General features: G+C 43.4%; 1 protein-coding gene across 1 annotated transcript; it reads right to left on the minus strand.

Annotated features, from left to right (window-relative positions):
• Positions 1-1,001: 1,001 nt before the first annotated feature.
• SLC51B (SLC51 subunit beta) lies at positions 1,002-66,378 on the minus strand. The gene is made up of 4 exons (XM_069222825.1): positions 66,074-66,378; positions 58,528-58,672; positions 48,462-48,552; positions 1,002-3,684 (listed from the first exon to the last, which is right to left on the minus strand). The coding sequence occupies exons 2-4, from the start codon at positions 58,598-58,600 to the stop codon at positions 3,420-3,422; spliced, it is 429 nt and encodes a 142-aa protein (XP_069078926.1). The 5' UTR covers positions 58,601-58,672; positions 66,074-66,378; the 3' UTR covers positions 1,002-3,419.
• Positions 66,379-122,501: the final 56,123 nt, after the last annotated feature.

Consider the following 122,501-nt stretch of genomic DNA (forward strand, 5'->3'; position numbering starts at 1 on the left):
AAAGGGAACATTGAACAGCAAAAGAATATAAAGAATCATGCTGCATGAACATTTAACCAGTGTAAAAAAAAAGACCATCAATGTTTGAGACCTTGTGAAATTTGCCTTGCTCTCCTCCATGCAAAGGGTCACTCCAAGATCTTGCCAGCAAAGCAGGAAGTTATACACTGATCAGCACAAAAGTCAATAAAGAATCATTTGGGCAGACACTATTCCTCTGCACTCAGTCAATAACGCCACACAGCAGGCAAACGTACATACATTAATATTATCACAGAGGCACCTTGCTTCCAAATGACAGACCATATCTTGTTTCATCACACCACAGTTTAGTTAAAACATTGAATGGATCAAAGAAGATTCATAAAACAACGCAGAACTCAGCTCTTCAATGTGACTTTCACGTGTTATGGTCCACCTTTAATATAAGATAATATCTGAACTGGCAGAATAATTGGTGCCCTTTTAGAGTTTAAGTGCTATGTAAAGAAAAAAAACTTGAACAAATACTTATGCCTCACGAGTGAACGGAACACTTTATTTAGCTACAGCACTTGCATTATATGCTGGATGCTGTGCATTGTGGATTTAGGAGGACAGCGTCAATGCTGTCGGAAACAAGGTGAAATGGTACATTTTGAGCAGAAATGCTGGTAAACCTTCTTTGGGGTTGACAAGAGGTGTGGCTAGATATGAAGTGTGAATGTAGAGCGGAGAGGGCAGATTTTCAGTGCAAATGCTGGTAAATATGCACAGGAGAGGCTGGCAGGCTTAAGGTGGTGACTGATATCTATGCAGTGGTGAGTTTGGTAAATGTCCTACTGGGATGTGGTAGATATTACATGAGGAAATTGGAAGACAGAGCTTGCCGATGCTAGTGTGCAAGACATGTGGTTGCTGGTACATACTCAATGTGAATCTATAGATATGCAGTAGAGATGCTGGAAGACATGCACTGCTAAAAGTGGCCAGCCATACAATGAAGGTGCTTACACAAGCAATGTGGTTGCTGATAAATATGTAATGTGCATGCAAGTTTTTTATTGGGTTAAACAGAAATACAATCAAACAGAGTTGAAAGGTACAAAGCAGAAATTATCCCAGGTTGCACTCACTGAGAATACCAAGACGGCATAGCAACATGTACATAGATCCCAAGACACAATTCAAAAAGTTGTATCAGAATACAAAGTTGGTGAAAGAATTGAGAATGATATAAATGTGTGTTTACCTCAAACAGAGTTCATCAAGTCCATCCGATTCACATTACTAACCAGCCACTCACCTGGCATGCATAGTGGGTGCTGGCCTGGAGGGTGCCACAGTGTCTCTGTTGGCATCCTGCAGCCATCTGCTGTGGTGCGTGGGTTTCAAGTTGTTTTTAGGTGGTCTTAATTAAGAACTCTACTGATGAAGGACAGAAATCAAGCCGGGCATTTTTAAACCATGTTGGAACACTCAAAAAACATGAATTCCTTGTTGTCAATTCAAAAGCCAGATAGTTGTTCTTTGTCCATACGTATTTGCCCTTTATCCTCAGATAGTAAACCTAGGATACGTCTGTGTTGTGCTGAGAGTTGTCACCCTGCCAGTGAACCGTGAGTGTAATGTGTGTGCCTCGGTGCGGTCCCACAGCAATTGAACGAAATCAGCCACCTCTCTGGTGCAAACCGGGAATGACATTTTATGTTATAAAGTTAATTTGAATTGAAAAAAGTCCTTTGTAGACAGCTGAATTGCATCAGTTGTAGGCTACTGTTGTGGACACTTTTTTATGGACCTAGAGACTCTACCCTGTGTTTCCTTTGTGACTTCTTTATCCAGCTCCCTAGTGGGTCTGAATCTTGGGAAGTCCTAAGTCTCGTTATCAGTCATTGCTCAGTATGACATTTACGCCTCTACCCCAATTCTTTGATGGCGTGCAACACTCCTGTTTCTGTAGGCTAATTTGGAATCATGCCTCAGCTATCCTGAACCACATCTGTTATCTACTTGTATTCCAGAAACTGACGCACCGAACTATCCAACCCCTCCACAGTATCAAGAAATTATGTGAGATGTTGGCTTTTAAACAGACGAGCCATTTCGTTGCAAAACATACTTCGCTACAAGGTGACATTAATACCTTTGGTGCTTTTGAAATAATGTGCGCCTACCTAGAGGAACACCTTTGGCTATACAACTGTCCGACGGTGATAGGTCCATACCCATCCCTCCCACTGCAACCATTCTGGGAGGACACATGCAGGTGCAAACTAGGGGAAGAATGTGGAAGATATTGGTACGCGCAGGGCTGACGCTGGTAAACACGTGGCGCCGATTCTGGTGTATGCAGTGCTTAATTTGTGCTTGTTGTTTCCGGTGCTGAGCACCGGCACTTATTTCTTAGGGCCGGGGCTTATTCTTCTGCCTCAAGCATGTGTTGCGAGAAAAAGACACATATGGGAAAGACGGAGGAAGGCAAAACGAAAAGGCGTCATAAAGGGAGAAAGTAGAAAGCTGCAAGAGTGAGCTGAATGGGCAGGGAGTGGCTTGATGTGGATTGAAGAGGCCCGAGATGGCTTCAGGATTACGCCTCCTCAGTATTCCGTGTTCACACATTTAATTGCAACAGCCGAGTGTTTAAGGGGAGGGCTTTGGGCACCGGCACCTTTTTATTAACAAATTAAGCACTGGGTATATGTAGTGGCTAGGCTGATGGAAGTAGCGTGGCTACTGGTAGATAGTGGTGTGGATGTTGGTTGACATGCAGTGTTCGTGCTGGTTGCCATCCAGTGGGGCTGATGATGGATGCGCAATAGTGGGCTGGTAGAAATGCAGTAATGTTATGCACTGGCACAGGTGGTAAGTAGGTAGCACTGATGGTGGTAGAGCAGCTGTGGTAATGCTGGTAGACATGCGGTGCTGATGATGGAAGGTGGCAGCGTGAGTATTGGTGGACATAAATTGTTGATGCTAGTTGACATGCAGTGTGGGTAGTGCGAGATATATAGATACTATACGTATGCATGGGAGAGTCCAATAGATGCACTGGGAGCCCAAGCAAGCATGTAGCGGATGTACTGATGAATATATATGGGGTATTCTTTTAAATACACACTGAAAAGTCTTTTTGGTGTATATGAGGGAGCCTGATAAATACAGAGTTGAACTAGGGACACCTGCACGGTGATGAATCTGTTAGACATGCACTGGGATTTTTGCTGCTGCTATAAAAAAAAAGTTGAATCCCATTTTATGGCCTGAATGTACCCATACGTAGAGTCCCTTGACATGCACGGCTATACAGTTAGTCATATGACAGACCATTTCTTCTAAAAGCTCCACTGGTATCTGTTCATCCTCTCCTAGATGGTCTTGTAATGCAACGATTTTGGTCAGATCTGGCAGCTTTCGGTGCTGGTTTACAGGTTTCAACTTCAGACGTCGCCACTTCTCTTTACTACGAGGTGCTGTTCCCATCTGTTCACTTCAGACGTCGCAACATCTGTGTACAAGGATGTGACGTTCCCATCTTTCCATTCGACCACAATCTCTCCAGCTTCGTGACCTTTATCCAATTCCAGGTCTTGTCTCAAAGGGCTGTCGTTCTCTTTTAGAAAAACTGTGGCCTGCTTGGCCTCCAATCCCGTCGAATTCATGTCCATGGAAGCTGTGGAGTGCAGCCCGTCGCGTTTCCGCTTCCTAGGATAGGAATGCAAAGAGGTTGGTATGAAAAAGAGGCGGACACACTTATATACTGTATTTTTGTAATTATTAACACTGCTTTGGTGAACGTGCTCATGAAATGCTGCAAATTAAAGAGCCCACTCATAAAGAAGACGTAGTTCAAGTAATGAAAGTGTGTAAAAATACATAAATAGTTCTTGAAGATATTCAGGTCATTCAAGCAAACAAGCCAAATGGTCAAAGTTGACATTGCTGTAATTTCCAAGCCTGGGAATAACCCCAAACGGTGAATGTTTTACTGGGCCAATGTACTAAGAAATCACTGGTAAAACAATAAAGAACATGCCTCAGCAGCCAATCAGTCCTCATCAATATTGATTTATTAAAAAATGATACTTGAAAGACTATTCTCAAAAGAATGGAAATACCAGAAGCTGCAGCGCTGACCTCCCTGGTTGCAGAGAAAGCTTTCAACAAGCGAAACTGTTCACTTATGAGCAAAGGGAAGGGAACAATTGGCTTTGGAAAACTGTTGTACACTGGCAATAGCAAATCAGCACGCACATTCAACAAGCACTAATTCAGAGTGGATTACTTCCGTTATGTCTGTTTTATAGCAGACTCAGAAAGGGATGTCTCTTATCCACACTCTTCACTACATTAACAACTGAAACACTAGCATACAAAAATACAGAATGACAGATCAAATCAAAGACAAATGACAAATGAAACAGAATTAACTTAAGAAGTATGAACAATAATTGTTGATGATGTCTTAGTGGTCTTTTTTTTAATAAAAAGAGGTTTTTTTGCAAATAACAACAGAAAACAGGTATTCATCTCACTCACCTTTGACAGTCATAGCAAATATGAAGAGGTGTATCAGAGTTACATCTACACAAACACATCTCCAGGCAAATTATATTTTTCCGAGTTATATTTTTAGTCAACAGTGTATTTTCCAGGTGATATCCCCCTAATAAATATTAATTTTCGATCACATTTCTTTCCCAGATTCTGAGCCTCTGTTGGTGTGTTGGATTATTTTGATTGTAAATATGCTCTGTAGGGTTCCCAATAATCTCTGGACTGCACCTTGGGGTGCATGAGGTCACCGTATTCCTCAATAGCCGTGTGGCAAGAGGCTATGGCCCTCATTCTGACCCTGGCGGTTCCCTACCGCCAGGGCCAACGGGGGCGGGAGCACCGCCGACAGGCCGGCGGTGCTCCCTTGGTCATTCTGACCCCGGCGCTTTGGCCGCGGTCAGAACGGGAAAACCGGCGGTCTCCCGCCGGTTTTCCACTGACCCTTAGAATCCTCCAAGGCGGCGCAGCTCGCTGCGCCGCCGAGGGGATTCTGACCCCCCCTACCGCCATCCTGTTCATGGCGGGAAAGCCGCCATGAACAGGATGGCGGTAGGGGGGGTCGCGGGGCCCCTGGGGGCCCCTGCCGTGCCCATGCCCATGGCATGGGCACGGCAGGGGCCCCCTAACAGGGCCCAACTAGGCTTTTCAGTGTCTGCGATGCAGACACTGAAAAGCGTGACGGGTGCTGCTGCACCCGTCGCACGCCTTCCACTCCGCCGGCTCGATTCCGAGCCGGCTTCCTTGTGGAAGGCGCTTTCCCGCTGGGCCGGCGGGCGATCTGAATCAGATCGCCCGCCGGCCCAGCGGGAAAGTCAGAATACCCCTCGCGGTCAATTGACCGCGGGGCGGTATTCAGGCGGATTCCGACGGGCGGGCGGCAACCGCCGCCCGCCTAGGTCGGAATGACCACCCATGTCTTTTAACTATGCTGTTTCTGTGGGGACTATGGGCGACATCCATCGCACCATCACCTGTTGCTTGGCCAGCAGAATGGCCATTAATGTGAAACGACCTAGTGATTTGAGTAAGTCCATATTTGGTCCTAGGGGGATAGTTACAGTACAGGCTCTAGAGGGATTTCTAGCATCTCTGTTAAGGAAGAGAACACCTTTACCCAATAAGGGGTCAAGGCCGAGAAGTCCCAGGCTATGTGCGAGAAGGCCGCATTGATTGCTTTATGTTGCTTTACATTTCTTACATTGTATACCACCCCCGGTGTGAAACAGACAATGCAATCAGGTTTTTAACATATACAATGCAGGTACATGAAGGGGGTGTCCTTCACCTGTGTGCAGCAGTACTTCCAGGCTTTGTCCGAGATCCCTCTCCCCAAATCAGAATCCCATTCCCTCTTGGCGGTTTGTCTGCGGTACTGTAGCATTTGTGCCCTCTCGGTGTGAAAAGGAAATTGTTTTGCCTGTGTCGGTGCTCTGATAAGTTTAGTGAGCACTGTCAATTCTATTGGGGGCTTTGGTATGTCAGCAAGTGTAGATCTTGCTGCATTTCTCATCCTGTGATACAACAGCACAACCAGGGCATTATTGCTAACAGGTTCCTGAAACAGCCCGCCCGGGAACAAATCTTCCAGTACCTTCACTCCTTTTTAGGTTGAGCCTAGCTAGCGCTTGCACTGTCACTTAGCGACCTGTTGTAAGGTTTGTGAGGTTCAGCTCGCCCAGTGGTTGTCATTTGTCTATGCCAGTATCCTTTAAAAATCCTTGCTTGTTACTGGGTAATGTTCCTGTTTGTCGCAGCATTTTTTGCGTGTCCTCCCACAGAGATTGTACCAACTACTATATAAATACACTGCTCACCATTTTAAGATGTATTCAGGGACTACTTAGATCTTTCATCTGGAGCACTGGAGAGGAGCGCTCGTGTTTCCCAGCTCTGATGTAAACAGGGCTGTAAATCCTATCTGGTCACATTTGCTGTGCATTCAAAGACTTTGCTCCCTCCTCCATGCTACCTTACTCGTTTGTATTTTGTTTATTATTATTTCACTATCATGTTTTTGGTTGGTGGCTAGAGTAACCTGTTTTACTGATGGCATTTTTGGTTTATAATGTGTTTCTGTTATTGTGAAATCTTTTGGTGAAAACTATTTGCTTTCGTAACTGTAATGCAAACAATTTTGTAAGTGTAACTTTGTGCGCGTTTAAAGCACAGCGTGCTGCTTCGCAGTGTATATTTAATTTTTTAATACCTTGGAAGTGTGTTCTTATAATAATGTAAATAGTTTATTTTTATAAACAATATATTTTATGGACGAAGTGAGGTTGTGTTGTTGCGTCCCAATTGCATTGTTTTGCTGCTATTTTTTCGTTGGTAGAGCAATTTACCTGTGCATTTCCCTTTCAAATGCTCTTGCGTTTCATTGTTGGCAATGTTCAGTAATGTATAGTCCCTGCTTCCTATCACAGCCATTTCTCACACAGCAGCAGCTCCCCTCCACACCCCCACTATGTCAAGTCGCCCGTCTCGTCACCCATTGCCTCAGCTGCACTCTCTGTGTGGGCAGCTGTAATGTACAGCTCACCCTGGACCAATATATCAGCTTTATAAATCGGAAACCCATGCTGAGTAAAAGCAAATATTACCAGCAGGCCGGTACTACCTACCAACCATGTTTTCACATATTAGAGAACCTACCTTATTATTTTTGGGAAATTAATAATTATTTTAGTTTTTATTAAAACACCCTTCCTTATTTCAAAAGTATTTCCCTTAGTCTCAGCTGTTCTAGCCTTTTACTTTTTTTTTAACACACTCAGTGTTATGTTTAAGTTGCAGGAAGCTGTGTTGGGGTTTATTCTCACCTTACTTTTATGTGAATTGCTCACACCTCTTTGGAATTTACGATGGGTGGTTCAGGATGGAAACAACTCCTCCTTAGAGGAGACAGAAGAATCGAAGAGTGTGTCTGGTTGGTAGTCTGCTTTGGCATATGGTCCACTACTTACTGCATTTTCACTGGGAAACAGTAAAAAGAAAGACTGCAACGAAAAAGTCTTAACTTATGTGAAATCCATATGTTTGCTGTTGTCACTTTTTTTTACTATCACAAGCATCTAATCAACATGTGTATGGCGCTCATCTCTTCATCCATTGCCCTAGCTGAACTCTCCGATCTACAGGACCCCCACACTGCTCTCTGCTGCTTGCAGTATGGCCCCCACCCATCTCCCCTCTCTTCTTTATGCTTTGTGTAGTAGTCTCCTCTCTCTTCTTTCCACTCCTGTAGTACAAACATTTTTTGTACACGTAAATGTGTGCTTAACTGAAGTTTTTGACCCATCGCCCTAACTGCACTCTCCGATCTGCAGGACCCCACAGACTGCTCTCTGCTAATTGCAGTATAACCCCTATCCCTTCCTCCTCTCCTCTTTATGCTTTGTGCAGGGGTACCAAGTTTAAAAAAATTATGAAATAATAAAGTAACACTATTACAAAATGTGCTGCATCATGCCGCATAATTTACTGTTCTTGCTGCATAATTCACTGAAACATGGTGCATAATTTGGCCCTCTCCTGCCTCAAAACTCGAGTGGTCCTGATGATGGGGCACTCTTAGAAATGGGGTCTCTAGTAGGCAGTCAGTTTACACCCTGTCCAAGTAGGGACCCTCACACTAGTCAGGGTAAGGGAGTCACACTCCTAAAATAACCCCTGCTCACTCCCTAGGTAGCTTGGCACTAGCAGTCAGGATTCTCTCAGAAGCAATGCATTAGGATTTTTGTACCCACACACAGTAATACAGTGAAAACAATACAAACGGACACCACACCAGTTTAAAATAATAGCTAATATTTATCTAAGTAAATCAAGACCAAAATGACAAAAATCCAACATGCACAAGCAAAGATATGAATTTTAGAAAATTAAATCCCCAAAAAAGCGCTTAGAAACACACTAGCTACAACTGGTGCTATCAAGGCGTCGTGATGGAGTAGTTCCCAACAGTCCGACACCACTGACAAGGGAGCGCGGTTCCGGTCCAGTTAAAAGGAGGCAGAATCAAAGACTTGGCACAGAGTCGGGGAGGTGAGGCGTCACTGGTGCTGATGTGGCATCAGTTCCATATTGCTATGCAGTAGGTGGAGCGTTGGCCCCTTACTGCTATGCAGGGAGGTGAGGCATTGGTTCCTTATGGAGGCAGCAGAGGTGAGGTGTTGTCGAGGCAGTGGTCCCTTACGATCCAGCGAGGCCAATGAGTCCAGCAGGTCAAGACGCAATGGGGCGACCTCTCGGGGTCTTGGTCACACTACGGGGTCACCAGCGCCACGGCTGGGTCAGGTGTCATGGATGCTGGTGGCATGGCACTCGGGACTCACAATGTTTCAGGACTTCAGAGGTGCTTTGGCGGCGTTGGGCCTGCGGAGTGAGACGCAGTCATCGCACTTCAGCGGGGACCACAGCTTCGGCTGCAGCCAGAGGCACTGAGTCGAGCAGCAGTGCCGGTTCTGGAGTCGTTGGGAGTCGATGTGACTGTCTCTTCTTGTTTTATGCCAGATTTCACTTACAAGGGTGCAGGAACTAGAGTGGGCATCTCTTGGCAAGTCAGGGTCCTCAGCAAGATGGGCTGGCAGATGAAGTCTTTGATGTCCCTGAGACATCCCTGAGTCCTTCTTTACAGGAGACAAGCTCAGTCCAAGCCCTTGGAGAAACTTGACAAGCAGGATACACAGCAAAGTCCAGTCTCTGTCCTCTCCAAAGCAGAAGCAGCAACTGCAGGCTGACCCAGCAAAACACACATACAGCAAAGGGTCAGTAAACCTTCACACAGCTCTTCTCCTTGTCAGAGTATCCTCTTGATCCAGAAGTATTCTAAAGGTCTGGGATTTTGGGTCCAATATTTATACTCATTTCTGCCTTTGAAGTGGGCAAACTTCAAAGGAAAGTCTTTGCAATGCACAAGGCCCTGCCTTTCCTGCCCTGGTCCCAGACACACTGTAGGGGATTGGAGACTGGATTGTGTAAGGACAGGCACAACTCTGTTTAGGTGTAAGTGTCAGCTCGTCCTACCACTCTAGCCCAGGAAGACCCATCAGGATATGCAGGGCACACATCAGCTCCCTTTGTGTGACTGTCTAGAGTGAATTCACAACCAGCCCAACTGTCATCCTGACCCAAGCGTGCATTCCACAGGCAGGCAGAGGCATGGAATAGTTAAGCAAGAAAATGCAACGTCGTGCTCTCCATGCCAATGGAGTAAAGCTAGCCTGGCTGATGGTGGGTGCCTGAAACCGGTTCCAGGAAGCTTGCTTCCAGTTTAGGAAAGTCCTGGCCTGGAGTCAAGACTGATTTGCATATGGCTGTGTCCAAACTGGAATGGCATGGATAGCAAAAAAAAACAATGGATTTAGGCCCAGATATTTGTACTGGGGGTGAATGTTTGACATTGTTCAGCATTTCGTCCATCACTTGTTCTTTTTACATTTTCTAAAACTGGCAATTTCAAACACACAAGTTAAAAACCACCTTTACTAAAAGATGTATTTTTAAATTGAGTTCAGAGACCCCAAACTCCACATCTCCATCTGCTCCCAATGGGAAATTACGGTTTAGAGATATTTCAAGGCAATCCCTATGTTACCAGGGGGAGAGATAGGCATCGCAATAGTGACAAACGAATTGGGTAGTATTTCGCTATCAGGACATGTAAAATACACTGCACCCTGCTTATGGGACTGTCTGGGCCTACCTTAGGGACGCCTTACATGTACTAAAAGGGAAGGTTTGGGCTTGGCAAGTGGGTGCACTTGTCAGGTGGACATGGCAGTGCAAAATTGCACACAAAGACACTGCAGTGGCAGGCCTGAGACATGTTTACAGGACTACTCATGTGGGTGGTGATGACGCAGAAAAAGAGGGTTCGACATATATTCATGTATACTGTGTAACCGACATATATATTGAAGTGTGATTTTAAGTAAAAGAAATAATGTACAAGGGAAATTGTGCCCTCGGGGCAGTTCGCCATCATTATAAACGAGCTTTATTAATCATGAAGTATTAAAAATGTATTAATCCGTCATAATCGCAAATGTATGCTATGATTTCTTGTTTGAAAACTGTTTTGCTTAGCTTAAATTTAGTACAGGCTTTGGCCTAGTTGCTTGGTTTCAAATTCTAACTGCGTGATTCTTTTCTTCCTTGAATTGATGAAATATATTCTTGCTTGAAGTTGTATTTTTCCAGTAGAAACTGGCTGGTACACTTATCTCCAAGGTTTCGTGCTAGGCCGGTTACATCCCCTTTGATACAAGGTCAGTCTCTGCAGGTGCGGACAATGAAGGTACAGATAGTAAAATAATTGGCAAACCATGATACAATTTGTGTTCCAAGGCGCCAAGGACAGTGTATGCATAAATGGGCGCTAGTAAAAGACAATTTTTGATTGGACAATTTGAAGCCAACCTATGAACCCTCCAATGGAAGACCCTACAGAATTTGGAATGTTTCTTACTTAAACCCACCGGACAAAGAGAAGTCAGCCATTTTCCTCGATGCCAGTTTGAAGCCTGATGCCAGACTCCATTTTGGACGACACCCTGATGCCCTTTTCTCTATCTGAGAGAAGGAGACTTTAAGAATTCTCACCCTAGAGACTTTAACTTTGATTTGCCCTGCCTTGCCCATGCAATAACTTTGCCCTATTCTCCTTGCCGTTGCAAGGAAGCTTGCCCTTAACTTTGCCCCTTTGAAATTTACCCCATGCTGATCAACCGGTACCTGAAGGACGAAGACTTTTCTTGAATGCTGATTGTATTTGGTAAATATGAAAGGATAAATGTATTATGCATTGTTTTTTTTTTTTCTTTTAGGTACCAACTGCTATTTTGATAGGATCCTAGCTAGAACTTTTCCAAATTTGTGTTGACTAAATTCGTTTGCATGAAGTCCCACATGCCAATGCTAATTAGAGGTTAGTCGAGGTATTCATTCAATGTATCATGAAGAATTTAAATCTTGTTATGCTGACCGAATGTATGCAATTAGTCAAATACAGTTAGTCACATTGGTGATTTGCATTGCTATAACAGAGTGTATCATTATTCAGATTTTATGTAGATTGCGTTTCTTCCGCCGTTATGGACAGCTAGTAATGTTCATATACATATATCAATTGGTTTTGAGACACATATATATCGTGCTAGCTTTGTTAATATAGGGAAATAAATTCACTAACTTTTAATAAACTGGTGTGGTTATTCATGACTGAAAGGTCATGGTGCGCCGAAATACCAACTGTTATTGATTTCTGATGTGTTATATTGATCTATTAAGTGAGTGCTGATAACCGATTACAACAGTTATTGATTATTGATCTGAGTGACTCGATTATTGAGGATGAGGAGAGCCCGACTCGGTTAAAAGATTCACCGACCTCCAACGTGTCCAGGTACAGGTAATTTATAAGGGCTGGACGCGTTATCAGTAGATGGTAGCAGAGATTGATGGTTTAGCCCTTTGGGACCCCATCCGAACAATAGACAGAGTCAGGTTAGAATTTTCTTTGATAAAACAAGTTGGAGAGATGATGATGCCCTAAGTCCCCGATGACTTTCCCGGGATCTCGGAGCTTGCGAATGAGGAACATGCAGGTATGAGAACGGTCTCAGCGTTTCTAGTGACGGTATGAGTGAAGTTAGGGTTTCGCGCTTGCACAGCTTATTGCCGCAGATTAATTGAGAAGTTTGTGAGGATTTTAAGGGGGGGTTAAAAGATATTAGAGGAGTGTTACTCCAAAGGTGTGAGAGTAGGGAAGTCGTCGAACTTCACATGTGTGTGGCGCTTTGAGCAGAAAAAAAAAAATTGTCCACGTGGTTGTTGATGTTGAGACGGGCCCTGCGAGGTCAAGAGACTCCGGAGTATGTTGAAAAGTGTATGTGACACTTGTTTGATGTTGTGATCTGGTCGGTTTAATAGGTTGATCGGGCGTGGTCAACAAGTCGGTATGAATGTTGCAGAGTGAAAGAAAACTTCGACTTTGAGGTTTGACGAATTCTAAAGTGCACTAGAATAGTTCATTGATCAGTTGAGAGTAAAGTTTGCGGGTCAAATTTTGCTTGCGAAAGTGGGAAACCAAGAAAGATGGAATAACTGCCGAGGCTAGTGAAAAATCCCTAAGGTTTCAGAAGCGATTGTGTTACCCTTCCTATAGTAAACCGACAGATCTGTTTTATTCTTTTGGTTAAGTGCTCGCGTTATATTGCAGAAATTAGTTTATGAGTGAAGCCGAATGAAAAGAGGACAAGCCGCAGGACTTTGTCAGCCGCAGTGTGTGAGTGTGACGTCACTAGGAGCCGCGCTGGGATAGGTCGGTTGGTGAGAAGGGTCGCGCACGGATTGGACGCAGTCCGTGAAGCGCAATTGAAAGGGGAAAGGCAAGCGAAGAGTATTCCGGGAATTAAAGTCACTTATTGATTACATATTGTCAGAAAAACAAAAGACGGAAGGATGAAATTTTTCAAAGCATTTAAGAGTGCCATGAGGGGAGATGTTTATATTAAAGCAAATGTAGGAGAAGAAACACCGCCTGGGGGTACACCAGCTTACATCGTCATTGAAGAAAAGGGTGTAGCGCCGTGTCTTTGGCTAAAGCAATGGTGCAAATTAACAGAAAAACATGGAAGTGTAGCGTTCCCTATCCACGGGTCGTTTAACCTAAGGGTTTTAGAAAATCTGAGGTTTGCGCTATACGACATGAAAGTACCCCCAAGGCCAGCACAGTTTGAGGCATTGGCAATTTGGGAGCTAATAGCTAGAAATCAACAACAAAAGAAATTTGAGACAAGAATAAGGAAAGTAGAAAAGACCCTAGCGGATGCTAGATGGGACAGCACACAAAAGGTTTGGAGATCAGACGTATTGCAGGGAATTAAATTGTTTCCAGCGATTGCTGAGGAAGAGGAGACGGAAGGAAGGAAAGCCACCTGTAAGACAAACAGGAGTCAGTCCAGGGAAGGAGAGAGCAATAGAAACTCGAAAAGGGGAGACGAGTCAGATGATGAGGAGTTCATTATACAATTACTGAATGATCGCCCACCACCATATGTGGAAAGCGAAAAAGGCTCAAGCATTAGTACTGCCCCTCCAGGGTAATGTGACGCCAAATTTGAGAAGATCTCAGAGGCCGAGCAATTCTGACATGCCTTTCTCACCACGAATACCACGGGTTCAGAGGATGTACCCAGACGTGCCAACATTGAAACCTGCTGATAACTATCAGCCACAGGTTCAAAGGCACTATTGCGATGAGCATAATGTGGGAATGACTTCCGATTCAATGGCGCAGGGAGGACAAAACTATCAGAGACCGACATTGATTCAACCTGAATCAACACAGTTCTCGATGCCCCAAAAGCAGACACAAGAAGTGCGAGTGGTAGAGAGCCAGTTAGGTATGCCAGCAATGATGAACCATAATGTGGGGATTAACATGCCACAGAATTCGGGGAACAGACAGAATCCAGATGCAATATCTCTACCTATCACTGTAGGTCCACCAGTACCACTGTACATACAGGCAAATTCAAGCACCAGCGACCAAGGGTTAGTGATACAGAATGGGACAGGGAGAAGATGCATAGAAACCACTCCAGAGACAACTCCGATAGCGGCACTGCCAAATGGATCTGGGTCCTTGTCGGAGTTTAGTCCAATTCCAATTTGTGCGCCGTCAACCGTGGTAAGGTCACATCCACCACTATTAGTACTGTTAACCTCACAGACTGAAACATTACAGAAACCGTCGATGGCAGTTGATGTAACTGCTACATTGATGGGACTGAACGCGTAACAGTTGACACAATGGTTCAACAGCCTGAACTCCCCACAGAGTACATCAAGCGGGAAGGGAGAAGAATACCTGAATAAAATAAGGTTGGGGATGGAGGCAGATGAACTGGTAGAAGGAACAATGGGTTTGAACAGATTAGAATCATACACAGAGGAAGAACTAAGATACATGTGCCCTAGGATTACAAGAGAAGTGAGCAACATACATAAGAAGTTACAAGAAATTGCAGACAGAAACGAGATCGATATAGGTAAGACCAAACACCTGAGCAGAAGTTACAGGTTAGACTTCGAGACAAAAGATTTTGAACACATGAGATCCGCAGGGATGAAAACACACCTTAAAGAGATACTGCAGAGTGCACAGGTTTGGAGATGTTTAGACAAGTGGGAAAGCAGGTGGGTCAAGAAAAAGGATAAAAAGAAGGAAAACACTTCAGAACGAAGTGAGAAAAAACAACAGAATGACGATCTGATAACCATGTTACCAATGAGAGAGACAGCAGGGGGAAAACTTGTGCATGTACCATGGCACAGGTGCGATATTCAATCCTTTACGGATGACTTTCCCAAATTGAGAGAGAAGCCGATTGAGTGGTATCAACAAACGGATAGATTTGTGAAGCTCGCGAAGTGTCTCTGGGAAGACCTGAATACCTTATTTGAAATTGTGGTTCCGGCTGATTTGTGGGAAGATTGTAAAAGGGCTGTAGGTTGGCCGACGAGTGAACCAGAGAGAGATAGGGACACAGGTGCGCCATCACCTATGGTAATGAGTTTGTACCACAAGGTGATCGAGCACTTGAAAACCAAGGTTGCGTCGAAAAATGTGGATTGGCAAAGGATTGACAGGACCGCTCAAGAGGTTAAAGAATCTATACACGCGTATTATGAGAGGTTGTTGAAAGCGTTTAAAAATTACAGTGGCACGGAAACGATTGAACCAAAAGACATGCTCCATTTTGTGTTCAGGTTTGTGGAAGGGCTGAGACCCGAAATTAGCCAGATGATTAAATCGCATTTGATTTGTTGGCAGTCAAAGTCGATCGATGAAGTGTTGAATTATGCAAAATACTGCAGTGATGAGATTGAGACAAAGCAGAAAAGATTGAAGGAAAAGGTGATGGTGATGCAGCTCAGAGCAGCTCAGACAGGTTTACAAGGTTTGCAAGGGTTTCAACAACAGATGCCGCAGCAGCAGCAACAGGGAAATGTTATGTTTCAGCCACAGATGAGAGGCAGAGGTCGAGGAGGTTTTGTGAATAATGGTCCAGATTTGAATACCGTTATGATTCCAAATGGTATACAGGCAATGAAGAAGGTGATGCCATGTCACACGTGCGGAATTGTCGGGCATTGGAAACGGGAGTGCCCAATGATGGTGCAGGAAGGTGTAGGTCAGCAAAACAATGATGTCAATGCATTTCAGACTATGAGAGGACCGAAACTGAGAGGTCCGAATCCAAATTTTCAAAACAATATGAACCAGATGCAGGGTCTACAACCCATGCAACCGCAACAGGTGCAAATGCCTCGTGTGCAAATGACACAATTGCAGCCAATGCAACAGCAGTTTCCTATGGTACCTAATCAGCAAATGCAAATACCCTTAGCACCAATGAATCAGCAGCAAGCAATGCTTCCTCAACAGGTCACGGGTCAAGGAATAAATCAAAATGACACAGTACATCAGTTCCCGTTACACAGTGAGAATGGAATAAATGATGCATGGGAGAGTGAAAGTTCAGATGAGGAGGGAAATTGTGTGCTTGCAGCATCCTTGGAAGTTGATCAAAAGGGCCCGTATGTGGAGGGAAGAGTTATGGGCTATCGTGTTTCATTCTTGGTTGACACAGGAGCTACACGTTCCACTGTTAGGAGCATTGAAGTACCAAATCTGCCACTTTCAGGGAGAACAGTTCAAGTAGTGGGAGTAGCAAACAGGTACCTGACGAACCCAATCACAGATCCAGTACAAGTCAGAATTGGTAACTATCAAGGGTCACATAATTTTGTGGTATGTGACTCAAGCCCGATATCACTGTTAGGGAGAGACCTATTGTGCAAATTGGGATGTTCGATTATGTGTTCGAACGATGGAGTTAGAATTCAGACGAGCAGTGATGGGGAAGAAGAGGACAGTGTAGAAGGGGATGAGATGGAAACTGTCGATGAATAATATCCTCTGATTACCCTTTTTCCGATGATCACTGAAGCAGATATTCCAGCTGAATTACGGGAAACAGTCGGAAAAGAAGTGTGGGATATGACAGGAAAAGAGGTGGGATTGGTGAAAGGAGTGGAACCAGTGAAAGTGACCGTAAAACCCAATGTAACCTTTCCCCAGACCCCACAATACCATATGGCACAAGACACCCTCATGAAAGTCGCCCAACTCATTGACGAGTTTGTAAAACAGGGAGTACTAAAAGAAGTGTTAAGCAGTCCATGTAATTCACCAATCATGGGACTAATAAAGCCAAGTGGAAAGGTCCGAATTGTGCAGGACTTGAGGAAAATAAATGACATCATAATTAAATGCTGCCATGTAGTACCAAATCCAGCTGTGATAATGTTTCAAGTCCCTCGCGATGCCGAGTGGTTCTCAGTCATCGACTTGTCACAAGCATTCTTTTCGGTGCCTCTTCATGAGGACAGCCAATTTCTCTTTTGTTTCAAATTCTTAGACAGAGTTTACAGTTGGTGTCGAATTCCTCAAGGGTTTTCGGAGTCACCGTCAATTTTCAATCAGATTCTAAAGAAAGACTTGGAAGCGTTAGAATTGCCATTCGAGTCAACCCTAGTACAGTACATTGATGACTTACTGATTGCATCCAAGACAGAAAGTGACTGCACAGCCGACACCATTGCCCTATTGAACCATTTGGGAAGGAATGGACACAAGGTGTCTCCTTCAAAATTGCAGTTCTGTCAGAAGAAAGTGAAATATTTGGGTCATCAAATAGAGAAAGGGTCACGGAGAATAATGAAGGAAAGAATAACAAGTGTACTTCAAATGAGTCCACCAAAGACGAGGAGGGAGGTGAGGAAGTTTTTGGGGATGGTGAGCTACTGTCGCCAATGGATTCCCAACTTCTCAACTCTAGCAAAACCTTTACTGAAACTGACCCAGAAGGATGCATTGGATGAAATTGAGCTGAAAGGAGATGAGATGGATGCTTTTATTGAATTGAAAGAATGCATGTGCAGGGCTCCAGCTTTAGGTATGCCTGATTACACAAAGCCTTTCACATTGTTTTGTCATGAACGTGATGCACGTTCCATGTCTGTCTTGACCCAAGCCCATGGTGGCATAAACAGACCAGTAGCGTATTTTTCAGCTACTTTGGATCCGGTCGCAGCAGCACTGCCAGGGTGTTTGCGCGCCGTAGCAGCAGTTGGTATCAGCCTCACTCAGAGTGAAGGAATAGTGATGGGACACCCATTAACAGTCATGGTCCCTCACTCAGTCGAGATACTTTTGACACGTTCCCGAACACAGCACATGACTGGTGCTAGACTCACAAGGTACGAAACAATAATTCTGGGATCACCTAATGTGCAGCTGAAAAGGTGCACTACGTTGAATCCAGCAACCTTGTTTCCCAGTGAAAATGCTGAAATTGAGAACGCTGAAGACATCGAGCACGACTGTCTTCAGGTGACTGAATTTTGCACCAAACCAAGGCCTGATATCAAAGATACCAAATTAGAAGAAAATGATCAAATCATTTTTGTTGATGGTTCATGTTTAAGAGATGCACTGGGTGTATTGAAAGCAGGGTATGCTGTATGTACTGTAACAGGTGTTCTGGAAGCCTCTTGGCTTCAGGGGGTTTACTCTGCACAAGTAGCAGAATTGGTAGCTCTTACTAGAGCATGCCAACTTTCTGCACTAATGAAAGTTACCATTTACACTGACAGCCAATACGGGTTTGGAATAGTGCATGATTTTGGACAATTGTGGTCACAGAGAGGCTTCATGACCTCTTCAGGATCACCAGTGAAAAATGGTGAAAGAATAAGAGAATTGTTACATGCCATTCAGTTACCACGGGAAGTAGCAGTGGTGAAGTGCAGTGCACACTCGAAGGGACAGGACTATGTTTCCCTAGGAAATGGATATGCGGATCAAGTCGCAAGGTTTTGCACATTGAACTGTATATTGCTCAGGGATGAATGGAATTTGATAAGTGAACCAGAACTTGAACAAAGCGAAATATTTGCTCTAAAAGTTATAGATACAATGGATGAATTGAAATCCCTACAGAATGGTGTCAGTGAGGATGAAAAACTCTCGTGGACTAAATCACAATGTGTAAAGAGACTAGATGAATTATGGGTTTCAAGTGAAGGGAAATTCGTTCTTCCAAATAGCCTTTTGACACGGATAGCCAGATTTTACCATGGACAAGCTCATCTTGGGAGGGATGCCATGATTAGGTTATTTAAAACTGATTGGTTTAACCCCAAATTCCGTCAAGTTGCTGAAGCAGTTTGCCACCGCTGCGTCATTTGCCAACAGATGAACGCAGGGAAGGGAACAGTAGTAAATTTGAGCCATATTGGAAGAGCAGGGGGTCCATTCAGCAGGATGCAAATGGACTTCATTGAGATGCCTGTGCATGGAGGCTTGAAGTATGTGTTGGTGATTGTGTGCATTTTTAGTCACTGGATTGAAGCATACCCTACACGCAGAAACGACAGTCTCACAGTTGCAAAACTACTCTTGAGAGAGTTAATACCACGTTTCGGATTCCCGATCTCTTTAGAATCAGATAGGGGAAGTCACTTCAATAATGAAGTAATAAAATTGCTCTGTGCAGCACTGAACATTGAGCAAAAGCTGCATTGTAGCTACCGCCCTGAAGCATCAGGTCTAGTGGAGCAAATGAATGGCACATTGAAATCGAGAATGGCGAAAATATGTGCATCGATAAATTTGAAATGGCCTGACGCATTGCCTTTGGTACTAATGTCAATGAGAAACACCCCTGACAGAAAGACTGGATTGTCCCCACACGAGATTCTCATGGGCAGAGCTATGAGACTTCCAGCAGTTCCTGCAAATGCGCTTTTGAATATTACAGATGATATGGTGGTAGACTACTGCAAAGGTCTAGCTGATGTGGTTCGATCTTTCTCTCACCAGGTGGAGGCAACCACCTTGCCACCGATCCAAGGTCCAGGACACACCCTGAAAGCAGGTGACTGGGTCGTGATAAAGAAGCACGTGAGGAAGTCGTGTTTGGAACCCCGTTGGAAAGGACCTTTCCAAGTGATTTTGACGACTACCACCGCTGTGAAGTGTGCGGGAGTTCCCAACTGGATTCACGCCAGTCACACAAAGAGGGTGTTGTGTCCCACAGATGAGGAAGTTGAAGCGCTGAAACTGCCAGTACCTGATAACAAAGTGCTGAGAGCTGAGGCAGAGCAAAACAGAGCTAGAAGCGAACAGGCAGAAATAGAGGAGGGAGAAATATTCTCTGAGGACGAAACAACCGATTCACTTGGGGAAGACCAAGGAGGAGCCTCAGACAGCGACGAAGCAGCTGAAGGTAACAAAGAGCCTGAAGCAGCTGAAAGTGACAAAGAGCCTGAAGAAAGTAACGGTGACAAAGGGCTCGAAAGAGGTGAAGAAGCAGGAGAGCCTGATCAGAGGAGGGCTTTCCAAGAAGCAGACGATACAGAAAAGGAAAAGGAAAACCTGATTGACTCCCCAGAAGGAGGGGACAAGGCAGAACAGAACGAAACTGTTCAAACTTCTTCAGAAGAGATCGCAGGTCCATCAAGTGGACACAGTGCAAAGAGAAGACCGAGCATATCACCAGTAAAACTAAGAACTAGAGAAACGTTGAACGACAGTGAAGGGCCAAGAGTGAAAGAGAAAAGAAAGGAAGTGTCTGTCGTGGTACCAACATCAAGTGAAGAAAAGGACTTGGCCAAAGAGGAAAGTACCAGTGAGACAGAATCAAAGAGAGATGCAAAACTGAAAAGAAAAAGGATACCGAGCAGGATGTATTCCGGTCCGGAGTGGGCATACGTAGCCAATAACGATTGGTCAGACGAATTCGTATCCCTCAGCCTTGAGAACGAAGAGGCAGAACTTCATTTTGGAAATAAAAACTTTATGGACTCTGTTGATTGAAACCATTGATCACTTGATTGATTTTCTTTTACCGGCTAAGACATTGCTAACTTGACATTGCTAACCTGATTGACTTTTCAACCGGCTAAGACATTGCTAACTTGATTGACTTTGAAACCGATTTTGAGACAACGCTGCTAACCGATAAGAGACTAAGGGGGTCATTCTGACTCCTGCCGGGCGCGGTCACCGCGCGCCCGGCGGGAGCCGCCAAAATACCGTACCGCGGTCGGAAGACCGCGGTGGGTATTTTGAGGTTTCCCCTGGGCTGGCGGGCGGCCTCCAAAAGGCCGCCCGCCAGCCCAGGGGAAAACGTCCTTCCCACGATGAAGCCGGCTCGTAATCGAGCCGGCGGAGTAGGAAGGTGCGACGGGTGCTACTGCACCCGTCGCATATTTCACTGTCTGCTAAGCAGACAGTGAAATACAAGCGGGCCCTCTTACAGGGGCCCCTGCAGTGCCCATGCCATTGGCATGGGCACTGCAGGGGCCCCCAGGGGCCCCGCGACACCCCCTACCGCCATCCTGTTCCTGGCGGGCGAACCGCCAGGAACAGGATGGCGGTAGGGGGTGTCAGAATCCCCTCGGCGGCGCAGCAAGCTGCGCCGCCTCAGAGGATTCCAACGGACAGTGGTAAACCGGCGGGAGACCGCCGGTTTACCCTCAGAATGCCCTCGGGAGCACCGCCAGCCTGTTGGCAGTGCTCCCGTGGTCGGTGGCCCTGGCGGCCCTAAGCTGCTAAAGAAACTGTGTGAACATTGAACTCGTTCAGCTTTGTAAATACTTGCAACTTAGAAAAAAAAAAAAAAAAAAAAAAAAAAAACTGCAAATACGCTTTCATAAAGTGTCTTCAGCTTTCTGATTCTCTACAGATCATGACTAGCTTCACTACACAGGGGCGTAAAATGAAGTGTTGTAAATACATGTGTATAGGCTTACTGATCGCATGCGTACTAATAATTGTAGCAATAGTTCTTGGAATGCATGGTAAAGGCGAGAGTGAGACGAATGATGCTTCTACTTCTAAACCTATTATCGTTACTGAACTAACAGCTCTGAAGAGACTCGAGCAAGACGAGAGACACTTGCATGATAAGAAGGAACTTTCATCTAACGTTTTCTATCGCTTACTGAGTGAGTATGTTGAGACCATGGATGCGAAAGATTGTTATGTGTGTACACAAATACCTACCTCAGTAGTGGAGGGGGTAACGTATCACAGCATGCCTCTTACGTATGGAATTACATGTAGTATAGTAGCTTCCAGATTTTATGCTCAAAAGGACATTCATTATTTCTATACTAATTACGATGTTACATTTGCATATGTCCCCATAATAGGGCACCTAAGTAAGATAGCTAGAGATTGGTCTGCCAAATTAATGAGGGGATTTTTCGAACCAATGTCCCCTTTCCACACAGCTCACGCACATAGGGAGAACCTTACATGCTTGCTTTCACCAATAGAAATAGAATTTTTAGACCGCACTGACGACAGAAAGAACGAAATGAAGGAGAAATTAGAGAAGGAGTTGCACGAAAGGACGTCTGTAGATAATTATGCTTTTGCCGCAATAAAGACACAAGGGAAAATAGCCTTAGATACATTGCATGTGGGAAGATTTTGTATACATAGATTTCCATCATATTATGACACAGTTTTTGTGGGAACGAGTGAATGTAAACACACATACGCATTTCAACAAAAGTGGACGTTCATGCCAGTTATTCCTGGAGTATATTATATTTGTGGACTCAACGCCTATTATCGTCTACCTAAAGGATGGTATGGGAGGTGTTATTTGGGAATATTGTTCCCAAAGGTTTACCAGTTAGATGACTTAAAGAAATTTCCAAGGCTGTCTGAATCACATCATGTTCAGAAAAGGGAGACAGCTGCTGGTGTGGTAGGAGATATATTTGGAGCTATGATTCCTTCAGTAGGAGTCATATTGAATTCAATCAAAATACGAAAGTTGTCTACTATTGTGGATAACATGTTGACAAAGTTTTCGGGAGCTATAATCCTGATGGATGCTGAACTCGCTGCAGAAAGAGCTATGACTCTTCAAAATCGGCTTGCCTTAGACATTCTTTTAGCAAAGGATGGCGGCGTTTGCAAAATGCTTGCCACGCGTCACTGTTGTACCTATATACCCGACAACAGTGGAAAAATTAGAACAATGCTTACAAATTTAACTAGAGAAAGTGTAGATTTAAAGGAATTGAAAGAACCCGGAGTTTGGGAGAAAATTGGAAAAGGATTTGCTTCTGTGGGAAATTGGCTCAGCAACGTTTGGAACGGATTGTTACTAAAAATAGTAAAGGGAATATTAATAATATTAATTTGTCTATTAGGTTCTTGGGGAATATGGAAAGCTTTCAAAATGTTAAAAGCAAGGAAAAAAAGAAAAAGAGAAGAGAAAATAGAGAACAAAATGGTGGAAATTTATAGGGAGAAGTCAAAAGGGACTAAAAGAAAAAGGAAATTGACTGAAGTGCCAAATTACTATACAGAATTTTAATGGAATAAAATTTGTGGGTAGATTTGATGTGATGACATAATTAGTCATCAGAGGAGGGATTGATGACGCAGAAAAAGAGGGTTCGACATATATTCATGTATACTGTGTAACCGACATATATATTGAAGTGTGATTTTAAGTAAAAGAAATAATGTACAAGGGAAATTGTGCCCTCGGGGCAGTTCGCCATCATTATAAACGAGCTTTATTAATCATGAAGTATTAAAAATGTATTAATCCGTCATGATCGCAAATGTATGCTATGATTTCTTGTTTGAAAACTGTTTTGCTTAGCTTAAATTTAGTACAGGCTTTGGCCTAGTTGCTTGGTTTCAAATTCTAACTGCGTGATTCTTTTCTTCCTTGAATTAATGAAATATATTCTTGCTTGAAGTTGTATTTTTCCAGTAGAAACTGGCTGGTACACTTATCTCCAAGGTTTCGTGCTAGGCCGGTTACATCCCCTTTGATACAAGGTCAGTCTCTGCAGGTGCGGACAATGAAGGTACAGATAGTAAAATAATTGGCAAACCATGATACAATTTGTGTTCCAAGGCGCCAAGGACAGTGCATGCATAAATGGGCGCTAGTAAAAGACAATTTTTGATTGGACAATTTGAAGCCAACCTATGAACCCTCCAATGGAAGACCCTATAGAATTTGGAATGTTTCTTACTTAAACCCACCGGACAAAGAGAAGTCAGCCATTTTCCTCGATGCCAGTTTGAAGCCTGATGCCAGACTCCATTTTGGACGACACCCTGATGCCCTTTTCTCTATCTGAGAGAAGGAGACTTTAAGAATTCTCACCCTAGAGACTTTAACTTTGATTTGCCCTGCCTTGCCCATGCAATAACTTTGCCCTATTCTCCTTGCCGTTGCAAGGAAGCTTGCCCTTAACTTTGCCCCTTTGAAATTTACCCCATGCTGATCAACCGGTACCTGAAGGACGAAGACTTTTCTTGAATGCTGATTGTATTTGGTAAATATGAAAGGATAAATGTATTATGCATTGGTTTTTTTTCTTTCTTTTAGGTACCAACTGCTATTTTGATAGGATCCTAGCTAGAACTTTTCCAAATTTGTGTTGACTAAATTCGTTTTGCATGAAGTCCCACATGCCAATGCTAATTAGAGGTTAGTTGAGGTATTCATTCAATGTATCATGAAGAATTGAAATCTTGTTATGCTGACCGAATGTATGCAATTAGTCAAATACAGTTAGTCACATTGGTGATTTGCATTGCTATAACAGAGTGTATCATTATTCAGATTTTACGTAGATTGCGTTTCTTCCGCCGTTATGGACAGCTAGTAATGTTCATATACATATATCAATTGGTTTTGAGGCACATATATATCGTGCTAGCTTTGTTAATATAGGGAAATAAATTCACTAACTTTTAATAAACTGGTGTGGTTATTCATGACTGAAAGGTCATGGTGCGCCGAAATACCAACTGTTATTGATTTCTGATGTGTTATATTGATCTATTAAGTGAGTGCTGATAACCGATTACAACAGTTATTGATTATTGATCTGAGTGACTCGATTATTGAGGATGAGGAGAGCCCGACTCGGTTAAAAGATTCACCGACCTCCAACGTGTCCAGGTACAGGTAATTTATAAGGGCTGGACGCGTTATCAGTAGCACAATCAGTGCTGCGGGCCCACTAGTAGCATTTGATTTACAGGCCCTGGGCACACATGGTGCCCTATACTGGGGACTCACTAGTAAATCAAATATGCCAATCATGGATAACCAATCATAATCACGATTTACATGGGGAGCACTTGGACTTTAGCACTGATTAGCAGTGGTAAAATGCCCAGAGTACCAAAACCAGCAAAAACGAAATCCAGTACACAGTCAAAAATATAGGAGGCAGAGGCAAATAGACCGGGTAAACCATGCCAAGGATGCCAGGGCTACAATCCCCTTATACCTTTTCACAGTCTGAAGAAAACAATGATTATTTGTGTATTGGTTAAAAATACTAATGACATTGTCGCACACTGCATAGCAGAATAAATATTCACAGATTTCTTAAAGTTTATTATTAGTGAAAGAACCTCCTTACTGCCGTGCACCCCCAGAGCATCATTAATGTTCAGTAATTAGTATAACTTTTCTTTTAGTGACTGCAATGTCCCTTCAAAGCCCAAAGAGAAGATTGAATGTGCATTGTTTTACCTTTTGTTATAAGTGATGGAACATGAGGTTATTCCTGTGCAGCCTTGAATGAATGAATATTGATGCATTCATTCATTCGTTTTATTTAAATATTAATGCATGGACATGCCATCCTTTAATGGGCCCTGCAGAGCACGGTTTTATTGCAGAGTTCAGCAAGCTAGTGTCCCTGCTTCCCATCACATCCATGTCTCACGCAGCAGCAGCTCCACTCCTCCATCCCTCTCCTCTTTCTTCTTTCCACTCCTGTAATATAAACAGCTTTTTGTACAAGTAACTGTGTGTTTAACTGAAGTTAGTTTTTATAAAATAAATATTTTACGGAATCCTGCATCCCAAACGCTTTGATCTGTTGGTACTTATGTCCTCAGCTTCATTGTTGCCATTTTTTCATGGGTTTGTCGCAGAGTTAAGTAAGTAGGTGTCTTTGCTTCCCATCACAGCCATGTCTCACGCAGCAGCATCTCCCCGCCACCTCCGCTATGTCTAGGTGCCTGTCTCTTCACCCATTGCCATAGCTGCACTCTCTGATCTGCAGGACCCCCACACTGCTCTCTGCTGTTTGCAGTATAACCCCCATACCTCTCCTCTTTATGTTTCGTGCAGGAGCCTCCTCTCTTCTTTCCAGTCCCATAATATGAACTGTTCTGTACATGTAACACCAGTGTACTATCTGAAGAGCATTTTTAATATAGTAATTTAAATGAGTTTAATACTAATGCGGGTGCTCGCGGTTCTAAAATACCCTTTGCGAATCGATCTGTAATATTAACGATGGCCGCAGGGCCACAGTAATTATGCGATTGTGCGGTCGCGGCGATGTTCACATAATTATTGATTTGCAACATTTGTCACATAATCCATCATCTGCTACATAATCTGCAGACTTTAACAAAAAAAGTGTTCCTAGTTGAAACGGTTCAAAGGTTACTAAGAATGCAGGAACACGTGTTATCACGCAGTGAAAAGCCCTTTGCAAACCTGGATTTTCACCTTTTTGTTGCCTAATGCAATATTTTGGTATTAAACTAGTACTAATAAGGTGTAACCAATGCCCAGACAGGGTTACCAAGTATAAAAATGATGAAATAATGAAGTAACACTATTACAAAATGTGCTGAATCATGCTGCATAATTTGCCTTTTCTTCATGCATAATTTACTGAACCCTGCTGCATAATTTGGCCCTCTCCTGCTGCATAATTCCAGTGACCTTGACGATGGGCACGTTCCACCTTTTTGAAGTGTGAAGAAAACAATGAATATTTGTTGACTGGTTGTAAATACTAATGTCCCTTTGGTGCAACCTGCATAGAGGAATAAATATCCACAGATTTCTTCAAGTTTATTATCAATGAAGGGACCTCCTTACTGCCGTACACCCTGCAGAGCAGCGCTAATGTTCAGTAATTAGTGTCAATTTCCTTCTAGTGACTGCACTGTCCCTTCACAGCCCGAAGAGAAGATTGAATGTGCATTGTTTAACTTTTTATTATAAGTGATGGAACATGATGTTATTCCACCGCAGCCTTGAATGAATGAATATTGATCTATTCATTCATTCGTTTTATTGAAATATTAATGCATGGACTTGCCATCCTTTAATGGACACTGCAGCGCATGGTTCAGTAAGTTAGTATCCCTGCTTCTCATCACAGCCATGTCTCACGCAGCAGCAGCCCCCCGCCCCCCCCCCCCTGCCCCCCCCCCCGCTATGCCCAGGAGCCCGTCTTTCACTCATCAACCTAGTTGCACCCTCCGATCTGCAGGACACCCACACTGCTCTCTGCTGCTTGCAGTATAACCCCCATCGCTCTTCCCTCTCCTCCTTAGGAGTCTTCTCTCTGTTCTTTCCACTTCCGTAATATAAACAGTTCTGTACACGTAACGCCCATGTACTGTCTGAACAGCATCACTGATTTAGTCATTTACATAGGTTCAGTACTAAGGCGGGTGCACGAGGTTCTCAAACGAGCCTTGGAAGACTTGGCAAACAAGTTAATGCCACATTTACGCATTTCATGTAAAATTACTTTTTGTAATAAATACATTTAGAAACCTCTAATATTAAAAAGGTTGAAAAAAATATTTTAAAAATAAACTTTCACAATTTGTACACATTTTTATTATTTACCATTTCTCATGTTGTACTAAATGACCATGGTTGATTAATGTTACATTTTTACATATCCATGACAAAGGACTATTGAGTAAACAAATTCAATGTATTGTACTGCAACTGCCTGTTACTTGCACGCAAGTATTGCTAAATAACAAGCTGCTGATTCCAGTTTTACATGTTTTGGTGTGGAGAGTTGCATACCGCTGTTTTGCATTTCGCATGAGTGACCCTTCAAGTGAAGATTTATTGAAAGAACAAAGGGCTTATGTATTGGTAGTAACAGAAATTAACCATGCAATTATTTTGTTGACTCAGAATCGTAGAACCTTCTCTTACATCACCTTCACAAGTACTCTCTCTTCTGTTACCCTTCAGGACTCTTGTGTACAATGTCTGGGGTACTTTCCAGTCCATCCCATGTGATCTTTTCTCTGCCCCCACTCCTCTGCTCCAATTCATCATAACTACGATATTCTCATCCCCATCTCCCAGCAATCTTTAATGCCCGTTGGATAGTCCCTCATCTACCTTTCCAGTCACTCCTAGTGTACCTTTTATCATCTCTCTATTATAACATCATGTACCCTACAGAACATCCCCTTCCATTGTCAAAAAAATTGAAACTGGAACAAAAGTGGTATTACTTTGGTCCCACTTTTATACACAGCTTTTACAAAGAGGATGTGGATCCCCTGTCTCAAACTATAACCTAAGTTTGTTGTTCAGTGCATCAGGCATATTTGGCAGCAATAATTTAACACAAAATGTGTCATTAAGGAATACGTTTTCCTGGGTAATACATAACAGCCATAACTCGAATGCCTCTAAGATAGTACCATCTGTAAAAACTCTCCCCATTGCCACATAATTTATCATAGAACTATCAGCATTACATATATTTAGGGAATGCAGACACAATGCTCTACAACGTAGCTTCTGTCTCAAGTTCAATCCCCACTTCCTAAATAAACTACCTATCCCTTTCTATCTTCCTTTTTATCTATTCTGTGCAGGTATTACCCCTATATATTCACCATGCCACATAATTCCACTACACAAATGCACTCCGCACAATTCCACAACAAACAATTGCAATTCAAACCACAGATTTCCACTCCACACCACATACATCCTGTACCCTTCAAACCAAAATTAATAGATAAAAGACATTGTTGTTTACAATGCCAGTAGCGCTAAATTGCGCAAATGCAGGACCTATTGCATTGCAAAAGCTTGTTTTTTAATAGCATAGTTACAGATTGCACCCTTACCGGAGGGAGGAAGGGGTTATTGTCAATTGACAGCATTGGGGCATATATCTTGTCTATTCCCAAATGTTTTGTGATGCTCCATCACCCCATTGCCATGGTTGATATTAAATTGTCCTCCTCCCAGGAGCGGTAGGGTTTCCGGACTATTACAGTAGTTAATGATTCTGGTCTGACCAAAGGTCTCTCCACTTAATGTGCGTGAGTTTGGCAGTGTTGTGATACCAATGTTGTGCACGTGGGCCTACTAGGTAGTAAAGATATGGATCAGGAACCGCTAGTATGCCCCTACATAGTGGTTGTGTCAGCACTGACCAGTGGATTCGTGGCTGCTTCCTCCCCAAAATCAGTCTGATGAGTATCTGCTGTGGATGATGGAAAAAAGCCCAAGACTGGTCTATTGAAACGTTGACAAATAGTTATAGGAATTTTGATAGAATTTTTATTTTTATTATGGAGTTTCTCCCTAGCATCAATCAATATGAGTAAGGGAATCCATCTGTGCACATGCGATTTGAGTGCCACCCGAAATTTTGCTTCTCTAATCCTCCCATAACTCTTGTGACAGGGATTCCTAAATATTTGACCCCATCTGCCATCCAGTGTAATGGGTATTCCCCATGCCACGGGATGATATTTTCTGTTAAGGGAAATATTTCCGACTTGCTGTCACCAAGCTCCTAAATGCAGGGCCAGCGCTACAGCCCAGGCTGCACTCATTGCTGTGCGCCAGATTCCAGTGGGCAGCCGCTGCTTCCTTCGCAGCTGCTATGCCCATGGTTATGTCTTATCACGATGGGGGGGAAGGCCGACAGGGGGGATCACCACCTCTGCGTCTCTGCGGTCCTCATCCTTCTCCACCTCGGAGCATTAGGGGCAAGATTTAAGGGAAAATGACGGTGCACGTCGTTGCACCAAATTTGGCAGCGTCATGCACCGTCATTTTCACAGCACAAGGATGCGTCGTATGTAATAGAATATGGCGCACCCATGTGTTTCCCACTGTGCCGATGCTGAATATGCTGCTGCGCCCCAATGCAGCAACCCTTGCACCATTGTGCAAGGATGGCTCAGTTGAGAAGATAGATTATTTTTGTGCAAGAAGGAACACCTTACTGCACAAAAACAAGCTTAAATGGTGATTTGCCCTTTCTAGTGTGCTGCAGAACGCAGAACACATAGAAAGAGCAAAAAACGAGGAGAAATGAAAGCATTTCTCCTCATTGCGCCCTGTTAACACCACCCATGGGGGATGCGTTAGATTTTGGCACTGCCTCAGGTTTACGAAAGCTCATAAATCTGGGTCAGAGTCAAAATGCAATGGGTGTTGCTGTGGCACACCCACAGCAACACCCATTGCACGCCCCTTCCACGCAAAGTGCTGCGTGTGAAGGGGCCATATTTCCAAGGTGGCGTTAAGCCACAAAAAGTGACTTAACGCCACCTTGTAAATACAGTGCAGTGCATAGCGCTACTGTGGTGCAAGGGGCTGTTAAATATGCCCCTAAATGTTTAGTTAGCAAAACACCCATCTGCGCTTACATAGTTCTCAAAGCAAACAGCCCCAGTGAGGGTACTGAAATTAATAAGCAAGTGAAAATGTTGATGTACATTTATATTTTTTCTCAGCAGAATTAAGGACTTTGAAAGAAACATATTGCTGAGACAGCTGTAGGTTTTCTATGCCTTACTGACACAGACTGAGAAAGTACAGCCATGCCCACTAAGGGCCCGATGTATGATGCGATTTTGCTGTCGTAATAGGCCTTTTCTAATGTACTATCCCTATTTTGCGAGCCAGAATGCAAATACCGACTTACTAAATAGGGACTCAAAGGGCATCCCTTCCTAATTGCAAGTCACAGTAGCATGTATGATTGTTTTGTGACCACAATTGCGGTCACAAAACAATAGCTATTACCACCAAAACCCATTCACAAATGGGAAGGGGGTCCCCAGGGGACCCCTTCCCCTTTGTGAATAGAAGCGAAAATATTTTTTCAGAGCAGGTAGTGGTCCCACGAATCACTGCCTACTCTGAAAAAATGAACAAAAACTTTTATTCTTTTTGTTTGAAATGCATCCTGTTTTCATTTAAGAAAAAAGGGCTGCATTTAAAAAAAAATGATTTATTGATTGAAAAAGCAGTCACAGAAATGGTGGTCTGCTGTCCTCAGCAGGCCACCATCCCTGTGAGTGCGGCCATTCCCAATGGAGTGCAAATTGCGATCTACCTCATGAATATTGATGAGGTAGGCCACTTGCGACCCCATTGGGAATCGCAAACAGTGCGGTTGATACTGTTCTACATTCCAGGCTGCGGCTCAAAATTTGCAACTCGCAAAAAAATTCAAATAGAGAGTCACAATCTGGAATGGTCGTACATCGGGCCCAAAGTTACATAAAGGAAAGAGCAGAAAGTCACCTTATCAGCAAAGTTAGAAAGACAGTGAAAATTAAGAGATGCCTTCACAGAGAGGGGATTCATCTTCCTTGGGCACAGTCAGCCATTATCATGACTCACCCTTGAGAAAATTTACTGAATGGGCAAGTGGAGACTATAAAAAGATATGGGCACTCTTCGATAAGGCAGTTGTTGGAAGCATCTCATTGGACCTAGTATGGTTCTAGAAATATAAACCAGACCACAAAACATCTCCAGGAAAAAATACAAAACACTTCAATATAATTTTAAAGATGCAGTACTTAAAAAAGCTTGTAGGGTCATTGCTGCTTGCACGGATCAACTTTTAGAATGATTTTGGCTAGGTCTCAAAAGGGGTCAAAATGAAGGAAAGGTAATTGCTTGATCCCAGGATGCAATTTTACAAAGGTAATAATAAATGCTTTTATCAATAAAAGGAGGACTTTGGAGTCAGTGAAAATGCACTGAGCAATGTTCTTTCATACCAGAACAATCACAAAGTAAACATCTCACAAAAAGGTGAAGGGTGGCCTTTCGTAAGTAAATGAGGATACAAACTAAGCAAGCAAATAAAGGATGGCAATTGTAGTGGAGGCTGGTGACATTTGAAAGTGGTCGGGCGTAAACATTGGTATGAGTGTTGCGTCGTGAGCACGTACAACCAACAGAGAGGATGTTTGGGAGTCCTCCCCAGAGAAAAATGTGAAGAAAACAGTGGCAAATTGTGCATTTCAAAGCAAATTTGAGAAAAGGTTTATAAACCAATTGTGGACAAGTAGGTTTGAATTAGTTAAACATATTAAAAGTGCCCACATATCTTACTGCATTAAAGATGTTCAACAGTTACTGTAGTGTGTAAATTTGACAGTACACTGGAACTATGAAATGTCACACATAAGCAATTTGGAAACCTACAGAAGCCAAATTCAATTGCTTAAAATGTGAACGTCACCATCAGCACTGGACATAACTGTCAATTAACAAATAAAAAACTCATAAGGCAAATTCAATTGCTTCACATATGAATGTCACGGTCTACAATTCTGACCAGCTTTCCCTTCTTCAAGACTGTGTGACATTATTTATGTTTACTTTCCCTCAACACACTCCAGCAAGCAGAATTGACCAGGTAGAAAACATTTCAGCTCAAAATGTAGGTCTTCACACCAATAACACCAGCAATTTACAGGGCTTTTAGTTGCAACAACAAAGGAGTTCGTACAAATGCCAGTGCCAGGCACCTTCCCAAACATTCACAGAAATTAAATCTTATTTTCACGATGCCTCAGGCTGCAGTAGGGTGCCCACTATCCATTCCGGCTTCAGATGAGAGGAATGATGAGTTGTTTGTGCCCCAGTAGACGCTATATTTCATTGTGTACTGGCGCACTGAGTCATGCAGCTTATCTGTCCCTGTTCCATAAGGAAAGGTAGTTGAGAGACCCTCCCTATCACTTGCATAGCTGGTTACAAGAGAAGCTGCCTTCCAGGAGATGTACACCATCTGAAATGTGCACCACAAAGACACAAAGCTGCTCTGATGTCTGGGGCAGAGCTGCTGACTTTGCAACTGGAAAACTGGGTTTGAGTCTTGGTGTTGGATGACCATTCTGTGATGGGAAACGTCCTAAACAACACGTCCTCAACAACGCGAACGTTTCCCAGGCTTAAGGAAGGGTGGTAGTAGAGGAGGAAGAATCTGGAGAGGACGCGGTGAGGTAAGTGGGGCTGGGACAGGGTTTGGGGATGTAGTTTGTAGGGGTGGGGTGGATTTAGTGTTTAGGGTGGGTGGGGGTTCGGGATAGTTTATTTTTTAGGGGCAAGGGTGGAGGGGTTGGGAAGTTTATTTTTTAGGGCTTAGGGTGGATGGGGGTTGGGGAAGTTTATTTTTTGGAGGGTGCGGGATAGTTTATTTTTAGGGGCGGGGGAGGTTTAAGGAAGGGAGGGAGGAGAAGAGGAAGGATCGGGAGAGGATGCAGTGAGGTAAGTGGGGCTGGGGAAGGGTTTGGGAGTAGTTTTTAGCAATAGGGTGGATTTAGGGCTTAGGGTGGGTGGGGGGTCAGGTGTACTTTATTTTTTAGGAGCGGGTGGAGGAGGTCGGGTAGTTTATTTTTTAGGGCTTAAGGTGGGTGGGGGTCGTGCTACCTTACTTATTAAGGGTGGGAAAGTTTCAGGGCTCAGGGAGGGTGGTGGTGTCTGGGTGGTTTATTTTTTAGGGGTGCAGGGGTTTGGTGTAGTTTTGTTTAGGGCTTAGGGTGGGTGGGGGTGTCAGGGTAGTTTAGTTATTAGGGGTGGGAAAGGTTTTAGAGCTCAGGGCGGGTGAGGGTGTCAGGAAAGTTTATTTTTTAGGGGTGGGGGTTGCTGCAGCTTATTTTTTGGGCTTAGTGTGGGTGGGGGGTCGGGGTAGTTTAGTTATTGGGACGAAGGAAGGTTTTGGGGCTCAGGGCAGGTGTGAGGTGTGTGGGTAGTTTACTTATTAGGGCTGGAGGTAGTTTTTGGCCTCAGGGCGGATGGGGGGTTTGGGATAATCGTTTAGTTTAAGAGGGGGGGGTAGTATGACACAACCACTCATGCAATTTCCACATATGCCTTCACTAAGCATGCTTCTACAACAAAATTTGTTGTAAAGGCATACGTGGTAAAGGCATGCATGGAAAAGACATGGTCCCAAGCACGTTGTTAAGGCATGCGTGGTTCCGGCATGCGTGGTTGTGTCATACAACCTTCTGTGATTCTTGGCAAATCACAATTTCACTGACCTTGTGTAATGCAACTGCAGTGTTCTGCTTTGGAAACCTAGCCGATGCAAGGCTCTTGCCCCCTCCAGTCCTGGGCATCCACAGCCCTCTTTCTGAAATGCCCTGTACTGATCATGGTGCCAGGGCCAGTTTTATTTTTTTGATGAGTTGAGGCAGCAGGCCAAAAGCACCTCTAACAGGGACCACCAAATTACAACAGTAGGCCGGAAAATTGCATGTTATTAGTGCAAGTGGAGCACGCCATAGGTATAATGAAAATTTGCCTCCAAAATCCTTGCAAAGTTATTGAGAGGTATAATGCATTTCACTCCCCCGGCACCCCACAAAATATGGCGAGGAGACAAGAAGGCCCTAATGCTACTACAGCATGTAGCTTTAAGATAACCTACGGTAAGCAGGCCCTGAGCGGTACATGGCCTAAGAAGGCTTTCATTATGCCGGCGGTGTGTTTATTTACTGTAAGCATTTGGATGTTAGGTAAAGAGAGATGATGTGGGACAATAATGTCAGTGTGTGGGAGGTCTCCTCTGCTACTTAATTACAAATGTGCATTTGTCAACACAATTCCAAGTCCAGCAGATCAAGGGTGACCAGGTGGTGAAAAACAAAAACCCAGGCATTTGGAAAACATAGTACTACACTTTTACATGAGCCAAGCGGCACAAGGGGCTAGATGAACGACCATTTCAGTTTGCAAGCCTCTAATTGAGATTCATTATGAGACTCTCAAAATGAAATGTGAGACACATTGAGGGGCATACTTATACTTTATTTGCGCTGAAATAGCGTCATTTTTTTAAACGCTATTTCAGTGCAAATTAACTCCATATTTATATTTTGACGCTAGACCTGTCTAGTGTCAAAATATTGGAGGTAAAGTCATTTTTGCCTGCAGAAAACTACCTTGCGTTAATGAGATGCAAGATAAGCGTTCCCGGGCAAAAAATTACTCCGAGGACCATGTGCCTTATTTGTCCTCCCGTGCAAAAAATGGTGCACGAAACGGAGGCGGGCCTAAATAATGGCAGTAAGCTTGCTTAGCGCCGTTATTTAACGCCTGGGTCAGGGCAGGCGTTAGGGGACCAATGGGCCCATTTCCATGGTGGAACACCATGGAATAAGTCCACAGGTGCCCTCCCAGACCTCAAGGACACCGCCACCTACACCAGAAGGACAGCAGAGGATGGGGGACCCCATCCCAGGTACGTATAGGTAAGTAGAGGTAAATATTTGTGGGTTTTTTTTTTAAGTGCCATTGGGGGCCCTGAAATGGGCCCCCATACATGGCACTGGGCGTTATGACCATGCCCAGGGGAGCCTTATCTCCTGTGCTGGCCATGTGGGTGGTGTTCATGACTCCTGTCTTTTCTAAGACAGGAGTCATGTGGTATGATAGGTTTAGCGTCAAGAAATGACGCTAGGCTGGTTAGAGTCATCTTTTTTAACTCTAATCAGCCTAACGTCATTGTTTGGTGCAAACCCCCCTTCTCCCATACTGCCACCCCCACCCAGCTAACGTCATTCTCCATGAAGTTAGCCCACCGTTTGCGGCGGATTGCGCCATTCCATAAATAAGACGCCCGGTTGGCGTCTTGGATGGCGCTAGCCGGCGGTATACTTTTTGAAGCTAAACTGCATTAGCGCAGTTTAGCGTCAAAAAGTATAAATCAGGGCCTTAGTGATTCCCAATGGGGTCGCAAATGACTTACCTCATTATTATTTATGAGGTAGGAGGTCGCAATTTGCAACCCCATTAGGGATGGCTGCACTCACAGGGATGGTGGTCTTCTGGGGACAGCAGACCACCATCTCTGTGACTGCTTTTTAAATAAAGAAGTGTTTTTTAAAAGACATCGCGTTTTCCTAAAAGGAAAACGGGATGCAGTTCAAACAAAATTAAAATATTTCTTTTAATTTTTTCAGAGTAGGCAGTGATCCATGGGATCACTACCTGCTCTGAAAAAATTACTTTAGCTTGCATTCACAAAGGGGAAGGGGTCAAACAAATGGCAAAAGTGCAATTAGCCATGCAACAGGGTTGATGTCCAAGGCCATAACCAAACCGCCCCAAGGAGGGACAAACATTAAGCATTTACCAATGATAACAAAGGATTTTTGAAGGGCAAGCCCATGGAGGAGATAGTGATGGGCGTGAGGTCGGCGTGGTTAAAGGCCCAGATACATACCAACACGTCAGAAAAGACCTAAAAAGGGACTGTTCCGGCAATCTTGGTCACTCTAAGCAGATCAGACAAATTTTGAATTCATGTGTTTTTTCTCGGGTTCATTTTTTGTGGTTTGTGACTCGGTTGGCAAGCATTTCATGCGTTCGTTTGTTTACAAAGCACTTTGGGGCATATTTATACTCCGTTTGCGCCGAATTAGCATCGTTTTTTTCGACGCAAATTCGGCGCAAAACTAACGCCATATTTATACTTTGGCGTTAGACGCGTCTAGCGCCAAAGTATGAGGAAAGAGCGTCATTTTTTTGCGTGAACGCCTTCCTTGCGTTAATGAGATGCAAGGTAGGCGTTCCCGTCTAAAAAAATGACTGCTCCGCAAATGCGTCGTATTTATACTCCCAGGCAAAAATGACGCCCGGGAGTGGGCGGGGCAAAAAACCCCGCATTTGCGCCGGATTTTAGCGCCTGGGTCAGGGCAGGCGTTAAGGGACCTGTGGGCTCAAAATGAGCCCACAGCTGCCCTCCCATGCCCCCAGGGACCCCCCCCCCTGCCACCCTTGCCCACCCCAGGAGGACACCCAAGGATGGAGGGACCCACCCCAGGGACATTCAGGTAAGTTCAGGTAAGTATCATTTTTTTTTTTTTTGGCATAGGGGGGCCTGATTTGTGCCCCCCTACATGCCTCAATGCCCAATGACCATGCCCAGGGGACATAAGTCCCCTGGGCATGGCCATTGGGCAAGGGGGCATGACTCCTGTCTTTACTAAGACAGGAGTCATGTAAATGGCGTCTGGGCGTCATTAAAAATGGCGCAAATCGGGTGGAGGCGATTTTTTGCGTCAACCTGACTTGCACCATTTTTAAGACACCCTAGCGCCATTTTTCCCAACGCCGGCGCTGCCTGGTGTACGTGGTTTTTTTCCACGCACACCAGGCAGCGCCGGTCTGCTTGCGCCGGCTAACGCCATTCAATAAATACGGCGCCCGCATGGTGCTTCAGAATGGCGTTAGCCGGCGCAAAATTTTTTGACGCTAAACTGCGTTAGCGCAGTTTAGCGTCAAAAAGTATAAATACGGGCCTTTGACTTCCCTTCTCAAGTGCTGCTTAATTGAAACAGGCCTAAAGTAAACAGCTTTAGACAGATCAGGATTGATGAGGAAAACATGTCACCCGGCTGTGTTCGTGCTTCTCGCGCCGATGTGCTCTGAGCGGCGGGTGCGGCTTCAACAATGTGCCGCATTTTGTGAGAACAGAGGGCGCGATTCATTGGTGCTTGTGTAAAACTCTCCAATGCGTTCCGGATGAGATCATGCTATATAAAAAAAAAGTATAAACTCTGCTGCATGAATTGATGCAAAGTACACTGTGCATCTACAGTATGCATCCATGGCGCAATTAAAGACTTTACATTCTGCATTAACTTTAACTGTACGCATTATCTGTGAATGCTCGTCTGCATGCTTGTGCGCATACCTGTGAGTGCATGCTCAATGGCGCTTCTACCCAGGCTCTGAGTTTGTCTCTGACTCTGAGTATGCTGCAAGATGTCTGGTAAAGGTCAGATGAAACTTCCTGCTAACCTAACCAGTCCTGCAGCTGCTCTCATGCTGTTTTAAGAACGAAAGAAGCATTAGGAATAGATGGAGCAGGCTAACCCAGTGCTCCTTTTGAGACTGGGGGCCTGTGCAATCTCCCGGCAGTTTAACACTGCCACTTGATAGGTGGCGGGAGAAGTGCGCATGTTGGGCTGGCCATCGAAAGACAGCCGGCCAATCCGACATGCGCACTCTGCACTTTGCGTATCATGCCTGGTGCTGCTCTGCTAATCAATCAGAGCTTCACCCCTCCCCCACCCTCACACTTACCGGTGGCACACACAACATAACAAAGAAGGTAATGAGACTGTTTTATTGTTTTCATTGGTTTACTGCTGCGTTTGAAGTAGGCCGGGCGACCATCCTCTGCCCTAAAGAAGGCACTGCCGCTGTGCGATTGGGAAAAATTATGACTTGAAATTGTTCAATATTGACTAAAAGCCCAATAAAATAGAATATGCAATTGATGCTGCATTCTGAAAAACTATAAATATATATGTATTTGCCAACTACAGGAGGGTTCCTGGAGGAAATACGCACAGTGCACATATGAATGTGTTGCTCTAAATTAACTACATTAGAAAGAGTGCAATACGAATAATGAATCCTATTCAGTCCCAGCAATGTGTAAGACCTTCAGATTAGGCATGAGAGATTCTTGACACAAAGCTATGGCACATGATAACAGAAACAGTCATGGCAACTGGCAATGTCTGCAAAGAAGTGATCATGACAACACAGAAAATGGAAGAAGATGCATGGCTTTAAAACAGGGGATACATTAGGTGGCATGGCTGTGCCCGAGTATGATGGCTGCCTGAGAAGGCAACTCCACACAAATGGGAAGTTCCTCATCAATTTTGGCAGCTGGATGTCGTCATTGTGAGCTACCAGTGTGTGCCCTATGACTCCCCTTCCGAGGAGTACATGAGGAGTCAGGCAACTCTCCACAGGACATCTTTACTGCCCTGATTTTGTCAGAGCTCGGATAGGCAAGGCCAGGCACCAAAACTAACACCAATCTTCTGCAAGCAGATATTTAAGGGCTGAGGAAGGACTTCAAAGATTTGGCAAGCAAGCTTACTAAATTTGAATCGCGGATTAATAACATGGAGGATGAGAAGATAAAATCACAGAAACGTACTGATGTCCTATGTTCCAAAGTTGCCTCTCTCACTGTGGATGTCACAGGATTGGAAAACCAAAGCCGCAGAGGTAAACTATGGATCCTTGGCCTTTGGACTCAGCTAATTCATGTGTAGAATTTCTTGAATCATGGTTCCCTTGCACGCTGAACATATCTTTCAACAGGGATTCTGAGAGTGAGAGAGCTCACAGAGTTCCTTCAGGTAAACTACCAATGGATTAATGTCGACCACCGAAATATGCACAAGCTAAGATTTTTCAGCCACTGAGATATAATCACTCTGAGGCGACCCTAAACTACATGAAGAAACACCATAGCATGCTCTGGGAGGGAGCGAGAATTGACATTCCACATGTCTACACAAAAGAAACAATGAAATGGAGAAAAGGCTTTCTTGCCTTTTGATGACAGTTTAAAGATGTAGCCATTTCACACTTCTTTGTGTGGCCTTCTTGCTTCAAAATTATTTTCAGTAACACTGTTTACTGACCCTGAAAAGCTCCAGAAACTCATACTAAGAATTAGACGCTCAGCAATAAACCTGTGATTTGTTGGTACAATACTCAGCATTGTCTTTTCTCTGACCCCGGATGACTTTGCTAGTGGCTTTTGATACTGTATGGACTATTTACTAGTTTACTATTCCTTACTCCTATGATTGGTATGTTGAAGCAGCCCACCAATTGGTACCATCAACAAATAGTGTTTTTTTAACCCCATATGTCCTGCTCTTCATCACAATGGTTAATCACTCTTATGCTTCCCCATATGTGGCCATATACATATCTAGACTTTCTCTCCTCTTAACTTCACAGATATATGTGGATTGGCTTGATACTGTGAACCTTCCTTTGTGATATTCAGATTGAATGGACACTAACTGGGGTTTGTTCCAGACATTGTTCCTTGTTTACACAATGTTCTCTACATGTTGATGTTTCATTGATGTTGTTCAGTTAACTCATGGTTATTTGCAGGTTGATATCTAGCAACAGGTCTACTATAGTGGCCCCTGCTTTGGGAGGCCTTCTTGTGGTACTCCCTTCCCCACGTTGTCGTAGTTGGTGGGCTACAGAGTCCAAGGGCTCTGGGAGGAGTGGGGGATGGAGTTTTGTAATCCTTGTATTTGTAATTTATTTGTTTTCCCTTTTCTCTCCATTGCTCTTCTTATCTCTCTGTATTTCTTCTTCCCCATAATCTCCGGAGGTTGAACTATCCATTTTATCCCAGTGTTTATAAGTACCATGAGTTTAAGTGAATCTTATACAATTTATCAACACTATGCTGCGATTTACAAGCCTACAAGATTGGCTTTACTAACCGTCATGTTTTGCCTATAAATCAGACAGACTCTAAAAGTGCTTTCATTGAACACAAAAGGGCTAAGTAATCCAGTTAAAAGGAAAAAGATTGTGGACTACTGGTACAAACTTAGGAGGCATTGTTTTATTATAGGAAACCTGGATGGGTACTAGGGAGGCAATGAGCCTCAATTATCATTGGGAGTCTGACTGTTTTAGCTCACCTGTGTGATATACAAAGAATGGGGTTGCCACTTTAATCTCCAAATCATCTAATATCACAGCCTCTCTGTAAAAACAAGATACTTCAGGCAGATGGCTTACTATTTCAGCCAAGAAGGATGATACTGCTTTCTATCTTATCAACAATGATGATCATTAATTCTGGCCCTCACTGAATAAAACAATCTCAAATCTCCCACAAAATATCAACATATTAGGCGGGGAATTTAATCTCCCCTGGATGAGACTCTTGACAGATTATAGAGAATCAGAATTTAGATCCTCCAGATCTCACACCCAACATTTGAACTTGTGTAAGATAAAAGATGTCCTTGTTGATGCATGGAAGATATACAGCCCACAGGTAGTGATTACACTTTTTATTCTGAACCTCATGACTCCTACTCATGAACTGACTGCCTTTTAGTAGACAGCAAGCTTCTTTAGCGAATAATTTCCCTAAAAATGGAACCAATAGTGATCTCAAATCACGCATGTATCTCTTTGGAACTGAGGATGGGACCCACCTCACCTCCTTCGAAGCAATGGAGGATGAACGATAGGATAGTAGATACTTGTTGGACCTGGCTTTTTGACGGGGACATCCCCAAACTTTTTGCCTCCTTCCTCCTATCTTTTCTGACCTGTTGTTGTTGGCTTTTGACCTCTGGGCACTTTACCACTGCTAACCAGTGCTAAAGTTCATATGCTCTCTGTGTAAATTGTACTATTGATTGGTTTATCCATGATTGGCTATTTAATTTACTTATAAGTCCCTAGTAGAGTGCACTATATGTGCCTAGGGCCTGTAGATTAAATGCTGCTAGTGGGCCTGCAGCACTGGTTGTGCCACCCACTTCAGTAGCCCCTTAACCTAGTCTCAGGCCTGCCATTGCAAGGCCTGTGTGTGCAGTTTCACTGCCACTTCGACTTGGCATTTAAAAGTACTTGCCAAGCCTAGAACTCCCCTTTTTCTACATATAAGTCATCCCTAATGTGTGCCCTAGGTAACCCCTAGAGCAGGGTGCTGTGTGGGTAAAAGGCAGGACATGTACCTGTGTAGTTATATGTCCTGGTAGTGTAAAACTCCTAAATTCGTTTTTACACTACTGTGAGGCCTGCTCCCTTCATAGGCTAACATTGGGGCAGCCCTCATACACTGTTGAAGTGGCAGCTGCTGATCTGAAAGGAGCAGGAAGGTCATATTTACTATGGCCAGAATGGTAATATAAAGTCCTGCTGACTGGTGAAGTCGAATTTAATATTACTATTCTAGAAATGCCACTTTTAGAAAGTGAGCATTTCTTTGCACTTAAATCTTGTTGTGCCCTTCAATCCACGTCTGGCTAGGTTTAGTTGACAACTCCTTGTGCATTCACTCAGACACACCCCAAACACAGGGTACTCAGCCTCACTTGCATACATCTGCATTTTGAATGGGTCTTCCTGGGCTGGGAGGGTGGAGGGCCTGCCCTCACACAAAGGACTGCCACACCCCCTACTGGGACTCTGGCAGACAGGATTGAACTGAAAGGGGGCTTGGTGCATTTCTTAGACACTCTTTGAAGTCACCCCCACTTCAAAGGCACAACTTAGTATAAAACAGGGCCTCTGCCCTACCTCATCAGACACTTGCTGGAGAAGAAACCTGAACCAGAAACTACATCCTGCCAAGAAGAACTGCCTGGCTGCTCAAAGGACTCACCTGTCTGCTTCCTACAAAGGACTGCTGCCTTGCTGTTGGCCTGCTGCCTTGCTGAACTCTTGCCTGGCTGTAAAAGTGCTCTCCAAGGGCTTGGATAGAGCTTGCCTCCTGTTCCCTGAAGTCTCAGGACCAAAAAGACTTCTCTTTTTCACTTGGACGCTTCGTGCGCCAAACTTTTCGTCGTACAGCTTGTTCCGCGGCGAGAAAAACGCCGCACACCGACGCTAATCGATGTGACGCCTTCGGGACGACCGGAACTTCGACGCACGGCCTCGCAAGGACAACGCCGCCCGACTTCCAAGGAGAAATCGACGCAACGCCTTCCATGAGAGCGAAACTTTGACGCACACCCCCGCAGAACGACGCGCAGCCGGAAAACAAGCAGGAGAATCCACGCACAGACCCGGGACATCTGGTAATCCCCGCGACCCATAGAAAGAGACTGTCCGCGCGCCGGAAAACGACGCACGACTTCCCCGCGTGAAAAATAACAACGCAAGTCCGTGTGTGCTGGGGAGAAATCGACGCACACACCATTTTTCCACGTATCTCTTCTTCTGCGGCCCTTTGCGGAGATTTTCCACCAGCAACCAGGTACTTTGTGCTTGAAAGAGACTTTGACAAATTCATATTGCATCTTTGATCGTTTTGACCTGCAAATACCCCAGATAAATATTAAATATTTTTCTAAACACTGTGTGGTGTATTTTTGTGGTGTTATATTATGGTATTATATGATTTATTGCACAAATGCTTTACACATTGCCTTCTAAATTAAGCCTGACTGCTCGTGCCAAGCTACCAGAGGGTGGGCACAGGCTGATTTTGGATTGTGTGTGACTTACCCTGACTAGAGTGAGGGTTATCGCTTGGACAGAGGGCAACCTGACTGCCAACCAAAAACCCCATTTCTAACAATACTGAAGAAATTAAACAAATCTTACAGAACAACATTAATCTACATATAAAAGGAAATAATACAGAAGATATTACCCCACCCCCACAAATTATTTTGGGATGCTCCTAAGGCAACCATCAGAATGTCATAATTAGTTTAATATCTGCAAAAAAATACAGATAAAAAAATCTAGAGTTTAAACTCAGTCATAATAAAGGCTCTGCGGATCTGAATACTTTGAAACACCTTAAAAACACATATAATAAATGTCTGAGCAATAGAGCCCACAAATGGGCATCAGTGAGGAAAACTGAGAAAATGATTTGGGAAACATGAGGAGGACAAATAACTGGCAATTTAATTTTGGAAAAGTAAATTCATAATTTCATCTATAAGAAATAAATCTAGTCTCAATCTCACTTTCTCAACTGAAATTCTTGAAGCCTTTGAGAACTTCTATACGAACCTATACCTACCTAACAAAACAATTGAGCCCCAAAATGTTTTAGTTTTCCTTAACAATCTTCCTCGCCCAAGTTTAGGTTTATCTGCTAAGAAAAACCTCGATAAGCCTATTATGGAAGAAGAGATACTTAAAGCAATTCATGGCCTGAAATTGGTCCGGACAGTTTTACTAGTAAATTCGATAAAGTTTTCGCTCTGTCTCTACTTATCCTCCTATACAACAGATTCACTAACTTTGCTAATACAGGACCTATGCAAGGTTCCGCTCCTAATGCTACCATTGTTGTAATCCTGAAAAAAAACAAAGGCCCCTTACAGATGAAGAATTATCAGGCAATATCTCTCATAAACATTGATTGTAAAACTTTTGCTAAAATTCTCATCTCCAGATTAGAAAAAGCCCTTAATAAAAAATAATGCACCATGCACAATCAGGATTTCTTAAAGGTAGACTAGCAAGTGACATCGTTAAAACCCTTTGTCATGCCTTGGAGAAAGAAAATGTTGTAACTTGCCAGGTACAGCAATTGCATTTGACACCGAAAAATCATTCAATAGAGTCTTGTGGATTTTCCTGAGAGGTGAACTATATAAATTTGATTTGGGAGAAGATTTTATTAAATGGTCCTCGCTATCTACTTAACTCACAAGCGTTGGTTAGGATTGATAGCTACTTATCAAATCCCTTCTACTTAAAACAAGACACTAGACAGGGAAGCCCACTATCACTTTTATTTCTTTTGGCGATTGAACCCCTTCTCGTAGAGATAAAACATAACAGCAAGATTAAAGGGATCCCTTCCAAGACTGTCCCAAATAAAGTTGCTGTTTATGCAGATGATGTGCTGATCTTCACAGAAAAAGCTGATCTCCAGCCTGCTGGAGGGTAGAGGAGAATCATGCAAAGGTTTCAGGGTACTCACTTGAACTGAAGTATTTCCCTTAAATGTGGATTGCCTTCCATCTCTTATGGAAAGTTCGGGTTTGAACTGGCAAAACAAGACACTAAAATATCCAGGTATTTGGTATGGCAGAGATGTTAAGAAAACAGTATCACTTAATGAAAAGAAAACTACCTTAAGGTTAAAGAACTACTGAAGAAATGGTCACCAAAATGTATAACCTGGCGGGGAAGACTAGAAACCATTAAGATGATGATGATGACACCTATTATTAATTTCCCAACCAGCATGTTATCCCTTACGTTTTCTTCAAGAATGTAGACTCATTTAGATGGCCTTCCTTGGAAAACACAAAAAAGCCAGGATCTATAATGGGAAACATAAATTGGAGAAGGAAGAGGCGGGAGTTAAATACCTAGAATATTGAGGACATCAATTGGCTTTCTTAACTAGACAGGGAGCTTGGTGGTTTTCCTCAGACACAGCAGGAATACATACCTGGCTCCATATCATTACTCATGATACACATCTTCTCTAGGACCAACATGGAACATTCATTCACTATAATGATTATACGTGTGATACACTACGCATAGCTGATCAAAGAGGTCTACACAGAATGCCCCACCCAGAACCTGCATCCTTATGGCATAACAAGCATGTAAAAATGGAAGGATTCACAACGTAATGAGAAGGATGGGCTACCAAGGGTATCAATCTCATAAAATACTTAAGGTCAACATTCAATCTCCATTCTTTCGCTGAACTTCACTTTAAACATAACCTATTTACTCTAGATTTTAATGTTTTTGAAGCCTAAAGCCACAATTCCGAAGCCATGCTCCATATTTACCATCATTATTGGAGAAGTTCCTCAAATTGGGTCATGCTGCTTCTAGAACATACAAAATTCTCTTGTCTCCTAAACCAAAACTTACACAAAAATGCATAGACTTCTAGGACTCTATTCAGATACTACACTTGGGAGCAGATATCACTGCTGCTACTGCATGACCAAATATGTGGCTTTCTCCTTTTACATGAAAGGTGACTCCAGTCCTTTCCCAAATGAGATTCTGGTTATTTCACAATGCCTATTGGACCCCATCAAGACTTCTATAGATTAGAGCTCCAGGATTCAAACCTATGTTGGAATTGTGGTCTTAAAACTGGAAAGTTTGCTTGCTCATATGCTGTTTGATTGCAAATCTGTTCGACCTCTGAGGCACCAAAACCAAAAGAAGATATGGAAATCTTTGGAATATCTTTGGATATTGATGCCAAAAAAAGCTATTTTTGGTGTTCATGCCTCAGCTGAGATCCCATTATTGCATCCCACAGATCTACAGTTGATTGATCTCATGTTGGTCATGAGCATCAAACTGATCCTGTCTGAATCGAAGAGCCCCCCAAAACTTGTCAATTCATACCTAGTGGGCTTGGATATGTTTCGTCAGAGGTGCCGATAATATCTGTTTCCAAAAGGCTAGCTCTTATCTTCCAGAAATTTATGGGGCACATTAGATGTTTACCTCCAGAAAAACAAACCTCCATAAAACACTCTGCCAATTGTTTTATAGCTATATAAAGAGAGACCATCTCTCCTTTCACACACCTGGGCTGATATGATACAGCCCGACTCAGAACTCAGAATGCTATTTATCTACTTTCTGAGATATTTCTTTCTCTTTCACTATTTTCCCAATTTTGTTAATCCTTTCTTCTGTTGTTATTTCTAATTATCGAAAAAATCTTTCTATTGACTATATAGGATATTATAGGATATAGGTTTATTTGGAGTGTATACCATCTAAGGATTTGTGAGTTAAACGTTGTTCCTTAAATGGGGGTAACACAGCTAAGTAGCATTAACTTTTGGATGTTACTACTATACTTTTCAAATAAAACTTGTTTAAATAAATAAAATAAAAACATAAGATACATTAACTATGGAACAGATTATGTTAAAATTGTTAAGACCATATGGAATCGTGTAGCAAGTTTGACTGGCAAACCTGTTTCTCTTTTATGTCCAGTTAGATTAGGGTAACTAACCCTAAGTGTGTCAGAGCCTGCAAAATGAAGGGCATTCAAGAAGCCTAGGGAAGAGGTGTATCCCGAGTTCCCTAAAAGTAACATCACTAAGTGCATTAAAAGGTGCACTAAACCTTAAAATTAGTGCAGGGGAGAGGGGATACTTGTTGGCAATAGAAAAGAAGCCGTGCTCACGGTGCGGTATTTGAACCAAGGAGAAATGTTTTTTGTTATTTTGAAATGACAATATGGTGTAGGCTGGAAATAGCGCATCCCAATTATTGACAGAACAGATTATTGTTACAGCAATATCGAGGAACAAAATACTGAAGGGTAGGTTTCTATATTTTTTAATACATAAGTCAACATATACATACAACATATATATATATATATATATATATATATATATATATATATATATATATATATATATATATATATATATATATATATTTGAATTTGTTTTGTGGTTCTGGGACTATTGGAAACTTGTATCTAAATTGGCCTGTACTCCCGCAATTACATATGGATAAGATTTTATTTTATTTTGATGTATTGAACAGAAAAGATCACTTGTGGGGTAAATGACAGGTGGCCACTAGGCCGAAAATGTCATAAGCATGATGCCACTGGGCCTGTTATATTATACAAAATTTAAAATTTCGCCGTAGCAAGTTGATACTTTGTTATTTTTTAAAGACTTTAAGAGCCGATAATAAAATATTCAAGTTGTCTGGAGTGCCGGTTTTGACTTTTCAGTAATTTTCATATGATTTACGGGTCCTGTGCCCGTAGCGGTGCACCAACTTCGTGAGGCAAAGTCAGGAAGAAAAGCAGGAAGCGTCTTGTGGACAATACACTAGCCGAACCGACTCCAGAGAGCACCAGATAGGGCAGCAAAAATTCTGTTTCCCTAAAACTGCAAATAACCTGCCTTTCATAGGCTTAACTGCAGGAACAGCTCCTCCATTAGGATGCAGAAGTGTCGCCCCTCTGCCTAAAATGCCCCCCAAGAATAAAAAAATAAAATGGTAATAAAGTTAATTTACTACCATTTTATTTTCCATCCGCCCATCTTGAACCAAGTGTCAGGACGGGGCGGGGCCACTGCTGCTGAGTGGCAGCAGTGAGCTGTGGATAGTGTGCATGTCTTTTTGGCAGGCTGTATTGCTATGGCCGGCCCGACATACGCATTTTAAACTTCTCTGACCTAGGTGTCTTAAGACAGCTAGGTTAGAGAAAGCACATGCCTCCAGTGCTCTTGAGAGCTCTGAGACAGTCTGCTCCCTCCAATCCTGGTGCTGCTCTCATGCTGATTACCAGCATGAGAGCAGCGCAGGACTGCTTAAAGGAATTTGCTGGAGCCCTTGGACACCGGAGCGAGGAGGACATCGGATGTGGGACAGCAGGCAAGGTAAGTGTTTTTTTCACCTTGCATGCATGCACGCACCAACATCACATTTGTCCGCACCCCCAATCTGCCTACATGCCAGTCGCCTCTGCCTAACTGGCTCACAGTGAAACTTCAGCTTGAACATCCTATATTTGAATGTGAATTATCTGGTATGCACTGCAGCTAACATGGTTGTTATAAAATCATGTCTCAAACAGAAGCCTATGTTCCTTCCACCACTTTGTCACAGTGCTCAAAATACTGAGGCGGTGGAAGGGAGTTTCACTTCCGAGCACAGATTCTGGAGTGCCTAGTCCATTTTGCTCTCCTTCTGGAACACGTTCCAACCCTTCCTCCGAAACACCCCTCTGTGGCATGGAACCACAGGTGACAGCGTCACTTCTGACAAGAAACCTTCATAATTACCCCCCGCCTCCAAGGGATCCTCGACCTTGTCTTCAGGAACTCTCTTATGGTCGGACTGTGCTCTGTTCCCTGGTAACCCCTAGTTCCACGTAACTCCTACTCTCGTAGTTTAGTTCTGCACTGTGTGTGTTGCAAATAAAGTTATTCAAACAAGTTCGACTTGCCATCCCCTCTGTCAGGCAATTGTAGTCTGTGTGCTACTCTGGGTTACTGTGACTTGGCACTTTGTAACCTGGCTGTTTACTTAAATGTAATGAAATGAAAGCTCTGGCCACAATTAGATTTTATCGTTGATGTCTGCTGTCCTTGGGTCTTGTTTTGGCTGGTGCATCCATTCCAAGGTGTGCGCATTATGAGCTGCACCACAGGCCTGCTGCCCTGCACACAAAAATAGGAGCCTCACCTGTTGGCTGTCATGTTCCTGGCCAGAATAAAGACGCCGATCAACAATCCCACGATTGACAGTGCAAGGATGGAATAATTCCAGGCAGAGGCTGGGGGGAAGAAAGAAATTGCGAGGTTAGTCGGAATAAATGGGAATGTAATGTCATCATGGTCCTATCATGCAACACAGATGTCCCAGAAACATGACACTAAACTGTGAGGCCAAAGCCATGTCACTTGAAAGTGGCCCCAATCATTTCAAGTACCAAAGTTGATCTGGCTCCTTCCACTCTCCACCACACAATTAAGGATGAAGCAGGAAACAGGTTGGTGTTATTCACAGGAGGGTGTGGCTTCATTTACTTTCCAGCTGCAACCAAGTAACAGAATACCTACAACTTGTTTGCTCAACTCTTTATGATTGAATATCATTATACATCATATATCAGATTTATACTTAAATCCCTTCAGGGCAGGTTCAGAAGGTCAATATAAGGCTGCTGTACCATTCTCCAAACAGAACACTATACATCATATCAGACTGACTTCACAATGGATTGTCATCGGGGAACGTGTGAAAGCACCACCCTAGGTCGGGGCACCTTTGACCAAACATGGCCATGTCCCTATAAACAAGCTGATCTATTGCGACCCTATGGTAGAGCTAGAAGTTCTAGACCACCACAAGGCTAGCCTCTCCCTTCTTCAACCAGTGTTATACCCGAATCGGCCTCACCATAACGTGCCTTCGAGTCATAATGCTTGAATTTTCTATTTATTTCTGCCACTGGGCGAGGAGGCTACTGGCGAATGGGTTCTCCCCTCGACTGTCTGAATGAACAGTGCTGCCCAGTATCCGAAATATTGACATGGACACACAATGTTTTGCGGAGAACATTTTTGCCAATGAATGATTTGTTTGTGAATTTATGACTCAACCAATTCATTAGTTTCCAGGGATGAATCCACCTCGCACCATGACAAAACCTTAACAATGTGTCTAATGTGAATCGGCAAAACACTCACCCGGCTGACGCCAGACATATTCACCCCTACATAGCCTCAGGAAAGCATAACGTCTCCACATGGGCTGAAGCCAGATCATCCATGGCACATACCAGTTGACACTATATCACAATAACACACTATCCATTATCAAGGCCACTAGAATTATGCAAATGATGAGCTGCAGCATCTTGTGTATGGTTCTTGATTTTCTGCACTAGCCACATAATCCAGCAACTTCACAATTTGCAGAATTTAACAAAAATAGTTTCTACTTCAAACGGATCAAAATGTACTAAACGTGCAACCACGCGCTTTGCCAGGCAGTGGAACTTCCTTTGCAAAGATGAATTTGTCGCCTTTTAGTTGCTACTTGCAGTATTTAGTCGTAAAAACGATACTAATAAGGTTAAACCTTTTCTCAAACAGTGTTAAGATGTGGAAAAAGGACAAAATAATAAGGTAATACAGCTACAGAAGGTTCTGCATTGCACCACATAATTTGCCTTTTCCTGCTGAATAATTTAGTCAACCCTGCTGCATAATTTGGTCCTCTCCATTCCAATAGTACAATTCCAGAACCCGGTCCATTGTGCATTTTTAATATCCCGTATAAAAAGTAGCTGACGTTACACCGAACTTCTCAATGGGAAAACAGTTGTGGATTTCACCATAACTTGTACTATCATGGACCAGAGCTCATCAAATATAGGCCACTTTTGTAATTGTCCATCATAATAATTATTGGTGCAGTATTTTCTCCTCGTTGTTGAGAGTATAAAAGTAAACCTTCTGAATGCTGCGTGCAGGTGGTGAGTTGCATGACAGTTTTGTTCAAAACTGCTGCACGGCACTGCCTCAAATAACGAATGTGGTAGAATGATACTGCAGTCTGATGCCAATTATATTGTAAAGGACATTTTGTAACCTATCTTGAGAAAACAAGCAAGGAAATGACCATAAAAAATACCAATATGCATAAAAGCCTGAAAAATTATTTAGAACAAACTTTCATTCGAAATAGTTCTTCAGAATATCCTAAACCAATTTTCAAGTGCAATTCAAAACCGAACTGACTGAAGATTTCAAAGTCACAAATCAATGAGTCAATTTCCTGGTTTAAGGTCAGATCAAGAAGAATGCACTTCCTTAATTGACACTCCCAGCACAAAAATATCAATAAGGGAATTTATAATGCCTCCAATTTTCAAAGTGAGACAATATATCATACCTACCAATCCACCTAGTCCTGCAGCGTTTCACACAGTTTAGATTCCTGACACACTGTGACAGAAGAGTTTGGGGGCAGATTTAAGAGCCCCTAGCGCCTCCTTGTGCCACACTAGCGTCATTTTTTTTAACGCTAATGTTTCCCAATGAGGCTAAAATCGATGCGCCAAATTTACAAAGTGACACAATGCAGGCATTCTGCCACTTTGTAACCCTTTGCGCTACACCAAGCATAATGTATGCAAAGGGAGCATTCCCCTGTCAGGGGGAGTGAAAAAATGACGCAAAGAAATCTAAGAGATTTCTTTGCGTCATTTTTTTCAGCTGTTTTAACGCCTGCTCGGAGCAGGCGTTAAAAGGAGGCATACCATTGTTTACAATGGGCCGCAATGCGCTTTGCAGGGTTAGCATCAAAGGTTGTGATGCTAATCCTGCAAAGCTCCAAACTAGCGTAAAAAATTATGTTGCCAGTTCCCTAAATTCCGCAATGGTGTGCCATATCTTAGATACAGCGCACACATGTTGGCATTAGGGGGCGCTAAGGGGTGCAAGAAAAGTAGTGCTGCCCTCGGTGCAGTGCCACTTTTCTTAAATCAGGCCCTTCATCTCTTAGATAAGATACTTAGGGCCTGATTTAGAGTTTGGTGGACTCTAAATCAGACCCTTAGTCACATTGAAACATTAAGCTGCTGTTGTCCAGGCTACTGTGATAATACCAATCCACTATCATTTGACAATTGCACTTAAATATATTGCCTTTACTGCACTTGCATATGCTCATATCTTGCTCTATACTCTATAGAAGTGCATATTAAAGTTATGGTACTGGGCATTTTTCTGTCCATTACATTTTTACCTTTTGATTGTGGATCTCAGTTTTTATATGTAATAAGCACCATCTTACCTGTAAATACAAGAGGCAAGCAAGCTAGTTGTTATATAGGTGTACTGAAATGGTTATAAGTCTTTGTGTGTGTAAAGAAATGGCTCCCTGTTGCAGTTACCCCCCACTTTTTGCCTGATACTGATGCTGACTTGACTGAGAAGTGTGCTGGGACCCTGCTAACCAGGCCCCAGCACCAGTGTTCCTTCACCTAAAATGAACCATTGTATCCACAATTGGCACACCCTGGCATTCAGATAAGTCCCTTGTAACTGGTACTTCTAGTACCAAGGGCCCTGATGCCAAGGAAGGTCTCTAAGGGCTGCAGCATGTCTTATGCCACCCTGGAGACCTCTCACTCAGCACAGACACACTGCTTGCCAGCTTGTGTGTGCTAGTGAGGACAAAACGAGTAAGTCGACATGGCACTCCCCTCAGGGTGCCATGCCAGCCTCTCACTGCCTATGCAGTATAGGTAAGACACCCCTCTAGCAGGCCTTACAGCCCTAAGGCAGGGTGCACTATACCATAGGTGAGGGTACCAGTGCATGAGCATGGTACCCCTACAGTGTCTAAACAAAACCTTAGACATTGTAAGTGCAGGGTAGCCATAAGAGTATATGGTCTGGGAGTTTGTCAAACACGAACTCCACAGCACCATAATGGCTACACTGAAAACTGGGAAGTTTGGTATCAAACTTCTCAGCACAATAAATGCACACTGATGCCAGTGTACATTTTATTGTAAAATACACCCCAGAGGGCACCTTAGAGGTGCCCCCTGAAACTTAACCGACTGTCTGTGTAGGCTGACTAGTTCCAGCAGCCTGCCACACCAGAGACATGTTGCTGGCCCCATGGGGAGAGTGCCTTTGTCACTCTGAGGCCAGTAACAAAGCCTGCACTGGGTGGAGATGCTAACACCTCCCCCAGGCAGGAGCTGTGACACCTGGCGGTGAGCCTCAAAGGCTCACCCCTTTGTCACAGCCCAGCAGGGCACTCCAGCTTAGTGGAGTTGCCCGCCCCCTCCGGCCACGGCCCCCACTTTTGGCGGCAAGGCTGGAGGGAACAAAGAAAGCAACAAGGAGGAGTCACTGGCCAGTCAGGACAGCCCCTAAGGTGTCCTGAGCTGAGGTGACTCTGACTTTTAGAAATCCTCCATCTTGCAGATGGAGGATTCCCCCAATAGGGTTAGGATTGTGACCCCCTCCCCTTGGGAGGAGGCACAAAGAGGGTGTACCCACCCTCAGGGCTAGTAGCCATTGGCTACTAACCCCCCAGACCTAAACACGCCCTTAAATTTAGTATTTAAGGGCTACCCTGAACCCTAGAAAATTTGATTCCTGCAACTACAAGAAGAAGGACTGCCTAGCTGAAAACCCCTGCAGAGGAAGACCAGAAGACGACAACTGCCTTGGCTCCAGAAACTCACCGGCCTGTCTCCTGCCTTCCAAAGATCCTGCTCCAGCGACGCCTTCCAAAGGGACCAGCGACCTCGACATCCTCTGAGGACTGCCCCTGCTTCGAAAAGACAAGAAACTCCCGAGGACAGCGGACCTGCTCCAAGAAAAGCTGCAACTTTGTTTCCAGCAGCTTTAAAGAACCCTGCAAGCTCCCCGCAAGAAGCGTGAGACTTGCAACACTGCACCCGGCGACCCCGACTCGGCTGGTGGAGATCCAACACCTCAGGAGGGACCCCAGGACTACTCTAAGACTGTGAGTACAAAAACCTGTCCCCCCTGAGCCCCCACAGCGCCGCCTGCAGAGGGAATCCCGAGGCTTCCCCTGACCGCGACTCTTTGAATCCTAAGTCCCGACACCTGGGAGAGACCCTGCACCCGCAGCCCCCAGGACCTGAAGGACCGGACTTTCACTGGAGAAGTGACCCCCAGGAGTCCCTCTCCCTTGCCCAAGTGGAGGTTTCCCCGAGGAACCCCCCCCCTTGCCTGCCTGCAGCGCTGAAGAGATCCCGAGATCTCTCATTGACTAACATTGCGAACCCGACGCTTGTTTCTACACTGCACCCGGCCGCCCCCGCGCCGCTGAGGGTGAAATTTCTGTGTGGGCTTGTGTCCCCCGCGGTGCCCTACAAAACCCCCCTGGTCTGCCCTCCGAAGACGCGGGTACTTACCTGCAAGCAGACCGGAACCGGGGCACCCCCTTCTCTCCATTCTAGCCTATGCGTTTTGGGCACCACTTTGAACTCTGCACCTGACCGGCCCTGAGCTGCTGGTGTGGTGACTTTGGGGTTGCTCTGAACCCCCAACGGTGGGCTACCTTGGACCAAGAACTAAGCCCTGTAAGTGTCTTACTTACCTGGTTAACCTAACAAATACTTACCTCCCCTAGGAACTATGAAAATTGCAGTGTCCACTTTTAAAACAGCTATTTGTGAATAACTTGAAAAGTATACATGCAATTTTGATGATTTGAAGTTCCTAAAGTACTTACCTGCAATACCTTTCGAATGAGATATTACATGTAGAATTTGAACCTGTGGTTCTTAAAATAAACTAAGAAAATATATTTTTCTATATAAAAACCTATTGGCTGGATTTGTCTCTGAGTGTGTGTACCTCATTTATTGTCTATGTGTATGTACAACAAATGCTTAACACTACTCCTTGGATAAGCCTACTGCTCGACCACACTACCACAAAATAGAGCATTAGTATTATCTATTTTTACCACTATTTTACCTCTAAGGGGAACCCTTGGACTCTGTGCATGCTATTCCTTACTTTGAAATAGCACATACAGAGCCAACTTCCTACAGTGTGTCAAAAGAGGTGGGTGATTTATGCTTAAAGTTAGTACAAGAGCCAGAGCAGAGAGGGTTTTTTTGTATGGGAGTAGCATTTTGTGTGGAGGAAAGTAGGATGGAAAATCTAGAGGTACAAGAATTGGTCACAAAGGGAGCTACAGTCCTGATCTAGTTAGATGATCTATGAACTGTAAGCAACATATGTATGGTGGATAAATAATTTCAGGGCACTAAATGATTGAGAACGGCATAAGCACTTCAAAATAAGTGACAGTGACTGAGGCAAATTTGAGAACAAGGATGCGTTTAAAAGGTGTACATCTCCTTATCATAATCTGTCTAGAGATCTAGATGTTCTCCAGTTTGCTTGAGGGTGAAAGAAATTGAAGTTCCTATGAATTTCATTTGTACTATTGCCTATCCTATAGTGTTCTACCATCGAGACGGGACCAGTGAGGACAAGCCTGTGTACCAGGGACAAGGTTAAATGCTTTCCTTGGACTATATATTAGTATGGACAGGAGAAGAAAAATGTATTTAGGAGGTCGAACTAGTAGTCCAATCACTTCTCTGAGTTTTGCAAGTAAAGTTCAACAAGTCCAGTTAATCCTAAAATGGGAGACTCAACTTCTAGGTATCAAGAAAGGAATGGAGGATTGTGCTTTGAATTACCATGGGAGAAATTAAAGAACATTCATAGAGAGGTGAGGATTGATTTCTGGCAAGTTCAAGTTTCATTCTTTCAGAGTTGACCCAAAAGCTTGGAAGGAAATTTGTTTAAGGTTGGACCGCATGAAGATGTGGAATTATGGATCGATTTCTATAAGTTACCTGAATTTCATAGGAAAATGTGGTGCAAGTTTGATGTGCCAGAGAGTCCACTCTGAGCAAATGAGCTCCTCTTGCATTGAAGGCAGCTTTTGACAGAGTCCTTCTCACTGGAAAGTTCAATAAAAAGGACAGGCTGCAATGTTCTAGGATGCTGAGGATGGACAATATTTCAGCAGTAATCCACAGAATCTTGCTTTGGTACAGATGCGTATGAATATGATGTGCCGACAAATCTAGGCTTAATCATGCCCTTCCTTGCACTTCTTGTTTCTTTTGTTGAAATCCATGTAGTGATTTTTAGGGTGTAAGACAGAGTGGATTGTTATATTTGGGCTCATGAGGGGCATGTATTCAACAGCACAGAAACAGGGTCTGAATCATAATAGTAGAGACTGCGGCCATTAAAAACATCTTAGGGTCTTATGAACCCTCATTGATGCAAAAGAAAAGCTAAAACACCAATGCCCCTTAAAGAAACTTTGAGACCTTACAGACCAATCATGCGTCTTTCTAAATGTATCATATTTTCAGAATAATTATCAAATTCTTAACAAAATGTAAAACCCAAGTTTTTAGCTCATAATTAAAACAAATACTGGGCCCAGTCTGCATAAAAATCAAATTGAGTACATAAACAACTCTACCATATTATGTGTGGCTTTAGGACTGTGGGAGCCACATGGGTGGAATTATAAAAAGATGAAGGTATATATGCTCTGATATTTTGATTTAAAGTGACTAGATGTAATTTGACAGTAAGTAAAGCAAGGGCTTTCCTCCCTTAAGTATGTTAACAACCCTACCCCTTGATGATCTATGTACCTTTCTAGTGGTAAGAAAAAATGCTTCGGATCAAGATCCAGTGCTTAATTTGAGAAGGTGGTTTTCGGTGGTGCCCACTAGCACCTATTTTTCTTCATCAGATTTTGATAGAGAACAAGAGAGGAAAAACACACAAATGGAAAAGAAGGAGGAAGAGAAAGATAAAAAAACTTCCAAAAGGGAGAAAACAGGGACTGACAAGAGTGAAACTAAGGGGCTGGTAGTGGATTAAAATGGCCTGAGGTGAATTCAAGACAGCACAGCCTTGGTATTCTGCGTTCCCACATTTAACAGCGGTCTCTGTGACCATCTGATCAGAGCGTGGGCACTGGCACTTATTCTTTTACAAATTAGACATGTTGAAATCTTAATGTCAGTGCCACTGTAATTATATTGGAAGCGGATGATCAAACTATGTGACAGGGTTGACAACATTTTGTCGCATGACAAGGCAAATTATGCGGCATAATGCGGTACAATCTGTAACAGTAGTATTCCATTATTTTGTCACTTTAACAATTACTATTACTGTCTGAGCAAAGTTGCACCTCATTAATAACCAGTTTAACACCACAATATAGCAATCAGCAACTGAAAAGTGACCCGTTAACTTTTGCAAAGTTTGTTCGACGGCAAGGAACTAGGCGTGGCTCTTTATTTGATAACTTCTGTTCCCTTTCAGTGGCGAGTACTTTTCGGGAGAAATCTGCAAATCTAGCAGCAGAGATGCTGGGTTATGAAGCACATGTGGCCAATTCATGATTACTCGGAAAAAGCTGCGGCTGCAGATTCACATCATGCCAGTGATCCTGACTAGTGCTTCTACATACATTAACATAGCTATTCATTTTTTGTCATTATAAGTATAATTTGAATGAACTGTGACAAACAATTGGAAGGAAGTGTTATTACGTGCGTACCGTAATGTAATGAGTGCATTTTCTCATTCTGTCTCTGTGCACATAATTGTATGGTGTGTCTGTTTTCCAGCGTTGCTTTCATTTATATAACGTTAAAAGTACTTTGGGCGCTGTTTGCAACTTCGGCTGTACTTAAAACGTGTCTGTCCTTTAATACAATGACGCCTAGATGTAGACTTGTATTGACAAAGGAATTAGAAACAGAAAACATTTGAAATCTGACTTACACATAAAGCCAGGCTGGAATTATCTGTCAAACTTTTTCTTACCCACCCATTACGTAAGTCTACGTTCGGATTGATGCACATCCGCCAAGTGTGCCACATGTCTGTGGGTGTGCTGATACAGGAATGTGACTTAAAATGTTAAAGCTACCCCAACTTTCAGTGTCTTCACAATATCAGGAGCATAACATTTCTGGCTCCTAACTCAAAAATGCAGACTAACAAACTGGCTTGACGTTTGTCAATGTTAGAGCCCAGTTTGTGCGATTTCAGCTCTAGTAAACACAAACTTCAATGCATTATACACAAGGCATTTAAGGCAGAGAACTGGAACATTTCAGAAGGGTCTGACAGATTATACTTTAATTAGTGTATCATGCTGGTAGGATCTTCCATCTGATTCCCATAAAACAAACACATTTCCTTGTAGTGCCCGATGTGCTTTGTGCTTTGACAGATGGGACCTTTTTCATTCTCATGCCTGTCGTCTTCGGAAGTCCCTGTCTGAGTTCATTTGCACCACTTTGGGCCTGATTACAAGTTAACCAGTGAATTTCGTCCTGTGCCTAAACTGCTGTTTACGCGCAGGGTGGAATTACGAGTTTGATTTTATTTAACGCATACGATAAGTATCGAATGCGTTACCCAACATTTGTTACATTTTGGGGTGGGTTGACCTGCCGAAATCTAACAGGGGAAAACATACGGTATTTACCATATCATGTAGATTGTGGTGCTTTAAAAAACAAAAACCGCATGTTATTCCCCATAAACTCATATCATGTGTTATCTATCGCACCTGATAAATAACGTAACCGTGGCGTCATTATTTATCAGTGGTGATAAATAACGCCTCAACTTGTACTCAGGATCTTAGTGCCTTCTATCAGCTATAAAAGGGATGAAAGTCATACATTCGCTTACTGTGAGTGTATTTAGTGAGCAGGTGAGTAGTTGCAATAATATAGTTATTAAACAGGAGTAGCAGTCTCCAGAGTTGCAAGTGGTATCTTAAGTTCGCCCATATTCTCTTTTTTGATCTTTTATTCAATTTGCGCTCTTTTTATTGTTACTTGATGATTCTACATTATGCTATATGTTCTTGGTGCAGATTACAGGTGACACAAGTACTCTGCCCTTGTCCTTAGATGGTATGTTTTTGTAGCATACATATTAAAGCTAAACTAATTGCTTCTGCGACTTCCACTAGGTTTCCATGTTGTCCACAACTAATACATACAGGATACATTTAGATATGTAGTCTGATTGGATATAATCTGCATATTTGTTATTTTAACAGCTCTGTGGACTCTGTTCCTATAAGTTTGTGCTAAATATATGTTATCCACATTGAGGGTAAATCTTACTTTACTGGCCAACAGAGATCTTAATGAAAACCAACATACGATCTTCTGTGCGGAAAAACCACCGAATGTTCTTCATCTGCTCCTCCAACTCAGGGTTGGCGTTGGACTCCATCTTGCAGGAATAACTTCTGCTTGAACAGGTGAGTGGGATCCAGGCTGAAAGTCTTCTCCAATGCCTTCAGTGCTGCAACAAACACATAGTATTGTTTAAAATGCATAACTATATGGACTATTTGGATGCTTCATTCAATCTTAATTATATCTCCTTGATCAGTGAAGTGACTTTTTGAAAGATGGAATGCACTGCCTCTTTAAATTGTTGGGTAGACATTACTAACCAAAATGGGGGTACTTTCTCTCTTTTTTTGTCATGGTAGTAACTGGCCCATGCATTCTTTTTTTCCAGTTCAAAGTGTGTACTTTAATTTCCCAGAAGCAATATTAATTCTATCACATGAAGTTGGGAGGCTAGTCCTCCCATTTTCGTCTCTACTATCATGTCTCCTTTCTGACACAAGAGAATTCTCAGTTAATTCTATTTGATAATAGTATTGTTTTAAAGCTTTAACAATATTAGATCTGTCAAATCTCATGAGGTTTCCTAGGTCCCCAAAGACAGTTAGACAAACGAGATGTACTCTTAGTAAATATTGAATATTACATTTTTGCACATTTGACATTCCATCTATCCATGCTGAAACAATGTTTTACTTTTTTAGAAGATCATAAACAAATATCTCCCTCTTTAACCTTAGTATTTATTAAATGATGGAACAGAGTAGGGGTAATGAAAGTAGAATATTTGCACATTGGCACTCCTATCAAAACCTATGATAGTGGTCACTTATTTGAAAGGAGTGACGTGGCCTGGTTTCAATTTGCCATTATGCAGTTGTGTCATACATTGCATTGTGTGAACAACTACTGTGATAAGAAGGTTATTTTCCTCACTGCAATGAGATATCAAATTGGCAGTTTGATATAAGATATTACAAGATGAGTCATTAGACTCAGAAGCAAATGGGAAAATCAGACGGATTTAAAGTACAACGATAAAGAGTGGTGTGAAATTAGTGGATTCACATATTCTACATTGAGCAGGCATTGTCATCAAATGATGTTATTCAACAGAAGCCAGCTTTATTTTACTCCTGTTAAAGTTAAAACAGTGTCTTCTCAGATAGCATGCTTCTGAGTGTGGAACTTGAATAATGTGTACAGGAAGTCATGAGACACTAATATCTTAGACAAGATATCAAGAAGCCAATTACTGAAAGGTAGGCATGTATAGATTTTACACTACCTTATTCTAGACACATGTAAGTTGATGACATGCATATCTTCAAGGTACCTAAATGAACAGTTAACAATAGTAAAGCTCTACTTCACTATATGCACTTACCTTTCAATATTTTTCCCTTAATATGTTGTCTACAATATTAGTGTGCCATGATATTCTTGTACTCGAGATTCCAGAGTACAGCGTATTTCTTCTCCTTTACATAGTCAAACAACTTGGCAATCAGAAACACGTTTTGAGATTGTATAGAACTAAACAAATTCTGACAATCGTTATCTGACTTTATTAGTAAGAAAATAGGATCTACGCTTTGTCCGTCCCTGGAAATAATATATTTAACAGTTCTAGATCAAAAAGTCCATCCAACCTTCCAAAATAGGATTTTAGTTTTCATCCTGATGTTACTCTCCCAATCAATTATACCTACTCACTGGAAACACTCCAACAGTTCCACATCAATCAAATGACAATGGCATATGAAAACGCTGAAGGCTAGTCAGTGGCAAAATTGGTATCAAGCTAAAAGTAATAAAATTGAAAATGTCAACGTTGGTGGGGGAAATTTGTGTTGATGTGGAATGATACCTGAAGGGCAAAATCTATAGTATGGGCTTGGTCACATTTGATTTATGTACTTATTTCAAGGGGCAAAGATTCAAAGGAAACTGTTGTAATGAGCTGCTTTTAAAATTCTGGAAATGTTAAATTTTTGATTAATTGTATAACTTATTAGGTTTTGTAATGTTTTGTATGTTGTACCTTCTATAAGTAAAAAAATGTAAAAAAAAAAATCAAACCTACCTTTATCCAGATTTCAATATACTGAGTCAGGAGGACAGTTGCTTGTTTCCAGTGGGAAAAGTGGTGAATTACGCATTGTTTGATTATATTTCACTTTATTGTTTTTATTCAGCGCAATTCACACAATACATAGAATGTCATCACTGAAAAAACTATTCATTAGATGGCACGGTTGACTATCACTGTAGTTTGGCAAAAAAGCTAGACTGGGGTAGGCAGAGGTGTGAGGGAGGAGTTCGAGGAGATTGTAGGCCTGTTATCCGCCAGTGATAAAGAAACGAGTGGGACTGTGCCCAATATTTAGGCCCAGAGAAAGAGCTGAACCAGGGCAAAACCAGTGAGTGCATTAAGGAACCACCTAGCCCTCTGGTAGCCCTTACGGTGAAGGCATGTCTCTGGGCTATGAAAGAGGAAAGTACATCGACTTGGAGTTTTCTGTGAGTCTCAACCTCTGATATGTCATAGGAACGTTTTACACACGGGGAAGCAGATGTACAGGGGTTTCTCCTCAAAGATCCACAGAGTGCTGGGCAAGCAGGATTCAAGCCACTCTAACAATGATGTCATGAATCCTCCCTACTTTTAAGATAAGAGAACAACATCAAATGATGTATGGTATGCAGTAACCTTGCTATCAATGTTGAATCAGGTACCGTGACAATTGGGCAAGGAATATTAGGGACGACTGCCCCCAATACCATCATTATACATCATTATACCTAAAGCAAGCCTTTTAGTTCCAAAGAGGACAAGTAGCCACTGCATGAAAAGATCTGCCACATACTGCAGGCATCTTGGAGGACCATAATGTTGTCCACCCCTCCATGTCCCACCCACAGCCCTCACCATATTTAAAAATGAACACAGTAAGACAGTTCTCATCTAGCAATGACTATCATGCAAACTATGCAGCTGGATGCCTGAGCTATCTCGGTTCGCTCCGATCTCTCTCACACGTATGCCTCTTTTCCACAGACCCATAAGATTTATAATCTGGAAGGCCTAATTGCTGTGTACAGCATAAGAGATGGATTGAAACGTCTTCAGTAATGATCATAAGGTCGATTTAGGGCCCGCAGAGCACATTTTAACGGCCAGTTAGCATAACCTGAGTGTGCCCTACCTCACACTTAATCTTCCTTAATCTCATGGCTAAATGTGGCCAACGAGGAGGCCACTTTAGCATCGGTTCTCTGGTCACTCAAGCATGACACAAAAGTGCTTCCCACATAGGCCCACAGCAAGTACAATGCCCTTCAAACCAAGCACTCCAACACGAAGTAGTGTTCTTCCCATCTGATAATTGCACGCCACAATCAGCTATGCAGCACTATGCAAATGTGATTACAATACACACCATTCAGTAAGCTCTAGCCTACTGCAGGGGACACCAACTGTAGAAAGACACGGCACCCAGGATGCAAGTGTGTATCATACAAATCAGTATTCAAGGCCAAGAGCATAACGCAAGTTTGCAAAATTGTTAAGAAAATATTTCTCAAAGCTAATGTTAACAAGGCACCCTACTTAAAAGATTTCAGTGGCGAGAAAGTTTGGGTTTGCTGTTTCCGTGATTTAAAGAAACTTGACTTACCACTGCATTCATAAAGCACATTCTTGAGATTCCACACAGTGGCATTTTAAGGTCATTTAAGGTCTTTTGGGGCTCTGGGAACAGAAATGTTTTGGAGCCCCCTATTTAGAACACTTACGGGGCTCACAAACAGTATTGTGGGGTTTTGATGTGGTAATACCGAACGGTGCAGTATTTACCAGGTGTGGTGTTACCACATCATTCAAAGTTGCACGCTCTGGAAACGGGGAAACCATGTTTTTACCCACATTCCGATGTGCAAAACACTGAACAAAGCATACTTTCCCCCGACCTCCCCAACCCCAAATGTATTTTCTTTATCCAGTGATAAAGTTGTTGCCTGAAGATGTCATTCCCATAAATAAACTGCACAGCCATCTCTTACTAGAGTGATTTTACCTATATTACAGTGCCCACCAGTGCATGAGTTAGTTTTAGATAACAATACATTTTCTGGAGCTTGCATAGTTTTAATATTCAGATGGCACTTCTTCCAATCAAAAAAGAAAAAGAAAATTACATTTAAAAAAATAATCTGCGTACCGTTTGAGGTTATCAAATGAGGCTAGCAGTATCACCAATGAAACTCAGATAGACATTGGCTGAGCACTACCCAGAGGTCGCCTAAACACTGGGACCCTATGGAATTGCACTCTGCTGCATAAACGGTGTCCCAGACCCCTATACAAAAACAAACATTGGTGTAGTCCTGGCATGGCTAAAGAAGAATTGAAAAAAGCCTATGACAAGGCTGCCCACATCATTCTGTATCCGCGTACACCATGCAAGTGCGCACCTACCAAATAACACGGGCACCTTTTTCCTTTTTATTTAACGATCTGAGTTCCATTGGTAAATGAAAAGAAAAATACCTGTGAAAGTGTTTTTTTAACATATGGGGGGAAGCAACAGGGGTGGGCAAAAGTAGCACAGGGGTATGCAGCAGAAGCAATAGACAGTGCGCCAGAGGGAGTTGGAGAAAAGAAGGGGGAGAAGCGCAAAGGTGAGAAAGCAACATGGGGGGATGACTTGAGGGAGAACGCATCACTGAGGGGGGAGAGAGAAGCACACACAGGCAAGGGAGTAATACAGAGCATGGTGGGGAAGAGAAGCACACTAGGGAGACAGCTGGAAAACACATGCACTCTCATGCTTAAGACAAAAGAAAAAATGAGTTCCCTAAAATTGAGCAATGGCAGGGTATACCCAAATTGAAAATACTCCAGGAGAGGAACATACACAAAATGGACAAGACAAGCCATTAGATAAGAATCAAGCAAATGATAGTGACAGTAAAGCCAACCAATGGTATGCTATGGGCAGGCTGCAAGCCCCTCTATGTATGTCAAAGCCCACAATGCGTTTTATGCAAGCCAGGCTTGACCTAATAATCCTTGTAGAATGTTCTCTACGATACAGTAACACTGATTAAATGAAACTTATCCATGTGGAAATTAATGATCGTAGCAAACTGTTGAGTACCCGGAGGGCACGTGTCCTGCAGTAATATAATGGTTTGAGAAAAGGTTCTAGAAGCCACAGCCTGAGAAGAATTTACATCAGTTGCAAAACTCTGTATTTTTTTACAGCAGAAAGATATTTGACAGTCCCCAGGAAAGGTGCTCACGTTTGGGCTTCTGTTGTATGAAGAAAGATAAGATGGAAGTGGTCTGATCGCATCAAATTGCGGTGGGTGGTGGTGGTGGATGTCAGTAGTTGGCCCTATGAAAAGGAATTCAGCACCAACTACTTAAAGGTCAAGAAACCACTACCTGTCGGTGGGAAAGTTTTCCATAACTCATTTGTTCTCATCCATCTCTCACATCTCCCCCAGAGACTCGGACAGACATAAAAAAACAGATGAAAAATTAATTTGCAGTGTTCACGAAACAATCTCCCAAATCAATTTAATAACTAATTGATTCTCTAACAAAGCTTCCTTCCCAGTGTATTTCCAAACATGATACCTTTTTGGTAATGACTGTAATAATATTGCTCTTTTATGCAACACTTTAATGATAATGTTGATTCCAAAAGCTTGACTCTACTACACCATGCATCCACTGGCAGGCCGTCACAAGGGGGAAACGGCTGGTGCTGTTCGCCCCAGGCCCCCTTCTTTTCAAGGCCCCACTCAAAGGCTCCTTATTATGTGAGTGATCTGATTCCCTCAAACGGTGCCTGTCCACTGGCACTGTGCACGAATGACTCCACTGATTCCTGACTTTTCTTTTCCAACCCCTCTAATTCCTACCATTATGTTCTCACGATCCCACTCAATCATGGCCCTGCTCTCCAAACTAGAATCCTCTTACTCCAATTATCTGACTCCACCTCTCTTAGCTTAATTGTGTTTAGACTCCAATGAATCTGCACTCTTCTCTCCTGCCTCCATGGTTGATCAATTCGTCTTACTCCTTGTTCTATTGACCACTTCCTTAAGGTCACTCTCTGGCTAGTCATCTGATGCTGCTTTTCTGGCTTCAGTGAGTTCCTATTCCCGTGATAACTCACTCCCCTTTTCTTAGCCACTGACCCCTGATTCCTCTAGTACCTGACACAAATGACTGCTGATTCCACTGGATCTTTTCCCTACTCATCTAAGTATTTTTTGCAGTTTTATACAGTACAAACTGGACCCCGAGACATGGGAGTGCTTTACAAGAGCACCAGTTACATCACACAAGGTAATTTTGTTTGGCATGAGGAGATTAATTGTTTTGCTGAGAATCACAGGATGTTGATCTGATGCTGAGACTCAAACCCAGACCCCCAGTTCCAAAGTCAGCATATCTGCCCATAATGCCACTTCCTCTCACATTCCCCAGACCCCATTCTCTTGACTATAGTGCCCCCTGAATCCAATGATTCCCAACTTCTCCCTTCTGCCTCCATTACTGACTCACTTTACAAACTCCCTTGACTCCAGACTCTGCGTTGCCTCTGTATCTTCTCTACATTCACTTGTGACTCCATTGACACGAGTGACTCAATTGACCCATGATTCCTCAAATTCAAGACTCCACTGATGCCTGACTTCCACATTTCCACACTTCAGTTCTACAGACTCTTCTCACTTTCAACTTCACACTCCTAATTCCTTAGCCCTGCCCGCACTCTCTTGTTTCCAACGGCATGACTCCATTAACTGCAAGATTTTCTCTACTGACTTATATCTCCTGGTTTCTCTGATGCTAACTCCACTCCCCTGACTCCATTCCAGAATCTATTCTTGCTTGAGTCCACTTGTCTACTTCTCAGGAGTCTTGACTCCTGACTTCACTGATCCCAGGCTCCTCTTTCCTGGCTCCTTAGTGCTCACTCGACTGTTTTGACTCCAACCTCCACTGTCCCCGCTGATTCCTGGCTACACTTTTCCACGACTCTACCGCCCTGACTCCATTCTACAGAAATCACCGCTTTTTGATTCTATTCTCCTGGCTTCAGTCTTCTGATTCCAGACTTCTTCATTCCATGAAGCCACCATCAGACTTTATTGTTTCCTACCTCCCCTCTTCTAACCTTTTTCTCCCTATTAAAGACTTCCCTGTTAAGCCATTCTCTCTCTAGTGATTCCGTTCTCCTCCTCCTCTCTCTCTTGACTGATTCCTGATTCCAGTTTTCCATGACTATCCCAATACTCATGCTCACTGACTGTAGCATCCTCACTCCACGCCCCGGACTGTCTGATTCCTCTAATTCACCCCCATTGTCGGGACTGAACGCTGTCTTGACTCCACAGTTAGGGCACGTCACCTCCTGGCCCCCGGCCTGACTCATCTTTCAGTTCTGGTGACAGGAGCCTGGGCCGATTGGTGCCTTATGGCAAGATTACAAAGCAGATCTATTGGCCTGCCTCAGACTACACGGAGGTTCGAAAATTAACTCACCCCGGGTACCCAGAAGAATGGAAGCGTCTGGGAAATGCAGGCGGTGATGGGAGCCGCTTCCCCGTGACCTGGGTCTTCTAGTATCTCTCTCGCGAGTCCTCCCTGGTCTCTGTCTGTTCATGTAAAGGCAGGAGTTTCGACCTTCAGGAAGTCCTCGCCCTCAGAGGTCACTGGCCCGGAGAGCCGATCGATCCCTGCTGCAGCGCCATCCATGGGCATCGGCTCCTCTTTGTAGGTTTCGAGGTGACTGAACCTTCCGCAGAGGAGCAGAGAGACTTTGACCTGTTACAAGAACCAGTGACATACTAGTGATTAACACGGCGCCAGATCCCACGAGGGAGAGTGTTTCCTGGATTATATATGCACGTAATTAGGGTGATAAAAACTCAGTGAGCCGAGACTTCAGAGGCCGTGGGAGTGCTGGGTGTTGCCGCCCATCCTGTGAACTTTAAAGGCCCTGGCGCCACCCCTAGGGAATATGCCTTTCATGCGAAAGTTCCGATTTTCAACTTTCTCCACTCAAATACAGGTTTGAGGGGTGGACTGGGCTATAGGGGGATCCAGTCCCGGAAGTTATTGTTGAGCAAGGTTCGAGGGCAGGGCCACGGTCTATCTTATTTTACTATGCCAGGGGCACTGTGGAAACACTGGGGTGCATGCTGCGACACCTGCAGGGGGTGAGGGAGAACTCTCCATCTTTACAGCTGGGCCTGGCGCACTTATCTGGCAAGGCAGGGAGCAGTTACTTGTCAAAGGTTCACACCTAAACCTAACACCTTGATTAAAAGCCGAGTCAGCCGCCCATCAGCGCAAGAGCAAAGGCAGTACACCACCTCACAAGTTGTAAAAGGGTAAACTAATATTTGGGAGCGGTATTTGTCACACTGTCAAGCTCCTTGTGGAAAAAGTATACACCCTTGCACGCCATGAAGGAATGTAATGCTTACCTCTTTGCAATTATATTAATAACCATTTATTTAGCATTTACTAATAATTGTTTACCAATCCCCAAGTGAAATAATTTCAACAACCTTAGAATAAGGACCCGTTGCTAAAATGCTTGCAAGGTTCTGCCTTGCAGGTTACATGTAGCTCTTTGATGTCGGTGTATAATTCAATGAGCTATCATACCAGGGTTGTACCTCATGACCTAAATTTGATAAATCTGTGTCGATTATATATGTGTACATACGAAATGTATCTAATTACTTGTCAGCCATGTAAAGTATTTGATAAAAATGTTGAAATTTCAAACTCACTGACTTCTTTTGACTTTGCTAGATCAGTGCTTCCCAACCTGTGGTCCGGGGACCCCTGGGGGTCCGCGAAGCCTCCTCAGGGGGTCCGCGACTGCTTAGATAATTAAAAAATATTAAAAGATTAGGTCCCCAGCTTTCAGTAATGACTTAGTGGGGGGTCCCCGGACTCCAAGAACGAGTCAGTGGGGGTCCCCGGGTTCCAGTAATCATAAAGTAGGGGTCCACAGAAGTCAAAAGGTTGGGAACCACTGTGCTAGATGATTCCTTAATTTCAATTATGACTGCAGTATTACTACATTCTTTGAATTTATATGCTGACCCCATACGCAGTGCCTGACCTTTCCTGACAAATATACAGCAGCAGCTTTTTTCCATAGGTTACAGCCAATCTTATTTCTACACTCAATTAGCTATCTATAGATTTTGAATTTGTTGTAATCTAACTGCCCAATTTCATGTTTGGGGGTGGGGTGTTATACTGTTAGGGCGATGGAGTCCCCGCCTTCCAAATTCTGGGATGTCCCCTGGTCCAAAGGATATCTCTAACGGTGCATTGTAATTTTGACAGATGGCTCCGTCAAGAAGAAGGTGCCACATGGCAAACTTACAATATTTATTTTTATTTTCCAGAACACAAACACAAAACGGGTTTTTGTTTTGGGAAGTAAAATAAAACAGTGCCCTCATCCCTTTGTGATGACGAGGGGGGCAATTTTCAGATTTTGCTGACAGGTTTTACCTTGGTGTGACGGACAGTAAAAACTGGCCCTGTGCTCGCCCATTCTAAGTTGGACCGTTGGAGGTTTATTTTGGTGGTGGAGACAGAGTAGTCTCTGCCGTTGACATAATGAAGGTCAGCCTGGCTCTATATGAGGCAGGTGGACCTTTATTTTGTTGCCGAGGGTACTTCAGTGCCATTGCAATGGAGTACCGTGTCTGCCAAACTCTAAATCGGCCCCTAATTTCTTAGCAGAGGTGGATGTAATATTTCCAATGACCACAACTGCACTAATTACATACTCTCATATGAGCCTGCTTATTAGGACTTACATATTGAATGGTCATACCTCAGACATACATTTTAAGAGTGGCCTAGACTGTAACTATGAATATACTGTGCAGATGTTTTTTGTAGGAACTCTAGTACAGTATGTCACATATACCGCAGTATGATTGCCCTTCAAGTGTTGAATAGAATGTCCACCTTACTGAATCCTCAATATGCCCAGCTAAATTAAAGTATGTTATCAGGGGATGACATAGTAGTTTGGGCTGCTAATCTAGTTGTTAAAAAATATATAATAGAATATACATATTTGAGAAAAATGCGTATGAACGTGTGAATAATAAGTACAGCCATTCTCATTCTCCTTTATTCGCCTCCAAAGATCTCTAAGACTGCTTACTATATGCATTCTGGTAGTAGCAAATCTATTGGAGGAATCTAGAGTAAAATCAATTACACAATTAAAGTTCCCAGGCAGTATAATTTCCTTAGATCCTCTGGCTAAATCTGCTGCAAGTGTGTCAAACTTTTGAGGGTTATGAATATTTGCCCCAAATACCATGTGAATAACAAACATTTACAGTTTAACCCTAGTTTGAATGATAACCCATTGCCCACCTTCTGTTGCCTGTTTTAACTGTCTTCAAACTTTAACAAAGTGTAGTAATGATCTACCGTTAAAGACCTTTTGGCTTTAACATATGGTTTGCACAGAAATACATCAGATCTACTACCTTTGACATCATAAATTATCATAAAAAATAGATCAAACCTTTGGTATCAGACATAAAGTTTCACAATGAACCAATCTGATCAACAGCATTTATAATTGGCTGGTCAATATGACAAACCTAGGCCTACTGTATTGCAGTTAAGCTTTCCAACAAGGCAACCATCAGACAAACCCTCATAAAACTACAAATGTTAGAGAAGGGTGAACAATATGAAAATCAAATCCTTGTTTACTAAAGAAATGTCTCGGACTCCATGCAAATGAACACGTCCACAGTCTTTAACACAGTGTAATAACAAAACACCCTTAAATGACTAATGGCTTTAACTTGTACTTTTTGCAATAAATAGTTGAGCTCTATGTTTTTTTCATAACTTTTCATATTAAACAGATCAGACCTAGGGTTTCTGGCTTACCTTTTCCCAATGTCATCATAGCCATCTCAGGCCTACTAATCTGAGCATCTGCTGCTTTCCCACAAGGCAACCACCAGACACACAGTCCTAAAATTACAATCTGTACAAAATTAGAGTTGGAAAATATATTACCCCTTACAAGAGGATATACAAAAGATGAACAGACATTTACCCCCCAGGGGTTTGTCAGAGGTCGGTAACCAATGCCCTTGTCCACTATGGTAATCAGTGACATTCCATGTGACAAAATACCTGTCTACAGACCTAAACACAGAATTAATAACAATCCACTAATAACAATCCACCTGTAAATTCCTAATGAATTTTGCATATGCTTTTTACTATAAATATGCAAGGCCCACTGTCTTTGGTGTAACCTTTCGTAATGACCAGATCTATGGCATCTGAATTAGCTTTGCTAAATTAACAAATCAGCCTTACAGCCTTTAACATTGGCTGGCCACAGACCCAACTCAGGCCTTCTGCAATCTGCATAAGCTTCCCCATAAAGTAACCACAAGGCACACAGTCATAATATTGTAAATATGTCCAAACTTAGAGTTGACAAAATAATATGCAACCTACCTAAGAGGGGTTACCGAGGATGTTCAAAGTGCATATATTCTTCCCAAGGGTTGGACAGAGGTTTTCAAAACCCTTGCCTACTAGCTGTAATCGGTGGAAATCTATGAAGTACAATTCTTGTCTCCAGGCTTATATGTTGTGTAGTGATCCTCCCTTAAATGCCTGCTGCCTTTAACATACATCAGACCTGTTGTCCTTTTCATAATTGTTGTAATAAACAGGTCAGGCTTATAGCATTGCTCATTGGCTTGTAACCATTATCAACTCAGTGCTGCTGTATTGGGCATAAACTTTGCACAGGACAAAAAATGCAACATAATCACTCTTTTTTTAGTGGAAGCACACAACTTCTGCCCAGTCAAATGCTGTACTCAAACTAACCAAAATGCGAGTGGATCAAAGCCCTTATCTTAGTAACACCTTTTAAAGCACTTTTTTGGTGCTCACATAAGGTCAGACTGTTAAGCCATACCTAACAAAATGAAGGAATCAAAGAGAGCAAGATCAAAAGTTCAAAAGAAGGGAAAAGTGAGTAAAAGAAGCATAGAAGCAAGGAGAAAAGAGAAAAAGGATGAAAGAGAAGAAAATAAAGGATGGGGCAGGAAGGAAAGAACTACAGCAAGAAGAGGGATGGAAAGAAAGTTGCAAGCAAAAAGAAGGAAGGTATAACGAAAAAATAAAAGACAAAGAGAAGTAGGAAAAGAGGAAAGCAAACCTGTAGAACAAAATAATGTTTAAAAGAAAATAAATGTGTAAAGAAGGTGAGACAGAAGGAATGAAGTAAGCCAGAAAGGAAGTTAGGAACAATGGAAGGTTGGTGGAAGGAATTGAAGAAGAAGAAAAAGATGGAAATAATTAAAGGGAAGGAATAAGAAAAGAAGGATGTAAAAGAGGTGAAGGAAGGACAAAGGACAGAAGAATGGAAATATAATATAATGAAATAATGGCAGGAAATAAGGAAAGAAGGAAAAACAATGAAATAAGAATTTGAAAGCCAGAAAGTTATAAAGAAGGAGTGATGGAATGATAGAGTAACAGGCAGAAGGCAAGATTAAAAGAAGACCAGGAGGAATGAAAGGAGTACGGAAATAATGAAAGAAACAATAATAAAGTAGAAAAGGAAGATACAAAGAAACAAAGAAAGAAGCAAAGCAGGAATAACGTTTAAAAGAAAAGATACAAAGAAAGAGGAAGTGGATGCAAGAGGAACAATCCCCACTGGCTTCCGAAGAAAGGGTCGGGGTCACACACTTTGTTAAATCCCTTATCACAATATTGCTCACAGCTCAGTGTGTCATTTATGTGCATGTCGTCACCTGATAACCCAGTTAACCCTGCAAATTAACATTTAAATGAAATTAAGATTTACCGAGTGTTACTGACTGGATATTTGTAAGATTCGTCATTTGCAAAACACTTCCACAAATGTATTCTCCTTGGTATTGCCTTAGGAGTTTAGATTCTCTGAAGTCCATTTTTTTATTTCTGCCACAGCAACGGTAAAATAAATTCATGGAGGGATTAGAACAAATATTGAAATGGAAATGGGGAGAGTTTCTAGGTTTATCTACTCCGCATACAAAAGCAAAAAAGAATAAAAATAAAACAGGAGGTAGAAGAACGGAGGTGGAAGAGAGTAAGAAAAAATCAATACAAGGAGGATGGTGTAAGGGTTTGGATGGATCTCTTAATCGAGGAAGAGAAGAAAACCATTAGGACATTACTGCATGGGATGAGGAAACAAGCTGTAAACTGAGGAAAAGAATAATTTATGAGGAAAAAACTTACACAATCTATGATTTAGATAAATAGCATTCAATCAAATTGATTCTAACACTTGGTGAATGTCATTTATCTTGAACATTTTGAGGAAACTGGTTAGTTGGGACGTAGTCACAAAGGTGGTATTGTACACCTTTGTTTTTCTCAGAAATAACATACAAAGCGTGGTCCTGTAATACTTCCTGGGTCACACTGAGCAGTGCCTAAATTTTGTTCAGGTGATGGGAACCAGCCCTCATTTTTGGGGATCAGGAATACATTGTCATTATTCGACTTTGACCCAGAACAAGAGAGAAAAAGAGGACGAAAACAATAGGAACACGGTTACTAAGGGGGAAAGCAGGGATGAGACAGAACATGCAAGAGTAAGATAAAGAGGAAGTGTAGGTTCTTTGAACATAGAGGACAGTGATGAACTTAAGGCTAGGCAGCCTTGGTATCTGGCAACCCCATAATTCGATAGCACTAGCTACATGCTACCTAAGCAAAAGTTTATGCGCCTGCACTTGTATCTTTACAAAGTAAGCACTGGTGGTAGCAGATGAAAAACATGGACAACATCTCAAATGGGTACCTAGGGAAAAACATCTTAGCAAACAACGTAAGATAAGCATGATGCAATATCCCAACATCTACTTGGGGAAGTATGAGCTCATTGTATCCCCACTCTGATCATGAGCAACTTCATGTTTATTTAATCCCTTCGCTGCTAGCCATACTCCCCCAACACCTGCCTGCATCCCCCCATATGCTGAGCTCGCTTTGGCTATTTGGGGTAGTTTGCGCTTAGGTCCCCATTGCTTTTTGTCCACATAAGGTATCCATGCCAACTTTGTGTACTTTTTTCCAAAACTTCTATGGCAGATTTTAGAAAGCAATATACTGTTACGTACGCTTGACCGTTGTAGTTGCTGGGATATATAGGGATTGTAGGTTCACCAAGAACCCTATGTACCCAGAGCCAATAACTGAGCTGCACCTTGCAGTGGTTTTTCATTGTATACCAGATTTACAGAAATTCATTTGGTAAAATATAAAGAGTAAAAAATAGGTATCAAGGAAACCTATATATTTCTGAAATGGGCACAAGAGATGGAGTTTAAAAGCAGTGTTTTTTTGCACATCTCTGAATTTGTGGGTATCCATGCTACCATGTGAATTAGAGGGCATTACTCAAAATGACTTCTTTCTTCCACACAGTCTTACATGTGGAAGGCACAAATGCAGAGAAAGATAATTGGTAATAACGCTTGTTCAACTATTCTGTGTTCCCCTAAGTCTCCTGATAAAAATGGTACCTCACATTGTGTGGCTGGGTCTAGTGCATGCGACAAGAAACGGTCCAGCCCTCAGCCTTACACTAATAAAAATGTCTGTGATGCCTAGTGGGCTTTCTGCCTCCCCAGGGGCAGATTGGGTAATATTGCCCCTTTCTGCCCCTCCCCCCACAGAGGCAGAAAGACTGTGGCAATTTGTTTTAGGGTGGGGGTATTGCCATACTCATACTGGGCAGCCCCCAACACTACACTAATAACAAAAATAATCCCTGGTGCCTAGTGGGCTTTCTGCCCCCCCTCCAGTGGGAGAGATCGGGGCTATTGCCCACATCTACCCTCTAGGGGGGAAGAAAGACTGTGCTCATTTTTTTAGAGGGGGTGGGGTCACTGTCCTGCCCATTCTGGGCAGCCCTCACCCCTACACAAATAAAAATAGAGTCTGTGGTGCCTAGTGGGCTTCCAACCTCCCCAGGGGGCAGACAGGGCGATATTGCCCCTTCTGGCCCCCTAGAGAGCCAGAAAGACTATTACCATTTTTTGGGGTGGGGGCATGGACAGGCCCATCATGGGCAGTCCCCACCCCTATAGTCATTACAAAAGATATTCCCTGGTGGGCCTTGGGGGGGTGGCAGATCAGGGGCTATTGGCACCATCTGCTCCTGGGGGGAGGCAGAAAGATTGAAATGTACCCCTCCCAAAAAAGGGGAAGCTAAAGCCCCTGCCCATGGGGCTGCTCCCCCTCCCTGGTGGCACGCCCACAGCAACACCCATTGCACGCCACTTCCACACAAAGTGCTGCGTGTGAAGGGGCCTTATTTACAAAATGTTGTAAGGCCACTAAAAGTGGCTTAACACCATCTTGTAAATACGGAGCAGTGCATAGTGCCACCGGAGAGTCACTAAAAGTGACGCTCCAGTGGCGATAGGGCCTTGTAAATCTGGCCCTTTGTTTTTATTAAAATTCTATTTCTATATCTATCCATCTATCGGCTGGCTTTACTGTGTGTGATAGCATTCTTCTCTTCCACAAGGAGCATATTGGCACACAAAGTAGTTTGTTCAGTGCCAGGAACTACTGTGGCAATGTGTGCTTTTTGAGACCAATTTTTATCTTTTTGCTTTTTGCCAATGTTTGTTACAATGATGAGGGCCTGGAAGCTCCAACAATAAAGTGTTACCAAAGCCATGTCAAAACAAGACATGCATTGACAAAACCAAAAGACTGACCACCAATGTCGGATCGGTTGGCTTTGCCAGTGCTCGTTTATTTTTATGTTTCCCATAATCCATAAAATAATTAGACTGATTTTCCATTATGAATATTTTTGGGAAATACTAGTGTGCATCAACGCAGTTTACTAAATGATGCTTCAAAGAAATAGTACTTAAAAACTGACAGTAATTTATCAAAGCTTTTTTTCCTACTTGCATTTTTCTGAACATTTTCTTTTGAAAGCAAAGAACTGTCAGTCTTGCTTAAAAGCAATTGCATCTAATCAGAGAGCATTCTAGGAGCGTTATACATAGCCCCATATTGTTAAACTTTTCAAATCTGTTTACACACATTATTTTACTGGAACCACTGTAAGTAGTGCAGTGTGACCTTACTTTTATTACATGTCTCACCCTAATAAGAAAGGCTTTATATTAATGAACCATAAATTCAAGTTCAAACTGCATTAACATGTAGACATAAATATAAACCTCAACTATAGAAAGTTCCTTTCCCTATAAACTGGCAGCCAGAGGGTTTGTACTGTAGGGGGTTGGCCTACTCATCTCAAGGACAAAATAAACATGAAAACATGTTGTCCTTCACTCTGAACAATATGTCCCGGGCGTCGGGCCATCGACGTTATATTTGGCACTTGTTTTGTGTATAATGCAGTGTACATAATCTTGCAATAAACTCAATGACTCACTGAATACCTTGTAAAAATGTTTTTCCACTTAACACTTTCTTTATTCCCTCCAGTGACTGTCATAATTATACCCTTATGACCTAGAATTTGCTTGAGATGGTGAAGATCTAATTTTGTCCTCAAATCCCTTTGCTGAGCCCACCCTAGAAAACAAGAACCTTGTATTGCAGCGTAAACATTTGCTCAGATACATTTACCCCTTAATTCCAAACTTGTTTCAAAATACCCAATATCTTTAACTTTGGTCCCATATTTTTTCAGCTGAACTTCAAGTGCACCTAGTGCAGAAGTGTTGGGCTTGGGGGGCAACGGTGCTCCACCACAAGGAACTCGGTATCCACCCAGCGCAACAGGCCCACTGCCGCTGCAGTGTTGCTGCTGTGTGCTGAGACTTGATGCCGCCTCAGGAGACTCGGGAGCCAGCCACAGACAGAGCAGCGCAGCTGAGCCTGATGAAGGAGCGACTGGGGAGGAGGGACCAAGCATTGAGATGGGCGCTCCTTTGCACCTCCCCCCGAGCGCTGGTGATCACCCACACTGCGGGGGAAAAGCTCTGGGCCCCGCTGGCACCCAGTTGACCATTGCGGCATGCTGCGGGTGCCCGGAGAAGGCTTGATGCTCCCATTTTTTTAAAAATTCCTTTCACCTGCTTTTGGCCTTTGCCCCCTTCCTCCCGGGTCTCCCCCCTGAGACTACTCATACTACGCTATGGAACGGACACCTTGGGGACTCACAGCCATTGGACAAGGCTCATTACATCCTGTTGCAGGAGCTTAGCGATGACTGGGTGCCCCCATCCACCACCAGAGCCCCCTCCTCTCATTTGTTTCTGGTCCCTGCCCCTTGGGCTCCTCATTCTCAAGACTATACCACAGCTTACCAAGAGACTTGGGGGGTGGCAGTAGGAGTGCCTTACAGACAGTTGTGGATCCCAGGGCCCTGGAGGGGGGCTTCCACTCCCCACTGGTCACAGGACTGGCTATATTACTCATATCACCGGCTGTAAGTCACTAGACCTAGTGCTATCCTCCATTATTTGCCTGATCTGGGGGCTTGATTCATACAATGGATGTAGTACCTTGAGGGTTCATGCCATCCTAAGATCATCCTTACAACATTGGTCTTTAGTATCTTCATTGTGCCCCTTCGCCTATGTGCAATATTTACCTCACTGGAGAACTAAGCACATCTAAGGAGAATATTGCAGATCAATTGCTTAAAGTATGAAGAAATGGAAATCTACAAGAAGTTTAAGCATTGTCCCCCTTTAAGAGTTTGGAAATTGGAGTTGCCCCGATGAAGGTGGTTCCATAACGGGAGCGACACCGAAATGTGCGTCGGCATACTCAGGCTTTTTCAGTTATCAATATTGATCACTTGGGAAATATTTTGTCTGCACATGACTAAAAAATTATGGACTATCAACTGATTGTTAGGGCTATCTGATCCCTATATTTAAGCATAATAATTATATTGAGACCTTAGAGGGAATATATAGGGGTGTAATATGATTAGGCCATTAGCTTTGGGTCTGTTTGTATAATGATTTTTAATGGATTTGTCTGTATGGTATGGAATGACTGGGTTTGAATTATGTTTTATGGGGGTGGGATCAGCATGTATCTATTTTAGAGGGGGGGGAACAGCATCTATTGAGTGTTTTTTTGTTTCCTCTATGAAAATTGTTGATATCTATGGAATATAGAATGCAATTATGTTTACTTGGAATATAATAAAGAAGATTATATTTTGAAAAAAGAATCATACATACAGGCTCGAGAGGCATGTATTAAGGTTATAGGAAAGTACTTTATCCAATGATACATGGGTTTGAAATAGGGTAGCTCGTGGTTAATTTATTAGTCCACGTGACTGGCAGTACCTGAGAGTCTTTACCCCTTCTAAGTCACATCCAGACACCTCCCAAGGTTTATGACAGCACCTGAGTTCGTGGATGGGGGTGAGGTTCCCCCCCACCACCCCCAAGAGACTTACCCACCCCAGTACCGGCTGCCTGGCACTCCCTTCTGCCCACTCCAGTGTGTCACATTGTGCACATATCTCTGTTCCCTCACAACTGGCAATGGGGGAACACAATGGGGAAGACACAGGCAACATCTACCACCCACCATAAAACCATAGAGGAGTATGCCAAGAAAACAGTCAAACCCCCTACCAAGGTGGACGTGACAGACCTGCAGGTCACCCTGGAGCTGATATTGTTGGCTATTTGCAACCTCTGCACTGATATGGAAAAACAGGCTTGTGGGGTTGGCTTTGAGGTGGAGCTGCTCTGTCACGATATTCAGAAAATAGTGAAGAGAGTCACAGATGTGGAGCAGCGGATTTACACTACTGATGACACAGTCCATACCTTAACTGCTGCTTATGTTGCCAGGATTAAGGAGACAGTGAGCCACCTAGACAGCATAGTGGAGGATGTCGAAGGGCAGTCACAACGTAGCAGCTTGAGCCTTGTTCGTATCCTGGAGGGGCAGAAGGGGTGAACCCCGAGGCCTTTTTGAGCACCTGGTGAGAGCATTGATGCCAGCAAATACCATTTCCCAGTGTTTTGTGATTGAACACGCTCTCAATTCTCTGTCTCCTTGGACACCCGCCCACTCCCCTCCCCAAGTGCCCTCCCAGGCCTATGATAGCCATTTTCTTAACTATGTGGAGAGAGACTCCATATTGAGTTAAGCCCAAGGGCATGCCGAAATTATGGTGGACACCACGCCTTTTAGTATATACTCGGGCTACACTTGCAAGTCAATGGCAAAAAAGATCCTTCACCAAAGTACAGCTAAAGCTGAAGGTGATGCAGTTAACGTATATGTTGATGTTTCTTGCTAAGCTGAAGGTGATACACTATGGCACATCAAGAGACACCCCAGGCAGTGTGGAATTGGCTCGACTGCCAGCCGGCTACCTGATAGGCAGGTACATTCACACCTCACAACTGCAGGGAACAGGTAGGTCCAGAGGGAGGGCCTACAGGCCTTGGGTCTAAGACCCTCTAGAAGACAGCGGAAGTGCCTGAGATCATGGCGGAGGGGCACTGAAGGCCAAACGCCCCCAAGCCACAGCTCACACGAAGAGACCGACAGCACTGAGGGGGGCAGAAAGGATAGATATGAGCCCTGGGAGCTACCCCCAGCTAGACCCGCAGAGGAATTAAACATTTGACGCCATGGTTTCCTTTAGCTATGTACTATCTATGTCTCAACATATGTCAACAACTTACTAATGAGGAAAGAGGGGATGAGCAACTGCTTAATACTATGAGTGCGCTGCATGGGTGGATCATGTAAATGTAGCTAGGTCGACTGTGCACATATGTAAGCATCCTGCCAGTGCCTCACAGTACAGCTACCCACCCTGTAGACTTTGCAAATTCTCTTGTGGAGGGGTAACAGATGTTTCATGTTTTGAAGTGTGGGGGGTGGAGTTGAGATTCCTGTTCTGCATTTCCAGTTTATCTTGTTAAGTTGCCATGTTACTTCATACTAACTACAGAGACATCTCTCCCACCACACAGGAGGGATGGCAAAGCAAATCCCCATGACACACTCCAAGGACACCTTCCAAATCCTTTCGTGGAATGTAAATGGCCTCAATAATACAATCAAGAGGGGTGTGATATTCCAGTATCTTAAGTGGCATGGGCCTCAAGGGCTTCTATAGGAGACTCCGTTTCTGGACAGTAGATGCCCACTTCTTTCCAGGGGAGGATACACAAGGGTCTTCCACTTGGGATACACAACCACCTCTAGGGGTGCATCCATCCTCTTACACAAACAATTCTCCTTACAGGTATCCTCCATACACTATGACCACTGGTACAGGTTCACACTCATAGAAGGGTCTCTGGAGGGGCAGCACTGGACCATTGCCTCTGTCTATGCTCCCCACACTGGTCGAGAGCACCCTGCAGGCCCTGATGCAGATCCTCTCATGCACTCCCCGAGGACACAGAGTGGTTGGGGGTGACTTCAATTCACTTATGCACCCTAACTCCAACACCAAAGCAGCTTAACTGTGTAAATCCATACACCTTGCTACATGGGCCTGTTCACAGGCCCTTGTGAACATCTGGCGACTACTCTATCCTTACACAAAGGAATGCAATACTACTCCCCTACTCACTTCCTGCATTGATTGTTTTCCTCCCATCGGTGGAGGCCAGTGGCGTTGCGGCCCATCGGATCCTCCCTCAGGCTGAAACTGACCACACTCCCACTGCAGTTTTGCTTAGGCAACCTGCCTCCCAGTGCCTCCAGATGTGAAGGCTAAGTGCCTGGTGGCTCTGAGATGCCACATTCAGCTACTTCTTGCAGCATCAAGTTGATGATAAAAGTGTGTTATAGTCTCACACTATGCTTTGGGAGGCCCTAAATGCAGTCCGGAGAGGTCACCTCATCTCCTTTCACCCAGCAGATGAGTGGCAAAAAAAGTAGGGAGAGACGCGCACACACAACACCCACTAGACATGTTTCTCCTGGCCCTGAGACACCTTCTAGACTCAGCCACTCTCTCCTACTCACCAACCCAATACAAGATCTACGACAAGGGGAATAAAGAAAAATAGGCGGATAGGTCTCCAGCTTGTGCTGGTTATTCAAAGATAGATTGACTGACTTCAGGCGATAGCAAATGCATTTGCAGAGTACTGTGCCCACCGCTATCCAGAACTCCGCCTCACCCCGCCGGAATGCGAGCAGATGATTGTTGAAGACATGATGGTCTCCAGATTGTCATACCTTGAGAGACACACACTGGACGAACCTCTCACCGAGAAGGAATTAAGCACAGTAATACAGCCCCTTCCCAAGGAGAAACCCCAGCACCAAAGGATGTCCACTTAAATTCTGTAAGAATTACACATCCCACCTGACCCCACTACTGCTGGAGCTATACTCCGAGGCTCTGGAAGGGGGCAAACTACTCTGCAATGTAGGGGGCGTTACCATATCCATGATCCCAAAACCTGGTAAATCAAAGAAAGAATGTGCATCATACAGGCCTATCTCCTTGATCAATCTGGAAAAGAAACTCCTAGCCAAGATCCTGGCAAATAGACTGCGTAGTGTAATACGCCCTGGTGCAGACCCAGATCAGAATGGCTTTATGCCAGGACTAAGCACCCTCTACTGTCTGCGATGGCTGCACAATGCAATGGCTCCCACTGACCCCACCGGTGAAAGTAGGGCCTTGGTGTTGATTGTTTCTGAAAAAGTCTTCGACTCTGTTCAATGGCGCTTCATGTTCAGTTTGCTAACAAGCATGAATTTTGCCCCCCACTTCTGACGGTATGTGCCAGTCCTATACTCCCAACCCTGGGAAGACATCCAGGTCAATGGGATACTTTCTCTGGAATTCGCCATCAGCAACAACACCGCAGGGCTGCCACCTGTTCCCTCTTTTGTTTGCTTTGATAATGGAGCCCCTAACGGACTGGATCTGAAGGGACGCCCAACATAGTAGCTTCTGGTGGCCAGTAGATCTGGAAGACAGGATCTCTCTCTATGCAGACAATGCTTTGCTCTATTTAAGCGAGCCAGAGAAATCTCTACAACGCCTACTGCACATGCTGAAAGAATACACAGAAGGCTCTGGGCTGCAGGTCAAATGGAATAAGTCCATCGACGTTCCTCTGCTGGGGACACACAACAATAATTGCACGGCCACTACCCTGCAATCAGCTGAACACCACTATAACTACCTCAGGTATATATCACACACACAATGCATAGCATTTGGAGGACTAACATTGAGCCCCTGTTTGCCTAGAATTGACAAGACATGGTTGATGGGAGGGTCTCCTCCTGACTATAGCTTGCAAGGGTGCCTTGTTCCAAACGATCACCTTGCTGAAGCTGTTATACACCCTGACAAATTATCCCTATTAAATACCGCAAGTTCCTCTGGAGTGTGGGGATAACCTTGCATAGCTTACCGCTAATGTGTGCTGGGGCCCTACAAGGGCAGCCTTGCAGTGGCTGACATTAGACTACATTATTGGGCCAGCCACATCATATCGATTAATAACTAGATATTCAGAGACAGGTCTGACACATCTGTGACTATAGAGCTCCAGGCCTTGGAGCGATACAGAATCTTTGATTTACTCTATGGGCGCACCCCGCAAGTTTGTCTCCCTCCAGCAACCCGAACAACACTTGCATGCTTGCATCAGGCATTGCGATGGATTCACAGGCACAGGACCCTGACCACGAAGACCCCACTGAGGGTCGACAGTTGGCTCTGCCACATGACTGCCCTGTGCAGCTTCTGTGCCTGGGATACCATTGGTATCTCAAAGTTGGACAACATCTGAGAGGGTGGCACACTATGTACCTTCCAACATCTTGTTGATGTGTACGACATGCACAGGTGACAAGTTTATTGACACTTACTACTCAGGCATGCCATGGGCAGCATCGAGGGGATTGTCAGTTAGTCCCTGAATACAACTCACTTGAAGCCCACATTACGATCTCCCCGATGGGAGACAAAGGTGTCTCCAATACACATTGCTCCCTAATCAGCCACACCCCAGATCCCATGGTCACATTACAGAAACAGTGGGAACTGGATGTGGGCACACTAGTGGAAGAAGACTGTGTCGTAGTTTGACTCTTACTCTGGGCAAGACTGCTGGTTTAAGGATGACAATACTTATGTTTGTAGGTGCCTATGCCAGTCCTACAACAAGTTGCAACTGTCGTCTCAACCCTCCCGGCTCACAAGCAGCACCTCACTAAAAACCCAAACAGTAAAAGGTGATTTGTGGCAGCTTTTCCGCATGAACTCAAGATTGTGACATCTCAGGGAGTATTGTGGTTAAACGGAGATCACCCCTTTCTCACATGAACAACATGTCTCAATCAAACACAGGCAATGAAAGAGATGCAGTAAAGTTTTCAATAGGTTTTATTAACAAGATTGCAATCTACGATACGTTGCATGGGTTGCAATGATAAGGATAATGAACAATGCAAGGAACAGAATTGTGAACACGAGAGTCATTAACACAAAGACCCCCACCATCTTGCAATGACATAAAATGACACGAGATAAGAAATATGTCCTACTACCCTAGCATGATGAACCTAATCTCTAACCTAAAGAGAGCTAGGTGTGTTAAACCTAATCTGCCAATGCCATGTCCATGAGAAGAGCCCCCCAACCCTCGTTACCTTGGAATGAGGTCTCTAGCTCAGACTCCGTAGGGGCACAAAGACTGGGTCAGTGTCGAGGCGATGTGAGCATGAATAGCATTGATGGCATCTGGTAGGAATCCCTCTGACTACCTGCCTATGTGGGGTGCTTTTACACAGATCTGCTCAGACCTCTCATATAGGTCTGTTCCCAAATAATAGATAACAAGACATGCTTGGGGCGGCAATTACATAAACAATTCCCTTGAAAGCAAAGTGGAAAGTACCTAATGTGAACACCTACATCTTATCTATCTCTGGTACTGATAGTGACGCCTTAGCAGAGTGGCACTGATAGCAGGGAACTAAAACATTGTCCTAACTAAAAACAATACAGCCACCCTGGAAAGATATAATTAAATAATTGCGCTAAAACAGAGCAAGCTAAATAAGGTAAAAGTCACAGGGTGATGGGGGCACAGAAGGCTAAGCTAACTCCTGCTTCCCATTAAAACAACATAGGATTCACTACAACTGAGTGGAACCAGGATGGCCCATGGGTCCTGGTGATTATGCTTAGGCTAGAACAACTCAAATAACTGCACAGGGTGTACTATAGCCCAATTAGGCTGCACCAGATGAACCACGCCCTAGACTCTTACTGCCTATGGTGCAAAACACAATTAGGCATCTTTAACCACACGATCTGAGAATGTCCTTGTATACAAAGTTATTGGTGCACCAAATGCAAGCCTCTATCTCACATCATCGGATGCACGGTGGCGAAAGAGCCTAAACTGATCCTGCTGGGGCTCATGGACGAGTGGTGGGGGGGTGATAGGTGCACTCAGCTACTGGTTGCAGTTGGCCTCCTCCTGGCCAAACGTGACATTGCCTGCCACTGGAGAGCAGAGACACCACCCACGCTGAAAAAAATGGACATGTGGAATAAACTATTTGCTAAAGCGGAACACTAGGTCTATAAAGCCAGGGGCTGCCCTGGAAAACATAGTAACATTTGGGGGGGCTGGACTGCAGGTTTCATGACTGGAGTGTAATGTGTACTTTTCGTATAGGGGAAGTTAAATGCCTTAGATGGGTGGAGGGATCAAGGTGATTGATGTGAAATATATTGCACTGTACATTGTATGGTGTGTTTAGTTAAGTACTTATGTCAAGCCAATAAAAAGGTATGTTGAAAATAAGATCACCTAATGCAATGTATTCAAATGCCTTTAATTTGTCAGCATAAATTGATGTATATTTCGCCTCTGAGTCAGCTGGGGCTAGTATCTCTTTGCCTCCTACTATAATATTACAATATGAGCTATCTTTGCTTGATTCCCCTACTTCACAAAACTATAAAACGTATTCCTGTGGGATTTCTTCATTTTGTACTTCCGTCGCTGTAAGAAATTGGAATATTATTTGGGGTGGGTGACTACCCACCTCAAGGAATAATCACAACTCTTGTCAGGGTGACCACTCAAAGTCACCAAATTCACCTGAACCCAGCCCTACGTCAGCTACGGCACACAGTAACCAGGCTTAGGTGGTCATTATGGAAATGGCGGGATGCCTCGCCATCAACCGTGCCGGCAGTCGATGCTGTTCCACCCTCACCACCATGTCAGTCCATACACCTCCACGCCTATAATGAAGCAGGTATAGGCGGCGGAGCAGCATCCAGGGAGCCCATTCTCTCCTGGAGCAGTGCGACGGAAAAAGTAAGTGCTGTTCGAGAGGGAAGGGGGAGGAGGGTGTGTGTGTGAGTGTGTGAGTGCATGGGAGTGTGCGTGAGTGTATGTGTGGGAGGGAATGTTTGTCTGAGTGCATGTATGCGTGTGTGCATGTAAGTGAATGGGTGCATGTAAGTGAATGGGTGCATGTGGATGTGGGGGACCTGTGTGTAGGGGTGGAGGTTGAGGGATGGTGAGGGTCGGGTTGGGAAGACCTACATGGGTTCTGGGGGTGGAGGCTTGGGGGGGGTCGGTTTTCAAGTTTTGGGGGTGGGGAGGCTGGGTGGATGGGTAGAGGTTGTGTGAAGGGGGAGGGGTCTGACGTGTCACATACAGGTGACAGGAATGAATATTCCTGTCACCCGTATGCTTTCTGCCAGGGATTACCTGGCGGGGAAGCTCGCCAGGGAATCCCTGGTGGAAATGGGATCATAATCCCACCGCCGGGTCGAATGTGCCCACAGTCGGCCTGGCGGTAGAATCTTTCCTGGCGGTGGGTGGTAGTGAACTGGCTGCTTTGCAGCCAGTTCATTACTGTGTTCAGAATATGGTGGTCTGGACCACCATGCTGTTGGCGGTAATGACCGCCACTGCCGGCGTGGCGGTCCAGACCGCCATGTTCATAATGACCACCTAAATGTGTCAAATTTTTATGCAGTACCAAAACAGTGATAAAGTCAAATTGCACTGCAATAAAAATTCCAAACTGAATAAGAGCAAATAGGTACAATTTAATAAACAACCTGACACATAATAAAAAAATTCAATAATGGGAAGCAGAAATATGAATTTTTACATTTTAATGTAGAAATAGCATCAAAAAGTACAAAGCTCCAATGATAGTCACTGATCATGGAGATTGCACGGTGCAATTTCAGGCTGCCTGTGAGGGAGCGCAGGTTGGCTACAATAACCAGGTTTGTCCTAGTCAAAGATTTTACCTTCTGACTTGGGGCTTGATTTTAAGTTTGGACAAATGGCCACACCTCTGATGGCCCTTACTATTTTGAGCCATCGGAAGTGTATGTCAGTGATGGAGTCAGAGCAGTCTCTGCTGTCATCATATTGAAAGTCTGTCTGACTCTGAATGAGGCAAGCAAACCTTTATTTTGGTGGAGACGGTACAGACATCTGGTAGGATAAAAACAGAGTCTTTCTGCATCCAGACAGTGGATCCATAAGAATTGTCTTTTTATCCTGTTCTCTCCCATTTCAGGTGTTCCCCAAGTTTTATATGTGAATCAAGCAGACCTATCAAGTAAGATTTCTTATTCAAGCAAGATTTGACACTGTAGTGTCAAAAGGGATGCCCACAGCCTGAGCATGCATATTCTGTGGAGTTCAGAGGAGTCATCTATGCCTCTTCCGGTCAGCCTATTGTTTGCTCCTGGGAGGCATTTCACACCTATTCACACATATTCAAGGCTAATTACCACCTGGGAGAAGCTAAGAAGTTAGAGAGACAATGCAAATCAGTCTCTTGGAACTTCAGGCACAGAAAAGACAATTTTACCAAAGTAATTTTTACTTAACATTTATAAAAAATCTGACTTCACCATTGACTTGGATTTTTAATGACTATGAAAATAGTTGTTTAATTATTTTTCTTGCCTGCCCCACTCCCAACATACAATATTAGTATTTTAATCTGTACTCTGGTTTTCTACATAAGACAGCTAGGCCTTCCACAATGAAAATATATTTTGGGTGCTAGTCACTAAAAGGACATCAACATAACGTTTCTACATGTCCACATTTTTAATGCCATGCATCCTGCCTTCTGGGCTGCCAGGTCTCCATAGGGGTGACTTACTAAACTTTAAAAGGTGCTTTTCCCCTGTCTAAGGATTTGGCATGTCGAATTGCAGTTTCTACACTACTACAGTCAGGCTACAGTGGTAAGCCGGAAGCCATGTTTGCATTGCCAAAGTAGTGGATGGCACATTGGGTGACTCAGTCCACTAGTGGTGTTTAACTTTCAGGTTCTGGATACATTTTGAACCATATACTTTGAACTTATGGATTAGTTAACTGCCTCAATCAGGAGTATGCCAATTCGACCATGCTAAACAGGGGAGTACAGGCACTTTAATCCTGGTCATTGGGGAACAAGCGCACAGAGTTCTAAAACCAGCACAAATATGGGGTGTAGTAAAGAAATCAGGAGTGACCACTAAGGAAAGGTGGATTTCCTACTCTCATTGGAACTGGAATACTATATTTCACACTTCCACTTTCTATACCTTTTATGTCGATACACATGCAGGCTTAATGCCCTTCATCTTTGCACTTACACATCATTTGCCCCCAACACAGGACACGACTTGTCAGTCCTATGCTTGGCAACCCAGCCCACATTTATGATATGTATAATTATGTGATCCTAAATCTGCATTCCTATATTTGGGCTCCCTGTCTCCCTTTAACCTATGATTTATTTCCTGTAAACTAAGCGAAGCACTCTCCTCCTGAACTAGTTCCTTCATACATTCCTTCGAACTGTCTTGCTATTTCTATGGTGTTTCCTAAAGTCTGCTTATCAGTTAGTAGTAACTTTTCGTACAGTTTCAAGTTAATTATATGAATTAATTGGTTTCTGATCATCTCATCCTGAACTGATCTTTAGTTGCACGTTGCCGTGAAAGTCCTCAAATCTGATACAAAACTATCAAAAGGTTATGAAGATAATTGACCCCTTTCCAAAAATCATTGCTTGGCAACCACCTCATTTATTATTTTTCTATAGTTGGTATCTAATTGGTGCATTACTATTTCATAATCAGCCTGGTTGTTTGCACTCTTGTCTTTTGAAACTTAATGACGCTTTGCATCTTAATAGTCCTTCAATAGTGCCAACTTCTTGTCTGTAAATATGTTACCACCACTGGCCTCAGCATAGGTCTCAAAACCTGCCTTCATTCCATTGCTCCCAAACTAACCTAGGTTCTCCTGGTGAAGTCAGGAAAATACACAGTGCTACCAGCTCTTTCGTGTCTCTGTCCTCAGTTTTTTCTAGCTAACAATTGCTTAAATCGCCAATATTTCTCAGTCAGGAATCAACTTCATATGTGTGTGCATTTTTCCTTAGAGTGGTAGGTAGGCCTACGCTGCTGGGGTCCCTCAGGTAGGAGCTCCAAAGATGCACACAGATACAACAGACAGATGTGTTACTGGAATAAGGCTGGATCGGTCCTTGTTCCCCTTGATGTACACTCTTAGCTAAGACCAGCCTTCAGGGTGCATTTGATGTGAGGGTGGTTTCCTGCAATGTGGCCACATGGCTCACTACACATATCTCCTCCAAAGACTCAATCCACCAGCAAACTATCAGGTTACTACAGAGGGTGTGGGCCAGTCTCACTACCACAGCCAAAACAGATGTCTCATGTGGGCAAGCATAGTTCAAACACTCATCATTCGGGCACAGGAATCAGCCTTTCCAGATTGCTCAAGGGACATTTATCCTTTTCTGAATTGTGTCTATTGTAGCTTCAGAGCAACTATCCAAAGCAGGAAAGCATTGGCCAAAAATTTAATTTGGAAAGCATATGTGAGAGAGCTGTTGTGAGACAATATAAAGCCAAACAGCGATATGAGGTTACGCATAGAGTGAGGATGCTCAGACTTAAAGTAGGGAATGAGACGTGCAAAAGGCTGCACGTGAGCGTGGAAAATGGAAATGAAAGTTCTCAAGGCCACTAAAGATTACGATACATGTATATATGTATGTATATATGTATGTGTATGGTATTTCCATAGTGAAAACCTAGCCAAAAGGCAGTGGCGCTTTGTACATGGTAAAAGGAAAGCTTAAAGTCCACGACCAATAGGAAAGGAAGCTGGGCTGTGGAAGGTTAATGCATTGTGATGTTGGGTTCTTTAAAGAGGGGAGGCTTCAACTGTTTACTAAATTGGAGCGGTGTTTGGGCAGTCCTGATGGATAGATTGATGTTGTTCCAGATCCCAGGTGCATAAATGGGAAAACTAATGTTGTCTTGTTTTCTTCTTTTTTTATACTTCTGATGGTGGCTTGGCTGTGGGTGTACTGTGAACCCCAAGAGATGGTGAGCTTGTCTGCAAGATAAGCAGAGGTGCTGGTTGCAATGGTGTGTAAAGGCTTGGGAGATGTACAAAGGATGAACAAAGATGAACAAAGGAGTGTCTTCACACAGGATGGTAAATGTTGGAGTGTCAGGAGAGTTGTCAAATGGTGGTTGGGGTATTGCAACCCTACCCCTCACTCTGATGGAGAAAGCCTGAGCCATCCTCTTTGGGATCACTCCTCAATGCCCTCCCAGACACTCTGGTACTCACCCAGAGGTCTGGCTCCAATGCAAGCTCCCCTGGGGTCAGAGAACTCACACTCCGCCAGGTTGGCAAAGCTCTGGAAAACTGTGGCTGAATATATGATTTCCATAGAATCAAATTGTACATCTCCTGACGTGAGTTAACCATACTAACCTTCGCCGAACCATCCAGTGCCTTAAAAAAGTACGCCACATCATCCCCCATCTGACAGTGTCTGACTGTTCCTAAAACTCACTTCACCCTACCCTCCTCAGGGGTGACTCCTTACTCCATAACCAGGGCTTCCTCTGTTGGGGGAGGGGGGTGCACCTCTCTCAGTCACTCCCTTCTAGAGACAGTAGAGTGTCCCTCCCACCACCAGGAATATGACTCCCCATGCCAGTTCCCCAATCCACCTCATGGACCCTGCGCACCTCTGGACCTACCTCATATGCCTGAGCCCACTGGTGTATGTCACCCCCTCCTTAGAAACCAAGTCTCAGGGTATATGGATCTTTTCTTCAGTGCTGGATATGGTACTCTCATTGCCACCATCTGAGCTGAACTCAGCCTTCCTAGCTTCCAGCTCCCCCAGACTGAGCTACTGAGTTAAAAGAGTTTTCTTCTCCTCAAGGGCCAGTCTCGTTTCCCTCAAAGGTGTTTCTCTCTGCTTTAACCTAAGCTTTACCAGCTCCAATTCGAACTTCCTGGTGCTCCACCTATTCTCCTCTGGAGACAGACTTGGAGAGGAAGCACTGCTGCCAGCTCTGGGGGGAGCTCCTCCACCATTATGGCTGGCCTCACAGGTGCAGACTTTCTTCCTCTTCCTCCACAACATCATTCTCATCCTCTGTGTGGTGCTGACCAGCCTCCCTGGCTGCCAACCAGACCCTCAGTGCCTTTTGCAGCTCATCCTTCCAAATGAGGCCTTTAAAAGGACATTTGAACTTCCTGCAGAACATTTTGAGCTGAGGGACGTATAGGCTTCCAACCTCTCCTGCTCAAACACCAAATTTGCAGCTACAGCTGATGGCCCACCAGATTGAGAATGTTTGTGGCCAAAACTCAAGAGTTGCAAAAGCAGAACGAGAAAAACAGTATGCTGGTACGTAATGGTCTGTGATATGGAAGTAGTGTACACCAATCACTGTATATCAAGTACAAATACAAGCCCTATCCTCACCGCTGATTATCAACGTTTGAAATGGGGTCTCTAGTTGGCAGTAGTTTGCACACTGTTAAAGTAGTGACCCTCACTCTAGTCAGGGTAAGGGAGCTACACGGTTAAGATAACCCCTGCTTACCCCGTTGGTAGCTTGGCTCAAGCAGCTAGGCTTATCTCAGAGGCAATGCGTCAAGTATTGTACACATACAAACAGTAACACAGTGAAAACACTACAAAAGAACTCCACACCAGATTAGGAAAATGGCCAATATTTATCTGAGTAAAACAAGACCAAATTACAAAAATCCAACATACACAAGTACAGGTAGAGTGGCAGTCCCTCCAACACCATCCATCTCTTCGTCCTGGCATTTCTGTCTTTGAAGTAGGCAAACTTCAAAGAGAAGTCTTGGTATTGCACAAGACCCTACGTTTCCCTGCCCTGGCCCCAGACACACTCCAGAGCATTGGCGACTGCTTTGTGTGAGGACAGGCACAGCCCTATTCAGGTGCAAGTGTCAGGTCCTCCCACCACTCTAGCTCAGGAAGACCCATCAGCCAGGTGATGGGCCATCAGGATATACAGGGCAGACCTCAACTCCCTTTGTATGACTGTCTAGAGTGAATACACAAACAGCTAAACTGTCATCTTGACCCAGACGTGTATTCAGCAGACAGGCAGAGGCACAGAATGGTTAAGCAACAAAATGCCCACTTTCTAAATGTGCCATTTTTAAACTTACAATTCAAAAAACACCTTCACCTAAAGATGTATTTTTAAATTGTGTTTTCAGAGACCCCAAACTCTAAATCTCTATGTACTCCCAGTGGTAAATTACACTTAAAAGATATTTCAGGGCAATCCTCATGTTACCCTATGGGAGAGATAGTCCTTGCAACAGTGAAAATCTAGCAGTATTTCACTACAAGGACACGTAAAACACTCCAGTACATATCCTACCTGTTAAATACACTGCACACTGCCATGGTGCTGCCTTGGGCTTACTTTAGGGGTTACTTACATGTAGTAAGGGTTTGGGCCTTGCAAGTGAGTGCACTTGTGAGGTCAAACCAGCAGTTTAAAACTGCACACACAGCCACGGAAGTGGCAAGTCTGAGACATGTTTATAGGGCTACTCATGAGGGTGGCACATTCAGTGCTGCAGGCCCACTAGTAGCATTTGATTTACAGGCCCTGGGCACACCTGGTTCACTGTACTAGGGACTTAATAGTAAATCAGATATGCCAATCATGGATAAACCAATATGCATAAGCACTTTGGCACTGGTTATCAGTGGAAAACGTGCCCAGAATCACAAAGCCAGAAAAGACATGTCAGAAAAACATAGGGGGAAGAAGGCAAAAAGTTTGGGGATAACCCTGAAAAAAGGGCAAGGTCCAATTGTATTATAAGACTACAGGCATGCCAACATTTCAAAACAAGAAAGACGGAGATAATAAAGCAAAATGGGGATCAATGTTAGTCCCCAGTAACTAACCTTGAAACAGAGGGATATTTAGGTAGAAGACAGATAAAATAAAGCCATTTTTGGATTTAAGAATCAGGAGTCACCAGCCTGTATCGGATCTGTTAGCATGTATGGACAGGGCCAGGCCGATCTTCCCTGACACGCAGCTGCCCAATGGCTGGTTAACTCCACAGTTGGAGAGGTCCTGGGCCACAAAGCCTTTGTAATCTTACTTCCCTTACAACACGCAAAATCCAGAAGTACTGTGGTTGTGTTGCTCAGCTGGCAACACTTACCCCAAGACTGCCTCTTCTTGCTAGTTCATCTTCATCATGATTTACTTATTTAGGAATTTGTAAAACAAATCCATAAAAGATCATACAACAAAAACATCAACACCAACAACACAAATCAATCAAAAGACTGTCTAACTATAACAGCTGCAGATACAAAAGAGGCTACAGAATAACATATATGATCTTCATTCAATATTTTTAAATACATCGAAACAGGATGCACTTGGTTAAAACAACGATTGGTAAACAGTGGTATGATAAAAGCACTTCGAGATTGTACATGAAAAACACAAAACCATCAAATGAAGCATTTTATGTGGGGACACAAGTTCCCAACTGCAATGGTCCTAGCTTCATCCCTTCCTGCCAACCCTTAGCTAACAAACAATGAAGTTGATTCAACCTGAACTGGGTCAGCAAGAATTGATGGCTACAGCTAGAGACAGAAGAAAGATAAGATGCCATACTACTAACAGTGTTAACAGAATATACACTCAGACTGAAGAGTTATGTAACGCCTGACATAGAGATAGATTTAATATGTTTGCCTTATCAGCTCAGGTCTGTCAATAGAGAAGAAAAGGAGTTTACCCTAAGTATTTTATGTGCGCTACCGAGAGATAAACAGTTCCACAAAATCTCCTGATTTAATTCCAACTCAGGCTTTATCCAGATTGTGATCCATCTTAAAAGAGGACGAAGGGCATGAATATCGGATCAATAATTAACTCCTAATTCTTGATGGACAATACACACAGGGGTGCACTGTGGGATGCCCAAATGACGTCTAAAATATTTATTCTTTATTATCTGAAAAGCAGAAGTATCAATATATCCCCATGTGTTGCTTCGATGAGCAATTACAGGGGTGAATTTTGCATAATAAATCTTAAGAAGAGCCTGCAAGGGTTTCTTCCCCAATCTGAAATCAAAATTAGAAACTGAAACAATAATTCTCAAAAACAGATTTCTTTTGTCAAACAGAGGCAGCCAGGAACATGCAGAATTGAAATTAACTTCTAAATACGGTGAAGTATTAACTTTAGTCAAAACATGCCACTGGACGCAAAAAGTTCTAGATCTAGTCGACCTAGCCTCACAACCATCACAAAAGGTTTATTAACATTTGTACCTAGATCACAAGCACCCATAATGGCCATAAACATATCTAATAACCTTTGGAAGCTCATTGCTGTTCTAGCTAAGAGGACTGCACCATCTGCATACATCAATGTGGGGAGAGGGTGTTTGCACCCCATAGGGAAATCCTGGCCATTTTCTAACAAATGTGTTTCTAAACTACTGATATAAAGGGTAAACAGAAAGAGAACCAGAACGTATTCTTGGTGCATTCCACTCTATGCCCTAAAAGGTTCTGTATAGCAGACATTGTTATTGTAACAGACATCTGCTGACATGTTCAAATACAGATTTATAATGTAGGTATCGACTCAGTAGTTTCAGATGCAGGGAGCAGGGCCCACTACCATCGGATCAGAAGGCCCCCAGCACCCAGCCAGTCCATGCCACACCCACGCAGTGGATCAGGGGTGATCTCCTCTCGGTTGTTCCCATGGCCTCTGAACGTCTTCAGTCTGCAGGATCCTTTTCATGGGTTGACAGCAGTCCGTCCAGTGGCACATTGGAAGACGTGGCTATTATCCCTTTGCTCAAAACTGGTGGGAAGCAGGGTCGGATTGGTAAGGCAGGCACTCGGGCAATGGGATATGGGCTGGTAGCTGAGTTGCAGCTGTGGACAGCTTTTCTGGGCAGTGTGGAGTCCGATTAGGGCTGTGTCTGTGCTGCTCAGAGGCCGCCAGAGGCCTTACAGGAGGCAAATGGGCCTCTATGAAGTCCCTTTTACAAAGGGCCCATTAATGTATGCAGATCGAGAAAGCAGGGGGCCTAAGCACAAGTGGCTTCACATATATTCAGATGTGGTTCACCAGTGTGATCTATCCATGCAAAGTCCTGGCAGCATTTGCACTTTTTTATTATCTCAGTGAAGTTACGAAAACATGCCTGTTTTAGACACACCTCCCCACTTTTAATAATACTTAAAACACTGAAGCAGTGTTTTGCGAGAAGGTGCAATATGCAAATCTGGGCCACATTTTTTTATGGTGCCCATGCCTATTTTGTATCCCAACCCTGATGGGAAGCTGCATTAAAAATGTGTCTCCTGCGCAGGCTGCCCTGATCATGCCCCCTCCACTAAGTATTTTCATCCTGATAGGGAATTTGAGCCTGTATTTCCAATTTATTTCACATTTGTTCATGCCATTATGCGATTCCTATCCCAGGCTTTTGCTCATAATTTTGGGCCTGCGTTATAATAGGTAGGTATCGGTTGAATTCATTATTATATTAGTTGTAAACTGTATTAATTGTATTCATTGTACAGTGCTGCTGATTTGGAGACTGTTTCTTGTTTGTAATCAATTGCGTGTACTTGTATTGCACGTTCTGGAATATGTGGTTGGATTCAGGAGCCGTTTGGTCTGGATCTGATCGGATCACTTATTTTGAGACTAAACTAGCTTGCCTTCCCTGCTGATCTCCGGAGTCTTTTACTACAGCCTTCAACATCTGCTGTGAGACATCTCCATACTTCCACTGAGGCTTGAAGCCAACGCCAGAGCAGAAGTGGGTGCGCAGCCTATTGGTCAGTTTAAAATTACAGATGGACTAAACCGCCTTTCATTACCTCCGAGTCCATCTTCCCCGATCCAGTCCATGCACGTGAGATCTCATCTCCTTCTGGCAGACCCTATTCCCTTGCTGGCTCAAAATGCTTCCCCCGACATGGCCGCCTTTACCCAGGGCCCATTACAAAGGGGAAGTGGTCAATCCATACATCCTGTAGTACCAAGCAACCCACAGAAAAAAAGAACCCCATATCATCAGTCCCCTCCCCACCTCCCACAAGGGACAGTAAGGGGGAATCGCAGGACTGTATTGGGGAAAAGTTGGACCTAGAGTAATGAAGATTAGCAGTAAGTAACCAGAGCATTCTTTTGATGTTGTACATGAGCGTCATTGAACTGGATGTCAGCGAATATCTGGGTTGATGCATGAAAATACCACTATATTAGTAATACCTGTTGCTTGTACTCATAAAATGCAGCACAGCCTGATTCTTCGAGTCATAAATTGAGGCTTGCAATGTAAATTCCACTTTTTTTTTGCTGTCCTGCTTTCCACGTAGGTCGGCAGAAAGGTGTGAAATAGGCTCACAGGCTAAGCAGGTGAACATTACCCTCTGTGCTCCTTAGTAAAACAAACCAGGCCAGCAGTTTTCAACCTTTGAACATAAAAGATAGAAAGAAGTCACTTCAAACTTTTTTCGAGCTCTCTATACGTTTATCAAACGAATAATAAAGCAAACAAGGGTGGAGCTACCTCTGGTGCAGAGGGTGCAGTAGCACCGGAGCCCAGAGCCATGAGGGGCCCATTGAACGTTGGCAATGCTCTATTTTACTAACCTAAAAGCAGTCCAATGGGCCATTTTCCATGCTTACAATAGGGTTAGGGCATTATAGCTATGCCACTGAAAGCAAACAGATGCTGAATTGCCATATGAATAATACACTTTTAATTTTACAGACGTAATCCAGTCCGCCTGTTGACAGAATCTGAAGACATAACCAAATAGCTGGTGTTTTCATCTGAGAAACGTGGCAACCCTAACTGAAGATAAAGTGCAAATACTAAAGCCGTGTGAACTGTGCCATAAAAACGTGCACAGTTAGTACTTCGTCTTTTATCAGATCAGAGTTTGACATTTTTAAGCTGAATCATCCAGCATTTTACAAGGTCAAACCCGATGGTGCCTGCAGCAAATTAGGAGGTTAATGATCGTAAGCCCTTCATTATTGAAACATAGTTGGCTGAGCAATATATAAACAGCCCTGGCCTGACCCATGTGTCTTTATCACCGTAGAAGCCCAAAGTCATTACTCTGCCACACACCCTCTCACCTCCTAACTCTGTTGTGGAATTGATGTGAATCTCTGTCACTGCTTCAGCCTCATATCCAGGGCCGCACAGAGAACTACAGGCAGCCCTGGCCAAACTGTTCAAATCAGCCCCCCTCTGCTTTTTCATATCTTCCTTTTACTTTTTATTTCTCTTGGTGCTGTATTTCCTAGCCCCACTGTATTCACTGACATAAGTAAACAGGCAGAGCATGACATAGGGCCCTATTATGAATTTGGTGGTCCGAAGACCGCTCGACTCGCGGTGGAGGTCAGATCGCCCCAGCGGTGGCGGTTGACCACCACACTACGACCCTGACTGTCGGTTCCACCAAAAGACCACCATCCTGATAGGATGACAGCGGTCGTGGTTGTATTCAGCCACGGCAGTGCTGAAGTCAGTGCCGCTGTGCTGATTACAACACTGTTCTCCACCAGACTTTTCATGGCAGTTCAACCGCATCGTCGGAATGCGCACTGTCTCCTGTGCAGTGTCCGCAGGGTGAACTGTGCGCTAGCATTGGACTCGGCTCCATGTGGAACTGAGTCCAATGCCGCTGCACGTTTTCCACTGGGCTGTCTGGCAGAAACCTTGGTTTCCACCGGTCAGCCCAGTGGTAAACTTGTAGTGGGGCCAGTGGGGTGCCCGCCACCACCGTGGTGGTCTCCTCATCGGGAGTCTGGCGGTTGGGGTTTTCCGACCGCCAACCCCAAAGACAGTGGCGTAGCGGAGCTTTAAAACCAGCCTCCAAATGATTCGCGACCCCCACAACAGGGAAAAGTCCGATAAATACATGGCCAGTCTAGACCTGCACCTCTCCCTATCAATGGAAAGTATATTATATTTCATTATGGGAGATCATGAAATGTGTGGATGATTTACCAATTTGCACCGTCTGTACCCTTTTCTATATGATGTTCCCACATCACGGGACTTGGTGGGAGAAATTCTACCATGTATGACCTGTTGGAGTTATACCGGATATCCCTTGTGTTATTACCTCACACAGTAGTATACCACAAGTCTCCTAACACCGAATTTGGATGAAATTTCTGCTTCTGCCGAAAGCACACACATAATATGGGCCCTGTTATTAGTGTATAATCATCAAATACACATGAGGGAGGGACACATCAGGAATAAAGATAGTCACCCAATGAGGTAAAATGCAAAGCTCCTTAAGTTTCCAGTGACATAATTCTTCTTCTCCAATATAAAGAACAAAGGCAAAAAACAGTACACGTATCCAGGCATCACTCCAAAATCTGTGAATAGTCCAAAATGAGATCATTCTTCACCAAACTGTAACTATGATCCCACTTGTGCAGGGCCAGATGCCCTAACTCAGGGTCTCAACCAAACTGCCTCACCTTCAGGAAATTGTTGAGAGGTGCACTTTCAAATAACTATTTGATTCATCTCAAGCACAACGACTATGTGGTGTGTGTGCAACTCCTTTGGCAATACTCCAAAGACACTTAGGTGCTGATTTTGATGTGTGTGTTAATTTGGAGTAAAATCCATTTTTGGAGGCTGAAATATTTCCTCCAGAATCTGTATTTGCACACTATTTTGTTCCTTTAAGAAACTGTCTTTAGCGTGACCATTACTCTAAAATTATTGGAGATAAATACATCTCCTCCACCGACAGTATACCTCCAAAAATGTGTATATCCTTCCATAGTTACCATTGCTGTCGTTTTTTTACCCCAATAGAGTTATTATGAAGCTAATTTGGATCCCTCTTAACTACAGTTTTCTTGTGCAATGTTTGCAGGTATTTTTTTCCAGAGAGAGATTGGAGTTAGCAGCTTTATTTTACTTCTCTGACAAGTATTGGAGTTATTTAAGCGAGGGGAAACTAGTTGTATCTTTGCTATTTGTGGATTTTTTTGCAGCATACACATGTTTATCAGAATTGCTCTAAAGAGCAGCAGATTGTGTAACAACTTTACATTTTGGAAAGTTCATGAAGTAATCGATTTGAAAGTGTTTAGTTATGTATGGTTGCCTGAAATGTGTGTAAAGTACAGTTTCTGAAAAATTAAATGAAACTGAATAATTATGCAAAATGCAAGGCTGGCATTTAGTGATATATTTTTACATAAAATGCGTCCTTGCGTTCATTATGGATGATAAGCCGCATTTTGTGCTAAAAGAGCAAAACAATACATAATTGCCATATACAGCAGCCACTTGTGTTCTGAATCTTCAAATTGTTCCCTGTGCTTGCCCTAAATTGTTGCTGCAGATGGCACTTAATTACTCCACATGAAGTAATTGAGTAATTTCAGGAATTCCACTCAACACAAATTGTAGCAAAAGGACATGCGATTACACCCACTTGGTAAAAATGTCACCTAAGCCTAAAGTTATTTTATCTAACACATTCAATTCAGCATTAGTAAAGCTAAGCTCTCAGGAATACCCATAACCTGCTTCTTTAGAATATATTATTTGCCTCGCTATAATCTGTGCACACTTTCCTGCGCAGCTAATGCCGTCTCTTTTTAATATCAAGGGGTTTTGGTAGTGGATACAGCATTTATATGTTATACTCTCCATGATACCGTTCTTAATGTGCAGACGTACCAAGGGACTGTGCACTAAATAAAACATTGTAGTTTGCCCGGACTGAGTCAAAAAGCGGTTCCAATCAATGTTCCTAAACTGTGGGCTTTGTTTTTCTGCATACATTGCACTGGCCATTTGGACTACTGGGTTACCTTAACAGATCTGCCAAACTAATCTTCTGAACAGAAAACCTTTATTGAGCCAGGACTTTGCAGCAGCAGCTCTCAGAATGAATTATTCCCAGCAAAGTTCAAAAGCCTGGTTATATGTTAGAACGTAAAAATGTTCAGGGCAGTGAAAAGCTTTGGTTTTACCTCCATAAATGCTACTCCATAACTCTTCCGACACATTTGCGACTCTTTCTAGGCAAGCACTTCTAAATTATGAACAGAACATAAACTCTCTACCGAAGACTTAATTGGGACCTTTAAAATATGTTCATAAATAACGCTACGCTTCAGATGCTAAACTGTCGAACTAGAAATGGAGATAATTAATTGAACTACACATGGAACAAAATCAGAACCTTGCTGCCTCCTCCTAATGTCACTACTGACCGTCTACCCTCGACCTCACACTACCTCTGTGGCAACCATGCTGGTTCTAAGGGAAGATCTTACTTGCCTTCATGTCCACGTCTAACCTCACCACTCTTGATCAATTAAAAACAAATCCTGCAGTAGATTACACGAAATATTTCTGCATTATTTCCATTAATCTTCCACACTGTATGTATATTCTGTATAACTAAGCCTGATGAAGTGATTGGTGACATGTGTGTGCTACATAAACCTAATAAATATATAAGCCTACCAGCACCTCCTAATGTGACACAAAAAGAAGACAAAATTTCACCGTTCAATCATTTGCCAGAACACAAACACCTAGCGCCACCAGCATAGTCAAGTTCTGTTTTTCGCAAAATGTGAAGAAGGAAACATATAAGGGCAGCCAGGACATCAAGGAAGGCAATTAAGTTGGAACTTAGTGAGGTTGGGGTTTAAGAAAGGGTTAGTGAAGATTTTTGATCCACTGAGGTTATGGGGAGTGCCAGGGAGGATCTAGGTGGGTATAGAATGAGCCCAATCTAATGAGATATGGAGATGATAACTCATGGAACCACGAGGATGATGAGGCAATTGGGGAGGGTTGTATTGGTCAATTGTTGACAGGCACTGGGTGTGATGATTAAAGGGACAATAAAATGAATGGCAGTATATGACTGCAGTGTTTTCCTACAAAATGTCAATGTTGTTTTATGTAATTGTTCTGGGTTTTGTTTTGTGTTTGTTGTTACTGGAAGGGGATATATTGTGTTCTGCTAAGAGTTCTGTTGGTAGTGTTACATCCCTTATAATAGAGTGGAGTTGCAGTGTATGTGTCTGGGTGTGGTGGTGCATTAATAGAAATCTTCTTAGGTCAAAGCCTACCAGAGAGCACAGCTGTCTGATTTGCTCAGACATTCTAGGGGACATTCAGAAAGCTGACTTAGAAGTGCATTCCACACATTGCTTACCATTGGCTTTTTGGTTTGTAACTCACATTTTCGGGCTTTCTATTAGCTGGCTTTATTTCCTTTAGGCTGTCCAGCTTGAATTCATCCATCCTGTTGCCCAAACCTTGTTTACTGTAATTTTCCAGGAACTTGCTTGATGTAAACAGGCCTTTAAATCTTGTTCTTATCTTGTCACATTTGCTGTGCATTCAGAGATAGCGGTCAATGTCAGGCTCTCATATCCAGGGAGCTTGGTGCTTATTTTTCTTTCTCTGACTTCAAATGGAGAGAATTTATGTGACAATCCTGCTGATTACCTATGTAAGAGGAGAGGGTGTAGTTTTTTTTTTCTAGCAAACAAAAAAACATGAAGTGTGCTGATGTTGCAGAATATATCAGAATAAAAATGAGGCACATTTTTTGTAATTCTGAAGTGTAGTCAAAACAAATATTTGAATACGATCAAAACACATGAATACACTAGACATGGGCGTCAAAAGGGAGAAAGAGGGGATGTTTGTCGGATGTTTGTCGGTTTGGGATGTACAGCTTGGTGTGCAGGCTCACAGTGCAGCATAACACTACAGCCTCTGTAGTGTTACGCTGCCTGCCCTAGTACAGCCATGTCCCCCATCAAAAATAGTCTGGGATGCCATGGACAGTGGAGGAGGGGTCAGGGCATGAGTGGGCAGCTAACACTGAGTCAGAGTCGGTCCCAGATTGGTCCAACTCAGAAGTCTTGCACTGTCATTGGTAGTTGAGTCTGAATGCACCTCTACTAATGACAGTGCGAGACAGCGTGCACACCGAAAGTTGGCCCGCCCACGCCCCAGTCTATGCCCCTGCCCTTTTTGACATTGTCAAAAATGGTCGAAGGACAGATGGCGTTACAGCTGTGCCCCCCCCCCGAAAAAAAATCTGCAGACGCCCATGACACTAGATGATTACATTTGCACACGTTATAGTTTGTGTGCAATAAAGCCGTATTTCGGTGCAAATGTAATGGTCATTTCAACTGAAAATGCCTGTAATAGCAGTGTGCTATCACACCATGCATACTCTAGACTACGCTACTCCTCTTCCCTCTATGACTTTCCACTCAATGCCATACCAATCAATTCAAAAACACTCCACTCCACTCTACGATATGTCAATCAATCAATCAGGAATTTGTAAAGCGCACTACTCACCTGTGAGGGTCTCAAGGCGCTGAGGAAGGGAGGGAGGAGAAGGGGAGGGGAGGTGCTGCTACTGCTTGAAAAGCCAAGTCTTGAGAAGTTTCCTGAAGGTAAGGAGGTCTTTTGTTTGGTGCAGGTGGGTGAAAAGAGTGTTCCACGTTTTGACGGCGAGGTGCAAGAATGCTCTACTGCCGGTTGTAGTTCTGCAGGCGCGTGGGACGGTTGTGAGGGCGAGGTCGGCGGAGCGGAGATGCCGGGTCAGTGTGTAGAAGGAGAGTCATCTGTTGAGGTATTCTGGTCCGGTGTTATGCAGTGCTTTGTGAGCGTGGGTGAGGAGTTTGAAGGTGATTCTCTTGTTGACTAGGAGCCAGTGCAGGTTTTTCAGGTGGTCTGTGATGTGGCAGTGGCAGGGGATGTCCAGGATGAGGCGTGCAGAGGCGCTCTGGACGCGTTGCAGCCTCTTCTGGAGTTTGGCCGTGGATCCTGCATAGAGGGTATTGCCGTAGACCAGCTTGCTGCTTACAAGGGCTTAGGTGACTGTTCTTCTGGTTTCAGTGGGTATCCATTTGTAGATCTTTCGAAGCATGTGGAGGGTGTTGAAGCAGGAGGAGGAGATGGCGTTGACTTGCTGGGTCATGGATAGTGATAGGTCCAAGATGAATCCTAGGTTGCGTGCGTGGTCGGTGAGAGTTGGAGTGGTTCCGAGAGTGTCAGGCCACCAGGAGTCATCCCATGCGGAGGGTGTGGAGCCGAAGATGAGGACTTTCGTCTTGTCGGAACTGAGTTTGAGGCAGCTGCTCTTCATCCATTAGGTGATGGCATTCATTCCTTCATGGAGGTAGGTTGTGTCATCAGCGTATGAGATGATGTTGAGGTTGGGGGATCGGGCGATGTTAGCGAGCGGGGCCTTGCAGACGTTGAAGAGAGGCCTCCTAGCTGAATGGGAGGAGGTGGACACTCTGGGTTCTGCCGGTGAGAAAGGAGGTGACCCAGTCCAGGGCTCTGTTGTGGATTCCAGCATTGCTGAGGCATGAGTGTAGGGTATGGTGGCAGACAGTGTTGATTGCGGCCGAGAGGTCCAGGAGGATGAGGACCACGATTTGCCGCTGTCCAGTATGGTTCTGATGTCGTCGGTGGCAGTGAGGAGGGCGGTTTCATTGCTGCGGAATCCGGATTGGGAAGGGTCCACGGTGAGGTTCTCCTTGAGGAAGCGGGTTAGTTGTCTGTTGACAGCCTTCTCGATTACTTTTGCCAAGAAGTGGAGCAGGGAGATAGGCCGGAAGTTCTTGAGGTTCTGATGTCACTCCATTTTACACCCTCCGCTCTCAGACACTTTGCCACAAGCCACACCACTTGACTCCACTCCGCAACACAACACGCCACTCCACTTTGCACCCCTCCACTCCACCCCACTTACCCCACTCCAGTCTACCACACTCCACTCCAGTCTATCCCACTCCACTCTAACGTACCCCAATCTACCCCACCCCACTCCACTTCACTACCATCTAGCCCAAGCTACTCCACTCAAATCTAAACTACTGGATTTCACCCAATCTACCCCACTCCACTTCAATCTATCCCATCCTAATTTGCCCACCCCACTCCACAACCATCTACTCCATACCACTCAAATCTATCTCACCTCAATTTACCCCACTTCAATCTACTCCACTCTAATTCAATCTTCCCCATTCCACTCTAATCTACCCCAGTCCACTCCACTATGATCCAGCCTACCCCACTCTAATCTACCCAACTTCACTTCAATGTATCGTACTCCACTTCATTCTACTTCACTCTACTCTAATCTACTCCACTCCACTCAATCTAACCCAGTCATCCCCACCCTACTTCAATCTACCCCACTTCACCCCAATCTACAACACTCTACTGAAATCTACACCACTGTGTTCCAGTCTACCCCGCTACCCAACTCCACTCGAGTCCACTCCAATATGCCCCAATCCACCCCACTCCAATGTACCCCAAGCCAAACCACTCCACATCCAAACTACAGACTCCACTCCAATCTACTCCACTTCACTCTACTCCACTCCATTCTGCCCCAGTGAAATGTACCCCACTCCACTCCAAACTCCACTGCAATCTATCCAACTCCTTCCCATTCTAATGACCCCACTCCACTCCTAAATACCCTCCTCCATCTCAATCTACCCCACTCCAATCTACCACAGTATAGCCCACTCCAATCTACCACACTCAAATCTACCACACTTCACTCTACCACACTCCACTTCCCCCAAATCTACCCTACCCCGCTTCACTACAATCTACCCCACTCCACCCCAATCCAACCCAGTCACCCCATTCCAACCTACTCCACCAAACTCTATCCTATCCCAACCTACCCTATTACAACCTACCCCTCCCCAATCTGCCCCACCCCAATCTACCCATCTACTTCACTCCAATTTACTCCACTCCAGTCTACCCCATTTTACCCCACTCTACCACACTCCACCCCATCCCATTGCAATCTAACCTACTCCACTCTACCCCACTCCAATCCACCCCCTCCACCCCTGTCTACCACAGTACAATCTACCCCACTCCCTCACTATGATCTATCCTAATCTACTCCACTCCAATCGACCGCACTCTAACCTACCCCATTTTACCTCACTCTACCCCAAACTAACCCACTCCAATCTACTTCACCCCATCTCAGTCTACCCCAGCCACTCCAATCTACCCCACTCCACTCCACTCTAACCTACCCCAATGTAGCCCACAGCAAACTACCTCCATCTACCCCATTCCATTCTACCCTACTAAATCCACCCAATCTACCCAAATGCACTCCACGCCAATGTACCCGACTCCACACCAGTCTACCCTATTCGATTCCAGTCTACCCCAATCCATCCCACTCCACTCTCCTCCAATCTTCCCCACTACAATCTCCCCCAGTCTACCCCCACTCCTAAGAACCCCACCACAAACTTCCCCACTCTAATCTACACCAATCTACTCCTGTCCAATCTACCCCACTCAACCACAATTTACCCTACTCCACCCCAATTCAATCCACCCCACTCCAATCTACTGCACCCCAATCCTCCCCACTCCAATGTACCCCAATACACCCCACTCCATTCTACCACACTCTATCCTCAATCCACTCTACACCAACCTACTCGACCCCACCCTACACTACCCTAATCTACCCCTTTCGACTCTTTCCCAGTCTAGCCCACTCCAGTCTGCCCCACCCCACTCCATTCCATGCCACTAACGTTTAGCCATGCTGAACAGCAGCCACGCTGATGTACGACATGGCTAAAACGCATTGCCAAAGCCAATAGTTCTTGCATAAACAAGACTTATTTGCTTTGCTAATGCTTTATATAACTGACATAGCACAGACCCAAAAAGATGTTTTACAATGATATTTTTTGTCTCTGACACCTTAGAGAAGTCCTCTAGCGTGGTTGACCTGAATCATGTAGAACTCACAATAATATACAGGCCATGCGTCAAGAACAGTTTTACTGCACGCTGATGTCATATACAGTCCTGCTCATTCAGAAGTGAAACCCCAGGAGAAGGCATTACACCCGTGGAATGAGATAAAACTAATTGTGAAACATACAGGCACAGTAAATAGGCGCCAGTAATAATTTAATAAGGATGGCCGTTACCTGTTGGAGTGGCAGTCCCAGCGGCAGCACATGTTGACTTATCAGTTCTTTCTGTCCCCACCTGCAGCTCTGACCTCTTACCTGGAAATACATTGACGGTGGCCTTGGAATTCCAGGGTAGTTTATCAGCTGCGCATCTTTGCTTTCCCACATCAACTCAGGGCTGTTGACCTGCAGTGTGAGTTATTGTATAACTACAGGAGCCCTGCCAACGTCAGATGCAGAGACATCAACTATGCTGCAATTTCAGCAGATACTGAAGGCGTACACCTGACCGTGAACAACAAAAGAGATACGTGGGCACGGCCATGTCCTAGGCCAGCACTAAAGTCTGTGTAGAGAGAGCATGAGAGGGCAACCATGGTATTAGAATCCGAACCTCCTCAATTTGCCTAGTGAGGAAACCCTGCCTAGTGAGGAACTCCTGATTTGAGCTCATACCACTGTCTGCTTATGAATGGGATTCTGAGATTTGTGATTACCAAACACTCACTTTTCCACTGGACTCGTTTCATCTGGAATAAAATGGTGAACCGCCCAGGTAAAAATAATTAGGAAAAGGCGAGACATGTTAATTAGTGCTGGAAACAAGGATCCCGCATGTTATGCTTCGTGTTGATATGTGGAATTCAGCATATGTTGTGAGCACTGAACCCGAGCTATCTCTATTTAGCAGGTTCGGTTATCGCCTGCAGTTCACAATGATAGTTATAACAAAAACAAATGTATTGTTATGTTGTGCGTTCATTACACACCAATAAATTCTACCATTTCCAACGTCATCTTGGTGTAGTTTGGTGATGTGTTGGCCCATACTGGACAGTGTTCCTAGGCGAGATGTGGTTTTATGAAAATCACCTTCAGCCCTTGGTTTTTAATCACGAATCACTACCTTACCATTTTATTTTTCTCTTTTCCAACAGGTAGCAGCGGGTAACATTTGGATCAGAAATGTTGCGTTCCTGACCCTAGTTAAAATTGGGCTTCCTGTTACTGAGAGCACTTATCTATATCAGCACAATGTTTACTTCCTCTTGTAACAGCTTGATTTGTGTCGATTATTTCGACTCTCCATCTGTATATGCTCCTAGCGACTAGTCTTGTGTTCCATCACTTGCAACTCTGATGTGCAATATGTCAATAAGTATCTGTCCGTGAAAGCAAGTGTGAAAGACTGAACACATGGGCATCATGTAGGGTCTCTTCTAAAGTGTGGCATTATTGGGACATCCTCTGTAAACTGGCGTAAACTGCTTCATTTCCACGTGCAGAGTCTCAGTTGGCTTCAAGGTCAGTAACTCCTGACTGACACCACTGCCACATGGCCTCCAAGTTTTCTCCATTGTAAGACCTGCCCTACTTAGCAAGGCAGGGCAGCAGCACTTAGGAAACAAGCTAAAGTGTCCCCGATGGACAGACAGAAAATACCCTCTGCACCATTGAAATTCATTTTTTCATCATTCACTGAGGTGGTGGGGCTCTCCTGAAAAACTAAATTAATGCAAGGAGACCTGTAATGCTGGGTGGATATAGTTGTGTTATTTATTAAATGGCATTCCTTCAGAGAATGCTGGTGTGATGAAAAACAGTTCACATTTACATCTCATATCAAATAGTTCCGGCATGTTTTTGGCAGGCGTACATTCTTCTCATAGGCATACGCATGATTTCCTGCTGTGGCGAAATACTGGACCTTGCAGCAAGCAGTCGCTAATATATTGGGGTTATGTAATTACTTGCCCATCAGAACAGCATGTTGAACCTACAGCTATTTAGCATATATACCTGAAACAATCATCGTGCTGTAGAATACACAATTTAGCTTAAAGTCTTTGTAAATGATCCAGGGATAAAGCAGACACCTCTAGCCACTAAGGGCATTATGGGGCTGGTTTGAACATTTTTTTGCCAGGGCTTATTTTTATTTCCAATCCGCTAAACAGGCAAGATAGTTTGAGCCTTGCTGATCCATCTGAAAGAGATCAGAAGTGAACATCCAGTAGTATTCACCAGTCACAGACGTTTACTCTGGACAGAACTGAGCTGCAAGCGAGAAGGGGTGCTTTACCCTTGTTTGGGGCATAAGATACTTTAGGTCCTACCTGCCCAGGGCCAGTCTGCAATCTAGAGGACCCATAAATCTCTCAAGCAGGGATGGTAATGAAGGGTGTGAATCTGACACTGCTGAACAGGTCCTCATAAACTTTGGAACCTCAACGGAATAAAAGGTAGGAACGTCACAGAAGCTCTGCTAATGAAAATTCCCAGAGGGAAATCTATAGGGAATTTCCCGGGCAGACGGAGCTCAGCTCAGCTAAGGCTCAGCTCTCCTCTCCACTCTCTTTTCATCTCCTCACTTCTCCTCTCCTTCTCTCCCCTCCCCCAAACCAAAAAAGATCTTGGCTCTGGTTTTCTAATGTTCTATAGAATGAAGCTGCCTTTCAAGTGGTTTTCTAAGGCTGTTGAAATGGAACAGATAAGGTTAGCGTTAGAGAGATCCCGAGTACTGGCCTGGAGCAAATTATGCAGGGAGGACAAAAGTCCTCATGAGGCAGTTTGGCTGAGCTGCTATTCCCTCTTTTATTTCTCTGCCCTAGCATGTGATTTTGGTCCTCAGTGAAATCCAAAAATCTGTAAGCACACTGGAGGATCTCCATGTTTCGAAGATGCTCACCAGCAAACGACATGCCACTGCTGGACCACCGCTGCACCCACAGTGCATGCCTGCTCATCACCCAAAATAGCTATTGCCATCTCACACAAGACTGTGGGAAGACAGTCTCTCATAATGCGAGTCCTTACTTCTCCTAGTGTGTGAATTATGCAAAGTGTATCAATGTGGCTTGAGACAAAAGATTTGCGTCGCTTGAGGGAACCAATAAGAAACACTTTGGACAGTAGAAAAAGAATACAACAGAATGTAGCACTCACTGGTGAGGAATCACCCGGGAACTTCCATCTCCTAATAGGCCAAAATACAGGACTCCAAAAAGTAACCAATACGAGGTAGGGGAAAATAAATCACAAGGTTGCCTATGGTAAGTGGAAAAACCACACTTTTAAAAGTGTCTCACATAAGAATACTTACAGCAAGTCGGGGAGGATTGAAGAAAACTAAAATTAGGGGCAGAAGTTTACATATGTAAAAAATAATCACACCCAATATGTAACAATGACGATGTCGGTGTGAGGAGCTTACCTAATGGGTAAAGTTGAAGTGGAACAAATTCAAGGGGGAATCACCATTCACAACAAGCATTGGCAAAGCCAAACGTTTTCACCTTTATGACCTATTGTCTTTGTCTGTGATTTTTAGACACGCTGCACAGCATCCAGTAAGCCATGCAGCTTGGCTAAAGTTAAAAAACAAATGAAAGCCTTTGACACAGCCATCCTCATCATTTTGTAGGCATGCTGAGGAAGAGAAGCAACAAGGGTGAGGGGCACACAGAAGCAACATGAGAGGGTGGGGTAATTCTGCAGCAATACAGGAGGGGACCTGAAAGCAACACAAGGGGGTAGGGTACACAGAAGCAACACAGTGGTTGGGGGAAAGCGACATGGGGAGCCCGAGCAGTGGAAGCAATTGGCAGACAGCAGGAAGAAGGGGTGGGCAAGAGTGGCAATTGAAAGCAACATGTAGTGCAGGTACAAATAAGTATACGTGGGAGACAGCTCAAAAAAATATGGGGCAGATTTAAGAAAAGGGGCGCTGCACCCAGTGCAGCGACACTTCCCTTGTGCCACATAGTGCCCTCCCACCACCTCCATATATGTGCCGTATTTAAAATATGGCGCACCATGGCGCAGAATAGAGGGCAATAGCATCAGAATTGTTGGTGCTATGATTGTACTGTTCAGGGTTAGCACCAAAATTTTGGAGTTAACCCTGAACAGTACAAAGGGGCCCATTGTAAGCAATGGTGTGCCCCCTTTTAATGCCTGCTCTAAGCAGGCGTTAAGAATGCCAAAAAGAATAGAGCAAACACATTAGGAATTCCTTGTGCCATTCTTTTGGTCCCCTATTACAGGGGAATGCCCCCTTGCATACATTATGCCTGGTGCAGGCATAATGTGGTGCAAGGTGTTACAAAGTGGCGCAGTGCACACTTTGTAAATCTGGAGCAGTGATTTTGGCCATGTTGGGCCACATTCACGTAAAAGAAGACACTAATGTGGTGCAAGGAGGCACTAAGCCCTCTTAAATCTGGGCCTATGTACTCCAGTGGAGTGTTTAACACAAAAGAAAAAAAGTAGTGCTTCAAATGCAAGCAGTGGAAGCAGAGACACGAATAAGGAGGCAAATAAGAATGACAATAAAAGCCAACCAATGGAAAGCATTGAACGGGTTCCAAATTCCTCTGTGTTTTTGGGATGCCACAATATGTCTTGCAACAAACAACACATGCAGTGTCTAGCAGACGCAACCTAAAAAGGGCTTTCGTTTGAGAGATGGGAATAAGTGCCCAACTTTGCTGCTAAACCATGCACAAAAACATGTTGGACACAACAATTGCTAAAAGGATCCTTAGTAGGGAGCTCGGTTAACCAGTTACTGAACACAGAGAGCCATTAGGTAGGGCAATCAGCCAAACTGGAGCAGGTAAATGCGTGCTTGCATTGGCACAAGGTTAAAGAAATAGCACTGTTGTAACATGCAGAGTCAATGAGTGCTGCGGCATTGTGTCAATATGCAGGAGAGTAAAGAAGAAGTGTGGTGTGAGAGGCAACACAAAAGAAAAATTTGAGTCTTGGGCTGCTACTGAGAGAGAAATAAAAGACGGGTATTATAAAGGCCCCCCCCTAAAAAAAAGAACTACCTAGGACCAAAGAATCACTGATTCAAACAGAAAATAATTGTACAGGGCTGGCAAGAAATAAAAAAAAAAAGACAGAAAGGGGGGGGGGAGGAAGAAAAGGAGGAGACAGAGATAAAGAGAGAAATGGATGTATAGTTAATATGAAAACATCGAATGAGAGGTAAAACAAAAATCAGTTTTCTCTCTCTCGCTCCCGGATTGTCTGGGTTCTAGCCAGGAGGCTAATCTGTTTGATTTCCATTTTTGTCCTAGTAAAGGTAGGCCTTCCGTTTGGGGCAGGAGTTCCACTTCTCACAAGCCCTATGTAACCTCTCTGAGCTCCTAGTGAGGCGTTCAGGTAGATCCCCAAGTAGCTATTGTAGGGTCCTAAGGGCCACATTAACCAAGCTCCACTTGAACTTGCACTGTCGTGTTAATTATTTGGGACAAGTTGTCTCCAATCACTAGAGTAGCCCTAGGTTAATCAGACATAGGGGGCTGTTTACTTGTAATGGTGGCACCTCAAGTGATAGAAGGGACCAGGCAGAGCCTGAATCACCCTGTTGAATATACAGACTTATTTTTTTTTCTTTTTCATACCCACATCTTTGAATGGGGCTGCCATCAACAGACAAGTGTTGGAGAATGGAAACTCACTCAGCTTGTAGTCTTGCCAGCAGCATTCCTCCTGACAAAGTTGCCACAACCCCCTGAGGATTCAACCAGAAGCTGAGTATGCTGCTGGTCAAAGTGGACATTTTTTGTGCACCACAAGCAAGGGCGTAGTTTAATCAGTGAGATTCAAGGGGTGTGAAGCTCAAATTTCTTAACTAAAAAAGCAATGGGCCACAAGACAAATGTGTGAGGGGTCAACTGTCATGATGAGGAGCAGGCGGGGCTCCAAAAACCTACTCAACCACTGGCTATGACAGTTTTATTTTATGAGGTCGACTGTAAAATGCAATATTTGCCTAGGCTCACACAATTTGAGACCCATTTCTGGGTCAAGTACATTACAGTTAGGTCGAGTAAATTATTCAAGCTACTCGACCTGCAGGTCTAGTAAAAGTTTTATGATTTTTCGAGGCCTGACAGGGTATGTACTGATGTGTATTTGGTGGGCCTCTGGGCTGATTTAGAGTTTGGCACACAGTTGCTCTGTTGCAAAGCAGTACCCTATCCGCCAAACTCAAGGTACACCTGCCCGATTTTAAGTTGGGAAGAGTGCAAGTTTTATGCTGATGGAGTAAATTTACTCTGTTAGTATAAAACATCCTCCAGTGGGCTGACGCAGACATCTTGATAGTGAAGGACACTAAAAAAATCAAACTGACCCCCCCCGTTATTATGGGAGAAAATTGCGTGGGATTATTAAGTTTTTATATTTCAAAAGCAAACTTCTGCTTTAGGAGTTTGATTTTAAAAGATAAAAAAAATTGGAAAAGTCTGAAGACCAGCCCTTATGTTTTGCCGAGTGGTCTGTTCTGCTCTCTTCATATGGTGATGTGATTTGGGCTGCCTAGCGCCAACACTGGCACCCTTGCGCCATAATGCAAGTGTGTCTGTGTTGTGGTTAGGATAGTTTTTGTGCAGAAAACAGTAACTTCCTGCCACAAACTATCTTGGGAGGTTTTTTTCTTCTCTGTGTGTGTTACAGGATGCAGCATGCATGCAAAGAGGAAATAACAAGGAGAAAAAATATATATTTTTCCTATATATGCTACTGTCAGGCAGGTGCACCATTTTGTTGCAAACCCATGTCTACAACTCTTTGTAAATATGTGTCAATATCCATGGGTAATGCACCACCCACAGAACACCAAACATGAAAAGTAACATAAAACAGCATAATGGACTGCATTGCCTTACTTTTTCTTAGACCGCCACGCAAATCCACATTTGCATTGCTCTGTAAATACCATGAAGGATTTTGCGTTGCAGCTGCGTCAAAAAAGTGACACAACCCAGACAAGATCTTTGCAGATCTGAGACTATGTAAATACAGATTTACATCCAAATCCATAGGTGGATGCACGGGAATACCCATGCAACACCCTTGGGATGCCAACCTGATGCAAAGTAATACTAGCTAGTGCTATGTCCACATAAATAGACATTTGCATAGCTTTATAAATGGCAAAAAAGATTTTGCATCGGGCTTTGTCAAAAAAGAGGCGCAACCGTGATGCAAAATACTTGTAAACCTGGGCCTAAATATATATTCCTGATCCAAAAAATGAACAAGTTATAACCTCTTGGAGGAATCAGTAAGACAAGAAAAAACGACAAAGACAAAGACAATTCAGGGAGCGCAGACCTAACTACCAAGCAAAGAATGTATTTATTTAGGGGATGTCACACCTCAAGCACTCCCCTGAAGCTACACTCCTGACCATGAGCTTCAGTGCACCAATGCAGTAATGCAGTAAATGAGATAAAATGATACCGACGATGGACTACTGCACAAGCAAGCTGTGTCTTTGCAGAACATGAAGGCTCACTGTTGGCACTGCTGCAAAGTAAAAGATTAATTAGACAGTCACATCTAATGGGAGTAATGGCTGAGTCAACCTGAGAAAAAAGAAAAATGAACACCGAATTTGTTAAACAACCCAGACCCATGTAAAGTGGACGAGAACTTATCTCATCATGAAGCTGCAATTGAAAGAGGAGGATGTGGCTGATGGAGATGATGTTACAGACTATGGAAACACTAGTTCTTTGTTATTGAGCTTCGTACTGCTTACTCCTGTTTCTCCTTGGGAGTTATAGCATACTTTTACTGGATGCTTAAGAAAAGGCATTCCTCTTCCGTAAAGTGTAATTCATTGTAACTTCATGAGCTTGGCCAAGGCAAAGCAAGTGTGTTTTGTCTGCAGTTCCACCTTGAAAACGTATCTGAAATCCTTGATGGAGGTGGATGCATTGTTGTTCTTTCGGAGTGCAATGTCTTCTTTAGTGGCTGTGAGAAGTGTTTTTTTTCTTGTAATCTCCTCTTGAGAACAGAGCATGCCGGTCTCCCTTTTAACTACTATGAGTATGCAAATGCGCAAAATGACCTAGAAGCCCCGTCCATTTGGCCTAAGGCCCTGCGTGGTGCGGGGTTGGATGCCTACGGGGGTCCTAAGGCCTACCCCCACCGCACATGACCAAAGGCTGTGCGTGGCACGGGGTTGGATACCCTAACAGGGGTTGGCCGCAGGGCATGGCGACCGGCACACATGGCCAAAGGCTGTGCGCGGCGCAGGGTTGGATATCTACAGGGGATAACTGTCTGCGGCGAATCCTGCAGCACATGGCCAAAGGCCCTGCGCAGCGAGGGTTGGATTAACATAGGTAATTTAATATTACTTAATGTTTAAAAAAAAACTTAGAAATTCACTGAAAAAAACAAAGGTTGCAAGGACGATATAGATAGGAAAGAGAATTTTAAAAAACCTTAGAAATTCACTGAAAGAGCCAAAGGTTACAGGGATGTTATAGTTAGGTTCTGAATTTACATAAGAAGTAACTATAACTCGTGCCCCAAGGTAACTATAACTCATGCCCTCGCCATGCACTGCTACTTACCCCACATATTATATCAGTAATGACATCTTCTATGATATGATTCATAACAGAACTGCAACATTTCCAATACAATTAGTGCTGACAAAACTATGCATGGCAGTTATAGTTACCTTGGGGCACTAGTTATAGCTACTTGAAATAACTCTAACAGCTGAATTTCTATGATTTTGTGCGTGTAAATTCAGAACCTAATTATAATGTCCCTGTAACCTTTGTTTTTTTTTGTGTATATATATATATATATATATATATATATATATATATATATATATATATATATATATATATATAATCCTCAACAGAGGGAGCAATATCCACCAGACGGCTGCACTGATCTCTTGATCGTCTCCAATTCGTAAGAACGAAGTAAAATTCAAAGTTCAGAGTTGAATTTCATCAATTTTATTCCATATAATAGTGTCACAGTTTCCTGCACAGAATGTCAACGCGTTTCGGAAAACGCCTTCTGCTGGACAAACTTGTCCACAAAACCGGCATCATATATATAAGTTAAAAACCATCATTTGTTTCCATTTCATACTAGTGTAGACTAATGGTGGGGCCATCTTTAAACATGCAAAAAACTCGGATAGACCTACATATTGATGACAATATATTGCCTTAACAGTATTCACATATAATGCTTTTGTTGACCTGGACAATAATCCACCGTGTGTCCCTCGCATGCTCCATCAATTCATAGTAAATGCCAACAGTACAGTAAGTTATAGACTATTAATTTTCAATCTAATTGATGTTATTGCCCAATATGCAAAAAGCCCCTGCATGAGGATGTATCATCATTATCTCAATGCCATATCATGGTTGACACATTTAAAAACATATACTGTTACATATTTTAGACCAATGTCATCAATTATTGTTAATCAACCATTTATAAATAATTTTCAAATATTTATAGAAAATGCTCTTCAATGTTAGTTTTTATATAAATATCTTTAAATACTTTCAAATAATATAAATTATTAATAAATACAGTCATAACAACAGAATAGTTATTATTCTGTAATTAAATATTCAAAATAACATTTATCATTATTCAAATTACAAAATAAATAGAATCATGATTATTATCCAATTCATAATTTAAAAACAATGATAAAGTGTCAAGTGCAATAAATATTTGTAAATAATCAGGCTATATTATTAAGCTGAGCTGGGGATTTTTGATATGTAGCCATTTCATTCGATGGCATCATGTACTGTGACCCATGTATGAGAGCATTTTATTCTTTAAGTCCTAGATTTACCTTCACCTTTCGAAGTGTCTAAAATTTCTGACACACAAAAAATAATTTTGTTTTATAAGGCAAAATGTACTAATTTTTGGTCTTTCATTCAGAATTATAATTTACGCATGTAATAAAGAAAAAAGGGCCACTAAATAAAGTGCAAAGTGCTAACCATCAAAACCACTTCTATATAAATTATATGCATATCACATGTGGAAAACAGTAATAGAAAATTAATCTCTTCACCTACTATCTTACAAATATAAAAAGAAAGAAAAAATAAAAATACTTTTTTTTTTTAAATCTGAAATAGACACATACTATTCTGTATTCCTCAGAGCAAAATAAAACATTCAAATCACGACTTATTTTTGGCGATTCTAGATATTATATTATATACAGAATCCAATAGATAATAACTGTTACATCACTTAAAAACACCTTCCACTGTATTGTGATTGGAATACATTTCCTATAGTATGTCATAAATGGACATGTAATTCCGCATCAAGATTATGCCCTCAAGGAGACTCGGAACCAAGTAATAAAATCATCTTGGATTCCATTTGTCTAAGTTCAGATGTTCTGTCACCCGCCCTAGGATTGCTTTTGATAGATTTAATTCCATAGAATATTAATGTACTATAATCACCATTGTGTATATCGCAAAAATGTTTAGCCAAAGGATATGTTCTATCTTGCTTTTTGATGGCTCTAAAATGTTGTAGAAATCTGATCTTCAACTTGTGGATGGTACTGCCAACATATTTTTTGCGACATCCACATTCAACAACATAAACCACATATTCAGTATCACATGTGATACGATCCTTGATATCACAATGGTGACCATCAAAAGTTTGGTACTTCTGCATATTATGTGCATATTTACAAGCCTTACAATGGCCACATTTCCAAAACTCCAAACTTTTTTTGCTCTGCCAAGATGTACTATCTTTTGTGGAAAAGAAACTTCTAGTCAGATGATCCCCTAATGAGCGAGCCTTGTGATAGGTTATGGAACGAAGTGGGCCAATAATGTCCCTGATATTAGGATCATTCTGTAAAATATGCCAGTTTTTTTGTAATATAGTTTTCAAAGAACCATGTTGTTGATTGAATTCCAAACAATTCTAGGAGATGATTGTTTTATCTCACTACTTCTGGGTGTGTTCTCAAAAAGTAACTCATCCCTGCTTTTATTTTTGACTCTGTCCTGTGCATCCACCAAGATTTTAAGAGGATATCCTCTACTTAAAAATCTTTCTGTCATTGTCATGATTTCTATGTCATATCTACTCTCATCGGAGCCTATTCTGCGAGCCCGCAGAAACTGACTATACGGTATGCTCCATTTTAGTGTCGTGGGATGTCCACTATTGGCATGCAGAATGGAATTGCATGCCGTGGGTTTGCGATAAATGGTGGTCTCTAATCCATCATTTTTCACTTCTAGTAAAACATCTAGAAATTCAATTGTCTCTCTAATGAAAGTGGTTTCAAGTGGATGTTAAACTGATTATCATTCAGTATATTTATATACTCCAAAAGTGATTGATCAGAGCCATCCCAAATTATGAAAAGATCGTCAATATAACGCACCCACAGTACGACCTTATCCATGTAGATATTGTTGCCCTCAGACCATGCCACCTCTTTCTCCCACCAACCCATATATAGATTGGCATACATGGGAGCAAAAGAAGCACCCATAGCCGTCCCTTGTTTTTGCAAAAAGCAATCATTATCAAATAGGAACAGGTTATGGGTCAAACAAAATTGCAACATAGACAAGAGCATGTCTGTATGTTTGAAAAATTATATGGGCCGTGTTCTTAAAAAATATCTACATGCTTGTATCCCATATTGATGCTTAATGGAAGTGTAAAGAGAGGCCACATCCATGGTGACCATTAGATAATCTTTGTGCCACAGAATATTATGTATCATGGCCAAGGCCTCGAAAAATCATTAAAATGTTACTAGACCTGCAGGTTGCATAAGTTGAATAATCTATTCGACCTAACTGTAATGTACTAGACCCATAAACGGGACTCAAATTGTGTGATCCTAAGCAAATATTTTATTTTACAGTCGTCTTTTTCTTCATTCTCACATATCAGTGCAATTTCAAGTATATGAGTTCAGCATTTATGATGTACAAAATATCCTTGTTTTTTACAATAAATAGACTAAACGTTTGCTTCATGGATGATAAGAATCTGGCCCACATATAGAGCACGTGATTCATGACTTGTCTTTTAGTTTACTAATAGCATTGCCATAAGGGCAGGAGTGTTTCTCACTTTAAGTTTAAACACTCACTTTTAATAATTATATCACTAACACATGAAGTGGTAGCACACTGTCATTTACAAACAGTAAATTTCCAAGAAATATTAAAAAACCTTTCCAGTAACTTGCAGCTTTACTCATAAAACTATATAGTGTATAAATGTTATACCCTGGGGGCCCAGCATAAATATTTTGTTATTTTTTTGGTGGAGAGGGCCCTGCGTGCTCCCCCACAGGCCGATCTGGGTCCAGGGGATCCCATTCCCCGGGGCCTGGCCTAAAAATTTAATTTTTTTTGGGTGGAGGGACTCCTGGCCCCTCCCTCCCCAGGCCAATCTCATTCCAGGGACCCCATCCCCAGCCTAAATATTTAATTTTTTGAGGGGAAGGGGGGGGTGTGGCTGCCCTCTCCAGGCTGATCTCGGTCCCATGGACCCCATCTCCCAAAGCCTGGCCTAACTTTTTTCTATTTTGGGGGTGGGGTGCTGCACGGCCCCCCTCCCCACAGTAGATCTTGACTCTGGGGACCCCGTCCGCTGGGGCCCTGCCATATGACCTGGGTGCCCCCGGGCTATTTACACTGCACCAGGTCACTTATAAGTCACCCCTATAGCAGGCCCTCCAGTCCTGAGGGCAGGGTGAATGTTCCTGTGAGAGTGCGCCCCTGCACTAGCAGAGGTGCCCCCATGACCTCCAGGACCATTTTCCCAGACTTCGGGAGTGCAGGGACGCCATTTTACGCATCTACTGGACATAGGTCACTACCTATGTCCAGCTACATAAGGGTAACTCCGAACATAGGCATGTTTAGTATCCAACATGTGGGAATCATACCCCAAGGCTTTTGCAAGCATTGGTTGTATGATTCCATGCACTCTGGCGGCTCCTTAGAGGACCCCTAGTATTGCCATTTCTGCCTTGTGAGGTTTTGCAGGCAGCCCCAGCTGCTGCCACCTCACAGACAGGTTTCTGCCCTCCTGATGTTTGAAAAGTTTGAGCCCAGGAAGGCAGAACAAAGGATTTTTATACCCTCTCCCTTTGGAAATAGGTATTACAGGTTTAGGAGGCGAAGCCACTGGAAATGCTTTGAAGGGCACATTTGGTGCCCTCCTAGCATAATCTAGTCTACACAGGTTCAAGAACCCCCAGTCCCTGCTCTGGCGCGAAACTGGACAAAGGAAAGGGGAGTGACCACTCCCATGTCCATCACAACCCCGGAGGTGGTGGTCAGAGCTCCTCTAGAGTGTCCCTGAGTTTTGCCATCTTGGATTCAAGGTTGGCAGGGAACTTTGGGAGCATCTGAGTGGCCAGCGCCAGCAGGTGACGTCAGGGCTCTCCCCTGATAGGTGTTTACCTGGTTAGGTGACCAATCCCATTTTCAGGGCTATTTAGGGTCTCTCCTTTGGGTGGTTCCTCAGATTCAGATTGCAAGACTCCAGCAGGAATCCTCTGCATCCTCCACTTCGACTCCTCACTGACGAAACTGCATCTGGACCCTCCAGGAACTCTACAAGCTGCAACAAAGAAGCAAGACACTTTCTGCAACATTGTATCTCCGGCTCCTGCCAGCAACTGCCACTGTTTCCCAGTCTTGCATCCTCTGAAGACAGCCCGCCTTCAGCCTGCATCAGAAGAGCGAAGGAATCTCCCTGGGGGTGAAGGAGTCACTCCTCTGCCTCTGCAGGCACCAACTGCAACAACGACCGGCTGCATGGATCCCCTCTCCTGCTGAGCTGCATGGAGCCTGCATCACAGGTGGTGGACTGAAGTGGTCCAGACGGTCCTCTCTTCCAACTGTCCAACTTTGGTGGAGGTAAGAGTTTGCCTCCCCAAGCAAGACAATACCCCTGTGCACCGTGTGTTTTGCAGCTGCCAAGGCTTGTTGGCATTCTTCCTCCAAGTCTGTTGTGCATCTTGTAGCTTTGGCCCCCAGCACTCTATCCTGCGAAGCACAGCTTCCTGAGTGGTTCTCCGGCGACGTGGGAGCATTTGTCGTAGTGCTGCGTGGGCCTCTTTTGCACCTTCCTTGTCCCCTTGCTGTGGGACTCCTATGTGCACTGCCTGGTCTTCTGTGGTCTCTCTGAGTTACTGAGAACCCCCTCTGACTCTCTCTCCTGGGTAGAGTTCACCTGGTCCTTCCAGGTCCCGGGCAGGTCCATTTTCCGCGAACTGCGAGCTTTGCGTATGCCAAGGCTTGTTGGCAGACTCCGACAACGCAAACCTGACTGCAATCCTCCAACCGGCGTGGGACATCACTTGCACCCTCCAGGAACTGAGTTCATCTTCTTGGGTGCAGGTCTGACTTTCCTTCTTCACTGGTGGTTCTCCTTTTGCACCTTCATCCGGATTAGCAGGGGCTCCTGCTGTTCCTGGACTCTTCTGTGCTACTTAGACTTGGTTCTCTTTTTCCACAGGTTTTCTTGTCCAGGAATCTACTGTTGGTGTCTTGCAGTCTCTTCTGGGTTTTGCATAATTCTTCTTCTCGTTTCTGTGTGTGTTTTAGGAAACTTACTATGATTTACTCCTGCTTTCCTGGTCACTGGGGTGGGTTCTAGTACTTACCTTTGGGGTTTTCTAATACTTCCAGCTCCCCTCTACACACTACACTTGTCTAGGTGGAAGAATGACTTTTCGATTCTACTTTCTTAGTATATAGTCTGTGCTCCCCCTTGGCTCATTTCTAACTATTTTGATTTTCACTAATTGCATTGTTTTCTAACTGTTTTTATGACTATTTCTACATACAAGTGTATATATTTGTGCATTACTTACCTCCTAAGGGAATATCGTCTGTATGTTATGTTTGGCATTTGTGTCAACAAAATAAAGTACCTTTATTTTTGTAACACAGAGTATTTTCTTTCATGTGTGTGAGTACTGTGTGACTACAGTGGTATTGTATGAGCTTTGTATGTCTCTTAGATAAGCCTTGGCTGCTCCTCCACAGCTTTCTCTAGAGAGCCTGGCATTCTAGACACTGCCTAGATTTCACAAATAAGGGATAACTGGACCTGGTATAAGGTGTAAGTACCATAGGTACCCACTACAAACCAGGCCAGCCTCCTAAAGCCACCACACTACATGCTCTGCACTAAGTTCACTCTCTCAAAGGACATCCTTGAAGAAAAATATAATGCATGAATTTCGCAGAATGTGAAAGGAGAGTGCTCTTTTTTAACAAGTTTGTGTGACTGCGGCTGTTGGGCTAGGAATTGTTTGTTGTAGTTTATGTGCATGAAGTAAGATAGAGGGCAGGGAGGAGAAGCATCACGAGGAAGCAGGCAGGGGGCAAGGGACAAACTTTGGGGAGAGAAAGCAAAGTGGCGTGTGGGTGGAATCAATGCGGAGGGCTGGGCTCTGAATCACAGAGGACAGGGGAAGCAGTACAGAGAGCGGGGTCGGAATCACAGAGGATGTGGGGAATAACAGGAAGAAAGGGGAGAAGTAAGACTGTTGGTGGGCAGTAGCAATAAGTGGGTGCAGGTGGAAAGAACCAATACGAAGGGTGTGGGAGAAAATGCAAAAGGATGAGAGAGCAATGTGGAGCAGGTGGGGAGAAGCACATGGGCAAAAGAGAGAGTGCAACAGCAGGTGGTGGGGGGAAGTGAAGCAAACTATGGAGGCAGCTGGACAGCACATGCAGTCCTGTGGAGTCCTTAAAAAAAGAAAAATGCAGTGCCTGAAAAATGAGCAGTGGAAGCACAAGCTAATGAATAAGAAGCAAGTAAAAGTAACCAATTGGCAGGGTCTATACCCACAGTAAACTACGAATATGTCACTAAACATGCACTGTTTACTAGGCGAGATTTAAAAACTACCTCTTTTACAAATGCCTCTCAATACAGTCATATAACAGAAAAGCAGTGTCCCGTGTGCTGAAGTATATTCCTTCACAGGATGATGCAAAGATGGGGTTAATGAATCTTGTGGCCCAGCATAAGGGAGTAGAGGAAAGAGGCATCAAAACTACAAGAATCAATTATATGAACAGTGTCACTCATTTAGCCACACAAAGAATACCCAAGCTGCAATAAAATGCAAGGGTGTTTATTACAGATTAATGCTCAGAGTGACATATATCATTTTCAACACAAGACTGTAAAGATACAGAATCATTAGAGGTTATCTGAGCCTCCTAAAGACATTCAAACAAATTAACATCAAGAATACTAGACACATAACAGCTACACACAGAAGCAGGAAACAAATGTTGTCTAATCTTTTTAATCATTTAGCAATTTTAATTTAGCAATTTTAATAACCTGGACAAGGGGATACCCTACAAATTAGCAAATCCTTTTAGCATTGGCTGGGACAATCACAAATGGGCAAAAAGGCAAAAAGAACAAAAAGGACAAAAGTAATTTGGAAAAAGGAAATCTGGGGAAACAGGTGACTAACTAAGGTTGAAAAAATCAGGTAAAAAGAGAGGGCATCAGCATTTCAGAAGGGAAAAATCTCTAAGTCTCAGCAAGGCATTTCAAAGGGTAGAGAGGCCTAAACCTCTCAGAATCTACAGGGTTCTGCAAGCGAGATGGGGTGGCAATGTCACTGAAAGAAAAATGTGAGGATAATGCTGCAAATCTATCTGGGGATAGTATATTAAAATTCATAGGACACGATGATTCATCCATTCATCACTCCTTATGACGCAAAATGTGTAAATGTCAGATGGCAAACAGTCATGCGATTCAGACTGCAACATCAGTGAAAGTTCTCAGGTTCTTCATGTGAAACGACTTCCATCTTGACTCATCCATGCGAATTGAAACATTTTATATACATATTTATTCCATGGTTCATTAATTTTTGCTGTTCATGGTTCAGTTCCCAAGCCCACGAAGCATAAAACAATAGAATATCTATTTCCACGTTAGCTTTTCCTGAGAACGATGTCTGAAAGGAAAAAGCATGTTACCAAGAATGACTTAACATTTTCTACACAATCACGCAGCAGGGTCTTACAGGCCTCACTTAGGCTAATACAAGTGAATTAAAGCAACATTTATGCATTTAATAAAGAGTTAGCATTCTAAACCATAATTTCAATATTAATAAGCTCTGCCAGTGTTCATGTTACAGTAAACTTAAAACAATAAGATTCTGTTAACCCTTTCATGTAACTATAAAATATAAATGCATTCTCTACACTTGCATGTTACTTTTAAAATATTTCTTACATGGAACCCATTATCGTTTTAATGGAAACTGTTAATTAACATGATATATTATAAGATGGTAAGAAATTAATCTTTTAAAAATAAAGTTACAAGGCTACACCACATGCCTTTCAACTGATAACCTACAGTGAAAGCACATTAGTATGGCTTTTCAGTGCACCACTTAACAACTAAAGCTATTAGAACTTTGGTTAACATAATGTAAACATTGTCACATATAGAGGATCACTGTGACATGAGGGACAATACTGAAATTTCTGCCACATCAACTGTTATGTAGTTCTTTGTATTTCTGTATTGAAGTTCCAATATTTTGTGTAGTTCCAATGATGTTCCAATAAAGCAAGAAGGAGAATGCATAAACTGAAGCCTCAGTGGTGCCACAGAATCTGTGTAGATGAAATGCTTCTGCATGTTACACAAATGCTTTTTTTTAATTGCGATGAAACTTTATCATATGTAATATTATATTGGTTACTGTATTTAGATGTCAAAAATTTCCATGGCTCAGCTGATGCATGGGATCTTAGAGCCAAGGCAGACCCTTGGCTCAGCTCTCCCTGTAAATTTGTTGGCTCGCCCACCTCTACTTACTACCCCTGACGGTCAAGGCACTGAAACTAATTTGCAAACACTGAAACAGTTCTACCAAGTATCACTCATTGAGCATTAGAGTAATGCATTTCCATACTTGACCCCACATTACCGCACATAAATGTTATGTCACGCATTTCAGAGCTCCTTGCAGTAATTTACGACAATCTTAATTCCCACACCAGGAAGGCTGAGCTTGTTCTCTGTTATATTCAAACCTGTGGCGCGTGGCCATGCGCCGGAGGTATGCTTGCAATGAAACATGCTACTGCTGTTTAGTATATTACTGAGCTACTGCTGGGGTCACCAGCGCTCACTTTATTGGGGTGAGCCCAGCCCCCTTGCCCTCACATTGTAACATTTTATCAGAGAGCCCAGGTGGCTCTCTACATCCATCCCAGGTTTTAATCAAAAGGAACCACCCACAGAGGGGTTACCCGGTGAGCAGTCAACAAGTAATCCCAAGGTAAAAGAGAGAAAAGTACAACTTGAACAAATAAAACATTCAAAACCCTTTGGTCCAACACGTCAGTACTCATTTTAACATGCAAAATCCCTAAGTCTCTGGTTGGGTGCTGATTGGGCCACAAGTGATACCTCTCACTCCGACTGGGTGTTTCCTCACGACTCACATCACTTGTTGCTGGCACAGGAGCTGATCCGTGAGCTTGTCCATCACCCGGTTCCTCATCAGTCAGGATTCTTCACCTCCTTCTTCAGCCTCCTCACCAGCATAGTCTCCACCGTCTT

The sequence above is a fragment of the Pleurodeles waltl genome, chromosome 3_1 (assembly GCF_031143425.1).
Source record: "Pleurodeles waltl isolate 20211129_DDA chromosome 3_1, aPleWal1.hap1.20221129, whole genome shotgun sequence".
NCBI lineage: Eukaryota > Metazoa > Chordata > Amphibia > Caudata > Salamandridae > Pleurodeles > Pleurodeles waltl.

Coding starts and splice junctions, on each gene's coding strand:
- SLC51B (XM_069222825.1), bottom strand. CDS start 58,600: ATGGAGTCCAACGCCAACCCTGAGTTGGAGGAGCAGATGAAGAACATT. Junction 48,553..58,527: donor GTTTTTCCGCACAGAAGATC/GTATGTTGGTTT, acceptor TCTTCCCCCCAG/CCTCTGCCTGGAATTATTCC. Junction 3,685..48,461: donor AGGAACATGACAGCCAACAG/GTGAGGCTCCTA, acceptor TTCCTATCCTAG/GAAGCGGAAACGCGACGGGC.